Source organism: Lissotriton vulgaris, chromosome 2_1, assembly GCF_964263255.1.
Source record: "Lissotriton vulgaris chromosome 2_1, aLisVul1.2, whole genome shotgun sequence".
NCBI lineage: Eukaryota > Metazoa > Chordata > Amphibia > Caudata > Salamandridae > Lissotriton > Lissotriton vulgaris.
In genome coordinates this window covers 958,293,074-958,437,252 of record NC_141687.1, presented here as the reverse complement: position 1 = coordinate 958,437,252, position 144,179 = coordinate 958,293,074, and the positions used below count along the sequence as shown (strand labels likewise).

Genomic DNA, 144,179 nt, shown 5'->3' with positions numbered 1-144,179 from the left:
TCAGATTACTTCTAGGAGACCCAGGGGACTCGGGTGCAGAGTGTGCACTCTCACGCGTGATGCGGGACAAAGTCTATGGTAGCTAGGAATTGCAAAGTTAGTGTTCTCGGGCGAACCCGACCTGGTAGGAGGAAAACGAAAGTAGATTCTGACCCTTGGATAGTGAGGCTATGCCGGGGCACCGAAATGCCGAAGTTACCTAGCCCAGGGGCTGCAGCTGCATAGGACTCAAAAGACGTCGGGAATCCTCGTTGACGGACCAGGAGCCTGGAAGAAAGAAGTTGCTGGCAGGCGACCAGTGAAGAAAGTTCGGTGGATCCAAGCCTGGATCGATGGAAGATGACACCTGAAAGCAGAGGGGACCAAGTTCGAGACTACTAGCCAGTAGTCAGTGGGCACCAGGAGGGCACCGGATGGTAGCCACCTCGACAAGGTGAGTGGGTGACGCTGTGCTCGAAGATCTCACGGACCAGGAGGCGTTGTCGGCGACCAGGATGGAGGATCGAGCTGTCCCACGAAGATAGAAGCTGTCGGCGTCGCTGGACCCAGGATTGGGCAACAAAGCCTTGGCAAATTCAAGCCCACGCGGTGGACCTAAAATGGCGTCTGGAGTGGACCAGGAGGGTCCGGGGTGCTTCTCTTGAAGAAGGAAGCAAGGGCCAGTCTGGAGCAACCAGACCAGCAGCAGTGATGTCGTTGGGCGTCGTTCAGAAGGCCACAAGCCAGCCGGCTAGTAGCCAAACAACGCGGTGCACAGCAAACAGCAGAAGGGCCCCACGCAGATCGTGGAGATGCAGGGAGGCTGACCTTGGGTGCTGGAGCTGCGCAGGGTTGGGGCTTCTCGGACCCCAAAGCACTCACCCGTGGAGGACACGGTGGGCTTGTTGTAAAGATGTCGTGCAGTCTTGGCGATCGTCGGTCCCTCGAGGTCTCGTCGCACTCAGGGTTCTCAGCTTTGCTGTAGAGGTGAGTAGAGGTCAGAGGTGCCAGGGAAGCCGGGTCACGTCGAGCTGGGTCGTCGGATTCGTGATGAAGGACTTGCAGCAGACCGCAGTGTTCTTTAGGATGGTGCCTGCGGATGCAGGGTGACTACTCCTTAGTAACCATGGGCGGAAAATCCGTTTCGCTCGCGGATTTTGCGGATTTTCGGTAAATTCGCAATCCGCGAGATTCGCGAATCTCCCGCAAAATCCGCAAATCCGCGAGCAGCGGATTTTGCTCGCACTGTTCGCACTGTTCGCGTGAGTTCGCGCCCCGCGAATAAGTGCAAAATTGCAGAAATACGATCTTAGCAAAACTGAAAGTAACTACTTACCAGGTTCATAAGTTCAGGCTCATCATTAGTAGCCATTTCCTGTAGTGCTTCCTGAGGGGCCCCTCCAGAGTTCAGTTGCCAGTTGAAACTATTATGTGACCCTGCTCTGAACCTCAGAATAGTTACACATATGCCACAAAGGTCCTGAATTACAGCTAAGGGAGACAAGCAGGAGCCAGGCAGGAAGTTCAAATCCATTAATCAGCCCCTAATGCATTATTGTCAGTTGGGGCAGGGCAGGTGTTGTAACTAATTTTGCAACAATGAAAGCACTTAGCAAGTGCAAAAGATCACTAATCAGGAAGCACTAAGGAAGCAGGTGCCAGCTAAAAAAATATTCTGTGACACATTAATCAGCCCCAAATTAATTCAGGTCACTTGAGGCAGGGAAGGTGTGCTTGCGTTGCCACAATAATGTACACTGACTGGACAACCAGAGGGTGCTGTGATGAAACAGAGGGTGGCATGGGTGGGCCAGAGGGTGGCATGAGTAGTCAGAGAGTGGCAGTGGTGACAGAGAGTGGCAGTGATGAAGAAGAGTGTCCCAAACAGGCTGGATACGTAGAAACAACAAGTTCGCGAAACTTGCGACCCGACAGGTAAGTTCGCAATTTGCGACATTGTAAAAAACCCTCGCGAACTGGCAGAAACCCGCGCAAACACAAAAAAAAAAATCCGCAAATTCGCGAGAATTCGCGGATTTTGCGGATTGCGAGTTCGCAAATCCGCAAAATTCGCGAATGCGAGATTCGCAAAATTCGCCCATGCTTACTCCTTAGCCACAAGGGAGAATCTTGATGAAGAAATCTTGAAGTCCTTTCGCAGAAAGTCGTGTCTTGATTCCAAAGATGATCTAATTTGAACAGGGGGCCCGCTCCTATCTTTATACTAAAAAAGGGGGCTGACCCGGTGACTAGGTCCTGCCTATGGGTGGGACCAGGAGGGGGGTGGTTACACCCCTCTCCCCTGCCGGACTTTCCCCAGGCCAGGGGCTGGTGTGCCCCTGGAACTGGTTTAGACTGGCCTATGCGTAGTGAGCACCCGGGTGCCACTCAGCAGTCACCTTCCTGAAAAGCCCTGCCTACCCAGGATACACAAAACCATGTCTGGGATGGTGCTAGCACCGCCCCGGACAGGAAACCCTTTGTCCAGGCCTCCCTCGCTGGAAGGACTCCCAGCAGCAGGAGGTCAGACTCGTGTCTGTGGTGGCAGCATCCATTTTGTGGAGCTGAGGCTTCAGTTAACTTTAACCGGGATTCACAGTTACATACATGTCGTGTCCCTCTAGAAGGGTGGAATGCTAACCCCGTCGCCAGAATTGGCGAGGGGTTAGTATTCCAATTCGTATGACACCTTACTCGACATGTTTTGACAAAGCAATACCAAAGTTAGCATTTAACCGCGAGGATTATAATGCACTTAAGAGTATATGGTATGCGATATCATGGAACAGCTATTAGGACTTGGTTCCGCAAGCTGCAGACAGGCTCAGCTCATGCCAGAGCACCATCTCACACGATTCCAAGCACTCTGCCTTCAGGATTGTCAAGGCCTGCCATAGGAGTGACTGATAGGAATCTGTGTGTCCATTTTAGGGTTAGATATAGGTATACTATATCTACAGCAAAGGGTGGTTACACGACTTTGCCCCAGCTGTCATGCAGCCAGTTGTGTCAAATTTAGGAGGCCAGCCAGGGGTGGCATAATACATGCTGCAGCCCCTGGCAGCCCTGGGTACACCCATGCCCTGAGTTACAGGGTCTGATAGGGTGGCCCAGTACCAATTGGAAATGCACCTAGGGTACATGGAATCCATTTTAAAGAGAGAGCAGTAGGCCTGGGGTCCTGATTGGCAGGGTCCCAGGTCGACTATGTCCAAAACCAGCTAAAACACAGGACAAAAAAGTTGGTTGCAACCATAGTCAGGATGTACCTTCCTACACAACGCCCCCCCCCCCCCCCCCCCAAACGAAAGGAGATAAGGCTATCCTTGTCCAGGTAAGCCTCTATTACCTAAGTGGCCATATAAGGAAGGACCAGCTCTGGCTTGGTTTCCCCCTGTGTCATGGTCCACTAGGCAACCCCTCACCCTAAGGGTATCTGAGGGTCTCCACCATAGGGAATCTCTGTCTCTGGTGTGTCTTGGGAAAGTAAAAGGCTGAGGCTGGGATGGAGTACTGAAGTGAGGCTCCTCTACCTTTGGGCTCAACTTCCTCCAATCACCATCCATCATGTGTGCCTTTCTTTCTTTAGCTGAGATGCACTGAGCTCTCAGGGTCAGCCTCTGGCTACCTAAAGCTGGAGGCTGAGTCCCTCTGTTTGGCTTACTGGAGGGACAGGTCAGGTCTGGGGTTTTTAGGCCCCATGTTTGGCTGTGCCCAACAGTGTCCAGCTGTGGGAGTTCCCTAACTACTTTTAAGGGGGATCCCTCAGGAGTCTGTTCTATTTTCACTTGGCTAGGTTTACCAGCTTCAGTGATCCTAATCTGCTGATTAAGGGGTTCTTTTGGACAGGGGGCCCTTTTGGGTCCACCACTGGCCTCCCTGATGTCTTCAGCCCTGGGATGACTGAGGCAGGGTTGAGAGGTGCAGGTTACCTTCTCCAGACTGGGTCCCACCTGGGAAGGGTCCACTGCCATCAGGGGCTCTGCCAGGCTAGGCCTGACTATCTCTGGGGCAGTTTCTTCAACAGGGGTAGAGTCAGTTCCCTGAGGAGGCTGGCTCTCACCTAGTGTCTGGGAGGGGGAAGACTCTTCTTCCTCCTCAATGCTCTCTGTTTGAGTGGAGTGATCCATTGTTTCAGGCTTCACAACCTCACTATCTGTCTGAGTAGAGGCTGAGACCATTTCAACCTTGCCAACCTTTTCAGGAGGGCACTCAGTCTGTGTTTGGGCTGTGACTGTCACAGCCCTCCTATCCTGCTCTGGAAAGTCTGTCTGAGCCTGGGCAGTGGCTACCACTGCCCTTCCAACCTTTTCAGGGAGGAATGGTGCTTGGACTGGGGCTGTAGCTATTACTGCCCCACTAACCTGTCTGGATAGGCCTATCATTCTGGAATGAGTTTCTTGTTCCACCTCAGCCCATGCTGAGAGTTCCAGGTCATTCCCCAGTAAGCAATCTACAGGTAGGTTATCTGTCACTGCCACTCTCATGGGCCCTGTGACATTACCCCAGCTGAGCTTGACTACTGCCATGGGATGCCTTCTCTTCATTCCATGAATGTCTGTCACCTGATAAGTAAAACCAGGGGTCAGTTGAGCGGAGGGGACCAGATGGTCACTCACCATGGTGAGGCTGGCCCCTGTGTCTCTGAATGCCTCAACCTTCTGACCATTCACTAAAACTTCTTGTCTATACTTTCCCAAAATGTGGGGTCCAGTAGTGAAGTTGGCAAACCCCATGCCAGTCTCACAGACAAGAGTGTGGTCAGGGAACCTGGCTAGGCCATAGTCCTCCTGATTGCCCAAAGTAATGCCCACCACATTCTTGGGGGCACTCCCACCACCTGGGGGATTACCACTAGTGGTAACAGGAGGTTTAGGAGTATTACCTGGGGGCATATTTCCCTTATTACCATTTTTAGGGCAACTGGCATCACTTTTGTAAAGACCCACCTGTTTACAGGTATGGCAATAAGGTTTCTTCTGTTCTGAAGGAGTGTTCTGGGACCCACCAACCTTGTTGGAGTTTTGGGGCCCTTGGGAAGTCTTCTCTGTGGATTTATCCCCACCCTTCTCTTGAGGCTTGGTTGATTCCTTTTTCTGGTCACCACCCTGGTTTTTAGGCCTAACCCTGGTTCTGACCCATTTGTCTGCCCTCTTACCCAATTCCTGTGGAGAGGTCAAATCAGAGTCTACCAGGTGCTGATGTAATAGCTGGTTCTGACAATTATTTAAGATTTGCTCCCTCATAATTAGATTATACAATCCTTTAAAATCAGTAACCTTACTACCCAGTAGCCAGCCTTCAAAAGCCTTAGTGGCACAATCAACAAAGTCAGTCCAATCTTGAGACTGAGTTTTCTGGGTGTCTCTGAACAGCATCCTGTATTGTTCAGTGGTTAAACCAAACCCATTAACCAGTGTATTCTTCAAGATTTGGTAATTGTTAGCATCCTCCACCCTTGTGGTGAGGAGCTTATCTCTACCTTTACCATCAAAGGAGAGCCACAAGATAGCTGCCCACTTACTTTGGGGAACACCCTGCACAGTGCAGGCTCTCTCCAAAGCAGTAATCCATTTGTGGATGTCATCCCCTTCTTTAAAGGGGGGCACTATTTTATTCAGGTGCTTTGTATCAAAACTCCTTTCCCTATTGCTAGGTTTGTTGCTGCCACCAGTGGGCTGTAGCCCACATAATTCTTGCTCTCTAGCAAGGGCAAGTCTCTCTTTGGCCAGGGCAAGTTCTTCCCTTTCAATCCTCAGTTTGACTGCCCTTTCTTCAGCTTCATACACTCTCCTCTTAGGGGAAGACATTCCTCTGTGAGAAGAGTTGAGAGAGCCATTGGTTCGAAAGGATCTGTTAGAGCCTCTTGATAGAGACCTAACTCGTCCATTCCCAATGTTAAGCTGACCTGAGAGTGGGCCCAGGAGTCCCCTAGTACCAAGCTCATGTCTGCTTAAGTTGGACCTGGTTAGTCTATTGACTTCTACCTGTCCCTTATCTGCCTCATCCCCTGACAACTGATCATCATCCTCATCCTCAGCATCATCTGCTTCCTGGAGAGGATGGTCAGTGCTATCAAAGGGTCCCTGTAAGGAGGGCAAACTTCCTTCTGGATTAGAAGGGTCTGGGTTACCAGCCCTACTGGCATCATAAGCCTCTAAGAGACCAATCAGAAAGGAAGTGGTGGGGTTAGACCCCTGTTTTAGTTTCCTGAGAGTACACACTTGTCTCATCTCATGGAAGCTAAGAGCAGCATATTTTGAAGTAAGGACCTGTGGAGAGTCCACTGACACAAGGGGATACTCAGAGTTTCCTCCTTTGTCTGACATGCTGATTCTAGTGTGGTGTAAGTGATGCACCTACCTACACTATGTGTTTACCTACTGATCCCTTGCTAAGAGTTGCAGCCAAGGTGTGCTAGGCCTTGAGGAGCTGCAACAGCTGGTTCAGTAGAACTCAGAGTATTCTAAGCTTAGTTATATGTACTAACAGTACTTATGTGATCTTTCAACAAGATATTCTTAGGATACGTGTGGTAAAACAACAGCAAGCTCAAATCCCAACAGCTGCCACCAATGTGAGAAGGTGGCCTGATATGCAGTGCTCACTATTCTAGTGAACACTATGTATCAGTCCAGCAACCCTTATTGATGATTGGTTGTAAGTCAACCTTATAGACCAGCTATCCTAGTAGCGTGGATACGAGCAGTCTAAGGCTAAAGACTCGAGAGGGCGTGTTAAGCCAGCTGTTATACCACACATATACCCCTTGAACACCAAGTGATAGGACACCACACACGTGTTATGAAAATAAACAGTGTATTTATTAAGAATCACAACAGCCCTGTACTCTTTATGAGGACAGGGTACTAAGCACAAAACAAAACCTTTACGAAAATACTTAAGTTAGCACAGTATATACAAATGCCCGAGGGGCACGGAAAACCATATACTCAGAAAGTGGAATGCGAAATGACTAGCAGGTAAGTACAGTACTAATAGGCTTTGGAATCGCTAGATCTTGACTATAGAATCTTCAGATTACTTCTAGGAGACCCAGGGGACTCGGGTGCAGAGTGTGCACTCTCACGCGTGATGCGGGACAAAGTCTATGGTAGCTAGGAATTGCAAAGTTAGTGTTCTCGGGCGAACCCGACCTGGTAGGAGGAAAACGAAAGTAGATTCTGACCCTTGGATAGTGAGGCTATGCCGGGGCACCGAAATGCCGAAGTTACCTAGCCCAGGGGCTGCAGCTGCATAGGACTCAAAAGACGTCGGGAATCCTCGTTGACGGACCAGGAGCCTGGAAGAAAGAAGTTGCTGGCAGGCGACCAGTGAAGAAAGTTCGGTGGATCCAAGCCTGGATCGATGGAAGATGACACCTGAAAGCAGAGGGGACCAAGTTCGAGACTACTAGCCAGTAGTCAGTGGGCACCAGGAGGGCACCGGATGGTAGCCACCTCGACAAGGTGAGTGGGTGGCGCTGTGCTCGAAGATCTCACGGACCAGGAGGCGTTGTCGGCGACCAGGATGGAGGATCGAGCTGTCCCACGAAGATAGAAGCTGTCGGCGTCGCTGGACCCAGGATTGGGCAACAAAGCCTTGGCAAATTCAAGCCCACGCGGTGGACCTAAAATGGCGTCTGGAGTGGACCAGGAGGGTCCGGGGTGCTTCTCTTGAAGAAGGAAGCAAGGGCCAGTCTGGAGCAACCAGACCAGCAGCAGTGATGTTGTTGGGCGTCGTTCAGAAGGCCACAAGCCAGCCGGCTCGTAGCCAAACAACGTGGTGCACAGCAAACAGCAGAAGGGCCCCACGCAGATCGTGGAGATGCAGGGAGGCTGACCTTGGGTGCTGGAGCTGCGCAGGGTTGGGGCTTCTCGGACCCCAAAGCACTCACCCGTGGAGGACACGGTGGGCTTGTTGTAAAGATGTCGTGCAGTCTTGGCGATCGTCGGTCCCTCGAGGTCTCGTCGCACTCACGGTTCTCAGCTTTGCTGTAGAGGTGAGTAGAGGTCAGAGGTGCCAGGGAAGCCGGGTCACGTCGAGCTGGGTCGTCGGATTCGTGATGAAGGACTTGCAGCAGACCGCAGTGTTCTTTAGGATGGTGCCTGCGGATGCAGGGTGACTACTCCTTAGCCACAAGGGAGAATCTTGATGAAGAAATCTTGAAGTCCTTTCGCAGAAAGTCGTGTCTTGATTCCAAAGATGATCTAATTTGAACAGGGGGCCCGCTCCTATCTTTATACTAAAAAAGGGGGCTGACCCGGTGACTAGGTCCTGCCTATGGGTGGGACCAGGAGGGGGGTGGTTACACCCCTCTCCCCTGCCGGACTTTCCCAAGGCCAGGGGCTGGTGTGCCCCTGGAACTGGTTCAGACTGGCCTATGCGTAGTGAGCACCCGGATGCCACTCAGCAGTCACCTTCCTGAAAAGCCCTGCCTACCCAGGATACACAAAACCATGTCTGGGATGGTGCTAGCACCGCCCCGGACAGGAAACCCTTTGTCCAGGCCTCCCTCGCTGGAAGGACTCCCAGCAGCAGGAGGTCAGACTCGTGTCTGTGGTGGCAGCATCCATTTTGTGGAGCTGAGGCTTCAGTTAACTTTAACCGGGGTTCACAGTTACATACATGTCGTGTCCCTCTAGAAGGGTGGAATGCTAACCCCGTTGCCAGAATTGGCGAGGGGTTAGTATTCCAATTCGTATGACACCTTACTCGACATGTTTTGACAAAGCAATACCAAAGTTAGCATTTAACCGCGAGGATTATAATGCACTTAAGAGTATATGGTATGCGATATCATGGAACAGCTATTAGGACTTGGTTCCGCAAGCTGCAGACAGGCTCAGCTCATGCCAGAGCACCATCTCACACGATTCCAAGCACTCTGCCTTCAGGATTGTCAAGGCCTGCCATAGGAGTGACTGATAGGAATCTGTGTGTCCATTTTAGGGTTAGATATAGGTATACTATATCTACAGCAAAGGGTGGTTACACGACTTTGCCCCAGCTGTCATGCAGCCAGTTGTGTCAAATTTAGGAGGCCAGCCAGGGGTGGCATAATACATGCTGCAGCCCCTGGCAGCCCTGGGTACACCCATGCCCTGAGTTACAGGGTCTGATAGGGTGGCCCAGTACCAATTGGAAATGCACCTAGGGTACATGGAATCCATTTTAAAGAGAGAGCAGTAGGCCTGGGGTCCTGATTGGCAGGGTCCCAGGTCGACTATGTCCAAAACCAGCTAAAACACAGGGCAAAAAAGTTGGGGGCAACCATAGTCAGGATGTACCTTCCTACAACTGGCGTCTCTGTACCGTGGTCCAGTCCGGGCCAGCCGGCGTTCTCTTTCGGTTGGGAGGTCGGGTTGGACTCGCTGGGCGAGATGTCGACATATGGAGAAGTTGTGCCGCTTCGGTGTAGGATCTCAGAACTCTGCGTTTGCCCTCCCATTGGAAAATGAGTGCAAATGGATGCCCCCATTGGTTGGCGATGTTCATGCCCCTCAATTTTTCCGTCACAGGGCGGAATGCTCGCTGTCTCTTCAATGTGTTAGGCGCCAAGTCCTGGAAGATTTGAATCCTTTGGCCCTTATATCGCAGGTCTGACTGGTCGCACGCACGTTTCCATATCGCCTCCTTCTCCACAAAGAAGTGTACTCTGGTTAGAATGTCTGGCAATAGGCCTGGTCTCCTCACCGCCACTCGGTGCGCCCGGTCTAGTGTGGGGGGTGACGCGTCTTCATCCCCCCGGACCTCCTGAAGGAGCTGCGCCACATAGTCCATGATGTCCTCCCCTTCCTCTCCGAGCGGAACCCCCCGGATACGGAGGTTGTTGCGCCGGCTCCTGTTCTCCAAGTCCTCCTGTTTGATCTGGAGTTCGATATTTTGCTCCTCAAGGGCCAGCAGGCACTGCAATAGGTGCTCCTGGTCCTCCGTACGCGTGTTCATAGTTTTCTCTAGGCCATCGACTCGGTCTCCAAGCTCCGTCACCTCCTTTCTGAGTTCAGTGACACGGGAGTGCACCTCAGACCTCAGGGACCCTATCTCCACTTTTAGCGCAGTCATAAATGCGGCCATGAATGCCTGTGTGACCGGCGGGGATTCCAAAGCAGCCCGAGACGGGCCCTCCCCAGCCGCAGGCACCCCCGTCTTGCCCCACATGGCCACCACAGTGTTGTCCTTGGGGGCCGCCGCCGGTTCAGCCTTGGCACCTTTATTAGAGCGCGTCATCTCTCCTTATAGCCAGGCAGGCCGGGGGGAAAGCACGCCCCTGCTTAGAGGGCTAGTCGGGCCTCCAGCAAGCCAGGGTCCGTCGCACCACTGCTACCACACAACCGCAGATGTCAGGGAATGTCAGGGGGGGATAGGCCCACCAGGGGTATCACACCGGTTAAACTGCAGCACAGGGAGCAGGAACACTCAATCCGCCCGAGGGACCCCGATCTGGGCCACAGACCCCCGGCCGCTGATGGACAACGATGGGCCTCTTCTCCCCCCCCCCCGCCGAATCCGTGCAGCTCACCTCTATTATGCAGCCAAGTCCCTCTTCGCAGAGTCTCCTGGGGGCAGCCTCCGGCCACCTCGGCTCATCCAGTCGGCACCGGCCCACCAGTAGGCCCGCCCCACCTCCCCACGGCCAGCCGCGGGCACTCCTCTGTGGCCCGACGCCGCCCGCCCAGGGCCCGGTCTCGACAGGACCCAAGATCAGGACGGCGCCGGGTGGGGGGGGAGGGCCGGCACCAATACACAGTTCAACCAGGGCCGGCGCTGTCCAGGGCCCCAGTCCTCGCCGGCTGTCGAGAGCCTCTGCCGCCGCTCACAGAGGCGTCACCATGCTCAAGTCCCTCAGCGCTCCGAGGGCCCCAGAGACCCATAACGCGCACAGGCCTCTTCTAGAGTGCTGAAGATGGCGGGCACGGTGTTCGGCGGAGCAGCTGCTGTCACTCCGCTGCTCCCGCTGCACAGACGAGCCGCCGGCAGGACTCCCGTGGTCTGCACCCCAGGACTGCTATTACCGGAGCACCCACAGCGCCCAGGGCCTGGCACTCGGGCCGCAACCTCGGACCGTCAGGCACCACAAAATGGCGGATCCTCCCCGTCCGATCCGCAGCGGGGACCCAGCACCTCCGCTCCTCCACTGCTCGCCAGGACCGGGAGAAGGTCAGCCGCAGCTGGTCAGCAGAGTGTCCCTCCGATGGGAGTGCATCAGCAGCGCTCACAGACTCGCGCTCACCTCCCGGTCGACCAGGCTGAAGTCAGTGGCGGGCCTGAGCACCAAGATGGCGGGCAACACTCCGATCCTCCGGTCGGCGCCGTGAAGGAGCTCGCTTTTTACCGCTCTCCCGTCAGTTCTCTCGACCGGACCCCGCTCCGAGGCCAGCAGCCCCCCAAACAGGCTCCGGGGGTGTGTTGAAAGCCCTCCGACTCCGCTTTAATCGCCTATAGATGCTGGGAACGGCGGGAGCTCCGACAGTGCGCGTCTGCTCACATCGCCATGCAAGCCACGCCCCCGGCAGATTGCCTTAACTGAATGGGACAAAGAGAGGTCTGCATTCTCAATGCCAGAGGGGAACTTCCAGTTTCGAGTCATGCCCTTTGAGTTGAAGAATGCCCCTGCCACATTCCAGAGACTGGTTAACCAGGCACTGACCGGGCTAGAGGAATTCAGCGCCGCATACCTGGATGACATTGCTGTGTTCAGCTCCACATGGGAGGAACACTTGCAACACCTCTGTGAAGCGTTGAAGAATCTGCAAAGGGCAGGCCTCACTATCAAGGCCAGCAAGTGCCAGATAGGGCAGGGATCTGTGGTGTATTTGGGACACCAGGTGGGGGGCGGCCAGGTGGCGCCCCTACAGGCGAAGATTGATACCATTCTGGCTTGGGAGCCCCCCAAGACCCAGACAGAGGTGAGAGCCTTTTTAGGTCTCACCGGGTATTACAGACAGTTAGTAAATGGATATGACACCATTGTTGCCCCTTGACAGAACTGACTTCCAAGAAGCAGCCCAGGAAAGTGAATTGGAACGAAGCCTGCCAAACTGCTTTTGATACCCTGAAGACTGCCATGTGCACAGCACCGGTTCTCAAGGCACCTGACTTCTCCAGTGAGTTCATAGTGCATACTGACGCTTCAGGGCATGGTGTGGGAGCAGTACTCTCACGGATCACCGACAAGGGCTGGGACCAACCTGTAGCTTTCATTCGTAGGAGGCTACTCCCCAGGGAACAGAGGTGGAGTGCAATTGAAAGGGAAGTTTTTGCTGTGGTCTGGGCTCTGAAGAAGCTGAGGCCCTACCTGTTTGGGACTCACTTCCGTGTTCAGACAGACCACATGCCCCTCAGTTGGTTAATGCAAATGAGGGGTGAGAACCCAAAACTGTTGAGGTGGTCCATCTTCCTACAGGGAATGGACCTTACGGTGGAACACCGCCCTGGCACAGAAAACGCCAATGCTGATGGTCTGTCCAGGTTTTTCCGCCTTAGTGAAGAGAACTCCCAAAAGGGCGGGTAGTTCTCCCCACTTTCAGCTAGAGGGGACACGTGTTAGACCTAGCATCTTTTTCGTGGTTTCCCCCTATCTTTTTGCCTCTACCTCCTGTATTTTTGATGCTGTGCTGGATTTCGTTTTTGCTGGTTTAGATGCTTTGGGCACTTTGCCACTGCTGTTCAGTGTCAAAGTGCAAGTGCTCCCTGTGTAAATTGTTATTGTGATTGGTTATCCATGATTGGCATATTTGTGTCACCAAGAAGTCCCTAGTAAAGTGCACTAAGTGTGCCAGAGCTGGTGATAACAAATGCTACCGTGGGCAAACAGCACTGATTGTGCCACCCACATGAGTAGCCCTAAAATGGTGTCACAGGCCTGCCACCGCAGAGCCTGTGTGCAGTCTGTGAACTGCCATGTTGATGTAATCAAAAAGGAGCTGGTATTTCAAGGTAGATTATTCAAGTTACTTTATTTAAGTTAAGATGTTGATAAGATAAAGTGATAACCCCATCAGGAGCAGCTGTCCTGCTGCTCAGCCCTCACCCAACTGACATTTACAAACCTCTAACATTCCATTCATCCAACATTCCACATCACATGCATTCTAGCTGAGCAGCAGGAAGATATAAGATACAACCTATCTTCCTTCGTTGGGGAACAATTGCATTATGAAATACAATAGATGAAACAATTAAGATAATGACAATAAGGATAGTGCATATAGTCAATAAATTGAAAACAATACACACAATACATTTTAAATACAGCACAAATAATAAATATGCAATAAATAAAAATGCAACACAATTCCACACACCTCGCATCCCAACCAGTCACAAACTGACATAAAAGATACGTCCTGTCACACACCATACCACAACTCATCAAACTGACAAAGAAGATACATCCTGAGACCATATATAACAGATGATACATCCTGAGACCATATATAACATCTCCTCTTGCACACAACTATGCTAGGGATTACACACCACACTATAAACTGAGCAGAGCATCACATAACTTCCTGAAATAAACCACTATCCTACATCTCACACCACAAACCATATGCCACAAATCAGACCAGTTGGCCAGACCGGTACAACGAGCAACACACACAGGAACACACTTTAACATCATATATATCAGGAAACAATGTGTACACCTCAGACAAATGAACAGATATTCACAAAACTCAATCATGCACCAATCAACACAACACAATACCTAATAATGATCGACCACATACAACATAGCCATCGCGGCAAAGCACATTCCCAACACAACCCTGACGTGTGAGGGACACTCCCAACGCAACCATGACGTGCGAGGGACACTGCCAATGCAACCTTGACGTGCGAGGCACAACACCTTCCCAACACAACCCTGACGTGTGAGGGACACTGCCAACGCAACTATGACGTGCGAGGCAAAACACCTTCCCAACACAACCCTGACATGTGAGGGACACTGCCAACACAACCATGACATGCGAGGCAAAACACATTCCCAACACAACCCTGACGTGTGAGGGGCAATGCCAACTTTAGCTCCTGGTGACTTATTCACCAACTACACACATAACCCTTAATGAGAGACTTAACCATAACACCGTCGTCTCATACACACACGAGCAAGTGAGTGGCCTAACAACTAGACACCATCTCACACACAACACCTGTCGTGGATAAAGTTACTGGACATTTGTCTCCAACTTTAGCTCCTGGTGACTTATTCAGCAACTACCAAACATCAAAAATAATAGGGGTATAAGTACAGGACCCTTGACTACAGAAAATTAGATCATCCTGGAATCAAGAAGAAACCTCTGCCAAGGAGAAAGCTGAAACTGAAAAAGGAAGGCAGTCCTGCTGTTGCTCTGCTGGACTGACCTGCGGTTGCTTTGCTGCCAAGGAGAGGGGAAGGACTTTGCTTTGTGCTGTGTCCCCTTGCTTGAAGGAATCTCCAAGGGCCTGAGAAGAGCTGGCTCCCTGTCAAGAAGTCCCAGGAACAAAAGGACTTCACCCCCAGCTTCCCTGAACTCTGCTGAGAGAGTTCTGTCCTTCCTGGAGTGCTTGGCCCATGTGGGGTGCCTCTGAAAGTTGTACCTGTGTTGGGAAGCTGGAAACCAAGCTTTTAAAGACTTTCTGCACGTTTTATCGCATCGCTCGCTTGCGGACCGCATCCCCGTCAGTGCAAAGACATTCCCGCCACTACGAAGGCCCAGATCGTTGCAGCGCCTATTGCCGCTGCCAGAGTCATTGCATCCTTCGTTTGCGGGATGCCCCAGTCCGGTGCGGGAAGAATACCATTGCTGCGAGCATCGTCGCAGAGCCAGGCGTCACTGGGTGAGTTCGTTGCACCGCTTGCTTGCTGACCGCATCACGTTCCTGCGAACATCGTAGCAGAGCCATTGAGGAGCTGCAAGAGGAAGATCGCCGCTGGACCGCGCATCGTCGCCCTGGAGATCGTCGCTGCCCCAAAGATCATCGCATCGTGCCTCTGCGAGCTTTTTCACTACGGAACCTCCGCACCGGAATCCATACAAGGTATCCCCTCCCTCCCCAGACAGGCCTGAGTCACTGCAACACGCCCGCTACATCCAGCAGGCTTGTTGCATCGCCTCCCCAGGGTCTCAGGAGTGACGCATCGCTTGTTTTCCACCGCACCCGCTTCTGTTTTGGAACTTTGTCGCATCTAAAGGTACTGTTGGCTAAACGTGACACAAGTGTGAACTTCTCATGCAACTGTGGATTATTTTATCGCAAATTTAAGAAATCTTTTGAAACCATATTCTTCAACTGTGTATGTTGGATTTTTTTCGTTTTGGTCTTGTTTAGTTTAGATTAAATACCTTTATTTTTCTTAACTGTTGTGGAGTCAGTTTGTGGTGTTTTCACTGTGTTACTGTGAGTTTTGGTACAAATACTTTACACATTGCCTTTGATAAGCCTTGACTGCTCGTGCCAAGCTACCAAGGGGGTGAGAAGGGGTTATCTCAGAGGGTTTCCTCCTTACCCTGACTAGAAGCAAGGGTCCCTATTTGGACAGCGGTATCTACCTCTGCCAGAACCCCAGTTCTAACACTGTGCAATACTGCATAACAAGATGTGTCACTTCTGAGACCTTCTATGTTTGTGAGGTAGGTGTGTACTGGACCAGAACCTCTGGCTTTGCTATGACACAATGAACTGGAATTAACAAGAGGAGGCAGTCACCATCCCTACACTAACAAGTCTTTACATACAATGAACATGCATTAACTTTAGTGACACAAACTTACAAGTTACATCAGCAGATCGGCATGAGAGCAGAAATTCCAAAATTACAATAGGAGTGTGCCACTTCTAGGGATAAACGTGAAATGCAGACTGAGGTTATTGGCACTCCCAGGAATAAACTCAAAACATAGGTTAGAGTTATGTGCACGCCCCAAGATACACTGGGAGCAAAGGTGGTAGTTACTTCCACTCCTAAAGATATACTCGGAGCAAAGGCTTAAGTGACTTGCACTCCTAGGGATTTTTATTTATTTATTTATGTTTGTGTTTTATAGAGCGCGAATTTGACCCATTAGGGTATCGGAGCACTTTCCAGAATAATAGAGTTGTACAAAAGGCATGGAATCGTAAGAGTATACAATCGATTGGGAGGGGGCGGGTGCTGGATACATAAGGGATGGAGGGACACATATGTATAGTTTACATTACAGTTACTCAAGACAAGACCCCAGGTTTTGTTGGTGAGGTGACTAGGTCATCAGAGGGAGGTCATAACAGGAAATTGATCAAGGTCTTTGTGGCGGTTGAAGGTAAAAGTTTAAACGAGGAATTTACCCATAAGGAAGGTTTTGGCCTCCTTTTTAGGTCTTCCCTGGCGAAAGCAGCGCATGCGTTGCTCTCGCTAGAGAGGACCTTTTGTAATCGATTCTCCCCGTGGGCTCATGCACGCTCCTGCATGGACAAAGATGGCTGCTCTCGCCATCTTTTCAAAGCAGACAGCATGCGCGTGTCCGTAGGACAGTGGACAGTCCGCCGCCATCTTGTTTACGCCGGCTTCCTTGAACTCTGGCTCCGGCGTGCACTCGAAACACAGGGTGGGGTTCAAGTTGATGCATATATCCAAGGCTCAGAAGTACTTTCTCTTGGCACTACTGTTTATCAGAGAAGCATAGAACTAAAGTCTTTAATCCATGAGCAGTGACAGTACTAGCATCAAGGTTGTAGGGAGGGTCCAACTTATAGACATACAAGAAGCACTGGAGTAATTCACAGAGAGTACATGAAGGCAGAGTCTATAGTCTTTGAAGACGGGGATACTCTGTCCATGTTTTTACAGTAGGAGGTTTAGCGTGCACTTACCTGATATCAAGTACTTAGCCTAGTTCTTGTCATGGCCATGGCTGGAGGCCCTTGGGATCAAAATGCCCATCTGCACACTTTGGAGGCTGGTCTGGATGCTTTTACAGTAAGCATCGTAAGGAGGATCCCTTGTGGGAAGATTCATAACATAACATGTGTATTTGTAAAGCACACATTCACCCAAAGGTTTCTTGGCTCTGAATAACAGATGTTTATTGTTACCCAACTCAATGGTTCTTATTTTATTAACCTCAGAAGGATTAAATACTGTGTGGACCCGCCAGGATTTGAACCTGTGACCATGGGGCTGAAGACAGGCCTCTACAGTGGAAGTAGACCCGGCATTCATGGAGACTATGCCTGGAGTAAGACTTGGTTCCATTGTTATTCCCTCTCCTGTTGCCCTGTCCAGTTCTTTGGAAGTATTTGATGCTGTGACTGTTTATTTGTATAGCAGCTGTTGTATATAACATGTTATAATTAACGTTGCTTTTCTTTTTAAAGTGCTAGTGAGCGCTGGACCGCCCACTGGGACTTCATGTCCCATCAAGCTCGAGATGCGGCCATGTTGGGAGGGGCTCTTGCCTATAATTAAAGCCCCCTCCATAAACCGCATGCTTGGTATTCTGCCACTGTCTTTGGAGTGGCTGTGGAGGACTCTCCATGTGCCACGCTTTGCCAGGTGAGATTCAAGCAGCAGTTTGAGCGCTCTGAGGGGAGAACAAAGCAGCAGAACTCACAGCTCAGCTTCCCAGTCTACAATTGAGCATGCCGCATTCCAAGTAAGGGGGCTGCACAGGCCTTTTCGAGTAAGAGCGCAGTGAACCTTCAATTGCTATGATAACAGGCATTGGCATAGCCAATAGGTCTCGCCTTTGGGACCTTATAAATATACTGTGAGACCGAGAGGATGGACAGAGGACAGTAAAGACACAGGTTTGGGAGAGGAGACCGGATAGGAAAGTTCAGAGTTAAAGCAGAAATGGTTCAGTGTTAAAACACAAGAGAAAAGGGAAACAGAGCAGGAACAGGGAAGAAAGGGATAAGAATGTTAAGACACGGGGTCAGGGGGCGTGGAGCCCAGACTCAGCACATAGGACCATTGGAGCAGCCCCCACCTGAGCCCCCGCCAGAGTGCACCGGGAGCGGCCTGCAGCAACCCCAGGTAGGCAGCCTGGCCCCCTGCTGGCATCATGGAGCTGGGAGAATCAGGCTCAGGTGGGGAGGGGCACATGAGGTACACAGACAGAGGCTTGCGAGACATGGGCACACGGGACAGGAAATTGGAACAGAGGAACACAGGAAGGAGGCACATGCGATGGGGGTGCACGGTGTAATGTTGTAGGTTCACTCCACAAAGATGACAGAGAGAGAGATCTGGTGCTTGAACTGGTTTCTTTATTCTAAGCATGAAATCGCTATTACAAAGAGCGCCGAGCGTCTATGTTGGACCAGCTCCGGTCGCTTCTCCGCTATAACACTTCGCGCGCTTTACTCTGCCCTCTTGCACATGCGCGAGTGTTCCGCTCCGGCTCCGGCGCACCGCGTCATCACGCTGGCGCGTCGGAGACTAGAGCGCAACACTACATATCTCCTCTTTTTCCAACAAACTAAAACGACATCTCAAGTCCCGAGTTCAACAGTCATTCACTTCATAGTCTTTGAATCGAGAGGGCAGGATCACAGCCCTCCCTGCGCGGGTGCGTCTTACCGGGGTGAACTCTTCCCTGGTTCTTTCACGTGCAGGACTCTTTGTCATCCTCTGTGTTTCAGCTTCCTTCTCTGTAGCGGAGGTTTTGTTTCCAGCCACCCTTCCTTCTGCACTGACTTCCTCGTGCCCTTCATCATCTATTTGGACTTGTCCTTCCTCCTGACTCTCTCTTCCTATGGTCATCTCTTCTGCCCCGCTGTCTTGTCTCTGATCCTCGGCGTCTTCTCCCTTGCTGGCGGGCCACTGCATGATCCGGTTGATTTTCGCCATGCGGTCTTGGGACCACGCTCTACCATCACTAAGCAATGCCGCTCTTCCATGCACTTCCTTCACCTGCAGGGGTTTGCTGTACTTGTTTTCACCTTTCCTTTTGAGCGTTGCAAGCTTGACTCTAACCCATTCCCCTTTTTCCAGATCAGTGTCCTTTGTGTTGTGCCTCCTGTTGTAATGATCAGTGTACAACCTTTGAGCCCTTTCCAGGTTGTGCTGTACCACAGCAGGTGACCACTTGCTCGTTAACGTTTTCTCTCTCCAGACCACGTTGTCCCTAGTAAAGGGGAGTCTGCCTCTCAAAATCTGGAAGGGGCTACAGCCTAGCCCAGTCAGTGTGATCCTGTAGGCCCATAGCATGCTCTGAATCTCTGTTTCCCAATCTTTTCCTTGCATTATTGCGGCTTGTATGGACCCCATCAGGACACGGTTGAACCGTTCAACGTGTCCGTTGCATGCGGGATAGTATACAGCTGTGTGCTTAGACTTTATACCATTTCTCTCCATGTACTTAGTCCATTTCTCCGAAGTAAACTGTGGCCCGTTATCACTTAGGATCGTTCTAGGTATTCCTTCACGTAGAAACACTGAGGTGAGAAATTTCAACACCGTCTCAGAGTCCATGACTTCCTGCACATCTACCTCCGGCCATTTTGAATATTTGTCAACGACAACGCACAGGTATTTGGCCGTTCCTCTGGAGTCGAGCACAGGACCCAATATGTCCACTGCTATGTCTTCCCACGGGTTGTGGGGCTGCTCAAACATACCCAAGGCAGGCCTCAATGGTCTCAAGACCTTGTCTGCTCCCTGGCACTGGGCACATTCTCTCACTTGTCGCTCTATCTGATTGTCCATTCCCGGCCACCAGTACATTTGTTTCACACGCATCTTCGTCTTTACGATGCCGAGGTGCCCTTCATGAAGTTGCTTCAACAGTAGTGGGATCAATGTCGCTGGTGGAACTACCTTATCTCCTCGGTACATGAAGATCCCTGAATCACTCATTGATAACACCTCGCGCACTTCGTAGTATTTCCTCAGGGCCTCTTTGAGGTGTCTTTTTTCTGGCCACCCGGAAATCAAAAACTGTTTGACTTCTTTCATTTTGCCGTCTCCTTCATAGGCTTGGGCCCATTCTTGCCTGCTGATATTCTTCTCCGAGTCAGCCATTTCAGCTACCATTTCATCTGTGACCGGCAGGACTACTGGTGCTTCTTCCATGGCTGAGGCCCGGCTCAAATAGTCTGCCACTTTATTGCGCGTCCCTGGCAAGTACTCAACATCATAGGTGTAGTCTAGCAGCTTGAGTGTCATTTTTGCAATGCGAGGCGTCGCTGTATCATGCCCGCTGGAGGTTAACACCTTGACCAGTGGTTTGTGGTCCGTTTGCAGTTTGAAGCGGGTGCCCCATAGGAACTGTCTGAATTTTCGAATGGCCCACGTGACCGCCAGCATCTCCTTCTCAATGGCACTATATTTCTGTTCGGTGGGGGACAGCGCCCGGGAAGCAAAGCGAAGTGTTTCCACCGTTTTATCCACTCTCTCCTGTGCTAGCACTGCTCCTAAACCTCTTTCACTGGCGTCAGTTGTCAAGATTGTGTGACCCAAAGGATCATATCCGTGCAGGGGCACTGCCTGGCTTATGTTGCTTTTCAGTTCTTCAAATTCACTCTGGGCTTCCCCGTCCCATTGGAACGTCGACTTGTCTCTGATCAGTTGTCGGAGCCTATGAGTCTTGGTGGCAAAATGTCTAACGAATTTGCTATAATACTCCGCCATTCCCAGAAATGACCTCACCTCTTCTTTGTTGGCCGGGGCTCTGGCGTCACAAATGGCTTTCACATTCTGTCTCTTGGGAGTGATCCCTTGACTCCCTATCTCATGTCCCAGATAGGTGACTGTTGACATGCCCAGCTTACACTTGCTCCACTCGGCGGTGAGGCCCCTCTCTTGGAGCACTGTCAAGACTTTGTTCAGTTTCTTGTCATGATCCTCTCGGCTTGTGCCCATTATCAGGATGTCGTCCTCAAAGTACTGGACGCCTTGTATGTCTTTGAACAGGCGGTGCATTAGCTTTTGGAAGACTGCAGCCACAGATGCCAATCCGAATGGCATTCGGCGAAACTGATAACACCCAAAGGGCGTAATGAAGGAGGTGAGCTTTCTGCTCGCAGGGTGCAAGTCTATTTGATGGTACGCTGAGGTGAGGTCGATGGTGGAAAACCATGTCACCCCTCTCGTTTTCGCCAACATTTCCTCAATTCTAGGTAATGGAAACTTTTCAACTATCAGGCTTTTGTTGAGTTCGCGTAGGTCCACGCATAGGCGTACCTTGCCATTGGGTTTCCTGGCTACGACTAAGGGGGCCAACCATTCCGAGCTGTCGATTGGTTCAATTATTCCTTGCTCCTCCAGTCTTCGTAGTTCCTGTTGGACAGCATCCTTAACGGCAATGGGAATGTCCCTGACTTTGTGGGATACAGGGCGAGCATCCTCCTTGAGAAGAATCTTGTGCACAAATTTGTCCAGTTTCCCGACCGTGCCTCCAAACACCTTGGGGAAGGCTTGCTTCAGTTTCTCCAGTTCTGGCCAGCAGCTGTCTTCCGTCAGAAGTATTTGTTCTTTGCCTCCTGGGTCTAATTTTATTCCAAAGTCGCCTTGGTCTCTCCAGCCCAGTACCGAGGGCCCTCGTTCTGCTACATATAGCTTGCATAGGGCTGACCTTCCTCTGAATTCAAATTTCAGGGTGCGGAACCCTACCATGGGGACTGCGTTGCTGGTGTATGATATCGGGCGTATGTCAGGTGGGTTTAACTGCGGGCCGAGGGTGGGCACAAAGTCCTCCTCCCATACAGATCTTTGCACAATGGAGTACGGTGACCCCGAGTCTATCGCTATGTGGATTTTCACCCCTCCGATCAGCATGTCTGTACGTGGTTTGTCTGAACGTTTGCCTGTTACCTCCAGCACTTGTTCCTCGACACATAAGACCATGTCATCGTCTTCCAGGTCTTCTTCCGTTTGGTCTTCCGACTGGGGCTGCTCAATGCATTTCACTATGGATTTCTTCCCCTTCTTGCGGCACACTTTCTCATAATGGCCAACCAACCCGCAGAACGAGCATCTGGCGCGAAATGCTGGGCACCGCTTGTCTTGCGCTGTGTGTGCTGTGCTCCCGCACCGGTAGCATGAGAACCTGTTGTCCGTGGACTGTGTTCCTGTTAGTCCCGATTTCCCTGCCCACCTGGATTCGTGTCTCCCGTCTCCTGTGGGTCTCCTTTGCCTGTTCGAGGATTGAGCTTTGTCTATTTTGTTGACCATCTGTCTCTGGGGGTTCTCCTTTTTCGCCGCTTCTGCACAGCGTTTTGAAAATTCAGCCTTCTTGACCACTGCGATCACGTCCTTTAGGGACACTTCACCTTGAGCCCACAACTTGTCCTGACAGACTTGTTTGTGGTGTGCATGACTATCTGGTCCTTGATGTATTCATCCTGGAGCTGTCCATATTTACACGTGATAGCTAGCCGTCTTAGTGCAGCCACATAATCATCTATGGATTCACCTTCTTCCTGCTTCCTTTGTTGGAAGTTGTACCTGTCAATAGATACACACACCTCTGGGCGATAGTGATTGTCTAAGTCCTCCAGAGCATGTTTGAAGACATCGTCGTCCGCAGCTTGTCTCGTCGCTGGTACAATATTTGCAAATACTCTTACGTCTTCCGGACCCAGGTTATGCAGCAGTAATCTTTTCTTCCTAACACTAGGAAAGGGCTCCCCATTTTCATCTTCCAAGGCCTCCACATAGTTTTTGAAGTATTCCCTCCAGTCCTCCCACTTCATCAGGGGTTCTCCTGGTCTGGGTAGAAAGGCAACGGGCGCGGTGAGGGTTGTCATTTGGTTACTCATCCTGGGCACAATTTCTGGTTCTTCGATTCCTGGGGCTGCCTGGTGTGCTGAGGCTTCCCTCTCGGTCTGAGTCATCCCCCTGGCTTTTAGGGCTGCCGGGTGTACCGGTGTTCCCACCTCGTGAGCTGCTGGGGCGGCGTTCCTTATCGTCCCCGGTGTCACTGTCTCTGTTATCTACCAGGGTCTCAGCTGCGTGCACCCCCGCTCTCCGATTGCCCAGGGGACGTGGGCGTTTGGCCTCGGGCCACGTGGTTCCTAGGCATGTGAGGTGTTGCGCTGCTGCCATGCTCTCTTGTAAATAGCGTGTTTGCACCTAGGCGTTCTCTCTTATTTGGTGCCCCCCCCAGAACGATTTCTGACCTTCACACGTCGCTGGTTGTTGCAGTGCTGCCGATCTGATCGTAGTTTTACTTGGGGTGGTGTTTGTGGGAGGGTCCCACTCCTCGTCGCCACTGTAATGTTGTAGGTTCACTCCACAAAGATGACAGAGAGAGAGATCTGGTGCTTGAACTGGTTTCTTTATACTAAGCATGAAATCGCTATTACAAGGAGCGCCAAGCGTCTATGTTGGACCAGCTCCGGTCGCTTCTCCGCTATAACGCTTCGCGCGCTTTACTCTGCCCTCTTGCGCATGCGCGACTGTTCCGCTCCGGCTCCGGGGCACCGCGTCATCACGCTGGCGCATCGGAGACTAGAGCGCAACACTACACACGGGAGAGTCACACGGGACATGGGCATACGGGACAGACAAGTGGGGAAACAGGAGCCCCAGGGGCTGAAACGCCGGGTTGGCGTCACGAGGACCGAACAACAGTCAACGGATGCAAAGGGAACAGAGAGACACGTAGCACTGAGACAGGGGGCATCTGCGCAGGGGCAAGAGGGACTGACACCCTCGCTTCGAGTCTGGTAGGAGACTGAAGCATCCTGTGATTCTGGGCAAATAGCTTAATCTCCGTGCCTAAAAATAAATAATTTGCCCATCTGTAATGCAATTGGTGCTCATGCAAAGCGCTCTGACCCTTTCTGGTGTAGTTCCCGCTATATAAAACTGCAAAATAAAAAGCACTCTAATTTACTGCTGAAAAAAGTTAAATAGCACCTTACAGTTGATAAAGTCAAATAATGCCTACAATCTTTACACAGTACGACCAATACACTTAACAAGCTTAAAAAAAAACGTGTACCCCAGAGATGCATATACAATCTGCGATCATGAAACTGGAAAATACTTCACAGATAGCTGCTGCTTGTATCATCCAGGTACTGTTCCAGATTGCATAATCAGGGCTGACAAGTGGCCTCGTCACACCGGTTTGAAAGTGGATTACCGGGCTGGATGAGGCAACGAGAAAAAAATACAATGAAAACACCAGAGAGTAACAGGCAAGAATAAACCTGGCACAGCATTGTGTCGCCGCAGAAACACGTTATTAACCATGCTAACAGAGTCCCACAGCTCACGGTATTAAACATGCTAACCGAGTCCCACGGCTTACTGAAAAACTGGAGCAGAAATTCCGCTCCAATTGATGGTGTGTCAGCTTCCAAGAAACCAGCCAAGCTTAAAAAAAACAGCATACCCCTGTAAGAAATGGGGGTTACCCAAATCTCCAAGGGGGTAGCATGGCATCAAGCGGGCAGGCCAAACTTCGAGGACATGTGAAGCATTCACGCAGTACCCACAGACGACACACCAATCACACCACAAAAGAGTCACAACACCACCTTTGGTTGGAAAAAGATTAAGTTTAGTTATGTCTCCAACCTGCAAAGTAAAAAGGAACAGAATAGTGGTAGTCACAACAAGGCGCCAACTGGCACCAGAGCCAAGTACTTCAGTAGGGGATTATTTACATGGGACAAAAAGGGTTGAGTCCAAAGTCCATGCTGAAAGGAAAAATGATGGTTAATTAAACACTAGACCTGGGGCCAATCTGGCGGGGCCAACTCAGGCTCTCATCCTCGGGGGTAGGCTGTAATTGCAAAATCTAACATCATGCATAAATACACCTCATGCGTTATAACGCCAATCCCCACCCCTGTAAGGAAAAACAACATAGCATTACAGCACATACTAGACAGGAGCACCTGTCAGAAATCAGTACGGCAGGCTCATTATCAAGGGGCATAAACAGGGCCTAGAATAACTCGTCAGGCCAGCTTAGGCACACCTGCCCTAAAAGGGCACGAAAGCACACCAACACCCATCATGTGTAAACACCAGTATACCTGGACCTCAATCACTTTAGTGTAGGCATAACATTAGCATATTCACATTAGCCACCAGACATCCCCAATCCTGGGCAGGGGACGCAGTACGCTCGGCACCCTGCTTTAGCATAAGGCTTTGCCCTAACTTGGGAGGTCAGGCAGGTAGCAGTCACATAAACACTAGGCCCGAATCACATTGAACCCGGGGGGCACTTATGCCTTTAACATGGACCTGACTCTAGGCCTATGAACCTCAACCTAGGGCAAACCCTCCTCGGGGCATAAACATATAGTTGGGATGTCAGGCCTAAACATTTCAGGGAACATCAGGCAACAGGTGAAAATGTGCACTTCTATCGGCATATCACCTGGCCATGTGTATCAAACATTTCCCTGCGGTCCCCTACAACATTCTACATTTCCCCCGTGGCCTCTATGATTAACCGGGGTCTCTGTAGGCAGTTCAGCGGGGCCTAACCGGCATCCTGGGATTCAGTGGCAGCAGTCGCTAGCAGCTTTTACCCGCTTTCTGGGCACTTGGGCCCCACTCAGTCAACAGAGGGGGGGGGGGGCGGACACCGACCCTGAGTCCCGTTGCCCTCTCCACCCTCCACACTGTATACTGTCACCCACACTCACCGGGCTGTCCAGGGCCTCCTTGGCGGTAGGGGCAGGCACCGACAATGTGCCTCGAGGCCCCTGCTGCACAGCGCTCACTCGCGGGGCTTCCCTGACCAACTGGGGGCCCCGCGGGACCTGCAGCACCCTCCCGTCGTGGCAGGAGGAAGGAGGGGTTAGCGCTTCCTCGGGCACCCCTCCCGGCGGTATCTTCCTGCTTCTCCCATGCCCCTCCGCTTCCCGGGGACCCGGACCTCCAGGCAGCCGCCACCTCTCCCGCGGGGCTCTCCTTCTCCTCAGAGCTCCGCTGACACCGGCGCTCTTCGCGGCCTCCTCACTCTGGCCCCCCCCTCCGACCGAGCGGGACTCCCTCTTCACTTCGGGAGCCCCGTAGCGCCACTCCAAGCTTCCTGGCCCACCGGACCGGCGGAGTAGGCTCCCGCTCCGGTCTCAGGCCTCTTCCTCTGGTCTCCCGGCCGGCAGCCAATCGCTGCGCGGCCTTCAGGGGGGCGCGGCCGCTGGGCCAATCCGTGCGCGGGGTGGCTGGGGGCGTGGCGGAAGACGTCACCGATGCCCCAGCCACGTGATGCGGGCCAGGTCAGCTTCAGGGCCTAGCGCGGCCCTCTCTTTACATCGGCGGCCCTCCTCTGGCCCCGGGGGCCGCCACAACGATACACCCCGTGGGGGCTCTCCCAGGCAGCTACCAGGCAGCGTGAGGCAGCGCGAGGCAGCGCCAACACTCCCCGGGCCGCGACGGTGAGATCGGCAGCAATGAGGGGTAGACTCCCTTTTATTTAATTATTGGTATTCCGGCAAGCGCGCCAAAACAGGGGGTAGGCTCCCCGGCGCTTTTCACTAAACACAGTTCCTTGATGCCACACGGTGCTCTAGCGCTTCCAGGCACAGCGCTTCCGGGGGCAGGTTGGCACCTCGTCAATTATGGTTTTCAGGGTGCCTCACACACCTCAGCCAGCAACAGTTCCTAGGGGCATAATCTTCCCCAGATGTCGCTTCAAAGGTGCCACAGCTTCTTAAGGGGGGAGGGTTAGACAGTCCCTCTCCTCACCTCCTGGGCGCTTCTTCCTCACAGTGCTGGCGTAATTCACGGTCCCCACAGTGTCAGGTCCCTGGGTAGGGGCCCTTCCTTGTCAGGGGCCCATGGGGACAGCAGCGGGGGGGTTTATAGGGGTGCAGGGCCCAGCTCACAGGCCCATGTGGCGGTAGCACCTCACAGCAGGTCCCCTCCCTTCCTTGTACCAGCGCTGACTGACTCTCTGGTGACACTTCTCCCTATTTATACCCTCCTCCCAGGCAGTGCCAGGACCTTCTAGAATGTTGGCACATCTAGCCTAAACTGGTTCTAGGGGAGGGGGTGAGCACCCTGGGTGCCAGGCTTTCCCTCCAAAAGCTAGGGGTAGCTGGGTAATATTATCTAGACCGCTGACCTAACGCAGTCAGGTGGCACTACCCAGGGCAATGGCATCCATTTTAAGACTCAGTACATTTTAGTCAGGTACATTTTTAAAATGGGGATTGTTTTCTGCACACCATTTAATAATATTTAATTTTACACCAGGGCAACTCCTACCACACATGGTCCATACATATTTAATACCATGGGGGAGACATCCAAATTAGGGGGGCAAAAAGCGAAAAATATGGGGGAAAAAGGCCAAGTCCAACACAACTCCCCCCCAGCCAAAAGCCAGGGTAGACTGATCAATGCCTTGATGGGCTTCCCTGCTTGGGGCGGAAAAAGGTGGACGCAGGCCTGCAACTACAGGAGCACCTGCAGTCTCTCCTCCACTCTGGAACCCAATGGTTCTCTTTCGCAACCCTCCCTTCAGCAACAAAACCACCCCACTGGTGTTCCCTAGTGGGATGTTTCTCCTTCCTAGAGTGGGAGGCTCTAGCCTCAGGCTTGGAATTCTCTTGAACCACTCTCCTCTCTCCAAATTTCCACTGGTCCACCCACCTGGGGTCTACACCCTCAGACTTACCAGCCCTTAGGGGCGAGGCTCTCCTCCCCCTACTTCTCCTCCTAGGGTTCCTCCATCTCCTACAACTGGGGACACCCTCACACAACCACTCTCTCCCCAACCTGGAGTCGAAACCCACAGGCTGAACCGGTGACAGGGGCGAGTCCTCCCTCTCCCTGCACCCCCTCCCAGAGTTCCGCACCCTCCTACCCGGAGAAGTACCCCTGGGAGTCACTTCCGGGGGGACTCTGGTTACAGATGTCCCTCCCACCAGGGCAGGCAACTCCTGTCCCTGGCCACCCAACCCAGGATCTGCGCCCTGTGGCTGAGCCGGTGACAGAGAGGAGACCTTCCTCCCTCTGCACCCCCTCCCAGAGTTCCACACCCTCCCACTGGAAGTGGTACCCCTGGGAGTCAATTTGGTAGGGACCTGCATTACAGGAACCCCACCCTCCAGGCCAGGCAACTCCTGAACCTGAACCCCCAGTCCAGGATCTAAACCCTGTGACTGGTCAGACCCCTGAACCACTGGAGCTCTGTTTATTGATGCTCCGGGTCCTCCTGACATAAGGGGATCCCTCCCTCTGGATGACACATCGGGGCAGCCTAGCCTCCCAAGCTGGGGTTCTCTTAAAGAACACTCCAGGCCCGGTGGCTGTAGCTGGGGCACCTTGGGACACCTCCCCGTCTCACTCCCTTCAGGATCACTCCCCTCAGCCTTCCTAGACGCTCTGGCACTTACCCAGAGGTCTGCCTCCTGTGCAAGTTCCCTGGGGTCTGAGAACCCGCACTGCAACAGATGGTGACGCAGTCTTGGGAAACAACTCCTCAGCATGTGCTCCCGGATAACGGCATGGCACAGCCCCTCCCAATCCTCCACTGCTCTCCTCACCACCCAATCCTCCAGTACAGTCCAACACTCCTCCTCAAACTCTCCCCAGGACTGATGGGACAGCTTTCCCCTGCCCCTGAACACTAACCCGTCCTCCTCTTCTGGGGAATCAGGCACAGTCTCCTGGGCTTCGGGAGTGGGACTCCTTGCACTGGACCTACACTCACTGCCAACACTGGATCCCACCCTCCTCGGTGAATCCAGACTCCTAAAACCACTCTCAGGGGACAACCTACCCACCTGAGCTGATCTCTCTCTTGCAAAAGCCCTCTCCGCCTCCGCCATCCTCTCCAGCGCTAGGACTTTTTCAGTCTCTAGTCGCTGCTCTTCTACCCTCAGCTGCGCTAAGCCCTCGGCATGCCTGAGCTTTGCCAGCGCCAGCTGATACTCCCTCTCTTCTCTCCTATCTACCAACTCTTCTGGGGACAGGGAAAGGGATGGGGCAGTGCCCCCGGGACTGGACCCAGTGCGAGGCACCCTATCTTCGGTGTCCTCCACAGCTACTGGCGTCTCTGCCCTGTTGAACTCTTCCTCCTCCTCATCGGAGTAATTACCTCCCAGGGTTCTGGATGGGGAGCCCTCTCTCTGGTCTCTAACCCACTGACCCTTTAAAACCTCGGGGGGTAGTCAGACAAGTCCCCATCAATCTCTAAGGGCTCTCCCCTCTTGAGGGCCTCATAGAGAAACAAATTCCTCCTAATGTTCCCTACTGGGGGTATCCCTCTCTCCAGGAGGAAGTCTATCACCTCCTGTTCGGTGTACTCCATCAGTTCCACTTCCTGGTAAATCAACCCCATCGTGGCGAGGTACACCCGGGACACACCCTCCCAGTGGAACAAGGGGACAGTTCAGAACACTCTTCAGGAGGAAGCAATCAAAAACAATATTCAGCCAAACAATAATCCCCACCACAAGGCTCTACTTGTGGTGTAACCTGTGGCCGCTGTGGTACTGCGCAACACAAGTCCTATCCCACCGCTGCCACCAATGTAAGAAATGGGGGTTACCCAAATCTCCAAGGGGGTAGCATGGCATCAAGCGGGCTGGCCAAACTTCGAGGACATGTGAAGCATTCACGCAGTACCCACAGACGACACACCAATCACACCACAAAAGAGTCACGACACCACCTTTGGTTGGAAAAAGATTACGTTTAGTTATGTCTCCAACCTGCAAAGTAAAAAGGAACAGAATAGTGGTAGTCACAACAAGGCGCCAACTGGCACCAGAGCCAAGTACTTCAGATGGGGATTATTTACATGGGACAAAAAGGGTTGAGTCCAAAGTCCATGCTGAAAGGAAAAAGGATGGTTAATTAAACACTAGACCTGGGGCCAATCTGGCGGGGCCAACTCAGGCTCTCATCCTCGGGGGTAGGCTGTAATTGCAAAATCTAACATCATGCATAAATACACCTCATGCGTTATAACGCCAATCCCCACCCCTGTAAGGAAAAACAACATAGCATTACAGCACATACTAGACAGGAGCACCTGTCAGAAATCAGTACGGCAGGCTCATTATCAAGGGGCATAAACAGGGCCTAGAATAACTCGTCAGGCCAGCTTAGGCACACCTGCCCTAAAAGGGCACGAAAGCACACCAACACCCATCATGTGTAAAACACCAGTATACCTGGACCTCAATCACTTTAGTGTAGGCATAACATTAGCATATTGACATTAGCCACCAGACATCCCCAATCATGGGCAGGGGACGCAGTACGCTCGGCACCCTGCCTTAGCATAAGGCTTGGCCCTAACTTGAGAGGTCAGGCAGGTAGCAGTCACATAAACACTAGGCCCGAATCACATTGAACCCGGGGGGCACTTGTGCCTTTAACATGGACCTGACTCTAGGCCTATGAACCTCAACCTAGGGCAAACCCTCCTCGGGGCATAAACATATAGTTGGGATGTCAGGCCTAAACATTTCAGGGAACATCAGGCAACAGGTGAAAATGTGCACTTCTATCGGCATATCACCTGGCCATGTGTATCAAACATTTCCCTGCGGGCCCCTACAACATTCTACATTTCCCCCGTGGCCTCTATGATTAACCGGGGTCTCTGTAGGCAGTTCAGCGGGGCCTAACCGGCATCCTGGGATTCAGTGGCAGCAGTCGCTAGCAGCTTTTACCCGCTTTCTGGGCACTTGGGACCCACTCAGTCAACAGAGGAGGGGGGGGGGCGGACACCGACCCTGTGTCCCGTTGCCCTCTCCACCCTGCACACTGTATACTGTCGCCCACACTCACCGGGCTGTCCAGGGCCTCCTTGGTGGTAGGGGCAGGCACCGACAATGTGCCTCGAGGCCCCTGCTGCACAGCGCTCACTCGCAGGGCTTCCCTGACCAACTGGGGGCCCCGCGGGACCTGCAGCACCCTCCCGTCGTGGCAGGAGGAAGGAGGGGTTAGCGCTTCCTCGGGCACCCCTCCCGGCGGTATCTTCCTGCTTCTCCCATGCCCCTCCGCTTCCCGGGGACCCGGGACCTCCAGGCAGCCGTCACCTCTCCCGCGGGGCTCTCCTTCTCCTCAGAGCCCCGCTGACACCGGCGCTCTTTGCGGCCTCCTCACTCTGGCCCCCCCCCTCCGACCGAGCGGGACTCCCTCTTCACTTCGGGAGCCCCGTAGCGCCACTCCAAGCTTCCTGGCCCACCGGACCGGCGGAGTAGGCTCCCGCTCCGGTCTCAGGCCTCTTCCTCTGGTCTCCCGGCCGGCAGCCAATCGCTGCGCGGCCTTCAGGGGGCGCGGCCGCTGGGCCAATCCGTGCGCGGGGTGGCTGGGGGCGTGGCGGAAGACGTCACCGATGCCCCAGCCACGTGATGCGGGCCAGGTCAGCTTCAGGGCCTAGCGGGGCCCTCTCTTTACATCGGCGGCCCTCCTCTGGCCCTGGGGGCCGCCGCAACGATACACCCCGTGGGGGCTCTCCCAGGCAGCTACCAGGCAGCGTGAGGCAGCGCCAACACTCCCCGGGCCGCGACGGTGAGATCAGCAGCAATGAGGGGTAGGCTCCCTTTTATTTAATTATTGGTATTCCAGCAAGCGTGCCAAAACAGGGGGTAGGCTCCCCGGCGCTTTTCACTAAACACAGTTCCTTGATGCCACACGGTGCTCTAGCGCTTCCAGGCACAGCGCTTCCGGGGGCAGGTTGGCACCTCGTCAATTATGGTGTTCAGGGTGCCTCACACACCTCAGCCAGCAACAGTTCCTAGGGGCATAATCTTCCCCAGATGTCGCTTCAAAGGTGCCACAGCTTCTTAAGGGGGGGGGGTGTTAGACAGTCCCTCTCCTCACCTCCTGGGCGCTTCTTCCTCGCAGTGCTGGCGTAATTCACGGTCCCCACAGTGTCAGGGCCCTGGGTAGGGGCCCTTCCTTGTCAGGGGCCCATGGGGACAGCAGCGGGGGGGTTTATAGGGGTGCAGGGCCCAGCTCACAGGCCCATGTGGCGGTAGCACCTCACAGCAGGTCCCCTCCCTTCCTTGTCCCAGCGCTGACTGACTCTCTGGTGACACTTCTCCCTATTTATACCCTCCTCCCAGGCAGTGCCAGGACCTTCTAGAATGTTGGCACATCTAGCCTAAACTGGTTCTAGGGGAGGGGGTGAGCACCCTGGGTGCCAGGCTTTCCCTCCAAAAGCTAGGGGTAGCTGGGTAATATTATCTAGACCGCTGACCTAACGCAGTCAGGTGGCACTACCCAGGGCCATGGCATCCATTTTAAGACTCAGTACATTTTAGTCAGGTACATTTTTAAAATGGGGATTGTTTTCTGCACACCATTTAATAATATTTAATTTTACACCAGGGCAACTCCTACCACACATGGTCCATACATATTTAATACCATGGGGGAGACATCCAAATTAGGGGGGCAAAAAGCGAAAAATTTGGGGGAAAAAGGCCAAGTCCAACAACCCCAGACATGCATATACAATCTGCAATCATGAAACTTGAAAATAGTTCACATATAGCGGCAGCGTGTATCATCCAGGTACTGCCAACATGGCTAGGACCCAGATAACATAATCAGGGCTGACGAGTGGCCTCGTCACACCGGTTTGAAAGTGGATTACCGGGCTGGATGAGGCAACGAGAAAAAAATACAATGAAAACACCAGCGAGTAACAGGCAAGATTAGAATTAACCTGGCATCACATTGTGTCGCCGCAGAAACACGTTATTAAACATGATAACTGGGTCCTATGGCTCACTGAATAAGCGCTGTTTACAGAAAACAGTGCCCGGCTGCGCGGCCGCGGCTACAAAGTGAACGCGACGCAAAGCCTTTGAAATCAATTAACAAACAGATGGCACACAACGCGCCCCTGCTTGCAACCGCACGCCTAGGCCGTGGGCGGATACATGCAGACACCTTTGACAAATTGCGTGAAGTCTTTTTTAGAAAGACACGCGCAAAGAACAATGAAAAAAAAACACAGGCACGAGCGTGTGAAAAGCCCAGAGCGATTCCAAGAAGATGTTTTCCTAGTGCAGCACATGCGCTTTGCACTAGGCTCGACCTAATAAAGCACCTGGAGTGTGCTCATTTTTGGAAACAATACTTTCTAGTAATGTCGTCAAGCGCAATAGCGCAGACAAAACTTTCCTGACTTTGTCGCAGCAGCGTGCCATTATGTGCAGTTCCAAATAGTGAAACTGAGTGTTTAAATGCAAAGCTGGTTCCGCAAAATTTACAGTTGGAACCTTCTAAAGAACTACTGGAAAAAGGGGTCTATTAGCCTATCAATAACTATACGTCCTACTCACCTCTATTGCAGACCTACCATGGATCATAAAGCTCACTGCACAACAGCGCTGTAGTATGGTAGATATAATTAAACAGTGCATCTGATGCATTTCAGTGCTTATGTATGGTTTTCACAATTTCCATCAGTCTACTTATAGCGTATCCTTCCTTTCCGAGTGCACAGAAAATACCCATAGCCTTAGAAACTATGCCAGTTAAGCAACAGGTGATTATACTTCTACCACTGTAGCTATATGATGGGGGGTTCAGAAGTAGCAAACCAATCACAAGTCTTTGTCATTTGTCATTTGTTCTTACAGCTCTCCCTCTGCTGGGTTCCTTGCCCACACACCCTTTCCCTCACCTGGCCACTCCAATAGTCTGCGCCATTACGGCATTCCAACTTGGTGGTACCTGAAGGTGGGCCCTTATTTTTGTTTAACAAGCTCCGACGAATTTCACAGCTTTCTTTGACACAGTAGCGAGCCCACGAAAACAATTCCTCATGGCTTGCTCGGTAATATAATGGACACCTTGGATGACATCAAGAAGGCCCAAGTACAAGTCGGTAGGAATTGATGGAATCTAAACTGACTAAGTCAGCGTTGGCTGGCAAAGGTATCCAGTTACAACACAGAGTAGATAGAAATCCTTTTAACAATCCGTTAGGTAGATACCTGAGTGTTTTGCACACACACACATTAGAGGCCCGAGACGAGCGTCTGGTATGACCCCGCCAACTAACATATCTGTCACTGTTCTACTGCAAATTCCCCTAGCTGCCCCAGAAAGGTTCTCTGGAGGTCCAGTGAAAGTACAGGTGTCTCTTACCCAAATAGAACTATACTTTACCTACAGGCTTGCTTCATTCCCTGATGCCCAATCTCGAATAACCTTTCTAATTTCCTACTGGCTGGAGATGCTGCCTCTTGGGCTATTCCTTTGGTGGGGAGTGATAATCCTATGTTATATGACTAGAAAAAATGTATTAAGGAATTTGATAAGGTATTTGACAGACAAGCTCCCACCTGTCTGCAGACATAGAATTGTTGGGACTGAAGAACATGATTACATACTTGACACAATTTAATCACTTAGTAGCTGAAACAGCTTGGCCAGAAGAAAAGCGGTCAGCTCTATACTTCAAGGGCTAAAAGATAATTTAAAGGACATTTTTGCACAACTAGATCACAACCACAGACATGTGCTGAGCTTACCTCACTTTAAGAATTGATCATAGGTTGGCAGAGTGGAAAGGTAAGCAAAGGTGTGGTAAATGCCCTGCCAGATTTGAACGTCCACGGACCACAACCACTAACAATGACAATCCAGATAAACAGATGGAAATAGGCTCAATTCACCCCACCTTGACAAAGGAAGAAAAAGTGCTGCGACGAAGAAGCGGACAATGTCTGTACAGTGGCACAAAGGGACACTTTATTAGGGAATGTCCCACCAAACCCAAAAACAAGCTTTCTGGTCCATCTCCTGCAAAGATGATGGTAAATATCATTTTAGAAGCCCTAACGGAAAACTAGAAAGTTCAAAACACAATGAAGGTAATCTTTCGGGCATGTGGAGGATAACTTCACTAAGGGCCTGGGGTTGTGGTCATCTGTCACATTTCACATTAAAAATGAAGTTAAGACCAGGACCTGAGCAGTGTCATGACATCATAGTTCTAACAGACTCTAGCGCTACATGCAATTTCTTTGTCCCAACTGTGGTAAAAAACATTGCAGTTACTTTGTGTAGTCAAAAGATAACTAGAAGTCGTACAAACAGCAGATGGGCGGGTATTGACTCCAGGCCCAATTACCATGCAGACTGCCGAATGACCTTAAGATTCCAGTTTGACGATCAGCACCATTCTGAAAAAAAAGAATCTAACCATATCAATGCCCCAAAATATGGACTATCGTTGTTAACCATGCACAACCCCAGTGTAGATTGGGCACCCGCTCCATTACAGCTTTGTCACCCCATTGCAAGGAACATTGTCTCCATTCAGATCCACTGAAACTCTGTCAGTCCATCCTCACAGCGGCAGAAAAAGTTGTTCCACTGCCAAAGCAGTATTCCCACTTCCATCATGTATTTAATGAGCAACGAGCGGAAGAGGTACCGCCACACCCACATATGACTGTCAAATCGATCTGGTGCCAGGAGAGGTGATCCCAAGTTTTCAAATTTTTGTGTTGTCAGAAACAGAAAAAAAACATTTACGTGCATATTTAGATAAATACCTGGCAAATGGGTTTATTAGACCGTCCAAATCACCTGTGGCATCCCCGTTATTCTTCATGCCCAAGGATAATGGAGAGCTCCGTGCTTGTATTTGACTATCTCGTGCTGAATAAGGTGACAATCAAAAACAAATATCCACTTTGTGCTTTTGGATCAGGTCAAGTCAGCTGTGATCTATACCACACTAGACTTCAAAGAGGCTTACCATTTAGTACAAACGCAGGAAGGGGGCAAATGGAAGAATGCTTTCAAGACCCAATACGGTCTTTTAAAATGTACTGTGATACCGTTTGGCCCTTTTAACATGCCAACAGTCTTTCAATTCTTCTTGACTGATGTACTCAGATAATTCCTAGATCGATTTATCATAGTGTATATTGCCGACATTTTGATTTATTCAAACATAGAACAAGAGTACGGTCAGCATGTCTGGCCATCGTACAAAAACATAAACTCTACTGTAAGCTTAGCAATTGTGATTTTCATGTCACTAAAGTGGAGTGTTTGGGGGAGACTGTATCTCCCGGAGGCTTATAAATGGCAAAAAGAAAGGTCCACGCTATCCTCCATTGGCATACCCCAAAGATTGTCCACGATGTCCAAAGATTTCTTGGCTTCACCAATTTTTACAGGAGATTTATAGACCACTTCTCTCAAGTGGTGGCCCCTATCACTCGACTATTGAGGAAAAACACAGTATTTGAATGGACCTCTGAGGCTCAAGAAACATTCCTACAATTGAAACAAGCCTTTATCTGGGCGCCTATCCTGGAACTCCCCTGATCCACTATTGCCACTCATTGTAGAGGCAGCAGAAGTGGCGGTAGGTGCAATTCAATCACAGAGACATACCACCACTGGTCAATTGAACCCAGTGGCATATCTGTACACAAAACGAATCCCAGCTGGGAAAAACTATACAATAGCCGAGAAGGAAGTCTTGGCTATCTGTGAAGCATTCAAGGAATGGAGATATTATTTGCTCGGTGCTAGACATACTATGACAGTATTCACAGATCACAGAAATCTTCTGTTTATGAAAACAGCAAAAATACTCACCCCTGCCGGCTGAGATGGATGGTTTTTTGTGTGGAATTTGACTGTGGTTATCTTTAGGCCAGGTATGGAAAATTGCAAGGCTGATGCGCTGACTCGTCAGGATAGGGCCATGTTACATACCACTGAAATTCTTCAGTCCATACTAGATCCAGTTAAAGTATTAAATGTGCTGTCCACTGAGGACTTCCCAGAAGAAGATAAAAAAAACTTTAAAATACTGGATTGGCAATCCTGGGTTCAACAAGCACCAAAGAGGCGGATTATACAAGACTTATCGATCCATGACTCCAAATTGTACATATCTAGTCAGATGTTACGAAAGATAGTATTCCAATGGACTCATTAACATCCAATTTGTAGGCACCCCAGCATGCAAATAGCCAGCCAGAGGAACTTTTAGTTCACACATTGAATCAGGATATCACCACATGGACAAAAGAATGTTAAAGATGTGCATGGGACAAAAGTGATCATAGAAAACCTCGCAGACTCTTACTCCCATTGCCCATGCCCACTACTCCCTGGGAACATCTGTCTCTAGAATTTATCACTGATTTGCCCTATGACCACGGGTACACTGCCATCTTAGTTGTGGTGGATTGTCTTACAAAATTGGGCCATTTAATTGCATGTAAAAAATCCCCTAATGCAGTCCAACTAGCACAACTTCTGTTGCACAAGGTTGTGCGCTTGCATGGAATTCCAAGAAGGATAATCTCTGACAGAGACACACAGTTTACAGCCAAGTTTTGGAAAATCTGGTGCAAGGCCTAACAAATCGCTCCAGCAATGTCCACAAATTATCACCCTCGATCAGACAGACAAACCGAACATGTAAATCAAATGCTGAAGCAATGCCTTAGATGTTATGTTACCTCAGCTGGTGACTCATGGATTGACATGCTTTGGTTGACGGAGATAGCCTCCAACTCTGCCCACCATTCATCCAATCAAAGTACTCCATTTTATTACAAGTATGGATTTCATCCCACATATCTCCCAATCCACTTTCCAAAAGACTCTAGCCCGTGCCAGCAGTGGCAGAATAAGTCTGGCAAATCCCAAAAATCCATAAACACGTAACAAAGCACTTGGAAGATGCCAAAAAGCTCTTCAAACAAAGTGCTGATAAAAGGCACCGTCCTCGACCTCCAAACGCCCTAGGTGACAACGTCTGGTTGTCCACCAAGAACATTGTTTTTCAACATAAAAAGGCTTTCCATCCCAAGTTTATTGGTCCTTACCCCATAGTCTGACAAATCAATCCCGTTGCCTTCCAATTGAAATTACCAGCACAACTAAAAGATTCATCCTGTGTTTCACAGGTCTTTATTGAAGCCAGCGACGCAAAACTGTAAAACCAGGCCTCCCCCGCTTCTGGGCCTTGGCCAGGAGGAATATGAGGGTCATCAAATCCTGGTCACTCAGAAGCGTGAGGCCAACCTGTGGTACCTCATCTCTTGGAAAGGATACGGCCCTGAGAATGACTTTTGGGGACCAGTGGAAGACATGCATGCTCCATGTCTGGTGGTGTAATTCCATGCTCTGCAACCCCATAAACCAGCCCTAAAGAGCCACTTGGGAGAGGGGAGTACTGTCATGGCCATGGCTGGCAGCCCTTGGGAACAAAATTCCAGTCTGGATGCTATGGATGCTGGTCTGGACGCTTTTGGAGTAAGCGCTGTAAGGAGGATCCCTTGTGGGAAGATTCACGGGACTATGCTAGGAGTAAGCCTTGGCTCCATTGTTATTCCCCTGCCTGTTGACCTGTCCAGTTCCTGTGGAAGCCTTTGCTGCTGTGACTGGCTGCGTACAGTTGTTTGTATAATTAACTTTGTTTTGCTTTTTATAGTGCAAGTACTGGAGCGCCCGCAGGGACTTACCTGTCCCATCAGGCTCAAGCGGCGTCCATGTTATGAGGGTCTCTTGCCTGTAAATAGAGCACCACCCTAAACTGCACGGTCAGTATTCTGCCAGTGTCATCGGAGCAGCTGCGGAGGACTCTCCGCGTGCCGTGATGTGCCAGGTGAGATTCCAGCAGATATTTGAGCACTATGAGGGGAGAACGAAGCAGAAGAACTCACGGCTCAGCTTCCCAGTCTACAATTGAGAATGCTGCATTCCAAGTAAGGGGACCGGATGAGCCTCTTCCAGTAAAAGCGCATTGGTACTTCAATTGCTATTATAATAGAGCACTAGCTGTGGGCTAATTTTTGGCAACAATACTTTCTAGTAATGTCGTCAAGTGCAATAGGGCTGACAGAACTTTCTTGACTTTGGCACAGCAGTGTGTTATTATGAACAGTGTTAAAAAACAGTAAAACTCATTGTTTAAAGAACTCCTGGAAAAAGGTGTCTATTAGATTATCAATAACTATATGTATTGCTCACCTCTATTGCAGACTTACCAAGGTGATTAAAGATCATTGCACAACAGTGCTGTAGCATGGTAAGTATAACTAAACAGTACAGCTGATGTATTTCAGTGCTTGTGTGTGGTTTCCACTATTGTCATCAGTCTACTTATATTGTGTGCATCGTTTTCCAGTGCCCAGAACATATTCGCAGTCTTAAAAACTATGCCAGTTAAACGACAGGTGATTATACTTCTACCACAGTAGCTTTATGATGGGGTTCAGAAGTAGCGAACTAATCACCAGTCTTTGTTATTTGTTCTTACAGGTCCCCTCACTGAAGTTCCTTCCCCACATACCTTTTCCCTTGCCTAGTCACTCCAATTGTCTGCGCCATTATGGCATTCAGACATGGTGGTGCCTGGGGGTGGGCCTTTATTGCCGCCAAGCAAGCTCTGAAGAATGACACAGCCACCTTTGACAGTTCTTCCACTTGATTGAAGCTCGAAGAAAATCTTGAATCTTTGACTCAGGGAGTCACGGTGATCTGGAGTAGCTGTGTAGGAGGGAGGGTGGACAAAGATTTCAAGGTAGAGGGTGCCATGGGACCCAATGATTCGGATGGACTTTAAGGAGAATTGAGCGCTTCTTAGTTCCAGCAGGATTCTTCAGGTGAGTGGGCAGAATGAAGCTTGTTCTACAGAGAGCAAAGCCAAGCCACAATTCAGGTTTGGGCTGGGATTATATATCCTCGAAAGCTCAATGGATGTAGCTAGATCACTTGCAGCATGTGAGGCACATGGCCAGCTGGAAGGTCCTCGAAACCTGTGGAAAACACGTGTTAGTGTATTCTCTTTGACCTTACAGAATGGGCAGGTACAACTTATTGATCAGAACCAAATAGCAGGGCAAAAATATCGTTTTTGCCTCAACATGCTTAAAGTAAAACACCACCAGGGCCCCAGTAACAGTGAGAGCGAGGCTTGCAATTTGCAAGGGCCCCAGTAACAGTGAGAGCAAGGCTTGCAATTTTCTCATGGGATTCTGGGGGAAGCTTGCAGGGATTTAATGGAAAAACACACCAAGGCCTTAGGAACCGCAAGAGTAGTTAATCCATTGGTTCAAGGGATGTTGGGAATGCTTCCAGGGTTTCAAGCGTGATGGAAATTACGGGTGCTGGGAAAGCATTGGTTATGAGAGATGCTGGGGTTCATCAGTCAAAAGGGAGCTGGGGGGATCATCAGTCATGAGGGAGCTGGCGGAAAAATCAGTCATGAGGGAGCTGGGGGTACATCAGTCATGAGGGATGCTGCAGAAACATCAGTCATGAGGATGTTAGGGATGACATCAGTCATGAGGGAGCTGGGGGAGCATCAGTCTTAAGGGTGTTAGTGGGGACATCAGTCATGATACCATAGAATGCTATAAGGTGCCATAGGGATAAAACAACATGAGCCCTGCGCGCTAGACCACTACATAAAGGAGCATGAGCCTTGCAGGCAGAGGACAAAAGAGGGGTTTGTAACAGAGAGGGAGCAGGAAGGGGCCCAACTAGCCCCCATTCTTACCCGCCTCTATAATTACATTGGAGACATGGGAACCCTCACTGATTCTGTGACAGAGGCAGTCATCACTGTGATACCCAAGCCCAGGAAAGACCCTGTGAAATGCTCCTCATACAGCCTGATTTCTCTCCTCAATGTATTTGCTAAATTATTCATGGGCACCCTTGCATCACCCCTCGGCCCAAACATGCAAGGCCTTATAGAATCGGACCAAGCAGATTTATACTGGAGCGGCTATGTAGTGACAAAACCAAACATCTCCTGCACCTCCTAGATAAGGCATTGCATTCTGGCATACCCACTGCCTTCTATTTGTCAATTTACAAAAGACGTTTGATAGAGTCCTCGGGCCCTTTCTTTGGCATGTATTGACCGCAGGGGGTCTTGGGAAACACTGTCATAAATGGATGTGATGTAACTTCTCCGGGCCAGTCGCTCGGGTGTGAGTCAATGGACTAACCTCACATGCGTTTCCGATCTCTAGGAGCACCCAACAGGGTTGCCCCCTCTCCTATTCACCCTATATCTGGAGTCCTTTGCAGAACCAATATGGAGAAATGGACACAACATGGGCATACTTATTAGCCACCAGGAACATAAAATAGCTCTCTATGCTGATGATGTCATGCTGGTGCTCACTCATCCATCTGCCTCTCTGCCATCCCTCATTGACGAGCTGGAACAGTTTGGCCATATGTCAGGCTTTAAGGTTAATATCCTGAAATCTACGGTACCCGACCAAGACAGGCTCCAGTTAGAGCGACCGTTCCCCTTGCCTTTTGCGAAACACAGGGTGCCCTATCATGGCCTAAAGATTTGTCCCACTTCGGAAAAGACAGCCCCATCCAACTACGCCATCCTACTAGCAAGGGACCGTCGTGACTTAAGGTGCTCTTTCATGGCTGGGCAGGATAGCTGCAGTGAAAATGTCCCTGCTGTCTAAAATTCTCTATGTTATGCAAACACTCCCCCTGCAACCTACTCCGCTCCTCCTTAGCAAGCTGCAACACATGATAGAGGCTTACATTTTGGAGGCAAGAAACCCCACATGGTCTGAAAATGGTCAACTTACCAGTGGCAGAGGGGGGCTGGGCATCCCTCATCTTACCCACTATACAGAACAGCCTAATTACGATATCTAGTGAAGTGGTCCTGTTGACCATTCACAGAGAAACACTGGTGCTTTAGGGACCAAAATATTGCTATAATCCACATAGCGAAAGTGCCCTGGTTGCCTAAGCAACACCACCCAAGCAGAGTGCATTTCTCCCCCATACTGTGAGCCAAAGTGGGGGCCTGAGGCAGGGTTATGATTTGTAGAGGCCTGCAACACCCATCTCTCCGCTTAATCCCTTATTAGGTAATCCTTATTCCGTCTTGGCTAAGTCAGGCCCAACCTACCAGGCTTGGCAGGTGGCACAGTATAAAAGGATAAGGGACCTATTCAACTACACTGGCCTCATGGACTTCCAGCAACTACAAGGTTCCTGTGGGCTTCCTGCTGAGGAGATCTGGCTGTCAAACACTGGATCACTCAACCCTCCATCCGTGCCACAGCCAGCAGGCCCCACACCAAATTTGAAAAGTGGCTCATCACAAAAAAGGGGGACAAAGCCCTTCTCTCAGATATGTAGAACTTCATAAACTAACCGGTGGACCCCATCAAATCTCCCACACAGAAAAGGTGGGAGGAGGATTTGGAATTCTCCTTACTTTCCAAAGAATAGTCTGGGATTCTGCATAGGGCGCTGCTCAATGTCATTCATTATTGGTACTGCACCCCAGCGAGGGTGGCAAAATGGAGGCCCTATAGCAGAGACACATGCTGGTGTGACTGCAGTCACACGGGCACTCTAACACACCTCCTATGGTGCTATCCTAAACTTAAGCGATACAGGGAAGAGGTCCTGAGAGATGTGAGTGAGATTTTTGGCACCGATATGCTGGCCTTTACCAGCTTTATCCTCCATGGTCTCCCAAGTGTGCTAACATACCTGCTCGATTCTTCCAAGGGAAAAGCTGTCACACTGGCACTCTGTGCAGCTAAGCAAGCCATCACTTCCAAGTGGGGCGCTATCTCTCCACCTACTCACACAGACTCTGAGGCGGCTCCTCCGTTGGAGTGGAGGAGCGTCACCCCACTTAAATGCCCTTGAGATGAAAAATAAAACGATAATTCATTACCATTTTATTTTTCATCCTCCGTCCCAAACAGAGCATCAGGACGGGGGTTGGGGTTGCTGCTGAGTTACAGCAGAAGGGAGGAGGGCTGTGTGTGCAGTGTGTAAAGTTCACACGTCTTTTTGACCAGCCGTCTTGCGACGGTAAGCCACACATTCGCACTTCAAACATCTCTAATGCACCTGCCTTAAGACAGTTGGGTTAGAGCAAGTGCATGCTTCCAGAGAGCTGTGGAGCACCAAATGAGGCCACTCCCTCCAATCATGGTGCTGCTCTCATGCTGGTGAGAGCAGCACCCTAATTGGTCACAGGAGTTTCCAGTGGCTGGGCTGCAGTAGCAACAAGGACGTCCAGAGCGAGGAGGTCCTGTTGAGTAAGGTAAGTGTTTTTTTTATATATGTTTGAGTGTCCACCCCCCATAGATGCCAGCCGCCACTGCACAGACTGGAACAAACTGCCACAGTTTGATAAAATGTGGGGCCTATGCCTCTGCTTGTTCTCACAAGACTTCCAAGAACTATCCTGTCCTGCCCGACCAACCCGTGGGTCCTCAGGTTTACACAGCAGAAGCCCGACGCCACTCAAGGAGACAGAAAGGGGCCGGTCCTAGTCTGACACTGTAAACTGCCCTCGTCACTGGCCCCTATGCTGGACAATGCACCCTGAGACGTTTTAAGGCATGGACACAGTAGGCTCTGGGCCAGGGTCACAACTTTTCACAGGCCCCCTGATAGAGCTGTCTTTGTTATGCGGGGAATATTTCCCTGATGATCTTGAATAATTCTTCAACAGATTCTTTCAAATACTGTTTTCCTTTAATTTATTAGAGACATTTTGCAGAGAAATGTTCTGTTTATATTTCATTCAACTTACATAAAAAAGTTTATTTTAGATCAAAGCAGGACCTCTCATATAAGAAATGGGAGGGTGTCACAGTGACTACTTGTAGTAAAGTCCGTGGGCAGCTGCTGTGTTACATTCTTTAAAAAAACACATGCTAATGCCCCTGAATATTAAACTTAAACATATTTTGAATTAGGATGAGTGAGTCTCTTCATTGTCAGTGACCTGGCCAAAGAGGGCATGAAAGAGCTGAAATTGGATCATAAATTCAAAGCTGTTCTGAATAGAGGCCCCCAAAATAAGGGGCTCATTAGGATGGCTGGCGGACCTGCCTCCGTCTGCCATCCCAGAGTAGGAGGGAACGTCCGCAGAGGCAGCGGCGGTCCCTCCGTGCATTTTAGGATGTGACCGCCACCCTGGCGGTCACATCCTGTATATTTAACATTGCGGTGGGTGCTGCTTGAAGCAGCTCACGCCGCAATGTTAAATAAACCATGTTTTCCTTTGCATGCACGAAGCTGCAGGCACTGCGTGGTGCCTGCCGCTTCGGGCACGCAAAGGGAGGGGGGTACCGTAGGTACCCCCCATGTGCACCCCCCACAACCCCTTCACCCCTGGGGGCCCACAACGGACCCCCAAAGAAAAGTCTGTATGCCTTTCCATGGCAGAAATGCCGCAGTGGAAAGGCATAGGACCGCCGCCATCCTAATGTGGCTGGCGGTGTCTGATAGACACCACCAGCCATGTTAGAGCTTTGCCGCCGCGGTCGGAAGGCGACCGCGGCGGAAAAGCAGCGGACGGTAAAAAGATACCCCAGCCATCCTAATCTGGCGGGGGTCTTTTTTCTGTCCGCAGCGGTTAATCTGCATCCTCCGAGCCGGCGGTGGCTTCCGCCGGCCCAGAGGATGCGGATTAACCGCAATCCTAATGAGCCCCCAAGTTTGGTCCGGGACTCACAAAAACCTTAAGACCTCCTTGGGTGCACCACCTGCTCAGAGGAGACACTCTCTTTCCCCAAGTTGTTAACCCATTCCGCCCCTCTCCCTCCCCCTCCTTAATTAGGGAGTACAATTCTACTTCCCCCTCCTCCCTGTCCACCCCCACCCACCCTGTTATGCACCTCACCGACCTCCGGATGTAGGTGAGTGTAAGTTATACCTGATTTTATAACTAATAAAAAGATTCAAACCATAAATACCCCTTCAGTGTTAGACTCATGCCTCGGACTACAAGTAAAAAAGATACAAGCAACCCCATATCTCATTAAAACGGATAGCAGCTCTTTAGATCCATGTATTGTGGAAGATATTTACTGGGTGTTATTAAGAGGCACCCCTTGTATCCCAGGATGTATTCGACTGGCAAACCTATTCAGCCAGGCGCTGAGTTATTTACCTACAGTGTCTTCTGAGTTGGGTCATTTTCGAACTCCTGGCTAGTGGCAGTAATTTAATGTTACTTCCAAATGACTTAAAGGTGATGAACAAACCGGGATTTAACCTTGTTTGGGGCCAAACCTACCACTCAGCCTTTCCCCATAAGGTACTTTTGAAGGTGGGAGCCGAGGAATTACTACACTAACCATCATAGCCCTAGTTATTAGGTACACAAACCATCCCACTATAGTTACAAAGGGTCCTAAGAGGTTGCCAGGTTTCCCTCTACAGGATGCCGAGGGTCAGGCCCTGGAACTCGCCTGTACAGGGCAAGCATAACTAAAGCGCTCAAGGCGTGAGCCTCCATTGCATAGTTGGCAGCTCCAATCAAGGATCTTTGCAATTGTCCTAAAGAATCATTGTGCTGGTGATGGGCATGTGTATGGAACGCGTGGAGGACGCAACATGCAGAACTCTGCCTATATTACACCTTGATTTCTGGGCCACTGTAAGAAGACTGGTTTTATGGGCCTTAGGAATTGAGGACAGGTGACACAGTAGTGTTAGAAACTGGCATTGGATATCAATTGCACGCACATCACCCTTGCCTACCACACCTAAACACATATTCATAGTTGTTTGTGTATGTTTTTCTGTCTCAATGTCAGAATCTTCTAGTGCCAGATTTTATCTGTTCCAAAGGCAAACCCTCCTTTACCCACTGTTAGAATATTCATTGTTCCAGACTCTGTGTGTTCATGAGTTCATGTGCCAGAGTTGCTCAAAACCTCCAAATCCATTATTTTCACGTTCCAATATACTTCCTTGCCTCAGTGGAAGTGACTTCCGCTTCCAGAGACTCAAGTCAAGAGGTATTCGTAAAAGGCGCCAGAACCTGAAGATAAGCAGACTCCCACTTCCCTACTTCCATTCCTAAGTAGTAGTTCAGACCCCTGGCGGTGTGGTGCCACAATATTGAATTTAAAATATGACCCTGCAGTAATATCATCTACAAGTTATCAACTTGGACTGTATCATCAAGATAAGTAGATGTGGAGTTAGGATAGTACATCTGTGCATCCCTAGGCTTGCATACCTTGACAAGGTGGTGCAATTCAAACTTTTGCAGTGAACATTTGTAGAGGGTGATGATTCTGTGGTCGATATTTTGACATACAACTCGCCTAGCTTGCCCTCTGGTACCATGACTTGCTACTACTTTTCCCTTCCTTCACTCAGCAGCAAATGAGAGGGAGTTGAAAAACTGCGGGAAGGTTTGTCATGCCAGATTTGTCATGCCTATGATGCAATCACTTCCAAAGGGTTTAGATGTCACTTCAGCTACCTGTGGCATTTTGGCCAATCAACACCCATGCGTCAGTGTTTTTTATGCTTGTCTCAGAATAATGATGGTGTGGCAAGTGATTAGGCCACGGGATCTATAATTCGAAATATTGCAGCACATTCAGGTCTGACAAAAAGGAAGACCTATAGTCAGTCGCAACTGGCATGGATCACGGCTGGGTGGGCGGGGGGTTGAGCGGGAAGGGGAGAGTTTTAATTTAATGCAAAAGATTTTTATTTAACGTACCTTTCGCCAGCCGGTCCCAGGTCTTCTCGGCTCCTGCTTCTGCTCTCCTGCATCCGGCAGGAACAGGAAGCATGCAGCCTCCCTCCCCTCCCCTAAGTCAATATTAACGCTGCAATGGCAGCAATGTGATTGGTGGGGACACGGCCCAGCCAGGGGCTTACGGGAGGCCATTTTCTCCATTGCAGCCTGCATGGAGAAATGTGCACTCAGGAGTGGGCATACCACTCCTCCCCTGCCCAGTCCTGCTCGTCGCAGAGCAGCCCCATGCAACCAAACCCTTCTGCTTTCTTGCAGTGCGACAAGTAGAAACATAAAATGGTAGTTATTACCAAGTTATCTCTCTGCTTCTCGCACTGCGAGAAAGCAGTGGGGCAACACTCATTCATCCTAAGGAGGAACCGCCCGCTGATGAAGCAAGGTTTCGTACGTAAAGAGACTTGCTCGGATTCAATGCTCTCCAATTAACACTAAATAAATTAATAAACATGTTTCGATGTACTAATTATGCACCACACAACATATTAAGTGAGCTGGGGAAGCTTGCCTATGTGCTTCTTTACTAATCGTAACTTGAGTGACCTAATATGGCCGCCGCAATGTGAGAACTTTCCTGCGCATGCGTATGTCACACTCATGTGACATGACGTACTCTTTGCTTTGGTTGGAAAATCTTGCTTCTGTGCACTAGAACTAAGATGGTTGCTTTATGTTTTAACGTGCTAACCGCTTGCTTTGCTGCTTTCACTAAATTGTTCGTTCTGACTAATTCATAACGCTGTCGTTAAAATTAAGTAATGGGAATCGAGTAGAAATAAGTGGTATACAGTGCATTCATTTATTCTTTGTTCTAAAAACTGTTCTTCTTTGACTTTGTTATTAGCTCGTGTTTGGACCAATCAAGTACAATGTTGCTCCATCTTGGGTCCCGAGAATGGGCATGTACTGAATTCACAGAGTCTACAAGCCACGGCATTGAATCCATGCCAGCATCAGACATGACTGTGAAAACCCTGGGAACCTGACCCTTCAACTCTACAAGAAGAAGCTGAAGTGTACAAAATTAAATACAATGTTATTGATAATGATACATTCACTGCCGGGTGGAATAAAGATGCATGGGAAAAATGAATTGATGGGAGGGAACGTTAATTTGAATACTGAATGGAAGTTACCTCATATTAATAAGGTGTGATGGCATCTCCTCATCTTTTTTTCCAATCAAAATTGTGAGTTCACACATTTGCAACAGTGGGGGGTGGTACACTGCTTTGGAAAATGGTATAACTAAGGTAGGCTTAGCTAGTTAGATTGTCCGACTTGTCTGAATAGCTGACCTGTCACTGATCCAACGCACACAATTGGCGATCGAGAACAGAGGTGGTGGCGGAGCACTCTGTCAGAAGATTCGATAACCCAATCGGGGTTCTGGGAAGGAGTTCGATAACCCAATCGGGGTTCTGGGAAGGAGTTCGATAACCCAATCGAGGTTCTGGCTGTTAGCTGCAGAGAGGGTTGCGACGCTGGCCTGATCCAATTTGGTCCATACCTGTCCTGATTCGGGTCTGCACCTGTTCTATTCTGCTGGCACCTGCATTATCGGGGTTCTGTCCTTTATCCCAGTCCGTGGCCAGGGTTGGTCTTCACACCATTCTAGGTAACTATAAATCTATGTGTGTTCGTCACTGTACTGTTTTCTTCTTCTTACCCTTCCTATGTTTCAATACTTAAAAAAAAAATTGCAAAATTTTTATATCATGTTGCTTTGATAATATTCTTCCTAATAGAACATGAGCTTTTATTGATTTAGTATGGACTCTGATGATTAAGAATTTACATAGAAAAAGTGTTTAAACCTTTTCAGAGTCTGTGGTTATTTATAAATATGTTATTTCCTGCCTATTATTCTAACACCCTTGATCCCTTAGAACTCTAGGTATCGGTGACTAGGATTGGTAAATCAAAGGTATAGGTCCTAAAAAAGTTAAATTATAAATCTGAATAAAGCGTAGGTCCACCTGTTCAAAGTGTGTATGTGTTTTTATGGGCCCAGGTGAGTATAGTAAAACGAGCAGGTGAGCCCGCGCTCTATCAGTATTTCTTTTGGTAGCAGTAGTATGGTTAGGGTTTAATTAAGATAGGTAGTTAGTTGAATTTTGATTATTGACTGTATTATTTTATATTGATTTGTATTGATTTTTATGTATTAACCAAAACCCGTTTGTATTGTTCTATGTTTGTTTGGAATCACCGGGGGCAGAATAGCGGGTGGAATGTGTGAATAAATGATAGCAAAGGAGTTCGCTGGTGAAACTTTGGTCTTATATCACCTAGAAAGGGTAAGCCCGAGGGAGTAGCAGGTTCTCTAATGCTTGTATGAATAGTAGGTGGAAGGGATCTACTCGTAGTGTATAAAGAGTAAGCGGAAGGGATTTACTCGTAGTGAGTGCAAACCTATCTTTCCTTTGAATTAGTCACTTAGGCACAGTGGCGAATGTTTTACGTTGTTAATTCATGAAAATTGCATTTAAAACTGAAAAGGATAAGTTTCCATATTACCTTGCAAAGGGGAGAGTCAGTTTCGGAGCTGCACTGACGTCACCAAGAGCCACGCCGGTATTAGTTGAGACAGCGGGTGTGTTTTTTTTTTTTTTGTCCTCATATATGCCACCAGATGGTATGACTCTAGATGGGATCTCTCAAATCCACCAGCACAAATCATTACTGTGCGCCCTGGGATTTTATGCTTGACGGTTAAAAGATCTCCCAGAGGTAGGCTATCTATTAGTCCGACTCCCATATTCGATGTCAGTAAACCTTGCCTCAGGGAGGACCAGACCACAAATCCCTGGCATAATCATTGGACTTTTCATCGTCTATCTGTCTGCCCATTTTATCAACGGAGCCCAGATCTTCACCGCACCCTCACCACTACACAACAGATCTAATTACTTATGGCCATGATATTTCTTAGGCAGTCTGCAATCCTTGGGGGGGTTGGAGATTTCCATTCTCTGCACACCTCCCTCCTAGCGATGACAATCACATAAAATATAAACTGAATGATACTGTCTCTAATATCGTAATCATATGGTAGACCAAAACAAATCAGTCTCAGACTGCAAGTAACTGGTCTTGACAGTACCTCCTCTAAGAAGCTGCAAACCTGTTGCCAATAGTTTTTAATTTCTGGGCAGTCTGCAAAAATGTGTAGATCATCTGCAGCTAAAAGCTTACATCTAGGACAGAAATATGATTCTCCAGATATTTTGTCAATTTTTAAGGGGTCCAATAGACCCTGTGTGCTGTGTAGAGATGGTTCCTTCTAAGATTTGCTGGTTTTATTGTTTTTTGGGATATTATAAATGAATCTGTCCAAACCTCCAGCTTCTTTTCCGTGCTATCTACCAATAAGTCACCCCAGAGTTTAGAGATTTCTTCCTCCTGCCCATCTTTTGCCCCTATTAGTAAAATGTACCAAAAAAAGACCTCCCCCTTCCATCCTTCCTGTCTGCTGGCTAATTCTAGAAATTCACTTCCCTCTTCTTCTAGCGCCCAGTTTTGACTTCCCCACCAAAATGATAATTGATAGTATTTAAACTTCGTAAGGGATCTTCCTGTTATATTAGATAAGGATGTCCAGTCTAGGAGATCTAAATTGTAAAGCAGGTCTCCCCATCTTGCAAAGCCTGCCTCCCTCAAAGGAGAAGAAAGGCAATCTGATAAACATTCCGGTGTTCCGGGGGAGTCCCAAATTGGTGTTAGGGAGTTGTAGTAAGAAATTTTCCAGATTTTACAGACTGCTTGCCACAACTTAAGAGCTGTAAGTAGGATTTTTAGGCGGACTTTCTTGTAAAATTTCTGGGCACCGAATTTAAACAAGAAACATTCAAGGCCCTGGGGGAGGTCGGATAGCATTGCTTGGAACAAACGGCCATGTGAAGATGAGTCCAACTTGTTAGCTAGGAGTCTGAAATTTTTTAACTGGAACGCATAACAGTAGAAAGTAAGTCGGAGAGGGCCAGGCCACCTATTTTCAACCCCCTTCTCAACTTCCTCCAAGCAATTCTTGGTGACATAGTAGCTAAGCATGGGCGAATTTTGCGAATCTGGCGTTCGCGAATTTGCGTTCATCACTGTAGATTATGGGGGGAAAAGCAACCACGCCTGCCCTGCTTCAACTGACATGAATTAATTTGGGGTTGATTTATTAATGTGTCACTGTTTTAAAATTCCAGTCTGGCACCTGCTTCCTTATCTGTAATTTGCTTTCTGTTGCAGTGCAATTTTTTTTTCCAGGACCTTTGTGGCCTACTTGTAGCTATTCTATGAGCCTGCTGTGAGGGTCAGAGCAGGGTCATAGAATTGTTGCAACTAGCAACTGAACTCTGGTGGCGCCCCAGTCAGGAAGCACTACAGGGAATGGTTACTAATGATGAGTTTGAACTTTTGCACCTGCTGAGTGCTTTTAGTTTTGCAAAACTCGTTTTTCTGCAGAACAGCAACTGTAATGCCCCAAACAAACATAGGCAACTGAACTCTAGAGGGGCCCCTCAGGAAGTACTACAGGGAATGGTTACTAATGATGAGTGAACTTTTGCACCTGCTGAGTGCTTTCAGTTTTGCAAAACTCGGTTTTTTGCAGAACAGCAACTGTAATGCCCCAAACAAACTTACTTGTGAAAGTTGATTTCTAATCCAAAAGTGATCCAAAGAAAGTCAAAAGGCCTCAAATCCCAAAAAGTGCAGGCAAATGTCAACCTGAGGAGTTATTCTGATAAAAATCATAATTTTCAGAGGGTCTATGCTGCTTGCTAGTGGATTTCTTGTGCAGAATTGCAAATTTTGTAATTTCGCGAGTGCGAGATTGTTGCTGCCTACATGTTTGCAATTGCGAACTCTCGCGATGCGTCGCCAAACTCCTGTGGGATCCCGCAGCAAGATCCAAAATGGCGCAGCACTCGCAAAATATCGAGAAAAACAACTTAGCAAACGCTGAATGACGGTAAGTGAACGCCGCACGCCGCAATATTGTATCACCAAGAAAAGAAATCCGCGGCGTGCGAATTTGCGGATTTTCGGTAAATCCGCGAGAGTTCGGGAATTGCGAATTTACCGAAAATCCGCAAAATCCGCGAGCGGAACGGATTTTCCGCCCATGCTTATTAGTAGCCCAAATAAATGAGCCTATCTTGCCCTGAAGGCTGGAGATGTCTTTATTATGGAAGGTCAGTGGAATACTGTTAAATAGGAAAGTCACTTTAGGCAATACTACCATTTTGATTAAGTTGACTCTACCATATATACTTAGAGGTAGACCGGCCCATCTAAGTAAAAGTTTAGTTATATCTTTAACCACTGTTTGCCAGCTTATTTTGGAGACATCCATCAACTTTTGCGTAATGTAAATACCCAGATACCTGATCTTGGCTTTCACGCCTGGTATGGGGACAGGACTATTCCAACTCATTATATCTGTTTTGCTCTTATTAATGCTGTATCCCGAGACTGCTCCATATTCTTCTGCTAGTTGAAATAACTGAAATAACTTAGGAATAGCCTCTAATGGGTTGGTGGAAAACAGCAATAAGTCGTCAGCATATAATGCAGTCTTTAGCTCCAGCCCACCCATTTTAAAAGGAATGATTGTTGAATCTGATCTCAACAATGAAACAAAGGGCTCGATGTACAGATCGAAAAGGAGAGGAGACAGGGGACAACCCTGTCTCGCCCCTCTCGATATCACAAACCAGTCCGTCAGGCAACCATTAATCAACACTTTCGCCCGTGGATTCCCATACAATATTTTGACAGCCTGAATAAAGGATGATGGAAAGCCAAACCTGGTCAAAGTGTCCCAAAGGAACATCCAATTGACCTGATCAAAGGCCTTCGCGGCATCAATTGCCACAATGGCCAATGGCAGTCCCTTTTCTTCTGCAAAATCTATTGCTCCGATGACCTGAAAGGTCAACTCATTTAATTGTCTACCTGGCACAAAGCCCCTCTGATCGGGATGGATAATGGTTTTAATAACTTTAGATAGTCTCTCAGCCAGAATTCCAGAGAATATTTTAAGGTCAGAATTCAGAAGAGAGATAGGTCTGTAAGACTCTATTTTCATGGGATCTTTATTAGGTTTAGCTATTAAAGTAATAGTAGCCTCTAACCATGAAGGTGGAATACCCCCTCCTTGCTGATATATATTGTTAAAAAGAGACAGCAAGTAGGGAAGAATCTCTTCCACATTATCCTTATAGATCTCCGTTGGTAAGCCGTCTGGGCCTGGACCCTTGCTCCTACCCATCTTTTTTAACTGTACCCTGATTTCCCCTTCAGTGATCTCACCCGATAGCGTCTTTTTATCTGCCTCACTCAATTGAGGTAGTACCCTTTGGCTCCACAACTCTTCCATGTAACCCCTGGCTTCAGCCCTGATCTCTTCGTCCTGGGTCAACTGTTTTCCCGAATTACGTTGGGACAGGGTATTGATGTTGTTCCTAGTCCTGTCTGATCTAGCTTTCCACGCTAGGAGTGCCCCATACTTCTCCCCATATTCGAAGTTTTTAAGTTTGCTGGTCTCCCATTTATCATGAATCAGCTTATCTGCTTTGGCTTTAAAACTCAATTGTAGCTCTAGAAGTTCCTTTTCTAGTTCTGGGATCTTCTCTCTTTCCCCTAGAGCTGCCTGCTGTAATTCCTGTTCTTTCTTCTTAATAGAGTCCAGATCTTTAGCTTCTCTTTCTTTTATCTCTTTTCTTTTTTGTCTCATCTGGTATCCCAAAAAACCTCTAAAAAAAGCCTTGAATGACTCCCAAACAGTTTGTTCTGTAGTCAAACCCACATTGAATGAAAAGAACTCCATTATACTGCTCTCAATTTTAACTCCAATACTATTATCCAATAGAATAGTTCTATCTATGCTCCATCTACGTTCATAGACAATATTCTTGAAATTGATATTTAGTTCTACAACCGAATGGTCTGAAAGGCCTACTGGGATATGGGCAACTGAGGTGAAAACAGACTCGAAGATATGGTCTACCAGGAACGAGTCAATTCTTGAGAATTGTTTGTACTTTTTACTATAGAAAGAGTATTCTCTTAAGTCACCATTCTTGGCTCTCCAAGCGTCCAACAAGTTGAAATCTTTTATTATGTTCTTAAGAACTGAGAGAGACCTCTTAGGCGAGACATATTTTGCTCTAGAGGTACGATCTAGCTGACAATCTAAAACAAGATTGAAATCCCCCCCCCCCCCCCCGAGAATAAGAGGTGTTTTGTTCAAGATTAGAATCCTCCCAAGGTTATGAAGAAAAGTTTCATTATCTTCATTTGGGCCGTAAAACACTGCAAATGTGTAAGGTGAACCAGCAATCAGAAGGACCGCCACCAACCACCTCCCTGACTGGTCAGTGTCCGAGCTCTGTACACTAATTCCCTTGTTTGCCCTGATTATTATTGACACTCCCCTAGAGATTCCCTTCTGCCTAGAGCACAAAACATCCTGTACCCAGCGTTTTTTCTCAAAAACCTTCTTACACACTTTTGCCTCAAGATGAGTCTCCTGCAACAAATATATACTAGCCTATAAGTTCTTTAAAAAATCTCAAGCCCTCTGCTGTTTCTTGAAACTTCCTATTCCATTAAGATTCCAGGAAATGATTTTACTACTCATATGTAAGTTTACAGCCATAACCAAATGTTACCCAGCCAACAACCCTCCGGGATATATGCAACATCTGAGTACCTGTGTATTGTATTTCTGAGGTTAAATGAGGGCTTTTTATTCTTTTTTCCCCTTCCCTAACCCACTCCACCCATTCCCTCCCATGAGGAACCCCCCCTTAATCTTGGGTGTTCTCTCGCCCCTATGAAACTCCCCGTCTTTCAGCACCCTATCTATCCTATCCCTTACAATCTATTATATGTGTGATTTAATGTGTTTACAATTTTTTTTTTAAGTGTAATGTGTTTTCCCTTTTTTTTTCTTCCCCCCCCCCCGAAAGAGAACTGATCATTTCCATGTTATACCATGTTCATTATTCATTATTCATATAACAACAGGTGCTAGCAAGTGCTAGGTTTAAGTATATGGGCAGTAGTGAAGGCTAGACATACCCAAACTAAACTACTCCCTCATATTCAGTAACAGCTCATCTACTTCTTCTGGCTGGTTACAAGTGTACATTTTGTTATTCCACATGACTTTGAGCATAGCTGGAAACTTCATCTGTACTCAGGCCCCCAATGATCTTAGTTCAGGCATTCTCGAACCTGATTTGGTATGGATTGGCCCGATAGTGGAGAGAGGCGCTCGCTAAAGACCTGCTAAGTATCAGCTCCTTAACATTGTAGGTCTGGAAATATACCAGAATTTTCCTGGGTGCCTTACGGTCTGGGTGTAGTCTGAAAGGGTCTCTATGGACTCTCTGTATTTCTGCTTCTAGATCTATATCTAAACGATCTTTCAAAACACCCTCCCTAAGGAGTCTACAGACAAAGGCTTTAATATCCCCCAACTCTTCCCCCTCGGGTATCTTCAATATGCGAAGATTGTTCTGCCGTGAGTGAGTCTCCAACCGTTCCATGTCCATCATTAGAGCCCTATTTTGCTTTTTTAAAGCACAGAGATCCACTGAGTTCTCTGCCGTATTGACTGAGAGGGTAGAGACCTTCTTTTCCAGTGTGGTCGTCCGAGTCTCTATTCCTTCCAATTTGGCTTCCAAAAGGTCAAACCTATCATGTAGTCTCTTCTGGTTTGCCTCAGAGATTTCAAACTTTTCAAGCAAATCACCCCTCAATGAATGAAATAAAAGCCCTATTTTATCGAGCTCCTGGGGCGGGGGGGGGGTAGGAGACTGAGCTGTATCCTTTTCAGATCTAGCATGAGTTTGAGAGGTTAAAGTAATTGTGGTATCAGGGTGGCTACACACTGCACCTTCTGATATCAGTGTAATCGTAGAATCTTGATGGGTTAGAGTGGTTAAAGTGTTTCCAGTCGCACTATTACTACCACTCATCGGAATGTCTTTGTCCAGACTAACCGGACTCTCTGGATCCACTAACACCTCCTCAGCTTGTATTTCCGCAATAGGGGAGTACCTGTTCTCCAAGACCAAAGCAGATAAAGAAGGGGTCTGAGTTAACTGGGCTGACTGTGTATCCACTTCTACACTTACCCCCTCCTTTATGGAATTCATTTTCTCCATCACTTTAAAATAACTTTTAAGAGAGGGAGTGTTTTTTTGTGTTGAAACCTGCTGGGGGGGTTTACTACTGACACTCTTCTTAGCAAACCACTTCCTCTTACTCTTATGTGGTGTAAGTGGTGATGGTCTCACTTTTTCGCCCAGTTCTGCTGAGTCCCAAACCCCTTGCTGTTTTAATTCTTGCTTCGACCTCAGTTGGTATCTATTCCTTACCACCTCCCCTCTATTTTTAGATTGCTTAATACCAGTCAGTTCTTTCTCTCCGGTCTCTGAGATCACTGTTACCGAATTTGTCTCTACTGGTGCACAGGTATCAGAGCTTGCTTGACGCTGGCTAAACAAAACTGGTGCTCCTACAAACAGAGCTGCCTCCATACAAATACTTCCTTTGACTGGGGTTTAATATTTAGTAGCAAAAAAGTGCCCCCAGCACACAGGGCCTCTAAAATGATGCAAAAACTCTCCTTTTGTGCCTTGCCACGCTTCCCACTTCCAATTGGCACAGCCCAAACCCCAAACCACAGTCCCAGATCCCAAACTTATCTTCTCTGTCTGATTTGGGGAGACCGTCACCAACACCTCGGCTGCTGTTCCCGGAGCCGCTTCCAAACCAGCGTTTTTCCTGACATGAATCGGCCCCGCCTCGTCCTCCAGGTGCGAGTTCAGAGTTACCATTTCCCCCGGGTCCTAACGCCGTCTCCGTTTCCGCCGCCGCTCTGCTTTTTTTGTCGAAAAAGAGAGAAAACTTGTTTTTTTACCGCGTTACTACATTGTGGTGTACCTTATCACCCATTCTCAGCGCAATCTTCCGTACGGGAACATCTAAAGTTGATTTCCCTGTGCGTTCGGACGGGGAGCTCCGCGACAGCTGTTAGCTTGCCGCCACCATGACCCTCCTCCTCCTCTGTCTCAAGACAGCGGGTGTGTTGTTGAGGTAATAATTGTAAAGGAGGGGTGAGTGCCGGAGCGTGAGAACTTGTCTCACAGGAAAAGCCACGCAACTATTGGCTAGATTTATTTGTATTCAAAACACTGACTGGTCATTGAAATTAAGAAACACGTGGAATTGGTGAAGCATTTAGTAAACAATTGAGTGTAGCTGCATATTAATTTTATTGGTGCAAAACATATGTGGCATATCGATCCAGCAATTATAGGAAATAGACCCAATAGGAGGTACTTAGGATTTGCGCAAGAGCAATTCATAAGGGGAAGACCTCGTATCATGTATGGAGGAAAGAAAAAAATGTCATTTATTAAAAGAGTAAAGAATTTCTTCAAAAGAGATAAAATGATCAAAACCAGAGAAAGAATTATTATTCCACCACCTAATGCGCCCGCATCATACATGATGATAGAAAGGGGTTATCATACCTCTGTGTGGATGGAAAATTAGATGGAGTAGACTAAAGATGATGGTGTTTTGGCATTTCCTGAAAATTGTACTTTTAATGGTAGAATTTTATACAATTTGAGAACACGCATGAATGAATTAGATCCCAGACCTAGATTAACTCAGTATGAAGCTCTAGAGGAGTGGGAAAACGAGACAGGCCCAGAAATGACAGCCATTGGTGTAAGTTCTATACCAGAATTCCTAAAGAATCAAGAGATAAGCAAATGAAGAAATGGAGACAATCTATGTCAGTAGAAGGATTATATACTGTTTTTGCGTTAGAAGAACCATTAGGAAGTAAATGTACAGAGAAGACAAAAAATGTAATGGCTAGTGGTGATTCAGAAGAAGATTATTTGGAGGATTTGGTAATGTAAAATCTGCCACCTTATCATGAGGAAGAAAATAGAGTTAACCCTAGTGCCCCGTTTTTAAACCAGCTTTGGTTCTACAAGTCATACATGAAAACTCATTAGAAAAAGTCTTACAGGAAAAGGAGTGAGAAGCAATAAATAAACAGAGAAGTGAGTTAATTCAGAAAATCTCCCAGTTAAATACTAGTCCTGAAGCCTTAACTATTCCGGTAACCATAGGCCCCGTTGTTCCCTTGTATAGAGATAAACAGACTAGTCCTAGAACTCTTGTCTTGACTACACCTGTAGTGCAACCTAGAAAAGAACCTTTGATAGTTGATGACCAAGCAAGTGAATGTGAGTCAGTGATTTCCCTGATGGATTTACCTATAAGAGAACTGGTCGGTGATTCGGTCAGGAAAAACACTCCCGCAAGCTCTAGAGAGGTAAGGATGGAAACATCCTCAGGTACAAGAAATGCTACTGTAGTAACTCCGGAAGAAATAGAAAGATGGTCCCGCGAAATAGAAAAGCCAAAATCACAGCCGAAAGTATTGGATATTTGTAAATTAAGAGTTGAATTGGAAGAAATGATTGCTGGTAATGTGGGATTAGAAAGATTGAATACCCTCAGTGAAGATGAATTGTTGTTTATATGTCGAAGTATTACTCAGAACACAAAGGTATTTCATGAAAAATTAATGAATATGGCTGCTGACATGGGAATTGATATTGGAAAATCTAAAATGTTACAGAAACCTTATCGAGCTGAATTTTCCGAAAAAGATTTAGAAAATATGAATGTGTCAGGACGAAAGGTTCAAATTAAAGAGCTACTGTCTATATTGAAAAAATGGGGTGTTTTAGACAGGTGGAAAGCTAGATGGACAAAGAAAAAGGAAGAAGATCAAGTGAAAAGCACTGCATCTGAATATGTATTAAAAGAATCAGACAAGGTAGAAAGATTGTTCCCAATGAGAGAAGTACCAGGAGGAGGTTATGTGCATGTCCCATGGTCCCGACAAGATATTTTGTCATTTACAAATGATTTTCCAAAACTCAGAGAGAAAACTGTAGAATGGTACAGACAGGTTAAAAGATTTGTGAAAGTTTCAAAAGTATTGTTAAAAGATTTAGATGGGTTGTTTGACATTATTGTCCCTGTAGATTTATGGACAGAATGTAAAATTGCCGTTGATTGGCCTAATGATGAGTACCCTAGAGACACAAAGGCAGGAGCCCCATCAGATGAGGTTATGAAGAAATACAACCAAGTAATTTTGTACTTGAAAGGAAAGGTACCCCCAAAAGAAACTGATTAAACTAGAATAGACAGAACTACTCAAAATAAAGATGAATCTGTGCATGCATATTATGAAAATCTTTTACAGGTATTCAAGCAGTACAGTGGTTTGGAAAACATTGATACGAAAGACATGACACATTTTATTTATCGTTTTGTGTCAGTATTAAAGCCAGAAATTTCACAAATGATTAAAGATCATATAATTTGCTGGCAGGCCAAGCCTGTAGATGAAATACTAAAATATGCAAAATTTTGTGGGGATGAAATTGACAACAGATGAAAGAATCTAGAAGAAAAAGTAATGTGGGAACAGGTAAAATTGGCAGAGCAACAGGAACTCCAATTGAGTAAAATGAAAAATAATCAAACCCAAGGAGATGGAAATGAGGGTAAACCAAGGGGAAAATTGAATAGAGATGAGGCAAAGAAGAAATTTCCCTGTCACGGGTGCGGAAAATTGGGGCATTGGAAGAACGAGTGTAAGGCTGTACTGAGTAATAATGTCCAAACTGATAATTTAAATCCACAGGTGCAGAATGGGGTGTCAAGGAAACAGCAGCAACAGGTAGTACAGAACCAGTTACCACTTGCACCTATGCCAGATTCTGGGAGCCAAGTAAAATACAATGTGGATACCTCCATTTGGGAGGGAAGTGGTAGAAGAGATGCAGTGATATCACAATTTCTTTTGAGTGATGCATTTTTTGAGGAAGACAGCTTCTGACGGTGCCTGAGAGTGGAGGACGAGGAGTGCGTACTTGGCGCATCCTTGCCGGTAGATCTGTCAGGTCCACACATTGAGGGAAAAGTTGAGGGAAATGATGTTACTTTTTGTTGGATACTGGCGCTACCTGTTCTACTGTGAGAACAGCAGACGTTCCAAACCTACCCCTCTCGGGAGGAGCGATCCAAGTAGTGGGCGTTTCTAATAAACAAATTAGTACCCCAGTTACAGAACCAATGGAAATCAGAATAGGGAATTTTAAAGATATGCACAAATTTGTAGTATGCGACTCTAGTGCACAAACTTTTTCACCCCAGGTGGTGTAGAAATTCAAACCCCAGATGAAGATGGAGTTTATAAATTAATGTTAGCAAAACAAGAAACTGAAAATAAAAAGATGACTGTAGAAGATTTACCAAAAGAATTACAGCATACAGTAAATCCTGTGTGGGATTTTACTGGAAAAGATGTAGGACTAATGGCAAATGTTGATCCAATAAAAGTGACCGTGAAGGAAGGTGCATTTTACCCAAATATTCGGCAGTACAGAATGTGCCCCGACATAAAAGCAGGCGTTGCAGCAGAAATAAAACGTTTAGTTGAGCAAGGTATTTTAACAGAAATAATGAGCAGTCCATGTAATTCACTTTTAATTCGCATAAAGAAATCAAACGGAAAGTACAGGGTCAAACAAGACCTCCGCAAAATTAATAAGATTGTCGTCCCATGTTGTCTAGTTGTGCCAAATCCTGCAGTAATTTTGTATCAGATACCGTGGGAAGCCGGATGGTTCACGGTAATCGATTTATGCCATGCATTTTTCTCCATACCTTTACATCCAGATAGCAAATATCTTTTCTCGTTCAAATTTGAAGACCATATCTACGTCTGGAATCGTGTCCCTCAGGGGTACACAGAGAGTTCATCAATTTTTTATCAGATTTTGAAAAAGTGTCTTGAGTCCTTGGTGCTGCCCGGACAATCTGTCCAGGTGCAGTATATAGATGACCTATTGGTGGTGTCTAAGACCCGAAATGACTGTGTTGTTGTTGCATTACTGAATCATTTGGCTAAAGGAGGACATAAAGAGTCGCCTGAAAAGTTGCAATATTGCACCACATCAGTGATATATCTGGGGCACCAGATAGAGAGAGGTGTCAGACGAGTTACTTCAGAAAGAATCAGAATAATCAGAAACATGAATCTACCTCAAACACGGAAAGAAATCAGAATGTTTCTTGGGGTTGTAGGTTATTGCAGGCAGTGGATTGTGGGATTTGCAGTCTTGGCTAAACCCCTGATTCAGATGACCACAAAGAGAGCAAAGGACCCAGTAGATTGGAATGACGAAAGCATGACTGCGTTTTTAAAGCTACAAGACAGTTTGTGCTCAGCTCCAGCTTTAGGGATGCCTGATTATTCAAAGGAGTTTACATTATTCTGTGATGCATGTGACAATTGTGCATTGTCTGTTCTGACCCAAACACATGGTCTAATGAGACGTCCTGTGGCATATTTTTCTGCTACACTGGATCCAGTGGCATCCGCATTGCCGGGATGTCTAAAAGCAGTGGCTGCAACTTGCATGAGTCTTGAGCAAAGTGAATCTATCATTATGGGACATCCTGTAACTGTGTATGTTCCACAGGCAGTTGTGATTTTGTTAACAAGAACACAAACTCAATATTTGACTCCTAGTTGGCTGACTAAATATGAACGAATCATTCTAGGTGCAGAAAATTTGACCATTGCCCGATGCACTGTCCTAAATCCAGCTACATTGTTACGTGATTCACATTTTGAAGAGTAAAGAGGAAGTCGAGCATGATTGCATCGACCTCACAGAATACAGTGCTAAACCACGTCCAGACATAGAGAAGAGCCTTTGTTACAATCAGAATATGAACTATTTGTAGATGGCTCATGCATGAGACATGAAGAAGGAGGATTGAGTGCTGCTTATGCTGTATGTACTTTGTGGGGTCCAGTTGAAACATCCTAATTTCCTGGAGTCAAGTCTGCACAAGTAGCCGAATTAATTACATTGGCAGGAGCTTGTAAATTTGGGAAAAATTTGAGAGTAACCATATACACTGATAGTCAGTATGCTTACAGAGTTGTGCATGACTTTGGCCAACTTTGGATGCAAAGGGAGTTTCTGACTTCTTCGGGTACTCCAATTAAAAATGGACATTATGTAAAATATTTGCTAGAAGCAATTCAGTTGCCAAAAACAGTGGCTGTGGTCAAGTGTGCTGCTCACCAATGTGGAAATGACAAAGTGACAGCAGGTAACCAATATGCTGACCAATTAGCCCAGCATTGTGCAAAACATAAGATGGAAATAAAAGAAAATCGATGCATGTAGAAACAGCTGCCAACTTATGTTGCTTGGAAGAGTGAAAACATGGGAGGAAGTGAGAGATTTACAAAATGAAGCTGAACCAAAAGAAAAGGAGGAATGGAAGAAAATAGGATGTCGGAGAAGGGTTGAGGATGGTGTCATTATTTACCTTGATGGGAGAACTGTGTTACCAGATTGTATGCTTGCTCCTATGGCTAGGATGTACCATGGAGATTCCCATATAGGTAGGAATGCGGTGATCAGGTTATTCAGACAGAGTTGGTTCAATGCAAGATTCAGAAATGTAGCAGAGAGCCTTTGCCAGAGGTGCATAATCTGCCAACGAATGAATTCTGGTAAGAGAACTGTAGTGTTGCCAGGAAAGATTGGAAAAGCAGAAGGTCCCATAATACAACTCCAGATTGATTTCATCCAGTTACCCCCTTGTTGAGGACTAAAGTACGTCATTGTCATTGTCTGCCTGTTTCCAAAATGGGTAGAAGCTTACCCTACACATAGGAATGAGAGCATCACTGTAGCCAAACTACTACTGAGGGAACTCATACCAAGGTTCGGTTTTCCAGTAATGATTGAATCAGACCGAGGGTCTCATTTTAATAATGAAATAATTTGTCTGATCTGTGAAGCATTCCAAATTGAGCAAAAGCTGCACTGTGCATACCGCTCAGAGGCTTCTGGAGTGGTAGAACAACTGAATGGCACAATCAAGTCACGATTGGGAAAGATGTATGAATCTACCTGATTGGAGTGGCCTGATGCTTTACCTCTTGTTCTGATGGGACTCAGAAACATCCCAGACAGAAACACTGGCTTGAGTCCCCATGAGATTATCATGGTGAGAGCAATGAGGCAAGCATGGGTATCAGGACACAAGCTGATAAATATAACTGATGATTTAGTACTTGAATACTGCAAAGAACTGGCTGACCAAGTGCATTCTATCTCTCACCAGGTTGGGGAAGACGCTGTCGCCAGACAATCGACTCCAGCACATGATCTGAATCCAGGTGACTGGGTAGTGATAAAAGAACATACTCGAGAATCTTGCCTAACACCAAGGTGGGGAGAGCCACATCAAGTGATATTGGTTACCACCACAGCTGAAAAGTACACAGGAATACCAAATTGGATCCATGCAAGTAACACCAAGCACCAATCAGGATGAATGGATTCCAGGAGTTGACATACCTGCTGAGTTTGTGAGAACCAGAAGTAAAACCTATCTAGATAGACAGAGTGATAGCGAGGATGAGACAGGAATAGAAGAACGTACTCAGATTACAGAAACAAAAGCCAATAGTAATGCTGAGGAGGACCAGATAAGAAGAGATCAATATACTCAGACATTTGAAACTCCAGCCAGAACTCCTGCGTCTGAGGAGGGACAAACAGGTATTAGGGCGAAAGCTCAGGCAGAAGACAATCAAGAAATCCAAAGACCTGAGCAGGATCAGATAGATGTAGAAAAACGTGTTCAGGAGGAAAAAGGTGAACAAAGTCAAAATCAAACTCAGTTAATTCCTGAACAAGGCCAGATAAGTATCCAGGCAGAAGAAACAGAAATGAGACCTGGAAGTCAGATAGAGAGGGATATAGAGAACAGCAAAGAACAAATTGTGCCACAACTGAATGAAAATAAAAGTGCATCTTAAGAAAGTTAAAGCACAGTGCCAGCTAAAAGACTCAGAAAAGGGGATAAGTGGCATGGTTTTGTCAAAGACTGAAATTTCGCCTGAAAACAATAAATGAAGAACCAGAACAAGTAAATGAAATATCAAGTCAAGCTGGACCATCTACAGAACTGAGAAGGAGAAGTCCACATTTAAAAACACTGAATAACAAGTTCTGAGGCCCTGAGTGGACCTACGTCATCCTTGAAGACTTTGAAAACTTAGAAATAAGTGACGAAAGTGATGACGAATTAATTGCTGATCAGGCTGACGAAGAAGTGAGACCAACTTGAGAAATTTCACAGGTTAAAGTCTGTTGAACGTTACGAAGAGGGGATAAGTCTCCTTAGCCAGAAATGGCTGATTATAATGTTAAAGGAAAACCGAAAAGAAATTGTCTAAAGACATGCTGTAGAGTATGCATATGTAGTGTAGTAATAGTAGTTATAGTGTGGTTTGGATTGACAGTAGCTATACCTTACTTGATGAGCAAAGATAGGCAGAATAACATTAACATAACTGAACAAGTAGATGCACCTAAAGATCAACCGCGGCCCGTGGAGGGAGTTCGGTGGGGCAGGAAGGCGGTGCCGGGGAGGGGCAGGGTGGGTGGTGGCAAACAATGGAATATGGATAATTGGAGGTAAGTAAACAATGTAATAAATAAAAAAAATTCTTAGCGCACCCTGCATTGCAAAATGCGATGCAGCGTGCGCTACGAAATTTGTTTTATTTATTAAATTGTTTACTCACCTCCAATTATCCATATTCCGTTGTTTACTCCCCCGCACTGCCTCCCTGCCCCACCAAACTCCCTCCACGGGCCGCGGCTGCTAAAGATATAGATACACATACACATAGGAAAGCAGTTAGTCTTAAGCAACCTGAAGTAGGATTAGAAGCACCAGATGAGGTAGATTTACACTATAAAAGAACTAGAAATAGAACAGATTTAAATAGCTTTGGTAATTTGTTAGTGTATTATGCGGAAGCTATGGAGATCAGTGATTGTTATGTGTGTATGAAGTTGCCCACATCAGTAACTGAAGGGGTTACCTATCATCATTTACCCCTGACATATGGTATTTCATCTAGTATTTTAACCAGCCCTTTTTATAGAACTGGAAGCTTACAATATTATTATCCTAACATAGATGTTACTTTTCCTGAAATTCCTATACGTAGAAGTATGAACCCTATCCTTAGTGCTATACATGCACAATTTTTGGGTGAATTCTTTTTTTAGCAATGAAGAGAATAGATATAGCTGAAGCACACAAAGACAATTTAAGATGTAGATTACTCGAGAATGAAAAGACTTTTCTAGATTAAGTAGAGAAAAGGAGACAGGATTTCCATAAGAAAGCCACTGAACAGAAACAAAAGATTCCTAAATGGGCTGAAAACAAAGAGTTCACTCAAATGGCAAGACTCAAGCTGCTATGTTGCTGGATTTCGAAAAGAAAGGGAAACTATGTCTCCATAGAGAGAAAACCGATTATTATAACAATATATTCATTGGTTCCAGTGAGTGTGAACATAATTTCAAAATAAATGGGGGTTGGGGTTTCAAAGATGGAACTGAACCTGTGTTTCCTGGAATTTATTATATTTGCGGGAACAAGGCCTATTTTAGGCTGCCTGATCATTGGTATGGGAGTTGCTATTTTGGAATAGTATTCCCAAAGATATACCATGTAATTAAAATCACTGGAAACAATGAAGAAATTAATGGACTAACACACAGTAAAAGAGCGACATTTGCTGAAATAGTAGGTGATACATTCAGTGCAATAATACCTTCAGTGGGAGTGGTTCTGAACACTCAAAGAATTTGCAAATTGTCAACAGTGGTAGATCGCTTATCGACTGACACTGCTGTGGATTTTTGATGCTCAATAGCGAATTAGTTGCGGTAAGATCAATGGTTTTACAAAATCGACTTGCTCTTGATATACTATTGGCAAAAGAGGGCGGAGTCTGTAGAATGTTGAAGACGCAACATTATTGCACTTACATTCCAGACGAAAGTGTTGAAATTAACAAATATGCAAGATACATTACACATTTGAGAGAAGAATTGAAACCACTGGAGGTTGGCAGTGCATGGAAGAGACTAATTAATGGTGTCTCTTCAATAGGTAGTTGGGTTTCTTACATAGGGAAAAGTCTTGTAAGTAAAAAACTGATGCCAATGGTGGGAATAGCCCTGCTTATTTTAGGGATAATTATTTGTTGCAAATGCCGTAAGCATAAAAAGGCATATAGAGTAAATAAGAAAGGAAAGAAAAGAAACTTCGATTAAATTGAGTTAGAAGAATTAAATGGGGAAAATGAAAAATTTTCACACGAATAATGGGGAAAAACCTAGAAGAGTGTTTTAAGAAATAGAACTGAGTAAATGTTGAAAGTTGGCATCTGTTTCTGTAATTTGTGATGATATAAATATCATCAAAGAGGGGATTGATAAAGCAAGGTTTCGTACATAAAGAGACTTGCTCGGATTCAATCCTCTCGAATTAACACTAAATAAATTAATAAACATGTTTAGTATTACTAATTATGCACCACACAACATATTAAGTAAGCTGGGGCAGATTGCCTATGTGTTTCTTTACTAATCATAACTCGAGTGACCTAATATGGCCGCCGCAATGTGGGAACTTTCCTGCGCATGCGTGTGTCACACTCATGTGACATGACGTACTCTTTGCTTTGGTGGGAAACTCTTGCTTCTGCGCACTAGAACTAAGATGTCTGCTTTATGTTTTAACGTGCTAACCGCTTGCTTTGCTGCTTTCACTAAATTGTTCGTTCGGCCTAATTCATAACGCTGTATAAAGTAATGGGAATAGAGTAGAGATAAGTGGTATACAGTGCATTCATTTATTCTTTGTTCTAAAAACTGTTCTTCTTTGACTTTGCTATTAGCTCGTGTTTGGACCGATCAAGTACAATGTTGCTCCATCTTGGGTCCCGTGAATGCGCATGTACTGAATTCACCGGAGTCTACAAGCCATGGCGTGGAATCCATGCCAGAATCAGACTTGACTGTGTAAATCCTGGGAACCTGACCCTTCAACTCTACAAGAAGAAGCTGAAGTGTACAAAATTAAATACAATGTTATTGATAATGATACATTCACTGCTGGGTGGAATAAAGATGCATGGGAAAAATAAATTGATGGGAGGGAACGTTAATTTGAATACTGAATGGAAGTTACCTCATATTAATATGGTGTGATGACCCCTCCTCATCTTTTTGTCCAATCAAAATTGGGAATTCACACATTTGCAACATTGGGGGGGTGGTACACTGCCTTGGAAAATGGTATAACTAAGGTAGGCTTCGCTAGTTAGATTGTCCGACTTGTCCGAATAGCTGACCTGTCACTGCCTCAACGCACTCAATAGGCGATCGAGAACAGAGGTGCTGGCGGAGCACTCTGTTCGAAGATTTGATAACCCAATCGGGGTTCTGGGAAGGAATTTTATAACCCAATCGGGGTTCTGGGAAGGAGTTTGATAACCCAAACGGCGTTCTGGTTGTTAGCTGTAAAGAGGGTGGCGACGCTGGCGTTGCACTTTAGCTGTGGGTGCCGGTCTTATCCTCTGGTGGTCCTGACCTGATCCAATTTGGTCCATACCTGTCCCAATTCTGGTCTGCACCTGTTCTATCCTGCTGGCATCTGCATTATCAGGTATCTCTCCTTTATCCCAGCCCGTGGCCAGGGTTGGTCTTCATACCATTCTAGGTAACTATAAATATATGTGGGTTCATCACTGTACTGTTTTCCTTCTTCTTACCCTTCCTATATTTCAATGCTTAAAGAAAGTCTTGAACATTTTTTATATCATATTGCTTTGATTATATTCTTTCTAATAGAACGAGCTTTTATTGATTTAGTATGGACTCTGATGATTAAGAATTTACATAGATAAAGTGTTTAAACCTTTCCCGGGTCTGTGGTTATTTATAAATACAAATGTTATTTACTGCCTATTATTCTAACACCCTTGATCCCTTCGGACTCCAGGTATCGGTGACTAGGATTGGTAAATCAAAGGCATAGGTCCTAAAAAAGTTAAATTATAAATCTGATTAAAGCGTAGGTCCACCTGTTCAAAGTGTGTATGTGTATTTATGGGCCCAGGTGAGTATGGTAAAACGAGCAGGTGAGCCCGCGCTCTATCACCGCCAATAGTCTTCTCATCATGCTCAGGGTCAGAGGGGTGGCCAGTCCTGGTTGATTAGTAAAATTAGGGGTACAGCACAAAAGAGGAGCTTGGGGACAATCTCTGGTATTGCTTAAGAAAGTAATGTCAGGGGCATGGCCAAGATGGCGACGGTGCTGGAGGCACAGTGAATGAGCTCCTAGCTGGCGTGTCTTAATCCTTGAAAATCTTTGCCATAGACGCAGTGGCAGAGCTGGATTCATGACCTCGGACTGTTGGAAGGCACAGGTGGCGTTAGTGAGCTGCAAGGGCCGGAGTTACAAACAGCAGCAGGGAAGAAATCCAAGGTCCACAACTGGTGCCGGGCTGCGGGTCTTAGTGCGCGGAAGATGTGCTGCCCTATGTGGACCGCGGCTGAGCGGGTCAGAGGAGAGCAGCTTTCTGTGGAGCAGAGAGAGGCCAGTCTAGTAATGGAGGAGTAAGAGGCCCAGAAATAACCGACAAGAGATGGGGTGGGGGCTAGAGGCCACTGGAAGTGAAGAGAGGTGCCCGAGGTCTAAGGCGGGAGGCTGCCACTTGCGACTCATTGCACCAGCGCTGGAGTTGACGGACCAGAGTGAGCCTGGTGCTGTACTAAGTGATTGCAGAGGACACAGAAGTCGCACTCTGACCTTCCTGCTCTGCTGCGTCTAAAGGGGCTTGGAGGCCAAATGCTGCCTGGGGCCTATCTGGGTCTCGGGTGAAGAGGAGAGTCGAGTGCCAAGTGCTAAGGGGGCCCAGTGTTAGCCCTTGGAGAGAGAGCGGAGGTGCGGCCTGACCACCCTGGAGAGCTTGGTGGCGGTGCTGGTCTGACCCCAGAGTGGCTGTGGGTGTGTGCTTTGGCTTTCTCCCCTTGTGGGCTCCCCTTTCCCTCCAACCTCTGGTTAGAGATCTGTGGGAGGCTGAAGACAACCGGGACTACCTAGATCCCGCACACCAAGAGGGGGGCTGTTTTCACCAGAGGGATCACACCGGAGAGGGGGGGTTGGCTTGTGGTGTGGGGAGGTCCTCTCCCACCCTCTTCTTGAGACTGAGAGGTGGACTGCCTCCCTGAGGGGCTCCTGGGGATCCTCATGCCAGCGATGCTCTGTGGGACCTGGGGAGACACCTCCTACATGTAGAGCACAAACTAAACATTCTGCCTGAGGGGTGCTGCTGTGGCCCGAGAAACAGGGTGGGGGCCCAAACCTTCTCTCTCCCCGTGCCTCTCCATTGACTTCCCACGCGTGGGCTGCGCCTTGCCATGCCTGAGGTGCTGCCTTCTGAACAGGAGAGGTGGGGGGGAAATCTCAATGTGAGGTCGGTGGCTCGACCTTCCCCCTGCCTCCCTTCTCTCCTTGGACTGTGGGCACTGGTCAGTGGTGGTGACCACTCATTCCCCTTATGAGAGACCTGTTCTGCATAGATATTCCTGTGTGGAGTGCCTCGACTATGCCAATTGTTAAAGACTAGGAGCCTAAACCCATGTGAAAGGGGAGGCTGTACTGGTGACCCCCCTCCTCTGGAGAGTGTTCCACAGTCCATGCCGGAAAATGCTGCCCTTCTGGCAATACAGCCTTCCCAGGAGGAGTTGGTGGGGAGAGTGGGTGAAGTACGGTTGGAACGTGTCCTTGCTGCACCAGTATCTCTGAAAAGCAGCAGAGAGTCTCCTCCACGAAATCCAGTATCTCAGAACTTGAAGATACAGTCTTGGATCTCTGCAGGGAGGTAACGGAGGCTCGAACCACCACCAAAGACGTTGTGAAGGCTGAAATAATCTATACTTTGTGGGATTTCCTGAAGGAGTTGAGGGCACTGACATGTTGCGATTCTTAGACACATGGTTGCGAAGCACCCTCCCTCAAGACAAGTTCTCTTCTTGTTTCATTATAGAAAGGGCACACTGTGCTTTGTGTGGCTGATCCCTGCCTGGGGCACCTTCTAGAACTGTGACAGCACGTTTCTTGAACTTTCAAGACCGAGACATGATCCTCACGAAAGTGCACAGTTTGGGAGAGGTGTAGCATGAGAACTTCAAAATTCTTTTTTTCCCTGAATAGATCAGGGAAGCCCAGAGGCCGAGGTGTACCTTTGATTCAGTGAAGGCCGGTTAAGGGGCCTCCAGCTGCAACATATGTTACTATTCTCCCCCAAACTGATAGTCCTGTTTCAGGGAAAGTCCTTCTTTTTCCAATCATGGGAGAAGGCCTAGATGTGGCTGCAGGAGCTTCCTAGGCTATCAGGGTGCGAGGAGTGGGGTACCTGGTTTTCGTCCCTATGCGAGGGCAGGCACACCGCCAAAGGACAGGTGACGACATCGACAGAGAGGTCCATTGCAGACACAAGGGAGAACCGATAAACCGTGGCGCAGAACAGGATCTGCAGGGTACCTGGAGGTCTCCTCGGACTCAGATGGAGGCCGGTCAGAGGACACTGAAAAGAGTAGGATGTCCTTCTACCAGCTACAACAAGGTCCTATTATTCACTGTCTGGGCCCAATATGCATTCCTGATATGGAAACAATTAACAGGCCCAGGCAGCTGGGCACTTCTAGAAGGCATTAGAAGAGTTTGGGCAGGGAATGCAAACTTTCTAAAAGTGGCATTTTCAGAATTGTAATCTATAATCTGACTTTACCAATAAGGAGGAGTTTACATTACCATTAATTTGAGTCCAAACATGACATTTCTACCTGCTCCCAATCAAAACGTATTAAATGTAATGAGGTAACCCAATGTTATCCTATGGGAGAGGTAGGCATTACAGTTGTGAAAAGCATATTTAGGAGTTTTTCACTACCAAGACATAAAAACATCAATATACATGTCCTACTTTTTAGATACAATGTGCCCTGTCCAAAGGGCTGCTTATGGCCTACTTTAGGGTGTCTTATATGTATCAAAAAGGAAGGTTTAGGCCTGGCAAAATAGGTCGAACTGTCAGTTTAAATCTGCACTACAGGCTGCAATGGCAGGGCTGAGATGTTTTAAAGGGCAACATTTTGTGGGGGAACAATGAGTCCAGCTACCCATTAATAGCATTTAGTTTACAGGCCCTGGGTACCCAAGGTACCATATAAGAGGGACTTGCAAGTAAATTAAATGTATCAATCAGGTGTAAGCCAATTATACCATGTTTTAGTAGGAGAGCACAAGGACTTTAGCACTGGTTAGCAGTGGGAAAGTGCAGAGAGTCATAAAAGCCAACAAACACAAGTTCAGAAACCAGGAGTGTGAAGGCAAACAGTTTGGGGTGACAATGCAGAAAGGGCAAAATCCAACAAACCTTTTTATTTATTTATTTACAGGCACTTTGATGAGATCTAATTTGCAGTGTGTGCCCTGTGAATCTACAAATACATGTTCGTGAAATTAACAGGAGCATATGTATCAGGTCTGGCTCTCAAGAGCTCGAATGTCCTCCAAACACAATTCTTTAAGGAACGACTGTCAACTTCAACTAATTGTCACCGTTATTCTCAATTTATTTGTTTGGTAAAAGCAAAGCACAATAAAAAGGCATCAGTATTTTGTACAGAAAAACAGATGAAAAAGGATAATAAAATATAAAATGCCTTATCGAAATATCATAAAGGAAAAGCTGTATGGAAGGTTGTGGTTGCTTAGAAGTATTTGACCAATGTGAGACTCATTGTGAGACACTCGAGATAAGGAATGGAGATGGGCTGTGCAGCTCCAGGGCCAGGGTGTTGACTCACTGCCCCACTCTTTGACTAATTTGCTTGCCATATTACAGCTTTCACATGAAAACAAACAATATCATGACTGTTTGCTTACTTCCAGCCCATCTGGCGCACTATTTACCTCCAGAACAACACTGTCCCTGCTTCTGAATCTGGCACACCATTTAGCCACGAGGCTAACACCATCTTAATCGCTGCAGCGTCCCATGGGCCATTATAGTCAGATGGACCCAGATACAGAAGATCAAATATTTTGGGTGCGAATGTCCCCAAATGGAGGTTATGAGTTAACAGCTAATGACTCATCAGGTTATGAGTTCACAGCAAATGACTCATCTCAGTGTATGAGACACAGCCTTCTGCACTAGTTTTATTCTTTCTGAGTAAGGCCTAGCTCTTCTCACTGACCATTCTGATACTCAAGTGGGGTCACAAAAAAGATGTGAACGAGATTTTTTGGGCCAGAGCCAAAAGAGACGAAGCAAACCTCTATGATTGTTCAGATTTAAACAATCACCCTTACAGTGACCTCCACTGAGATAGATCATATGATGTATGTGCAGGATGCGGAGGATGCAGGATGAAGAGAAAAAGAACACTGAAGGGCCATTATACGGAAAAGTGGCACAACACAGCAAGTCACCTTGCTGCGCTGCAGTGCACTGCGTCACTGGGAAAGGGCAGGAATGCACTGAATTTAGGGCATACAGCAGATTCCTGACTTTCCCCCTCTGCTGGCACACAATGGGCTGCCTAGTGTCAAAGCAGGCACCTTTGCACCATGGTGGAAGTGTGCCTGTGTTGCATTCCAAATCCATGGATGTTGCATAGGAAGACTCACGCAAGTCCCAAGGAAATGCTTCACCGTGGCAGAGTAAAGAAACACAGTGATTTGCGCAGCGTTACATTACTCAAGATTTATGAAGGAAGCCGGGCCACGCAAGGTAGTCTTGCATGGCTTAATAAATCTCATTTTTTAATTTGTGTCGCTTTTGCGCCACATTGAGTGGTGCAAGAGTGACGTAAAGCGGGCTCATAAATATGCCCCTGAGGTTCTGCAACTTTTCTTTGACTTACATCCAAAATACTGCACAAAGCTTCTATATTTCGATGCCATCTTCATGGGGGCCAATTCAACGTGGATGAGTGAAAATCAGTTATAGGCAGAAGAACTATCTTGGGACAATTATACAAAACGTTATTACACAAACCTAATGCCCCTCCCGAAACCCCTCCATTATCAAGTACTGCAGGTCCCAGGAAAGGCATTCATCTGGAAACTGTGCCATTATAACTGCAATAGTGTAATGTTCTATGACATGATACCTATAACACCGCCATGTCTTAGAAGATATGTCTTCTTGTCACCATCTCTGTGCCACTTTACTCAATAAAGTCCAACCGGAGGCTCTCTTCTTGCTCATTTTCTATGCAAGTGAAACCTAGCAATAGGCTGCTCTTAATTGTGGTTCTGGTCCTGCTTCTCTCTCAACTATTGACTTCAATGACAACTCTGCATCTGTGTCCTCAATACATCTAAAATATCATTACCAATGACTTAAGGGTGCACCACATAAATATTCAAGACAATTACCGAGGAGCAGTCCCTTCTCAATGTTTCATTTCTGCTTAACAACAAAACAATTGCCTTCAAAAGTGACTGAATTTGGACCAAGACAAAGCAATTGTTCAAGCCCCATGAGGCTCCACTAGCTGGAAGTGAAGGATGATGATTTGATGTGCGACTCTTGAACCTCGTGAACGGCTTCATGCAGTGGGACCCAGCGAAGGATCTTACGCCATATTTTCAGCAGGTCCGTCCGGAAGCGTTTGACAGAGAAGCAGTAGATCACAGGGTCGATGCAGCTGTTGAGGCTCAGCAAAGCAGAGTTAATCCTGTGCATGACGTCCAAAGTGGAAAGTGGCTTGCAGCCTACTGAGGATGTTCGATTGGCCACCCAGGCTACAACCGTGAGGTGGTACGGGGCAATGCATATCACAAATACGAGCAGCATCCCCAGTACCATGGCCTTGGCCAATCTAAGATGCACACATCGGGAACGACTCAGTGGTGAAGACAGGGACTTCATGATTGAGATGTAGGAGGCCAATACAACCAAAAAAGAGATAAAGACATAGATTATCATAGCATACGAATAGCCCTGACTACCAGAGAAATGCTCAAAACACTTAGTCACAGAGAGGTTGGTTCTGTAGGTTTGATGCTCCACCAGTGAAGGCACGGCACAACAAATCCATACGGCCCAAGTGATGAGACAGGTGACCAGTGCTCCCTGCCGTGTGTTCAAAGGCATCCTAGATTTGGACATCTGGATGGTGTAATGCCTGTTGACACTGATCAGCATCATAAAAGTGATTGCACTGTAGGTGGCCAGGTAATATGTGGCTCCAGCAACCCTGCACAAGATGTCTGACAATACTGATCCATTTAACAGGTTCCAGTTACCGCCACTGAAGTAATAATCAATCCACAGGGGTAATGTGAGGTTGAAGAGTATGTCTGCAATGGTCAGGTTGATGAGGTAGATCCTTATAGCTTTCTTAATTTTATCATTACGGAGAAACACCACCATGGCAATGGCGTTGCTGGGAAGTCCAATGCAAAGAACCACAGTATAGGCCATCGGCAGAAAGACATACTGCGTTGGATCATAGACATTGCATTTAGATGAAGCATGCCCTGTGTCATTCCATCCAGTAGAGATGCTCATCTTTCTAAAGGTAGGAGTGAAAAGAAGTAAGAAAAAAGGTCAGTGGGAAATATGAGCATTTGTTATCATGAATTTATAAACACTCCACAAAGTTATGAATAATTTGCAAATATTTCATTATTTGGGGAGAAATAGTAATGCATTTCATGGGTTAATGACTGTAAACAAGCATACCAGGGTTAGGTAACAATATAATGAAGATCTTAATAATGCATGCAAGCAGTGTGGTCTAATTGGAGGAGGTGTGGTCTAATTAAAGGAGATCCAATTATTTAAGAGTAGACGTGATTTTGTTGAAGGAAGCTGAGGCATAACTAAAGCAAGTGTGATCCAATTGAAGGAAACATGGCATTTTCAGTATAGGAATGATTTAATTGGCTGGAAAAGGAGTGGTTCATTTGGTAAATGTGTGGGCTATATGGAGGAGATATTGTCTAATGCAAGGATGAGAGGTTTAACTAGATGACGTGTGGTCTTATTGGCTACTAGGATGATGGGTGTTCCGCCAATAGGAATCTGAAGGATGTATGATGACCACTTCATGTGATTACAGGCCTGGAATCAGTTTTGAGACAGGGATTGGGAGCTTATATTCTGATGCTCCTCTTGGCACCTTTCTGTGGTCTTGGAAAAAGATATTTATGGACTCATCTGTTTACTGAAAATATTTCAATCTTATATAGAATTAAGAAGACTGTCTAACTGAAATGTCTCTTTAAGTACACTGTTATTTTCAAACAGTTTTTGCATTGCAAGACTACATTCTGTAACATAAGCCTTTTCTGCAGATAAAAGTTCAATGACAAACAAATCAATCATTGATATGCCTGTTGCACTGCTCCCCCGTGCTCCAATTACGATCTCTCGTCATCACCACCAAATTCACCAAAAGCGACAGCACTCTCTTGGTCCCAAACTCCCATTTTCCAACCCGAGTTCCTTAAAATACTGCGCACTTGCTCTGCTACCACCAAGCAGGATATTTCTGCCCTTTTCTACTGCGGGGTGGAATCCCATGCTGCACCTGGCGTTGTGAACTGCTCCCGAAGCTGCAGATCCCCTGTTTACAAGAATCTGGTGTGACTTAGTACCGTGTTAGCTAAAGTCCTTGGAAGAGAGGTTCTTCACGAAATCAAATATTCAAGCCTTCTCCATATGACCGAGCCAGACCCTGATTTTTGAATGTGAAAGTAAACAACTTAAATTTCTTTGGAAAGACCTGGCCTAGCTCTCATGGGAACAATGTGCAACAACCTGTCCTTATGATCTTTAGTAATCCTGTGTGGTGGACAAAGGATAAAGCTGCTGTTACGTTCTGACTCAGTTTCTAATAAATCCCAGGGTTTTCAGATAACAGAAAAGGTGTAATGGTGGTTTTGTAATTTGATATACAATTTATGTGTTTTTAACAGCCGTTTGATCCACAGCCCAAGCAGCTCTGTTTTATTCTCCAGGTAAAGTTCTTTGCAAAAAAAAACATTACTTCATATTGAGATCGCATAAAAATATGCTACAATGGAATCAGTCTCAAAATTCTACTATCTAGACATGGAGACTTGTCTTATAACTTGATCCATTTGGGAAGCTAAGATTTTAATTGACAGCTACTTGATCTACGTTGACAAGAGAACCAGTAAACCTTAGCTCCAATCTTATCCCAAAAACAATTCTACTTTCAGTGGGCACTGTTGAGATCCATCAACTATTTCAAAAATTTGAACAACCATTAAAGGTAATATATGATTTGGTTTTCCACCTCAGCTCAACAGAGTTAGGTGCAGTATTTTGCAAGCCTGCTAATTGGTGGCCCGCTTATTGGGAAATCTGCACATGCGCAAACTTAAAGTGAACCAAGGCCCTCTTAGTTTTGGCCTCGTCATGAAGTCATTGTTTATCTAAAGCACAAACAAACGAAATTGAGGCCCAGAATTATTACATGTTTGAGCTGGTGCACTCAACACACTACGCAATGCAAATGGCAGCATCGATTAACTTTCTAGTGCAAAATATGTTTTGCATAGAAAAGTTGATTAGCGCATAGCCCTAGGTGGCTTTGCGTCATGGAAAGTCACCTACACTACAATCTATATAAAGGGGGCACAAAGGGGCAGGAGCAAAGCAAACACCCAGAGCTGTTCAAGCAAAAGCAGTGGAACTAAAATAGTGGGACCTGGCTTTGTGTGAAATCTTAATTCCAGGCGCAAGCACGGAGACACAGAATATTGGGCTATATCCTTACCATAACGTATGTAATTGATGTAAAATTACACCCTGGGCTTTAGTCCTCGTGTTGAAATTCGTAGTGGAGGGTGTATCATGAATATTTGTCTCTTGGAAGACAGTGCTGGCTCATCAATCATTCAATCAGGATTTATCAAGTGTGGCTAACCACCAAATAGGGTATCCAGGCGCTTGCTGGCCCTGGAGGCTTATTCGGACAGTCAGGTCTTAAGTGCCATTTGGAATTCCGAAAGTGAGGTGATCGTCTCAAGGTGCCTGAGGAGGCTGTTTTAGGTCTTTTGAAATGACATCATGTTACCCCCCTTATAAACATCTCCCAGGTACGAGAGACCCGAAGGCGTTCCCAAGGCAGGAAACCTTCCAGAGCTGAGAGCTGACCCAGCCACGTTCCGTGCCATAGAGGGGTCATTCCAGTTAGGCGGCAGTTCCAACCAGTGAGACTCCAACAAATGGGGGACACCCACGTAGAGAAAGACAGGGTATTCGATATATACGCTCCATGTAGATGAACCACTAAGCCATCTATCCCCAGAGAATGTATTTCCACTTGACACGCCGAATTGTCCCACCCAACCTTGAACCAGTCATTAACCGGCACCATGTGTGCTGCAAGATAGTATAAGTAGATGTCCAATAAACCCAGGCCTCCATCAAAGGGAGACGTGTGTTGACTGAAACGCCACTCTGTGTCGGCCCACACAAAGTTGGTAACCCTTGCATCAAGTAGTGGAACCAAATGTGGTGGGTGGGATAGGGATAGTTACTCAGCACGTACAAATAGTGCGGCAGGCACACAATTTTAAAAAGAGCCATGCGCCTCATGGAGTTCAATGGTAGTGCCGCCCAGAGGACAAGGTCGCAATCAAGCTGCCGGTCCAGACCCTGGAAATTAAGGGCCCAGGCCAAATCTGGGAGGGGAGACGTGTACCGCTAGATACTTAAAAGAGTTATGCCGAGTAGGAATGTTGGGGCACCAAACCCGACCTAGAGCGTCACCCTTTACCTCCACTAAGCATGACTTACCTTCATGAACCCAAAGCCTGGATGCTTCACCCTACAGCCAGAGGAGTTTTAGGCAGCGGGGCCCGGAGTGCTGTGGATCTTTCAAGATCAGAAGCATATCATCTGCGTATATCTCAGCGTGGTCTGCAAGGCCAATTTGCGATCGACAGTCCCAAACCTGGGTGTCCCACCATATAAGCCATGTGAGAGCCAGAGCCGGTCGCTCCACCCGCCGCGTGGCTCCTCCTGAGTGCGCCGGTTCCCCCTGCTGCTAACGCCTGTTCGCCGCCGCCCCAGGGCTCAGGTGCCCCTTGGTTGTGTTTTTCTCTGCTTTTGTGCCCAATTTTGTGTTCATTGTCTGATCGTCGTGCCCCTGTTTTTATCCGGTTTTGTGCCTCTCTGCCGCCTGTTGTGTTTTTCTCTGCTTTTGTGCCCAATTTTGTGTTCATTGTCTGATCGCCGCGCCCCTGTTTTTATCCGGTTTTTGTGCCTCTCTGCCGCCTGTTTCCCGCTGTTTCCCCCGCTCCCTGCCGCTGCTCCCCCGCGGCCCGCCCCCCTTCTTTTTTCTGTACCCTCACCCCCTCCTAGCCGCCACCCCGCTCCCGCCTCCCAGCTGCTCCTCCCTCCCACTCTCCATTTATGGCAGAGTCCGCGCGTACGTGCAGCGAGTGCACCGATTGTGCGCCAAAGGCGCGCCAAAGGCAAGCGCGTCTACGCCCGTCCGCGCCTGGACCACGCCCAGTGCCAGGAACCCTGAATCTCGACGAGGCCAACATACCCAACTAACCTACGACGCCGCCACCCTCCGCGCTCTCAACACCGGCCAGAACCCCGCCTGCTACCTGGCCACCCCAAAACGCACCCACGGACCTTTCACCTGCCAAGAGTGCAAATTCACCTGCATCCGACCCGGACCAGCACCCACCAAGCCCACGACCAGCAAGAGTCCCCTCAAGTGCATCCTGCTCAACACCCGCTCCATCAACAGGCACGCAGTCGAACTCTGGAACCTCCTAGACACAACGGCACCTGACGTCGCCTTCCTCACAGAAACCTGGAGGAACGCCTCCTCAGCCCCCGACATCGCCATAGCCATCCCGGACGGCTACAAGATCACCCGGAAGGACCGCACCAACCAAACCGGAGGAGGCATCGCCATTGTGCACAGAAACACCATCCGCATCACGACCAACTCGGAAGACACCCTCACAGCCGCCGAACACCTGCACTTCCAGATACACACCGACCCCAGGACTACCCTCAGAGGCACCCTCATCTACAGACCCCCGGGACCACACACTCAATTCAGCGACACCATCGCAGACTTCGTAAGCCCGCACGCCCTCACCTCCCCAGACTACATCCTCCTAGGAGACCCCAACTTCCACCTGGAGAACAACAATGACAGCATCACTACCACCCTGCTGGACAACCTCGTCAACCTCGGACTCAAGCAACTGGTGAACACCCCCACCCACTACGCCAGCCACACGCTTGACCCCATCTTCTCCTCCAGCAAGCACATCTCCTTCAGCCACTCCACCGGACTACACTGGACAGACCACAGCTGCATCCATTTCACCTTCAAGAAGACTAACTCCCTCCACCACCCGCAACTGGCCCCCCGCAGAAGCTGGAGCAAGATCACCGCCGACCAGCTCACCACCTCCCTCAGCCAGAACCCTCCCACCATCACGACGGACCCCAATGAAGCAGCCCGCAACCTCGCACAATGGATCACCAACTGCGCCGACGAACTTGCACCACTGAAGAAACCACCCAGCAGACCCACAGCAAGAAAGCTTTGTAGTTCACGGACGACCTCATAAACTCAAAGAAAACCTGCCGCTCCCTGGAGAAAACCTGGCGCCAGAACCAGACAACAGAGAACATGACAGCCCTCAAAAACGCCACCCGGAATCACCACCAACTGATCCAAACCACCAAGAGAGCTACTTACAAACAACGACTGGACAACAACACCCACAACAGCAAGGAACTCTTCAGCATCGTCAAAGAGCTCTACAACCCCAGCGCCTGCAACAACGACATCACACCCTCACAAGACCTCTGCGACTCCCTCGCCTCATTCTTTCACCGCAAGATCGCCGACATACGCAACAGCTTCGGCACTCAGACCAACCACCCAACCACCGAAACAGCGCACCCAACCACCACCCTCTGCACCTGTAACCAGGTCAGCACCGAAGACACCGCTCGCACCATGGGCACCATCCACTCCGGCTCCCCCACCGACCCATGCCCACACCACATCTTTAACAAAACCGACTCCATCATCGCACCCCAACTCCGCAACGTCATCAACAGCTTCTTCGCATCAGCCACCTTCCCAGAGAGCTGGAAGTATGCCGAACTCAGCGCCCTCCTGAAAAAACATCTGCGGACCCCACGGACCTCAAGAACTTTCGACCCATCTCGCTCCTCCCGTTTCCTGCCAAAGTCATCGAGAAGACGGTCAACAAACAACTCTCCGCCTTCCTCGAGACAAACGGATCCCTCGATCCATCGCAGTCCGGCTTCCGAGCTAACCACAGCACCGAGACCGCCCTCATCGCAGCTATGGACGACATCAGGTCTATGCTCGAAAACGGGGAAACCACTGCACTCATCCTCCTGGATCTCTCAGCAGCCTTCGACACGGTATGCCACCGCACCCTGATACAACACCTCAGCAACACCGGTATCCAATGAGCGGCCCTAGAATGGATCATCTCGTTCCTCGCCGGTAGAACCCAAAGAGTCCGCCTCCCCCCCCCCCCCGTTCCGGTCCTCGGCCACCGAAGTCATCTGCGGCGTCCCACAAGGATCCTCGCTCAGCCCCACCCTCTTCAACGCCTACATGAGCCCCCTTGTGGCCATCGCACGCAAATACAACCTCAACATCATCTCCCACGCCAATGACACACAGCTGATCCTCTCCCTCACCAACGACACACAGCTGATCCTCTCCCTCACCAACGACCCGGACACCGCCAGAGCCAGCTTCCAGGAAGTAATGAAGGACGTCGCGGAATGGATGAAGCTCAGCCGGCTGAACCTGAACTCAGACAAGACGGAAGTCCTCATCCTGGGACCCTCCCCCTCGGCCTGGAACGACTCCTGGTGGCCACCTGCCCTGGGCACCGCCCCCAAACCCACAGACCATGCACGCAACCTGGGCTTCATCCTGGACTCCTCCCTCACGATGATCAAGCAAGTCAAAGCTGTCCTGTTTCAACACCCTACGCATGCTCCAAAAAATCTTCCGATGGATCCCTACCGCAACCAGGAAAATGGTCACTCATCACCAGCCGCCTAGACTACGGAAACACCCTCTACGCCGGAACCACAGCCAAGCTCCAGAAAAGACTGCAACGCATTCAGAACGCCTCGGCCAGACTCATCCTGAACATCCACAGCCACATCTCCGCCCATCTGAAGAATCTGCACTGGCTCCCCGTCAGCAAGAGATTCACATTCCGACTCCTCACCCACGCACACAAGGCTCTCCACGACAAGGGCCCCATGTACCTCAACAACCGCCTCGCATTCTACACGCCAACCTGCCAGCTCCGCTCCGCCAGCCTCGCCCTTGCCGCCGTCCCACGCATTCGCAAAGCCATCGCTGGAGGAAGATCCTTCTCCTACCTGGCAGCCAAGACATGGAACTCCCTCCCCACCCACCTCCGGCTGACACAGGACCATCTCGCCTTCAGGAAGCAACTCAAGACCTGGCTGTTCAAGCAGTAGAGACCTCACCCCCAGCGCCTTGAGACCCTAACGGGTGAGTAGCACGCTCTACAAATTCCTTGATTGATTGATTGAAGAGGCTCCATCACCCAAGCAAATAACAAAGGGGACAGTGGGCAACCCTGGCATGTGCCATGATCAATGGAAAATGCAGGAGATAAGACCCCAGACCTGAGCAGTCGGAGAGTGATAGAGAAGCCGAACCATACTCCGGAACCCCTCTTCCAGGCCCGCCAAGGAACCCCATGCTTAAAGGCCCACTACACTGTATCAAACGCTTTAGTGAAATTGACTAGCAAGAGAACCAGTGTGCCATCAAGGTCTGGCCGTTCCAGGTCTTTGCTGTGATGTGGGAGAAGGAGTATTCTCCACTATGCGGGGAGTATGGGCAAGTGAAAAGGAGGTGGAGAGTAGTCTTCTCAATTGTTGGTGGAAGTTCAGGTGGTGGTTAATGTAGGTGGGTCCTTGGTTGTGTAGAGCCTTTTGTGTGTGGGTCAGCAGCTTAAATTGGCATTTCTTCTGTATAGGGAGTTTCATGAGGTGGGGTGTGATGTGGATTCTTTGGGGAAGGCCAAGGATGAGTCTTGCTCGGGCGTCGTGTATGGTCTGAAGTCTCTGTAGAAGGTGTGCTGAGAATCCTATGTAGAGGGCAGTGCCGTAGTCTAGTTGGCTGGTGATGAGGGCATGTGTCATGGTGCGTCTCGAGTGTAGAGGTAGCCACTTCAAGATCTTATGTAGCATGCAGAGAGATAGGAAGCAGGCAGAGGAGACAGCGTTGATATGTGATTTCATGGTGAACTTTTTGTCATTGATGATTTTAAGGTTTCTGGTATGGTTGGAGGGAGTGGATGCAGACCATAGGTCTGATGGCCACCAGAAGTCTTTACATGTGTAGTTTCTGTTGCCAAAGATCAGTACTTCCATCTTGTTTGTGTTCAGCTGCAGGCAGTTGTTCTTCATCTAGTAGGCAACGTTTGTCATGCATTTGTGGAAGTTAGTTCTGGTGGTGGTGGGGTTGTCAGTGGGTGAGAGGATGACTTGGGTGTCCTCTGCGTAGGAAATTCTGTTGAGACCGTAGGATCAAGTAGCTCGGTATGCTCTAGGTGTGTCATGAGTTGATTGTTGATGATATTTTCCAGTACCTTGAAATCTCCAACTGGATGACCAACAACTGTTTACAGTTGAATCCTGGTAAGACGGAAGTCTTGCTTCTTGGGAAGGCTGCTGCTGCCTGGTCCTCGGACTGGTGGCCTACACAGCTGGGCTCCCCTCCTATGCCAAAACAGTGTGTCAATAATCTCGGCGTGAAAATAAATCATTCTCTGTCAATGTCGGACCATGTAGCCACCGTCTCAGGGGCTTGCTACCATAGGCTAAGACTTTTGCGTAAAATCTTCCCTTTTATTCCCATCGAGCACCGCAGAACACTGACTCAAGCTATGGTAGTGAGCCGTATGGATTACGGGAATGCCCTATTAGCAGAAGCTGGAGTAACATCTCTAAACAAACTGCAGGTGATCCAGAATACGGCGGCCAGGTTGGTCCTGAACATGCCGGCGGGCTCCTTCTCGCTGCCTTTATTGAGAAAATTACACTGGTTACCCATAAAACAAAGATCTTTTTTTAAAGTCTGCTGTCTGACATTTAACGCGCTCCAGGGCCAGGGTCCAATGTATCTGCAAATTAAACTGAAAAAACATATTCCAAGACGCCCATTGAGGTCGAGCTCGCAGCTGTTACTGCATGTACCCCGTATCAGGCTCCATAGGACAGGGGCATGGCCTTTTCCTATCTGGCCCCCAAATACTGGAATAGCCTCCCAAAATCGGCGCGAGAGATTTCATCTTATCGAATATTCAGGAAACAACTCAAGGCATTTCTGTATTAACGCTCCCTCTTCTCAGCTATCTTTTTCCTTAGGTGTTATTCTGAGTAAGCGCCGAGATGCCCCAAGGTGATTCGAGCGCTATATAAGAACACCTAACATAACATAACATAACATACTTTCAATGGGAATGGGAGCAGGGAGATTGGCCAGTAGTTTTTGAGTTTGCTGGGGTCAGCAGAGGGTTTTTTGAGTCGTGGTCGGACTTCAATATGTTTCCAGACATTGGGTTATGTTGTGGTGTTGATACAGGTGTTGAGTAGGCTGGTGAGTTCCTGGCTGATCCTTTGTTTTCCGGGGTTGAAGATGTGGTGCAGGCATGGGTCTGTGGGAGCGCTGAATTGGATGGATTTCATGATGGAAGTGGTGTCCTGGGTGGAGAGGATGTTCCAGGCGGTCAATGTGTGGTTTGTGTTGGTTACAGTGGTAGCGTATCTGTTGAGGAAGTCTGTAGGTGTGGTTTGGGGTTTTAAGTTTTTGTATATTGTTGAGATATTTTCATGGAAGAAACGGGCAAGGTTGTTGCACAGCTCCCGTGAGGGTGTGATGTTGTTTTCGCTGGCAGCCGGGTTGGAGGATTCCTTAATGCTGTTGAAAGATTCCTTGGTGTTGTTGGAGCTGGTTTTGGTTGCTGCTGCAATGTCTGTCTTCTTTGTTGCTCTCAGCAGGCGGTGGGAGAGGTTAAGGAAGGTCTTGAAAGCTGTCCTGTTTGAGGTATCCTTGTTGGTGTGACATCTCCTCTCCAACTGTTTTCTGTATCGTTTCACTGTTCTGAGTTCTTGGGTGTACCAGCTGTCATTTTAGAGGATTTTCTCTGGATGTTGCTCTTGATGGGGATGATGCTGTCTGTGCAATTGTTGATGGAGGCATTGACGTTTTTGCACTTCCTTTTCAAGGTTGATGACGGTAGCAGGGTTGGAGGTGGTGAGGGCGTTTGCCGAGCTGTTCTCTGAGATGTTGTTCTACCTCCGTAGAGGGGGTGGGGTGTTGATCATCTTGGGAGTGGTGGTGCTGGGGCTTGCGATGCTGATGTGGACAATGGAGTGATCGGTCCATGTGAGTTCTGGGACATGGCTGAATTTGATGCAGTTGCTGGAGGTGGAAATTGGGTGCAGCATGTGTCCTTCGGTGTGTGTAGCATTGTGGACGAACTGGATCAATGCAAGGCTGCTCATACTGTTGAGGAGGTGTGCAGTGTTTTGTCATTGAGGGGTGGCAATGTGGAAATTTAGGTCACTGAGGAAGATGTATTCCTTGGAATTTATGGCTAGGGGCTCAATGAAGTCTTCAATAGTGTTGCAGAATCTGGAGTGTGGGTCTGGAGGGGGGTATGCAAGGGTGCCTCTGATGGTTGTCTTATCATCTGTGAAGTTGAGATGTTCCTTGTTGGTGATGGAGTTGCTGGTGGTGGTGCTACACTGTATGGTCTCTTTGTGGATTATAGCTATTTTCCTCACGGTTTGTTTGGAGGTTCTGGTAAGTGATTTTATATCCACCAGGGATCATTGTGGTAATGTCTGGGGCAGATGTGGGGTTGAGTCAGGTCTCAGTGAGGAAGACTATGTCTGGTGCGAGGGGGCCAATAAGGCCCCATAATTTAGTGGAATGCTTGCATAGTGAGCATGTATTGAGAAGGGCGCATGCGAGTTGGAGTTTTTGTTCAAGTGATTTCTGTGGTGTGTTTGGGGTGGGTCTGGACGGTGGGCCGGTGTGTGTGCAGTGGCAAGTGAAGTGGCAGTGGGTGCAGGTGAAAGGTCCTACTGAGGAGCTTGGGTCAGCATGCTGGCAGTGTATGTTGCGGTGTTGAGGCTGTAGAGCTCAGCAATGGTGTATCTTTGGGGGGCAGGAGGGCCAGGGCTTGTGGCACTGGGCACAGTCCAGGCATAGACAGGCTTGTCTTTGGTGCGCCTTTGGGGCACAAGTGGCACGGCCACTGCGCAGTCGTGCTGCCGTCTGCATTAAGAAGTTCCTGGGGTGGGCGGGGCTTCTGTTGGTGGGAAGAATGGTGAATGGGAAAACCTGGTTGGGAAAACCCCAGCGGTAAAACCCGGGCTGCTCCGGTGTCACTGGATCAGTCTGAAACACGCAGGAACTGGAGACCACAGGCAAGTGGCAAGCTAGGTGTCCAGGTGTCTACTCAGCACAACGCAACACTTAAAGTCAAGCTAAAATGGCTTTCAATGTGTGAACGCAGCCAATTACATCATCAGTGCGCAACTCTTGCTATGTATTGGGATGAGCAATTTTTTGAGCTCAAGCAATGAAGCACAGCTGAATTGCACACAGCAGTGTACTACGTGAATGTAGTACCTCTGGGCTGGAATGTTGCCAGGTTACTGCATACTCAGCAATAAATACCTTCTAATTTGGTAATAACTCCATTCATTTTCAGTGCGGCTAAGCAACAATGTTGTGGCAACAAGAGCTAAACAAAAGAAAGGCCCTTTATCTTTTCAAGCATTTTTATTTCTGTTTCCAAAATATCAGACATGGGAGATTGGGGTGCCACTATGGGAGTTTATGGAAGCTGCCTCCTCCCCACCCTCCTATGCTGTGTGTAACTAGTCCTGAATTTAGGGCGTAGCTTAGAACCTGTGTGCACAGCCAGGCTGAGGTTGAGGGGCTGACTGCCAGCTGCTGTCTGTGATGAAGGAGGATAATCTGAGAGTACCACACTGGATAGCCTGGGGACATGCGGGTTAAAGTACATTGTCCAGAGCTAGGTTGTGTCTATATCATTGATGCAACATCTGGGGCCGATAATGTGCATTAACAGTACACTTTCATATAGACGCCACTGATGTTCGTGCAATTGTTGGAACAACTTTACATGAACATTTGCAACACCCGACAAGGGGGGAAACGACATTTGTGCTAAAAGTAATTACAAAATGACATTTTGGAACAGTGAATCAGTCCTGTTGTCGATGCAATAATGACGCGAGTGCCAGTGCAATCTATGTAATCTGGAAATGGAAGCGATCTATGTAGTTTGTCTCAATGAGAGGACAGCAAAGCGCAGCCAATGTTCTTTTGAACATGAAGCAACCCCACTGTGTAGTGCCCCTTTGCACATAAAAACACGCATGTGACGTCTGCTTAAGGACATCGGGCACAGAACAGAAAAAGCGCTTTAGGCTGAGTCTATGTTAGGTCGCACCTCTATCCGTTGTTTGTGTCCAGCGTGCACCTACATATTTTTTTATTTCTTTTATTAATTAATTTTATATAGCATGAACAAACCAATATTGGTATCAGAGCGCTGTATCACAGGGTGGCGTCCAAACGCTATACAGTGAGGAAAAAACATATAGCGTTCATTAATGGTACAAAGAGTCACAGGATAATAACACAATAGGGTAGAAATATGATAATAAGGTAAAAGGAAGGAAGTACAGGGAAACAATGGAAACAAAGTGGTACGCATCATTCGGAAATACCATATTCCTCTCATCCGATTAATGTGAGCTTTTAAGAAGAAATTATATAGTTCTGGACTGAAGGGTAAGTTGATGAGTAGTTGGCTGGATAGTTCAATCAATCAATCAGTCATGGTTTTTAGAGCATGGCTACTAACCCGTAAGGGTCTCAAGGCACCGTGGAGAGGGGGGAGGTCTGCAGTTCAGTCGAAGAGCCAGGTCTTGAGGTCCTTCCTGAATTGAGGCAGAGATGGTGATTGCCTAAGATGCAGAGGACGGGAGTTGCATGTCCTGCAGCAAGGTAGGAGAAGGGTCTTCCTCCAGTGGTGGTACTGTGAATCCCTGGGATGGTGACAAGGGCCTGATGGCTGGAGCGGAGATGTCTGGTGGGGTTGTGGAAGGAGAGGCGGTGGTTGAGGGATGTGTGTCTGGCGTTATGGCGGGCTTTGTAGGCATGCGTGAGGAGCTTGTGGGTGATCCTTTTGTTGACCGGTAACCAGTGAGGTCTGTCATGTGGTTGTGGATGTGGCTGCAGCAAGTGAAGTTCAGGATGAGTCTGGTGGAGGTGTTTTGGATGTTTTGCAGTTTCTTTTAGACTTTTTTTCATGGTGCCGGCGTAGAGTGTTGTCGTAGTCGAGTTTGCTGCTGACGAGTGCATGGGTGACTGTTTTCCTTGTCCGGGTGGGGGTCTACTTGAAGATCTTTCGGAGCAGGTGGAGTGTGTGGAAACAGGAGGACAAGACGGCGTTGATCTGGCAGTTCATCTGGCGGTGATCTGGACCAGGATGATGCTAAGGGTTTGTGTGTGGTCCGTGGGTGTGGGGGAAGTTCCAAGCGCTGCAAGCCACCAGGAGTCATCCTAGGCAGAAGGGTAGAGGCCCACGATGAGGACTTCTGAAGTTGTTTTTTGCAGCTGTGGGTTCATCAGAGAGGAAGAGGATCAGCTGGGTGTCATGGCAGAGGAGACGATGTTGAGTCTGTGGTTTCTGACAATGGTTGCAAGTGGGGCCCTGTAGATGTTAAAATGGTGGGGCTCAGGGAGGAGCCCTGTAGCACTCCGCAGCTGATTTCTGTGGGTTCTGAGAGAAAAGTCAGATCTCTGACTCTCTGTGTTCGGCCGGTGAGGAAGGAGCGGATCCAGTCGAGGGCTTTGTCGTGGATGCTGCCATCATGAAGTCTAGCACATAGGGTGTCATGTAAGATGGTGTTGAAAGTTGCCAAGATGTCCAGGTTGTTGAGGGCAGCGGATTCGCCTCTGTCAAGGAGAATGCAGATGTCGTCTGTAGCAGCAAGGATAGCGGTCTCGGTATTGTTGTTCCTTCTGAATCCAGATTGGGAGAGGTCTATGATGTTGTTTAATTCGATCAACTCAGAGAGTTGGGTGTTGTTGGCCTTCTCGATGACTTTAAATATGTGGTGGGGGTAGGGACCCGAGGGGGCTCTGGAGTGGATGCTCTTCGTGAGCTTGAGGGTATCGTTGGTGGTGAAAGAGGTCCAGTTGAGTAGGGTCTGCTGGGGTCTGGGTCCGTCTGGTGAAGTGATTTCGCTTGGGGTCGATGGGTTTTGGTTAGTGAATCTGCCGTAGATCGCCATGATCTTGTAGTGGAAGAAGGTGGCAAGTTTGTCGCAAACGTCTTGGGAGGGGGGAGGGGTGTGCCTGTTGTCTCCCTGCTGGGTTGGGTGAACTCTTTGAACGTGGTGAAGAGTAATTTGCTGTTGTGTGCATTGGTGTTTATACATTCTTGTATGATCATTTTCTTAATTGATTTGATGAGGTGGTGGTGTTTGATAACTGTGGCTGTGTGGTCTGCTGAGGCCTTGCTGCTTCTCCGTCTTTTTTCAAGCCATCAGCAGGTACGCCTGGACTGTTGGAGAGTGGAAGAAAACCAGCTGGCTTTCTTGGAGGGTTGCTTGGCTGAGGGTTTCCTGGGAAGGGGCAGTGTGTTGGTGCAGTTGGAGATCCAGGAGTGGATGTTGCATGCAGGTGCGTTGGTGTCCGTGGATGTCGGTGGTGGGATTTTGGCGAGGGTGGTGGAAGGTTGATCTTCGGTGACCTTGTTTCAGCTTCTGCACAGGTGGCAGTGGGCGTGCTGGTGTACGGTGGGCTTGGTGAAGGAGAAATGGATGCACCGGTGGTCGGTCCACTGTAGTTTGGAGGTGTAGCTAAAGGAGAGGTTGCTACTTGCAGATAAGATGGGGTCGAATGTGTGGATTGGAGAGTTGACCAGTTGCTTGAGTCCAATGGTGGTGAGGTTCTCCAGTAGGGATGATGTGTTGTGGTCATCATGGTTGTCCAGATGGAAATTGAGTTCTCCGAGGAGGATGTAGTCCGTGGAGGCATGAGGGTGGTGTGCGATGAAGTCGACAAGGAATTTGCTGACTGGGGGTGGGGTCCAAGAGGTCTGTAGATGAGGGTGCCGTGGAGGGTGGCGTTCCAGTTGGTTTGGATCTGGAAGTGGAGGTGCTCCATGGTGGTCGACTTGTCATCCAAACTGGTTGTGATGCTGAGGGTGTTTTTGTGTATGATGGTGATGCCTCCACCAGGTTGGGCGGAACGGTCCTAGTGGTTGAATTTGTAGCCATCGATGGCGTTGTCTGGGGCTGACGTGGCGTTCATCCGGGTTTCCGTGAGGAAAGCGATTTCGGGGATGGACCGAGGACCAGGGTCCATGGCGCTGGGCCCAATCCAGGCAAGGATGGGCGCAGACGGGCTTGCCACGCAGGGACTGTCATTAAGTAGTGTAAGGGGAGGTGGGACAGCTACAAGGTGGGAAAGTTGGAAGCAGGAAAGCGGCGCTGAAGGGTGTCAGTCCCGCGGGGGATGAGCAGCGGCAGGGACACGAAAGGAAAAAGGAACAAAAGTGAAATAAAGTGACAAAAAGCAGAAATGATGAAATGACTGTAAAAAAGAGACCAGAGGAGAAAAAGGCAGAAAGCAGAGAGACAGAAGGCAGAGCAGCAGCAGCAGAGCAGAGATGCTCCCCACTGGACAACCAGAGATGACGTGCAGGCGGGTACCTGCGGGTGGAGGGGGCCTCAAACAATAGTTCTATTGGTTAGTGAAATGATGGATGTTTGGGTGAATGCTTGGATGAGAGATAAGATGGATACTTGAACATGTGGATGGATGGATGAGTTAATGGATAGTTGGTCCTCGCAGGAATGGGTCACATATATGAACCTAAAGTATTTATATGTGTCTGTTTCTGTGTATGCAAGTTAATCTGTATTTGTCTGGCTGCCAAATTATGTATGTTTTTCTGTAAATATGTATGTCTCTCTGTATGTACTTTGGTCCCTTACTCACTTTGCCACTGGATTCAAGCTAGCCTGGCTGATGAAGGGTGTTACCCAGAAACCGATCCCAGGATGATTGTTTCTGGTTCAGGGAAGACCTGGCTTAGCAGTTCAAGCTGGGCTGATTTGCATATAGCTGGGTCTGAACTGAGGTGGTGAAGTGAGCTAAAGAATGATGATGGATTCAACCCAGATCTGTGACTGGGGGTGAGTGTCTGAAAAGTTTCAGCGCTCCGTCCATCATCTCCTTGTGTTTGTGTTGTCTCTGTATGTACTTAACATGCCCCCCTTATGTTGAACGTACCTGTTTATTGTTTGCACATATGTCTGTATCAATGTATTTATCTTACTAATTGTGTGTACATCTGTCAATCTGTGTATGTATGTGCCTGTATGTCTTTCTTTCTATATATTTTTCTCTTTGTATGAGCATATATTTCTGTCTATCACTGCTCGCCTACCTATGGAGCGTATTTTTATGCATAGTTTTGTGTATTTGTGCGTCTGTCTCTCTCCATTTTTTCTACCTGTTATAAAAGTGCTTTGTTTCACCCTCAGCATCTTTTGAATCAACACTAATATATGTATTGACTACCACACCCAGTAAACCGTATCTATTGCTGAATAACAAATGATTCTACCTGCTACGTATGCACATCCATCACCCTCCTGCCGTATTTATATAAGAAATGAAGGAGCCCGTGTCATCTGCTGCAGTTGTATTGCACCCTCACCTTCCCCTATTCGTCTGGTTGGGAGGACGGGGGAACATTCTTTCTCCCTGTCTCAACCCCGAATAACCTCTGAGGTTTGATGATTACCACGGCCTGTGGATCTTTTGAAAATGTTTACAACTTTGGGTGACTGAACAAGACGGGGTCCTTCGCAATTGTGTGTCATCTACTGTGAGTGCTTCCTGACTTGCGACATGACCTAGGTATAGCTCATAGAGGAGCAGGCACAACAGTGGCTACATGCAAAATACGTCTTTGCCACCATCTCTAAGTATACGCCACAAATGACATATATGAAGAAACCTTTTACAGAGGCCCTTTAAACACGTGCTATATAGTGCGTTCGTTTGACAGCTCAGCTGTCTGGAAGACCCATTGTTACCAATTCTTTCAAATATACAAAAAAAAGGTGCGCTTTGACTCCGCCCAGAAGAGAATATGTTCACTCTCACCTTGTGCGCGTGGCTGTTTGGTGTATCATTTCATCTTTTATGGAATGCTTACATTGGAAAAAATGAGGGAGTCTTACGTGTCAAAAATACACTGAATCATCACAGATTACATGGTTTATCTCGTAAATGTATAATATGTAGAAAACAATCGTGTTTGTATTGTTATTTTCACTGCAGTGGGTTTCTTTAAAAAAAATGTAATAGTACTCAAATAGAAGCCAGGCCTATTGGCTTTGCCAATTTTAATTTTCCTTTGGTTCGCCCATGAGCCATTTTCACTGCTCTGGCCCCACCTCCTTGGCTGATTTTCTACATTTATCATGTGTTTCTATTTATTGCAATATTTGTTGTCACCCTCGCTGGCACCACTTCCACCCCTTATAGTTGTGCTGCTTGTTGGCCGAAGTGACAGCTCTTCTTTCACTGCGAGGCTTCCATGCCACCTCAAGCCACTCCCACTCTGTTTTATTTAGACTAAGGTCTAAATAAAACAGAGTTTTTCTCTCTCTCTCTCTCTCACTCCCTCACAGTTCACACACACACGCAGCTTCCGCTCTGGAAACCCCCTTGCATTATACACTGCTTCCCGCCAGCTTTTGGTAAAGCACGTGTTCCCAGGCAGCATGTTTCAGGTAATCAAAGAACTTTTCTGTCACTCTGAAAGGCAGGCAGCACACAAGCGTGGGCGAAGCGTGAGGCCCAGAGACTGGGCCATGCTTTCGGTTTACGAAATTACTGATATATGTGGTTTTATGCACAGCGTGGGATTCTGTGGCGTAGAAAGGGCTCTGACGGCCCTAGCGTGAGTGAGCGAAACGCCCCCCGCCCCTCCCCCGAAGTCAGGCAGTGAAATACAGCCATAACGGGGGTATGGATTGTTGCTCACACAGCTGGGTCCCGCACCACCACACCTGCTGCACCAATGGCGGGTACTCCCGTGGTAGGATTGTTGTATAGTCTGCAATAAATCCTAGGCACAACCAAGCACCAACCAACAACCAAAATATCACACAACCAACATCTCTGTGATAAACACATAACCAAACCAGAGAAAAGAGTCTACTCACATAATGGATCAAGAGGTACCGCCTCTGCCACAACAGACACACTCAAACTCTTACTACGCAGTGGAAAGGACTTAGCCAGCCACCGCCCCACCTGGCCCGATCCCTACTTCTGATCCCAGCCAGGTTGTGGGAGCCTTCCTTGGCCCGATGGACCCCATCACAGGCACCCAGACACTCGCTAGGCCGCAGGACGGGGGCTCCCGCACCACAGGGTCATACGTAATATGGCGGCAGAACTGGCTTCACCAGTCTAGGGACTAAGCACCCTCCCAAGCTAAGTAGGCCATGGGTGCAGGAGGTGCAGCGGCACCAGAGCCCAAAGGTTTGATGTTATGACTGCAATGCATGACAGTAAACAGAGTCTTTTGCAACCCAGGCTGATTTACCCTGCTTTCATTAGGGTCAATGGATCCCTCAAGACTATCGCTCAATCAATCCATCAATCAGGATTCATAAAGAGCGGCTAATCACTCAATAGAGTATCCAGGCGCCTCGATTGAGTATCCCGAGGCTCATTCGAGCAGCCAGGTCTTGAGGGCCCTTCGGAATTCTAGAAGTGAGGTGATGGTTCGGAGTTGCGTGGGGAGGCTCCTTTCAGGTCTTAAACTTTAATCACCACAAAACTCAGCAACAGCAATGCCCTTGATAAAAGAATAGACAAAACTTCGACTGAGAGAACTGCAAACACTTCAGAATGCAGGAACTTCCTCTGTTTCCCCGGTGAACGAGCACTACCTATGCAAAGCGTTACATATCTTCCACAAAAATGTACTCAGCAAGTCCTGCAACCAGCCTCCACTTACTACATAGTTACCGGTCCCCTTAGTTCCAAGAACTAGAATAAACCTACCTTTGCTGTTTTATGGAAGCCATCCCTGAAAGGCGGTTCCTTCCGCGTCAGAGCTCGAGTCCCGTAGGACGCCAGCCCCCATGAAATGACAAGGACCTCCAGCCACCCACAATTCAGCAGGGTGTTTTTCCAGCACAGAAGACGGACAAAGCACTAGGGATGTCCAGCTTAGTCCAGAAGGATCAGTCCAGGCCAGAATTTCCAGATAACCACAAGGTAAATGAGGTTCATTTTGAAGGGAGTCGTTTATCTTTTGCCCATATCCTGAAATTCTGCCCCTAGATTCTGCCCTCTTGGTCCAAACTGCATCTGACTGATTAACAACTCCTTTGAACAATTCCTTCCTCTGTTGCCGGCCTCTGTGCTTGCATCTTGCTTCTAATGTACAGCGTGCTGATACCCAACTGGGTGGAATGCACTGGTCATAAATGCAAAATTAATTCTATTAATTACTGTGATTACTTTCATTACGTAGCAGGGGCTTTCACCTCTGTAATTCACATCTAACTCCTAACCTTAATCAACTGGTTCTGCTATCCTACCACTTTAGCCGGGCACCCTCTGGTGAAAAACTCATTAAGTCCCAGGCCCACAGTCCCATTGCCAAGCATGTGTACCTAATTTATAATAGCCTTCAGCTGTGTTATTGATAACTGAACACTGCTCATAGGACCAACGTGCCACATGCTGTCTATTTCTCTGCTAGCTATGCATTTATGCTTGGGGATGCGGAACTTGTATTTGATGGAAAATCAATTAGCTCCTGCTGCAAAAGTACATATCCTTCATTACCGATTTATAGATTGATTGTATTGTACTCCCCTTTAGCGCCTGACCAATGTTATTGTATGCACAATCTACTTTAGAATGCCTGACTTTTAGACCTCTCCTTTGTACAGCAATCTGAGAGCCAGATAGGTGGATTTTGCGCCTTAAATGACAACAAATGAATGACTAAAGATATGTTGGGCACCCAAGCATCCTCTTGGCATGTTTTCGGCCGCCAAGGACTAGGGTGACCTGAATTTTAAAGCGAAAAAAAACAGGATATTTCACAAGAATGGATGAACGACTACAATTTTGCTTCATGCGAGCTCACAGAAAGCAGCGCTCCTCAGCAGAGAATTACAGAAAGGCAGTAAGGACAGGGCTTTAAGTGAGCTGGGTCTCACCGGATCTAAGCATCAGCAGTTTCTTTAAGGGGGCCGCGAAACGGGTCTCTATCGGGCTCTGTTTTGTGCCCTGTCACAGGTGGTCCGTGTTTTTTACCCTGACTGCAGTGACAGCAGGCACATCGATGTGCGGGTGGTGAGCGTTTAAAGAGAGTCCTTTTCTCCCTGGATTTCCCTTCTCTTTTTGAAACCCAGGAGCAGCAACATTGTTATGGTGTCATCAGGGCTTTAAGTGGAAGCTTATTCAATATTATATACAAGCCATAGTTGCTGCTTATTTATCTTATGCAACTAGCAACCATTGATAAAGCCAATAGTCCTGACTTGTAGGTATGATGTTGATAAAGCCAATAGTCCTGACTTGTAGGTATGATGTTGATAAAGCCAATAGTCCTGACTTGTAGGTATGATGTGACTTGTATCATATAGATGGACGCAATGACCGGAACAGCAAAATACATGTCGGGCGGCACATAGGGTGACCAACTGACATAGGTGCACTCATCCATCCATCCTTTCATTTATTATCTATCCATTCACCCTCTCATTCATCCATTCATCCTTTCAGTAATCCATCCAGCCATTCACACATTCCATCACTTATTTACTCACCCCCCTTTTCACATTATGAGCTGAGCCTTTGTCTGCAGAGTTGCAGCCAGAAGAGGCCCATCAAGAACTTCACCTCGCTGTAGTTCCTAAAGCAAGTGGTGGGGGAAAGTTCACTATGCCCCTGCACATAGGCAGTCTGAAAACGCAGAAGTCATGAGTCATGCATGATGCACAGTGCCAGGATGTGAGGTGACTGTGACATGGTGTTGTTTACAGGGCTTTAAGTGGGGTGAGAAAACTGGGGGGTCTCTTCAAAGGGGGTGTTCGATGTAATTAAGGACATGGCTTAAAACACCTAGGGCCTTATTTATGAAGGACTTGCGCCGCCGGTGCGTCACTTTTTCCCATGTTAAAAGTGACGCACCGGCGGCGCAACTCCTTCATAAATAAGGCCCCTAGTCTAAAAATCTGTGCTTAGCATAGTGTTCTGCCCGACTGATATTATGTTGTTTATGTCATTGTATCCAGATATATAATACAGCAAGTATCATTACACCAACAACAAGCCTGGACTATTGGCTTTGTCAATGGTTGTTAGTTGCTTAAACAAAAAAAGCCGCAACCATGCTTTGTTGATTATAATATTGAAAATACTTCAGTTCAAAAATGATGAGGCAGTGCAAGAACGATAATCCGTTCTTTTTAACTTATTTTACAGTCTTCTTTATTTGAAATGTTTTCCAACGTTGATAAAGTTGCAGCATTAGCGTTTTGCATTTTATCTATCAGATTGCCCTGCTGTACACTGAGGCAGGAGGAGGCCACCACATGCTCTCACACCCCAGACTGCCCCATTGACATTCTGGATGTGGCAATTAGCCGGCATACAAAATGACAATGGGCAGGTGTGGGCTGCGCTTGTGCTCCAGGAGGAGTGTGAGGTGCCAACATCAAGGGTCTGAGGCCTCTCACAGGGGAGCAGTGCTGCTCCCTGTGATGGCCAAAATTACGGACAAAAGGCGTCCGTAAAAGGGATCCTCAAGGACAATGGACGAGAGGTCTAAATTACGGACTGTCCGTGAAATTTACGGACGGTTGGTCACCCTAGGCCGGCACACTGTGCTAAGCACAAATTTTTTGCTTACGTGTTTTAAGCCACGCCCTAAATTACATTGGCCACGCCCCTATGAGAGACCCTCCCCCCAGTCTTTTCATCCCACTTAAAGCCCTGAGTAAGGATATAAATAAAATGTAATTTTTACAGCCACTAGCATGCCTGTTAATTAAATTGCTTTCTTATAACAGTTGATAACGATCCCTGCTTTGGAAAAGATAAAAAGGCACTTCCCATCATTCACAGTCGACCCTCTCTGAAAACCGGGACAAGAGCTGCATTTTCCGAAATCTGCCGGGACAGCTGGTGAAAACTCGGGGCGGTCCCGGAAAATTCGGAACGCCAGGTCTCCCTATTATCACCCTTCATTGTTTTCAGGTACGTTAGTTCAATTGGTCCAAATGAAACGATCAAAGACTACAATTCCCAGGGCGCCTTGAAGAAAAAGTCACGAACTAAAATAAGTGATACCTAGTAAAAGTTAAACTAACTACATCAAGATCCCTTAAAGAAAGACGCGAGCGATACTATTGGACCGACCAGCTACCACCCTCTCTTCAAATCCACCGATGAGTTACACACAGACCTTTTCCGCATCCAAGACCTCTCTACGACGCTTTCAACGAAATCCTTACAGACAATTCATCTCAAGCGGGCATTCCTCAAAGCCCAGCCCGTGGCCCTCACCTGCTTTGAACCCACCTGGATAAGTCAGCTTGTTTATGTGGCTTCTGAAGAATTGTTCAGCGTGCGACTCAGCCTTTCATCCTTGCGAAGGTGATGAAAGGAGTGACATCAAGGTGGATATCAGCAATAACCTGGAAAGCAGTCCCAGTGGGAGGGGTGGTGGCTGTGCTTGTAACAGCCGCACAGCCAAGTGACCTAGTCAGACAGAGGGCCTCGAATGCATATTGTTTTTCCACCGGAAGTGGACTGGAAATCACCACTTTAATAAACATCGGTCGGTGCATAATACCATGCGCGAATATTAGCTCCCCCCATCAGTAGCAGCTGCTTTGAACAGGAAACACCGACACCGCAAAGGCCAACGGTAACACATTGCTCCGACTATTAATTCTATGAAATGGCTCAGAGGGCCTCAGAAAACAAAATATTCGTTGCCACGGGTCACATTACCGTAGCCAGTAGGTAGCTCGGTCGGATCAGCGCCTGCTGCGGAGATCTTTGTTTGACCTACACCTTGGAGTTTTGAATACCAACAAGACCAACACAGCATTTATTTATTCTATGGTCAAGGCCAAGCCGTGGATAAGAGTAATCCCAGTGCTGGACTGCCCACGATGGGCACATGGAAAAGGCCGGAGGCGATGGGGCTTCTTCCTGGCCTGGATAAGCTGAGAGACACCCAGACTATGCTTCCCTCCCAGAGGCCTGTGGGGGCGACGCATTGCAAGCCACAGCTGAGATGTGGTGCTTTGAAGAAATATTGCTTCTGGGTACTGACATATTAGCATATTTCCATAAAGTCTCTTCCGAATTGTCAGTACAACACTTTTCTCTCAAGACAATATATTTAAAAAGAAAAAGTTATGTTAAATGAACTTTATGTCCCTTTTTTCCAAAAATATCTTTTGGTGGAGTACCCCCAAGTCACTACCAGAGGTGCAGGATCACAGGGTACAGTATGACGGTGGTATAAATAACTTTTCTCTACCTGGTCCAGTCCTGAGCAACGCCGATTATTTACAGGCAAGCCTCTCAGTGGACTGGGCTATGTGTAATGGTACCATTGCCTATTTCTCTGCAAGCTCCATCTTCCACTCACGCGCCTATGTGCCCCACAGCATGTCTCTGCTGGCCCAGTAGAAGATAGCAGAGTGACTGACAGCTGCTGTTGGCAGTAACTGAAAACCTCGCTATACAATCCGCCAGGGCGATCTGAATACACCTCCCCTTTATACAACTAGTGCCCAAATCATGGCTTTATCCAGACCTTCCTCTTCGTCTTCAAACTCTTAAAGGGTTCTTTATAGCCATCTCACTGCCTTGCTTACAACTGTCTCTACTCCCATGTCCAAGTAGAATTTCATACGCACCACTCTTGCAGGACTGCTGTCTATCAAATATCCAACAATTTTTCCCACTCACCATCACCCCCCTCTCTTATCCTGCTCTGGTTGGCTGCTGTTTTGAGTCCATAGATCAGCCTGTCCCTCTCAACACATCACTCTAAGAGTCATCAAGCCCTCACTCTTCCTGTTCCATTCGTACCTTAAGGAATGAACCCAGTGCTTGACAAGCTGGACCCTAAATTCCTCTCCAGCGGAGTTCCCCAAGGCTCTGCCATTGGTTCCTTCCTCTTTGTCCTCTACACAGCCCCATTGAAAGAATCCTATTTCCTTCGCTTTTCACCACTTCCGCTTCCCTGGTAATGCCCAAACCTTTGTTTAGTCCCTTCCTGCTCCAGATCACTTCAGATCAGGATCGAACTGGCCAGGGTCGAATAGGCTCCCCCTATGACCCGTGTCCGGCAACGGTAGCCAAGATGGCATCTGTACCTATTGCCGCAGCATTAACAACGATCTTCAATAATATGTTTGCGACTGGACACTTTCCTTCATGTTGGGAACAAGCGTCCGTCCTTCCACTGCTAATTTGGATATAACAGACCCTAATAATTATCGCCCTATTTTGAGGCTTCCATTACCAGCCAAACTGATTGAAAAAATGATGAATCTTCAACTCAGTGCATTTCTAGGGGCCGCTTGGGCCTTAGACCCCTCCCAACAAGGGTTCAGAGCCGGCCATAGTACCGAGTCCGCTCTGATTAAGGCAACGGAGGAAATCACAGAAGTGCTGGACCTCAGAGGTAGTGCGGCGTTGGTCCTATTGTATTTATCCGCTGCCTTCGATAGGTACATCATGGTATTCTGATGGACTGGCTGAAGAAATATGGGGTACAAGGGAAAGCATGGGACATCTTGAAAGCTTTCTTAACCAACAGAGTTCAGTGTGTGGCAATGGGCGACCATGTATCAAAACCTTTTGTGTTGCCCTGCGGCGTTCCGCAGGGCTCTTCCCTAAGTCCCACACTGTTTAACTTATACGTTACCTCGCTGGCCCCTATTGTCAGGTCATTTGGTTTTGATTTAACACCTTATGCAGATGACACACAAATTGTGGTGTCACTGTTACCTGGCAAGGAGGAAGGAGTAGCCATGCAATTTCAGGAATGTATGTTGGCAGTGGGGAGATGGATGGCTGATAATTGCCTCAAATTAAATACAACAAAAATGTAAGTCATCATATTTGGCGCAAAGAACTTCTGGAGTCCAGGCTGGTGGCCTGAAGAGATGGGTACCCAGCCCCTACCTGTTGCTAAGGTGAAGAACCAGGGCATCTTAATTGATGATCAATTGACCTTCAGGCCCCAGGTCAACGCCGTAGCAACGTCGGTATATTTTATAATTAAAATGATTTCGAAGATCCTCCCTTTCCTCCCGGAGAGCTGTAAAAAAATGGTTAAAACTGCTTTAGTGCTGTCCCGTCTAGATTATTGCAATAGCCTCCTTCTGAATGCCCAACAGGGGCTGCTAAACAAAATGCAGGTGTTGCAAAATGCGGCAGCCAGACTTCTTACGGGCATACCGAAGAATGCCTCCATCTCGTCCGAAATCACAAATCTACACTGGTTGCCAGTGCAGAAGCGGATCGCTGTTAAGGCCTTGTGTCTGGTCTTTAAGGCCTTACAAGGCCTGGGGCCTGCCTGCCTGAAGGAGTACTTTTAATGGTACATTCCTGCCAGATATTTAGGGTCCACTGGGCTGCGGTTGGTTAAAGTCCCTCCTATAAAGAAAGCTCGGTGGGGAGGTAGGAGCTTTGTGTTGGGGGCAACAAAGGCCTGGAATGCCCTGCCCCACACTTTGAGGAACATGACAGATTTGATGGCGTTCAGGAGAGGCATTAAAACCTTGCTGTTTTTACAATAATTCCCATTCTGGCTGAACCTTTCGGAGTATTCATCTAGTGCCAGGACATCTCCGGGTAACAATGCGCTGTATAAATGCCAAAAATAAATAAATAAATAAATAATGCAACCTGGTAGTGCCAGAAGGCTTAGTTTAACAAGACAGTGTGTGGGCTGTGTTTTTTGGCTGTTTGTGGGCTGGTGTCAAGGTCTGGCAGGCTGCTTTTTACTGTTGATGTCCCTACATTACCACACACATTGCCTGCAGCAGGCACAAGTGTGTGCAGTCTTCCATACCTTGCAAAACACCTTCACAGCACCTCTTTACAAGTTATGAGCTGCCACGATTTGCAAGTCTGGCCACTTTTTTAGCTTTCTAATTCACTAATGGTGCCACTTTTGGGGCCTCATTTACTATCGCGCCACTTTTTTACGATCCGGTGGCGCAATGTGCCACTGGCATATTCATAAGGCCATGTAAAGCCACATTATGTAGCTTTTCATGACCTTATCAATAAGTGTCCACAATGTGCCACTGGCATATTCATAAGGCCACGTAAAGCTACATTATGTAGCTTTTCATGACCTTATCAATAAGTGTCCATTTCACTCAGAAAACTGCATAAAAGGGGCGTTCCATGGGTGTTGCTGGAGGGAGTTCCCAGCAACATCCATGGCTTTTTGACACTGCCCCAGATTTACGAGAAATCGTAAGTCTGAGGCAGCAGCAAAAACAATTGCCTCCCCAGGGGAGGAGTAAAGGAGGCACAACGAGGAGGAATATCTTTATTTCTCCTCATGTTTGCTCTTTCTATGTGTGCTACATTCTTCAGCACACATAGAAAGAGGAAAACGCCTCTTCTGATTGTTTCTGTGCAGGAAGGTTTCCCTTCCTGCACAAAAATAATCTTCCCCGCAATGCAGGCACCCTTGCACCAGGATGTAAAGGTGTTGGCGCACAGCAGCCCATCGAGAACTGGCGCAGGGGAAAAGGACAGGAATGCGCCGTGTCTAATAGATAGGGTGCATTCCTACTCTTTTCTTTTGCCATAGGGCAGCACAGCAGCAAGTCCTGCTGTACTGCCCTACGGCAAGAAAAACATAAATGAGGCCCCAAATTTGGTGCCCAAGCCTGTTTTTTGTTCCAGTCCGACACTGCTTCAAACTCTTGCAATCAGCTGCCTGTCATCCATACCCTACTTGCAGCCACTCGCTGTACCTAGTCACATGCAACAAAGAACAAGACTAACTATTGGTAACACACAAGGTCAATCAATCAATCAATCAATCAATCAATCAATCAATCAATCAGGATTCTTGTAGAGTGTGACTAATCACCCAAAGGGTCTCAATTTGCTGGGATGGGTTTCTGCAGTTCTGTCGAAGAGCCAGGTCTTGAGGTCCTTCCTGAATTGAGGCAGTGACAGTGATTTCCTGAGCTGCAGAGGTAGGGAGTTCCAGGCCTTTGCAGCGAGATAGGAGAATATCTTCCTCCAGCCGAGGTCTTGCAGATCCGTGGGATAGTGGCGAGGGCCAGATGGGCAGAGCGGAGATGTCTGGTTAGGACCAGCCTTTGCCCCTAATGCCACCTCTTCATGTCAAAACCTAGGGGGTCACAACAGCAGGGGATGCTACATGCGACCACCTGAGAATCGGCGAAGGATTTAGGAGCAGATCTGGATGTGTATTTATCATTCAAAAACAAATTAAGATGGTCGCCTCCACGTGTTTCCTTTCTGTACATCCCTTTGAACTCTGATATAATTTTTTCCAAGCTGTTATTATGTCACACATTGGTTACGGCAATGCCTTTTGTTTGGAGCTTCCTCAGACATCATCGCAACTGCTTCAATTCAGAATTTGTCTGCAAGACTATTACTCAAGTTTCCAATGCATAACTTAGGATTTTGCGCTGTCCTAGCTAAGAGAGTTGCATTGACTACCTGTAGCACTCTGCCTGTGTTTTAAATCTATATATATTGGTCACCGGGCCTTTTACAATCTGAGTCCCGTCTTTACCCAATCCAAGATTACACAATATGTCCCTTGTAGAGTTCTCTGCTCTGAATATGTCCTTCTGCTTTGGTACAGTCTTTCTCTGAGGGCAGAGCATTCTCTTACTTGGCGCCTGTGTTGTGGAACTCCGTCCATCTCTTTCTGTTCAGAACCTAGACATCTAAAATTCCATAAGCGTTTAAGACTTGGCTGTCCAAATGATACTGCTTCATCTTTTCAGCCCTTAGTTCAAGGATCCCCACCCATCTATCAGTTCATCCTTTTCTTTTCACCATAACATGCACTCATTCAATGCCAGCCAGTAAAAACCCTCAAGATCTGGTGGTCTTATCTCACAAAGTCAATAATATCAACCACAATATATATTGACTGGCCTGTAAGGCAACCTGGCAGTGCCAGAAGAGCTGGTTTGATAGATCAGTGTGTGGGCTGCTTTTTGGTACCTAAGCAGTATCAATTTACTATTCTTACCTCCACGCCTTCTTACCTTGATGAAATGTTGGTAGTGGATGATGTGGAGTTGATGCAAGTGCAAGTTAACATTAAAAGTTTAATATAGTTGTAGAACATAGATTCAATTACACCTTCCATGCAGCAACTATCTTCGTAGACCAACAGGAACTTATCAACTCTTCCACGGCCACAAAACACCTCAATACTCCACTCCTTCATCCTCATGACTCCCACACATTGAATATTCAATCACACAGGGTTCAGTCCTATGATCACTGTGGAACACTCTGAGAAGAACCTGAAACTGCTCCCCCTCTACAGGCGGATCCATCAAGTAAAGCCCCCTCAAGTCTCCGATACTCCTTACTGGATTTTGGACACTTAAAGCCCCCGGGTTTTGGCCTACTAACTCTGCCCCTGGAGTTACTGATACTGGGGGCATTTGTAACTCTGAAGGATTCAGCTTTTAAAAGTGGAACGCTGATTGTCCCCTTAGAAATAAGGCTTACAGCGGAACATGCCTGATTCCCCTCATTCTTACTTATTTCTCCCCAATATTTCAATGTCTTAAAGCAATTGACGTCTTAGGGTCAAATGCATTGGATCAAGAGTGCTCCTCGGGATCTTGTAATTTCAATAGGGATGGTAATTCCTCTGACTAATGGGGTTAATCTGAATCAACCAATCTGACGTAAGATGTTACTCATAATGAGGGTCTATGCTGACTTCTCGTTCCACCATGCCCATTCCACCATTCACCCTGTCACCCGAATGATCCAAGGACCAACCAACGCCTTGATCTCACATAGAGTTCAATGCTACTTCAGCAAGATGATGCCATGTACAGTGGCTCTTCTTCAGATGCTTCAATAAACAAATACATCTGCGGAGTAGAGCATGTTTTGGATCTTCCTCCAGAAGTGGGGTGATTTTCCATTCCCAACCAACTCTACATCAGGTCAATCGCCTTCTTGTGCAGAACAGAAAAACAGGAGGAAGTAGAGGTATGAAGCAAAGTCAGCTCTGTGATGCTCTGGATAGCACCAATGCATATTAGCAGTTTGGTACCAGAGTGCATCAGAGACCTTTACAGGAGTGCCACCAGCTTTTATCTGGCCCTCATATCCGAGATCATCTGCGGCGTACCCCAAGGATCCTCCCTCAGCCCGACACTGTTCAATTATTACATGGCCCGCTCGCACATGACTAAGAGCTAAATGACAAGAGTCCTCCCAAATATAATTTGAGGTCCAGAGGAGGGAGAGAGAAAAACACAAAATGCTAAAGTACCTCTAGTTAGACCTATATATTTTTTCGGATGATTACTTCACAACATATTTCACAGAGGATGCAGTGTGTAAGAAAAACATTAGGTTTATTCAAACATGTTATTTATATTTTTATTTTTCATTTGTTCAGTTTTTATCAACACTTTCTATGAATCAATTTTGGTGATTTTTACTAAGACAGAAAACGTTTCAAAGTGCAGAACCCCAAGAAAAGGACTCATTCTAGATTCAAACCATTCATTCTATCATGCATACTGCTACAGTCACTACCCAATCTAAAAAGGACTAAACTAACATGTGAGACAAAAAGCAATAAACATGCAACAAATGTAAGACATAACAAAAAACGTTTTTGAGAAACCCCTATGAACTTTTCTGCAACAAATATTAATACATTACTTTCATTTTTTTGTTTATACATTTTCCATTTTCTACAGATCTTGTCCATCTTTCTCTTTTTTTGTATGTATCTTGATTTTCTGTGAGGGGGTCTCAAGTGCATACGGCCTACGTACGTTTCGGAGATAAATACAATTTGATTCACCTTCTTTAGGGCCAAAGGAAAACAAACTACAAACACATATATATATATATATTCTCTCTGCTAAAACCAGGGGGTTCTTCAGTTTCTATTAGTTTGCTACAGCGGAAGGTAGTCAACTGACTGATTTGCGTGTTGGTAGGCTTTTGTATTCCATTGATCGGTTAGATACTCTGATTATATGTTCACGTTTCACAAGAAGGGTGGAATGAAGCCGGTATCGGATGCTGTATTTCGTCTTATTAGGTATGCCAGGATCGTTGTCTCATACAGAGATCTGGCCTGGCTTATGGTCACACATCTCGGGGGGGTCCTCCGGTTGGTATACTGCCGCCCATTCCACCATTCACCCTGTCAAACGAATGATCCAAGGACCAACCAACGCCTTGATCTCACATAGAGTTCAATGCTACTTCAGCAAGATGATGCCATGTACAGCGGCTCTTCTTCAGATGCTTAAATAATCATCTGCGGCGTACCCCAGGGATCCTCCCTCAGCCCGACACTGTTCAATTATTACATGGCCCCGCTCGCACATGACGCCTGACAGCACAACCTCAACATAATCTCCAACGCCGACAACACTCAACTCATCATCTCCCTCACCAAGGACCCCATCACAGCCAAAGCCAACCTCCACAAAGGAATGAAGGATGTCGCCGACTGGATGAAGATCAGCCGTCTGAAGCTGAACTCGGACAAGACGGAGGTCCTCATCCTTGGCTTCAACCCTTCAGCCTGGGACGACTCCTGGTGGCCGAAGGCACTTGTGGCAGCTCGACACCCACCGACCATGCACGCAACCTGGGAATCATCCTCGACTCAACGCTCTCAATGACCAAGCAAGTCAACGCCGTCTTCTCCTCCTGCTTCAACACGCTATGCATGCTCCGCAAGATCTACATATGCATCCTAACAGATACAAGAAAGACAGTCACCCAGGCCCTCGTCAGCAGCAGACTCGACTATGGAAACGCCCTCTACGCGGGAGCCCCGACCAAGCTCATCAAACGACTATGACGCATCCAAAACGCCTCGGCACAACTGATCCTCGACGTACCATGACACGGCCACATCACCCCCCACTTGAGAAACCTGCACTATCTCCCCATCAACAAGAGGATATCCTTCAAGCTCCTCATCCACGCACACAAAGCACTCCACAAGACCGGCCCAGCCTACCTCAACAGACGGCTCTCCTTCTACATCCCCAAACGCCAGCTACACTCCGCCGACCTCTCACTCGCCAACTTTCCGCACAGCCAAAGAACAACTACCGGCGGGAGATCCTTCTTCCACCTCGCCGCCAAGACATGGAACAACCTCCCACTGAGCCTACGAGAGACCCAAGATCTGATGACCTTCAGGAGGATACCCAAGACCTAGCTGTTCGATCAGTAGTGCCCCCACCCCTCCACAGCGCCTGAGACCCTCGCGGGTAGGTAGTGCACTTTACAAATGATTGATTGATTGATATACCAGTGCATTATTCCAGCATGATTTGTTCAGTAGTCCATGGGCCTTGATGTGCAGGCCTCAGATCATTTCCCAGAGGTCAGCGTCCACATCAAAGAAGATCCCCTATAATAGCTATCCTCGTTGGAGATCTCTCCTGAACAGTCAAGCATTCATCTAGTTAGTTTTTTAACTTGGTCCTAGCACTCTTCTTAACCAATGATGACACAGCCTCAATGGGGTACATGTAGAAGGATGGTCATAAGAGCTTTGCACACCTTCAATGGAGGCATGAATTGAGTCGGTTCTAAGAGTGTATACACACAAACTCACTCCGTTGTAGCAAGCGAGGAAACAGGGAACCAAGATTGGTTAGGAGAGCTTCATTTAGTAATAACTTCTAGCTGGCATTCTAGAGAGGCGAGTGTCAATATGCTGAGTAACCTTTTGCATACAAGAACATCAGGTGCAAGGATTTTCAGAGGCTCACACACAATGACCTATTACTTTTGGGGTACTCCCCCTCTCCTAGCAAGAAGCCTATTATTGGGGTCATTTGTTTCAACCTGCCAGCCTTCTGTGTCCCCTTGTGGTGACACCCTAAGTCAACCGCCTACAGTCACCTTAAAACATCACTGTCTCTGAGGACTCGCAGTAAGTGGAACCTCTTTCTTAACTTAGGGTGCACCAAGACTATTTTCCGCGTTGTATTAGCAGCACACCAAATCCGTTTAAACTTCCTGTGGCCTGTGCACAGTTATCTGCCCCCCAGCTGATGTGTCTTGTACTTTCTCCCGGATATGACTCTGAGGCCATCAATAGGTGTTACTACAGCAGCAGGGGGGCTGATCACCAAAGGTTCAGCAAAGGCGCATCCACCGCGTACCAGACCCTTGGGCCCAGGGAGTGTGGGGAAGCCTTATATTATGCAAGTCCAGAACTGGGCTCTGGGTTCAGCTGATATTTGGTAAAGAAAAACAAAAAAGTGATGTCTGGAATGCTCAAGGTAATCTCAGCCTCTAGTAACTGCTCGGGCCACATTCAAGTCCACCATTTTTTACTCACTATGCCACTCTAGACAGCGACCCGCAAATATACAAATACGCTCATGTCTTTCTCCAGTAGGAACAGTCCAGTCTCTCGTGAAGGAGGCTAAACAATACTGGTGCTGCCTCTGTCCCAGCGAGGGGACCGGACCTGGCAATACAGGCTGAACTGCCAGTCAAACAGAGGGATAATACTACTTCCTGTCCACCGTCTCAGAAAACTCCTGCTCCAAACTCATCGCCACTGATCAGGCGTGCGGTAACAGAAGCAATTGCCACTGAACAGGCAGGCAGTATCAGAAGCAATCACCAATGAACAGGCATGCAGTAACAGAAGCAATCTCTGCTGAGCAGGCATGCAGTATCAAAAGCAATCACCAACGAACAGGCATGCAGTCACAAAAGCAGTCTCCACTGAACAGGCATGCAGTAACAGAAGCAATCGCCACTGAACAGGCATGCAGTAACAGAAGCAATTGGCCACTAAACAGGTGTACAGTAACAGAAGCAATCGCCAATGATCAGACGTGTACTAACAGAAGCAATCGCGTATCAGAAGCAATCTGCCACTGAACAGGCATGGAGTAACAGAAGCAATCTGCCAATGAACAGGCATGCAGTAACTAAAGCAATCTGCCAAAGAACAGGCATGCATTAGCAGAAGCAATCTACCACTGTACAGGCATGCAGTAACAGAAGCCATCATCCACTGAACAGGCATGCAGTAACAAAAGCAATCGCCACTGAACAGGCATGCAGTAACAGAAGCAATCGGCCACTGAACAGCCATGCAGTAACAGAAGCAATTGTCCACGGGTCAGGTATGCAGTAACTGAAGCAATCACCACTGAACAAGCATGCAGTAACAGAAGCCATCTGCCACTGAACAGGCATGCAGTAACATAAACAATTTGCCACGGAATGGGCATACAGTAACAGAAGCAATCACCGCTGCACAGGCATTCAGTAACAGAACCAATCTGCCACTGAACAAGCGTGCAGTAACAGAAGCAATCTGCCACTCAACAGGCATGGAGTAATTGAAGCAATCTGACACTGAACAGGCATACAGTAATTTAAGCAATAGGCCCCTATACAGGCATGCAGTAACAGAAGCCATCTTCCACTGAACAGGCATGTGGTAACAGAAGCAATGTGCCACTGAGCAGGCATTCGGTAGCAGAAGCAATCTGCCACTCAACAGGCAAGCGGTAATAGAAGCAATCGACCACTGAACAAGCATGTGGTAACAGAAGCAATCTGCCTCATGCTGCTGGCCGGTGGGGGTCTTTAATCTAGTCCACCAGTGCAGGTCCCAAAAAGGTACATGCTGTAACCTCTTATTCACATCTCACAATGACAATCAGGCATGGAAGGATATTAATAAAGTCCAGCCTTGCAGAGCTCTCGCCCCTCTTCGCCCTCCTTCTTTTGCATGCTCACGATAATACACTGTAAAGCAAATGTGGCGTGGCGTTCGAGGCTGGGCGGGATACTCGCTATCTCCCTATCCTGCCAGGCTGATAACAAGCTGATTAATAGCTTTTTAAAGCGGAGTCGCGCATTTCGCGCTGTGTATTTTAACAACTTGACTAATTGCTTTTTAAAGCGGAGTCGCGCATTTCGCGCTGTGTATTTTAAATTACTGCATTAAAATGTATAATTTTATCTAGCTATTCGCTTAGGAACTGTGAGAGTGCTCACCTGTTTTTTCTTAGCTCTAGACCCCGGTCCGCCCCGGCTGAGTGCCGTTTGTGCGGAGGGTCGCATTGGAGAGCGCCATTCCCTGCATTGTTTGATCCACTTCCGCCCTGCCTCTTACAGCGCAGGTTAGCGGTCTAGTGGTTTAATGCCTCACCCATATAAGACGATGACATGGCGGAAGCGCAGCGGACGAGCGCAGCGGGAGCGCAGCGGGAGCGCCGACTTCGCGCCGAAGTCAAGCCAAAGTCCTGCCCGTCTGCGCCCGTCTGCGCCCGTCCGCGGCCGGCTGCGTCCTGCGGCCCCTCACCCTGCCCAAACTTTCAGGTACTCGCCCGAGGTCTTGTATTCCCTTCAACTCCCAGTCCCCCTGCCATCCGAGGCCATTAGGCGGGCTCACGAGTGCGGCATTTCCACCACTCCCTGTATGGTTCTCCCAACCCTGCCTGGACCTGTTCCCTCCCATGTCTCCGCTAACACCCCATCACCTATACCTGCCAGCTGTACTCTTACTATCCTCTACCTGAATACGCGCTCCTTGGTGAAACACCAACTAGAAATCTACTGCTTATTAGAAGATACTAATGTAGATATTCTCTTCATATCTGAGTCTTGGCTGACGGAGGACTCTGCACCCGATATTTTGGCCGCCCTCCCCATCGGCTACTACATTCTTCATATTAACCGCCCGGGGGGCAAGCTGGCGGAGGAGTAGCAGCCATCATCCGCAAGGAACACGTATTTTCTACCTTAAACTGCACTCCCATTCCCAATTCTCAAACCCTCGTTATCCAGCTTCGCTCAACCACTACCTCCCTTATCTGTGTCCTTATGTATAGACCTCCTACCTACATGCCGGCTTTCGCTGAAGCTGTTGGGGAACTTCTCTCCCAGCTCCTTATAAATCACTCCAGAATTCTTATCTTGGGAGATTTTAATTACTGGCCCACTGACCCCCTAGAATGCCGACTTTCTAAGCTGTTCTCAGACACCCTCACTAGCCTGAATTGTCAGCAATTGATCTCTACCCCCACCCACTGTAAGGGTCATATACTCGACCAGGTTTGGACTGCCAACCTCGATCATTCCCCTCCATCGGTCACCCCCTGCACTTGGTCTGACCATTATTTTGTTTCTTTTTCCATTGATCTTCCCAGTTTTTCTCGCCCCCCGCGCCCCGCTAGCATCATAGCTCGCAACTGGAAGAATGCCGATATGTCAATACTTCATTCTCTTCTGGTGGCCTCAGTCCCTTCAGCCTCAGAATCAGTCTCGGACCAAGTCGCCGCTCTCGAGCACTGGGTGAAGACAGCTGCTGATACTGTAGCTCCTTTAAAGGCTATTAAAGTTTCACGTCCCCACGACGCCCAGCGCTGGTTCACTGACCAGCTGAAACTAGACAAATTGGCTCTTCGGCAGGCCGAACGGCGCTGGCGCCACAAATACGACCCAGCACTCAAGACTGAATTTACAAGCTTACTTAGCAAATACAAATCCTCCATTCTTGAGGCTAAGACTTCCTACTTCTCTGGTAAAATCCTGGCGTCGGCTTCAAAAGCCAAAGACATCTTTTCAATAGTCAACGAGCTCTCCCTTCCCGATCGTGTCACTCTCCCACCTGTTCCCACTCAGGCTTTGTGTGATGAGCTCAATGCTTTCTTTCAAGATAAGATCTCCACCATCAAAAACAATATCTCTCCACCTTCTCCTTCCAAATCACTTCCCCTCCCCCCGGAAAACTCTCAGAAATTTCTATCTTTCCCTCCCATTTCCATCACCGAATTCAACAGTCTCCTTCACAAAGTTAGCTCCGGGTCCCCGAAGGATGGCTGCCCCCCACATATTTTCAAAGAAATCTTTATGCACTGCCCTGATCCCGCTCTAGACCTTCTCAACTCCTCTCTAACATCAGGCATCGTCCCAGAAGCTTTCAAGCAGGCGGTAGTGTTACCTATCCTGAAAAAGCCCAGTGCAGACCCCCTAGTGCTAAGCAACTATAGACCTATTTCCCTTCTTCCTTTCTTGGGAAAGATCTTAGAGACCTACGTCACTAAATGTTTGAGCACTTTTATTGAGTCTTCCTTCTTCCTTGATCCCCAGCAGGCGGGCTTTCGCCCCCTGCATTCTACGGAGATGGTGATTGCAGCTGTGATGGACACACTTCGAACTGGGGCCGACAACAATATCCCCCAAGCCCTTGTACTGTTAGACCTGTCGGCGGCTTTTGACACGGTCGATCACACTATCTTGGTCGACCGTGTCAGAAACGCCGGCATTCGGGGCACTGCCCTTGACTGGGTTCGCTCCTTCTTGCAGGACCGCTCCCAGGCAGTCCACCTTTCCACCTTTTCTGCTTCTTCTCTCCCCCTCACTTGTGGTGTTCCCCAGGGATCTGCTCTTTCTCCCCTCCTTTTCAATCTTTATATGCAACCACTCATGGCCTCTCTTCGCCATTCCTCTGCTACAATATACAATTATGCCGATGATTTACAACTGATTTTTCCTCTGGACGCTACACCTTCTTCTTGCCTCAACTTCCAAACAACCATGTTACTCATCTCGGACTGGATGGCTCACAGCCAGCTCAAGCTGAATCCGTCTAAAACGGAACTTGTCCTGATGGGTGGTCCGTCCAACCCTTGGGATGACACCTATTGGCCCCCCTCTTTGGGTCTCCCCCCCTGCCCGGTCAGCTCTGTGAAAAGCCTAGGAGTGATCATCTCGGAGGATCTCTCCATGAAACCTCAGATCTCAGCGGTAACATCATCCTGCTTTTTCCAGCTACGCAGGATTCGCAAGATCTGCAGATTTCTAACCAGAGAGGCACTCATTCTAGTAACACTGGCTCTGGTCATCTCCAGAGTTGACTTTGCCAACATCCTGTATGTGGGGATTCCTGCTTATCAGCTTCATAAACTTCAGCTGATCCAGAACCAGGCAGCTCGCCTGGTGTACCACCAACCCAAACACCAGCATGTCTCCCCCCTCCTGAGGAGCCTCCATTGGCTCCCTGTGGCTAAACGATGTTCCTTTAAGCTAGGCTGCACCCTATTCAAATATTTGCATAACCAGGCCCCTGAGTTCATTTCCTCCAAACTTAAGCGTTATTCTCCAACCTGTAACTTACGGTCCTCTGCCAATAATCTTCTTTGCATTCCATCTTTCCGCCGTAAAAAACATGGAGGATTATGCTTCTCTTTCCTAGGCCCCTCCTACTGGAACTCCCTCCCTTCTTCCTTTCGCCATTTTACCTCATATGAGTTGTTCCGCAAAACCCTAAAAACACACCTTTTCAAGGTGGCCTTTGAGTAACTCTCCTGCCCTGGCTAGCTATGTTTGTTATGAGCGCCAAGAAACTGTCTCGGTGTACGTGCGCGGTATAAATTTTTTAACATAACATAACAAATGTCTAAGTATGGTCAAACCTGTGCAGTAACTAGTTATGTGGACTATGAACATAAGAAATATCATAAAGAGACAGGCAGAGCTGTTCAAAGCTGCCCACCTAATGAAATTCATAAACTGTCTCTCTCTCATATTTCTTCACCCATCACACTGCTATACATTGCGTCCTGTAACACGATAATCGCATCTCAGTGGCCATCATGCATGACATGGAAAAACTTCCTCCATAGGATCTTCCAACCATAAACCCCACATAGTGGAGCGTCTTACCCATGTAGGCAGGCGCTTCAGCACCCCCACATAAGTTAGTAAATACTATATAAAAGTAGCAATACGATTGACACTCATAAACATTAATCAATATATATTGCTTGTAAAATATATATAATCGCATGGGTTTCTCTTTGCTGTAGGAGGCGTGGTCCTATATGATCTGTGTAACCTGGGAACAGCCATATTGGCTGACACGTGAAAACTCTGTAACCGGAAGCCAAACTGTGCTGACACGTTAAAGCTATCTGCACCCTTATCATACTAGGCTCAGGGCCACTGGAATTATGCAATTGTGAAGCTGTGGCGATGTTCGCATAATTGTATATTTGCTGCACTTGCCTCATAATTCATCACCTTCCGCATAATCTGCAGCTTTTTAACAAAAAGTTGTTTCTAGTTCAAATGGTATAAAAGTTAGCAACAGTGCAATGATATGTGTTGCTGCGCAGTGGAAGGACCTTTGCAAAGGTTGACTGGTCACTTTTCTGTAGCTTCTTGCTATATTTGGGTGGTAAACTGGTACTAATGAGGTACAACTAATGCTCATAAAGTGTTAAGTTTAAAAATGCCTAAACAATGAAGTAATACTATCAAAAAATGTGCTACATAATGCCGCATAGTTCACCTTTTCTTGCCAATAATTTACTCAACCCTGCCGCATAATTTGACCCTCCCCTGCAGCATAATTTCAGTGGCCCTGACTATGATAGATAACACTTGTAACACTTGCGACCTGAACAGAGCTGTTAAACCTGTAAAATCTGTATGACACTTGTGGCAGGCTATGATGGTCAGTTTGTAAGATCTGTGTAAAGTGAGCACAGCTATCTTGTCCCTCACCTGTAAAGTAAGATAAAATGAGGATTAGCAATGTAAGAAGGGGATAATAGGGCTTTTTAAGGAGGTCCAGCATACATGCCCTGATCAAAGTACAAAAAAGAGGTATGCCGTTCCTACAGGGGGAGATGGGGGAGATTTGGTATTTGGTATTTGGTATTGCGGGATCACAAGAGGGAATCAAAAGGTGTATTATGAAAGGAGGTGGGGAATCCTTCCTTTCGGAATGAGGGTCCTCACACACCCAGCCCGCTGGGTGTTATGCTTCATCATCTGGCATGCTCCTCGCGGGTCAGTGCTGCAATACCCGACGGGCACCCTGTGCAGGGGCTCTTTGGCGGAGATCTTTTATTCCTTGCTGTTTGGAGCAGTGGGTGTAAGGGGCCTGTGGAGTGTAGCAGTGTGTGTGTTGGTCAGCTCGACCTAGTGAGGTAAAAAAGGGAACGGGAAGAGTCAGGCAAAACAATTTTAATGACCCTGCCTTCCGGCCTGATTACCAAGCATTTACAATGCAACGGTCTCACCTTTGCAAAAGTTAGAGCTAATGGCATTGTAAATTACAATTTTTTATTTATGTGTTGGTTTTGAAAACAGATAAATAAATGGCATTTTCATTTACAATGCCAATAGCTTAATCTCTCACAAATGCCACACACAAACATACAGACCCACACACACACACACACACACACACACAGAGGCCCACACACAAACAGAGCCGCACACACACACAGAGTGCCACACACACAGAGCCACACACAAACACACAGACCCACACCCACACATACACAGAGCCCCACACACAGAGCCACACACACACATCCCCACACACACACTGAGCCCCACACACACATAGCCCCACACACACACATAGCCCCACACACACACATAGCCCCACACACACACACAGCCCCACACACACAGACACACACACACACAGAGCCACACACACACAAAGAGCCACACACACACAGAGCCACACACCCAGAGCTACACACATACAGAGCCCCCCACACACACAGACCCACACACACTGAGCTACACACACACAGAGCCCCACACACACACACAGACCCACACAGACACATACCCACACACACACAGAGCCCCCCACACACACAGAGCCCCCACACACACAGAGCCCCACACACACAGAGCCCCACACACATAGAGCCCCCCACACACACACAGACACAGAGACCCACACACACACAGACCCACACACACACACAGAGCCCCCCACACTGACAGAGGCCCACACACACAGAGCCGCCCCCCCACACACACACACAGACTCACACACACACAGCCCCACACACACACACAGAGCCACACACACACACAGAGCCACACACACACAGAGCTACACACAAACACAGATCCCCCCCACACACACAGACCCACACACATCGAGCTACACACAAAAAGCCCCACACACAGACCCACACACACCGAGCTACACACACACAAAGCCCCCCACACACACAGAGCCCCTCCAGACACACACACACAGGCGTGTGGGCTGTCATAGTTCTCAAGGGCCTGCCGTGCCCTGAACGCCCACAACGGCTTGGCCTCCGTGCCCAGCTCCTCCTGCAGGCCGCGGCTGGCCAGGGTGGCCGTGTCACAGGTCACACTGTGCCCGGGATACTGAGCCTTCCTCCAGCTTCTTTGTTTGCTGGGAAGGCCTGCTCCTGGAGGCAGCTGAGCGGGTCACAACTCAGCTGCGCCTCCAGCCAACGAATCAATATGATTGCAGATATACAATTGAACATCCCTCATGGTCGCAGTTAGAAGTTCAGGTGTGAGTTCCTGCACAGTTGCTCAGTTCATGCAGGAATCCAAAGCGGCTGTTCGCTGTCTGTCGTATGCTTTGCTTTTAGACTACAATAAACAACGCCTCTGTCGTTCAGCTTGAGACTACTTTGTTTGCTGTTTAAATAAATAGACCTCGACCCCAAGGTATAGGAGCGCGTTGCATAAGCACCAGTTACGTTACACAACGACACATTAATTTTTGGTAGGCACGGGGTGATTATGTGATCTCCGCAGAATCATTCAAAACTTTATTGCGGCTAGATACAGCCATAAAAGCACATCTCATAAAACGATTATTATTATAGATCCAAGGTCAAAATTAAACGATCCAAAATGTACAGAAGCATGGGGAAAAAAAGAAGGTACCATAAAGGGCAATCATCATCGTGGGAATTCATGGTTCTAAAAGACATTTAAAAATATAATTTACGGAAAAAAATTCATAAATTCTAAAAGCTCTAAAATTCTATAAGAAACGTTTCATAACACTCATATCCCTATGTCCTTCCCACCAAATCACCCTCCTCAGCCGATCTATTTATAGGACTCGACATGCATCCTATTAATTAATTTATAAGAAACTTAAGACACTAATCAGTGGGTATAGACTGTACCGATTTTAGCAAGTTACTGCGGGTTAGCCACATAGAGAACAAGAATTCAGATAATGCGACCGCGTAAACCGGGTCGGTATCGGTCCTTAGAATCCTGAAGAAATCTAGGTAATTCCTGACACCTAAGTTCCTGCAGAGTTGGATAATCCATTTGCGCTTTGGATATTTATAGGCTTCACAAAAAAGTGTCACATGGATTAGAGATTCTTCCTCATTCTAGCACCCTGGGCATAGGAAGGAAGAATCTTCCACCCATTTATTAGTAATCGCAAATAATGGCAGGGTTCCAAATCTGAACTTCAGGAACAGTTTCTTCGCTAGGGTGGGTTGGATAATATCCAAAGCCCTCTCAAATTCATAATGGCACTTAAAATCTAGGTATCTATATGTTAGGCTCGAGGGGTTAGCAGACTGGAAAATTTGAGTTAGTTTGTACTCTTTTAATGCATTCTCCAGGAATTTCTTAGAGATAACTGGGTAGAATGCTTCCGGATCTGTCCACAAATTTTCCATACCTATTGTCCTGAGGGAATGCTTTACATAAGACAACCAGGGTATTTTTCCTGCCCCAAGTATGGCAGCACCACTTTTAACTCCACCTGATAGCTAACCAGCTCAGGGGTGCTCCACAGCCACCGCCAGTATAGCAGTGGACGTGAGGAAATAATATCCGCAACAGGCACAATATTTAAGTCCATCCTTAATGGAACAAGAGGAGTACTTTTCGGTAAGGTCAAAATTTGTCTAAGAAAATAATTTTCAGTGACTGTGAGGGCATTGTGTGGCTTATGCCCCACAGTTCCGCCCCATTGAGAGAGGCTGACCTGGCTTGTACCCTGTATATTTCCAGCGGTGAGCTTATGTTTTTTAAAACGCAACTCCTATGGACTTTTAAAATCCCCCCAACTGTGCAGAATCGCAAAGGATGTTGAGCCAACGCCGAGGCTCGAATCTGGTTCCCCAGCTCCTGAATCGGCTGCTCTGGCCGTTAAATTACAACGGTTTATTTAATTGCTCATCTTCTGTGGACCAGGTCATTTGCATTTTGAATGAGGAGTCTGCAATATTTCGGGGTCAGCACTGCAGTGCTTGCTTGTGTAGCAAGACCACCTCACTGCACATGCTGTTGTGTTGTCACCAGAAATCAAGGTGAATGGAGGTAAGCACATGCCTCTTACCCGTGCGAATGTGCACTCTGGGGACCGCAAGCAGGTGCTGACAGTGTTCACGTGCCCATGCAATAGAAACGGGCTGAGCTGACACGCACACGTGCATCTGAAACGATTAGACGCAAAGGGGAATCCCACCCGCGGCTCTCCTTTGTTGATCTAAATTCTGATCACAAGAGAAATGGAAACCACGTGGCCCCTCTGCACGCGGCAACGGCGCTGGCTCTTCACTGCCATTATTGTGATGTGATAGTAGAGCTTAGGGCGCTGTGCAGCAGTGAGGATACGCCACTGTACTGTGACACCAGGGCTGGAGTCGGGGTACCACGCAGGTGGACGGCGCCACCCCACTTATTTTACCGGGTGGACGCCGTCCCCCCTGCCAAACAGCTGGACTTCACTCTTTAGCCTCTCTAAGGCAATATTGGAGCTCACAGCACGCTGCTCATGCACAAGACGAGATTGGATCTCAAGGCACGCTGCTCATGCGCTGACTTCTCAGATGCAATCACATCTAAGGGGTGAACGAGGGGAGGCAATGAGCCCGATGGTGCAAGCCACCTTTTGTGACATCACTTCCTGTTGTGACGTCACTTCCGGTGACAGCATCCCCCCACTTCTTTTTTTAGGACTTGTGCCCTGTGTGACACGTTTTCAGTGTTCACAAGAACTGTTGAGTTGCTATACTCAGAGTGAGCACATACTGCTAGGGTCAGTTGGATGACTTGATTTGCCCAAGGTTATACTAACTCTCATTTGAATTAGAGTTTAGGAATTTCTAGGTTCATAGCTAGATAGCCCACAAGACTTCTTTGGCAGTGGAAAGTCATCTTTGTGTTTCTTGTTCGGTGTGGCTATTGTATGTGTAGTATGCATCTTGGTACATTGTAGTACTGTTTTGCCTGCTATATCCCAGTTTATGGTTGTGTGTTGATAAATGCGCTGTGAAGTTTTATTCTGAAACTTGTGCTGAGCGTTGCTGTTGTCATGGTAGGCGCTGTGCGAGTTTACGTTTCCACAATGAGCACATTGCAGCACAGGTGGGCAGTTGTCATAAAATATGCCCCGTTCGTTCCAATAATCCGTGATCATGGGGGTTGCCAAACACCCAGCAGCAGACCGAGTTAATGTTGTGGTGTGGGGATCTGCGCGCACTTCGGAGCACGCCAATCCCGCTGAGCACACATCACGACACATGTATTCCAAGGGACTGCCAGACGCAAGAGGCGTGCTTATTGGAGAATCTCACAAACAGCTTGGCTCGTTTTCTATTTGCTGTATGGAAGAAAACTGTTTGGATCCATGGTTGTCAACGAGTTGAAACCACAAGAGGGTGCTATTAATAAAGACGTTAACTGATGGAGTTCTTTAAATACTATGCAATCGCTTGTGTGTAATAGATCATTTTCTGAAGATTTATCCACTTGAAGTCAATCTGTTTGCAGCAGAGATGCATAATCCGCTGTAAAATCATCAGCCTTTTACCCATACTTTCAGTCTGGGTTCCCTGACTTCCTGCTGTGGAAAAAGGTTCCTTATCTTCTTTATGGGGCCATCTGGATCCATAAAAAAGATAAGGAACCTTTTACCACAAACGTAAGTCAAGGAGCTCAGTCTGAACAGGACGGGGCTAAGCGAGAAAGGAGAACTTCATGGCTGGCCACTTTTTAGGAGGCCAGTCAATGGAGAAGAGGGGCATAGCTTAGCCCTTGCTAGTGAAGTACACTCCAAAACATAAAATCTTGCGAGCTCAACTGCGCATGTGCGCAGTACACAACTCGAGACCTAAAAAGGAGTGGCGACCCTCTGCAATGATGCTGCAGGGTGTTGAGCTCAGTCTCATGCGGTCAACATGTTTCTTGCCTAGTAGTCAGGTTGATCTTGCGGCAATTCCTCATGACCTCTTGAAAAATGGTGAATCTACATTAATGGCTAAGGTATGGTGGTGTCTTAACCTAATGTTACCTTATTTAGGTGTAGTACCTGTTGATATGGAAGCCAATCTATAAAATAAAGGAACACTTAATATAGCGTGACATAGAAAAACAGCTTGATTAGGAATAGCCCCTGTAGTTCCGTGAGTTCGTGGGTCTGGTTCGGGTGTTCCGAACCCGTTCGAATAAGGTCGTCGGAAATAGACGATTTTGGTGTCAGCAGACCGCAAATGACAGGTGTAGCGTGTATGAGCGTTTTCGCATGAATAGATCGATGAGAACACTCTGTATTCAAGGATTTAGTTTGAACCTTCGGGTTCCATTTTGTGTACGGCAGCCATTTTGAGTGGTTGCCCTCACATAGGCCGAAGACTAGGCCGAACGAGTCCTTGAGACACGTATGTCTTAGCTGACTTCTGAATGACCTGGCCGAACTGACTCCGTGCTCGAGGCTGACCTCGCTGAGCCAGTTCCTTGTTAAGCAGCTGGTCAGATAAAGATCAAAGAGTAGGGCAGGCCCGAGTTTATGGTACACTGCACCCACCTTTCTATCTCACTTCCAATCTGTTTCTGTTCCTTCCTTTACAACATAATCACTGATTTGGGTTGAGGGTTTATGATGGGTTTGTCCGGCCTGACTGAACAGGATAAAGGAATGTGCTTGGTCATTTCTGGTGGGCTGGACAACGGAGAATGGTATTGTCGTCATACTCTACTTTCAAAATGTCACTCTGCGATTGGTCAATTTGTATGAACCCAATGCTAATTTGGAATGTTGCCTGAGGCTTGATTTTTGGCATAAAAGACCATGCTCCGCTCATTGAATTTGTGCAGTCTCTAGCGAACCACCCGTGTGTGCTTCGTAGATCTCTGTTCCTGGTTGCAGCCAATAAACTTTGGTCTTTGATGTCATCAAGAAGTATCCCGTGTCTCTGTTTGCCAAGACAAGGGAACTCGAAGGCATCGGGCGTTTTCCCTGACGCTGCTGGGTTCTAAAACCCGGTCCTTCAGTTGGCGCCCACGTGGGGCGACTTCAGCGGTACCGGTCCAAGCCCGAAGATTGTGGAGAGTTCGTGTGGAAATTCTGGAGGAAGGCCTACCACTTCATCGACCCCTGTATGTCGACGTGGTCTGAAAGTCTTTGCTGCGAGGTTCCCCGCCTTCCGACGGCTACGAAGGACTGCTGCCCTGACTGTCGCCTTGTCTTGGAGCCTTAGATGATTTGTAGAGCGAGACGATTGACGGGTCTTCTGGTGACGCCATCGACATTTCAGTTAAGTATGAGTGGAGCGTCTCCTAGTCGTTAGTTTGTTTTTGGTATCCCTTTAATGGATCGCTTTGATTTGGTACCTGCAGGCCCCAAAGCCAAGGGACTCGTGTATTCGCAAGATTATCGTTTTGAGATTTCCCTTGTAGTTTGAAGCTAGACTAGTGAGCAAGATGCCTGGTCTTAGCATACTTGGAAAGTTGTTTGGTTGTGGTTGTTCTAAGGATTCCCGGTTGGAGGATTCGTGTCGGGTTCCTCCAATTGGAACTCCTACATATGAATTATACGTGAAACGTGGTGTGGGCCCCATTAGTTATAATGAGATCTGGGTAAAATGTACGAAGAAAGACGGTGTCCTACAGTGGCCCCGTTACGGTAGTTTTGAAACTGAGATTTTAGACAATCTCGAAGTGAAGTTGTTCAAGAAGAAAGCCCGGCCGGCAATGTTTGACTCTTTCCGCATATGGAGCAAAGAAGCCAAACAGAAAGAAATTAAATTAGCGAAAAAGAACAAACGAGAATGAGGTATGTCAATGGTATAAGCTGCTGTTGCATATAGGGATAATGAGGAAGAGCAAGAGAGCGAGCAGATGCTTAGAGTGAAGAAGTTAGCGGTAGATAGATGCTACCCTGTTTTGCCGCCTAAAGAGCAGGAAGACAAGAAAGATCTTGTGAAAGATCCTCTAATGTCGCATCTATTGAGTTTGCCACCCCCTTATGCACAGAGTGCTACGGCACCACCGCCACCAGTTGTGGCTGTGCAACATCCAGTTGTTGTGCAACCTGCGATTCCTCCACAGCCAGTTCCTCTTCCGTTGGTTGCTGTTCCTTTGGCGCAGCCTCCTCAGGGGCCGCCAACTTTGTCTCCCCCTTTGTCTGCTACTCCTACGCTTCTCCTTAATACTCCTTCTGTTCCGACTTTGGATTCTTCTACTATTGTTCCGTCTTCCCTTATTCTTCCATCTTTTCCTTCTACTAGACAGCGCATGACTGCTGCTTTTTCTGGTTTTCTGACTCCTTTGTTGGGACAATTGGGTATGTCTCCTGTGAATGAGCAAAGACAATCACGTAGTCAGTTGCCTGATACAGATGAACGTGTAGTTTTGGATCATATGGCACGTAGATGGGTTACGTACACTTCCCAGTATGATCTTGAGGGTATTATGGATGTTTTCCGGCAATGGAAACCACCAAAGCAACGGTACGTCTTTGAAATGATGTGTGTGTTCCTTCATGAACAATGGATTGACGAAGTGGGTAAAGCTCCTGAAGAATTGTATCGATTGCGTTCCGAGTTTGCGAAAGGGACGATTGTGAGTCTTCTTGACATTGAGAGAGCAATTGCGACGTTGTTGTCGTTTCGTAATGATGCTCCTTCTGAGCGGTTGTTTGAGCCTGAAACGTCGGTTAGGAGAAAAGCGCGTCAATATCCGATGCGTGAGGTTCCTCCGGTATGGAAGGAAGCAGTACAGGCTGATGCTGGATTGGGTATTGTAGCTGCGCCTGCGCAATTTCAGCGAGTATGGGTACATGTTCCTTGGAAGCGTGTTGAAGTTCTAGCGATCAAGCAGACTTTACCTGATCCGCGCAAAAATCCGGCGGGATATTATAAAGAGCTCACTCAAACTGTGGGTTCGTGCGTCATGACTTTAGCGTTTATAGACATGTTGTTTGGCAATGTTGTTCCACAGCCTATCTGGAATGTGATTCGACATACGGATCATGATAATGAATTGGGTGATACATGGGTTAATATTGTTGCTTCGAATGACAGACAAGTTGGAGGTGCTAAGCCTGAAGAACTAATTGCTCAACTTCCTGGTAGGATTATTAATTTCATGAAAACTTTGATGCCCGAAGTGCGTGTTAATTGGGACAAGTTGTCTGCATGTAAGCAGAAAAAAGACGAGACTGTGTCTGATTTCTTCACGCGGTTTGAAGAGACCTTTGTAGATCATAGTGGTCAGGATATGGCTACCGAGGGTGGCCAGAGGTTGTTCGTCGACAAATTTGTGCATAATTTGCTTCCCGAGTTGTGTACTAAGTTGAAGGATTCCGAGAGTGCTTGGGCAGTCTCTACGTCAGCGCAGATTTTAGCTACGGCTCAGTACTATGAGAATAGGCGCAAAGATGAGTTAGAGAAAGCGGATAAGAAGACTAAGGAATTGAAGACTAAAGTTCTTCTACAACAAGCTTATCCACCCCGTAATAATAGTCAGCACGATTATCAGCAACCTCAACAATATTCGAGAAACTCGCAAAGGAACGAGTCTTCTCAACAGCGTTTTCCGTATGGGCCTAATCAGTGTGCGTATTGCAAAGAAGAGGGCCATTTCAAGAATAGTTGTCTGGTTTTGTTACAGCGCAAGAATGGTGTTTCTGGTGTTAGAGGTCGAGGTGCAAATTGACCCCAGAGAGAATTCAAGCTATTGCGAAAATGAGTGTGCCTACGACACAGAGAGAAGTACGTGCGTTTGTGGGTATTACGTAGTACTGTAGACAGTGGATCCCTAATTTTTCTTTGCTAGCGAAGCCTTTGATAGCTCTTACTGTTAAGGATACTCCAAATCCTATTCCTTGGACTGATGAATGTCAGAAGAGCTTTTCGGAATTACGCAATGCGTTGTGTTCGGCTCCTGTGTTGGGTACTCCCGACTACAGTAAGCCTTTCACACTGTATGTCCACGAGAGAGGGATGTGCATTGTCAGTGTTGACTCAGCAGTTTGGCGATAAGCACCGTCTGTGTGCTTATTTTTCATCGACTTTAGATCCTGTAGCTAGAGCGTTGCCGAGTTGCTTGAGAGCTACGGCGGCAGCGGCTGTTTCAATTCGACAATCTGCTGGTTTAGTTATGGACAACACGTTAATGGTCATGGTTCCACATACAGTGGATACCTTGTTGAACCGTACGAAGACACAGCATTTAACTAGTGCTCGGTTGTCGGGTTACGAGTTGACGTTGTTAGCGAGTCATGTGCACATTAAACGGTGCAACACGTTGAATCCAGCCACGTTGTTGCCAATTGTAGTTGAGACAGATGATAGTGAAGAACAGCATGACTGTTTTTTAAGAACTGAAGAAAAAATGAAAGGGAGAGTAGACCTTAGAGACACTCCTCTTCCTGAGTGTGATAGTACTTTGTGGGTTGATGGTTCGTGTTTTAAGTTGCCGAATGGTGATACGACTGCGGCATATGCTGTTACGACTTTGCATACGATTGTTGAAGCTGCACGTATTCCACATAATTCAGCACAAGCAGCAGAGTTGATTGCATTAACGAGAGCATGTGTGTTGGCGAAAGGAAAGCAAGTGAATGTGTACACTGATAGCCAATAGGCCTTTGGCGTGGCTCATAGCTTGGGACGTTTGTGGCGTGAACGTGGGTTTTTGACTTCGCATGGAACAAAGATCCAGCATGGACAGTTGGTGAATGAACTCCTTGAATCTCTTACTTTGCCGTTACAAGTAGCGATCGTGAAATGTAGTGCCCATAAGAAAGTTACGGATGATGTTGGCCGCGGAAAGGCGTTTGTGGATGAAGTCGCGAAAGAAACTGCGAGAAATGTGATGAGTCAAATGTATGTTGCAGGTCCGGCGAGATGGGTTCCAGAGAAGAGTATGTGTGAAGATACGATTGAAAGTGTGAAATCCATTCAAGCTGAAGCTACAGAGAAAGAGCTGAATGAATGGAGAGAAAGCAAGGGTAGATTGGATTCGAATGGTTGTTGGACTGATTTGTCCGAGCATCAGAGATGGTTGTTGCCTGACGCGTATGTCAATCAATCAATCAAAGACATTTATAGAGCGCACTACTTACCCGTAGGGTCTCAAGGCGCTTGGGGGGGGGGTGCCGTTACTGCTCGAACAGCCAGGTCTTGAGCTTCTTCCTGAAGGAGAGGTGGTCTTGGGTCAGGCGCAGGTCGGTCGGGAGGGAGTTCCAGGTCTTGGCGGCCTGGTAGGAGAAGGACCTTCCTCTTGTTGTCGCTCTTCGGATGCGGGGGACGGCGGCGAGGGCGTGGTTGGCTGATCGGAGGTGGCGTTTGGGAGCGTAGAAGTTGATTCGGTTGTTGAGGTAGCTCGGGCCTTGATCGTGTAGGGCTTTGTGTGCGTGGGTGAGGAGACGGAAGATGATTCTTTTGTTGACGGGGAGCCAGTGCAGGTCTCTCAGATGTCCGGAGATGCGGCAGGTTCGTGGGATGTCGAGGATGAGTCTGGCTGAGGCGTTCTGGATCCGCTGGAGTCTTTTCTGGAGCTTGGCGGTGGTACCGGCGCAGAGGGCGTTGCCGTAGTCCAGTCGGCTGGTGACGAGGGCCTGGGTGACGGTCTTCCTGGTCTCGGTGGGGATCCACCAGAAGATCTTCCGTAGCATGCGTAGGATGTTGAAGCACGATGTGCTTCCAGTTGTTACAATGGCTCATGGAATGGCGCATATTAGCGTGAAAGGGATTTGTAAGTTGTTGGCTCCGGTTTGGCAGAATGCGGGAATTCCAAAATGTGCAGAGAATTTGGTCAAGAACTGTATGGTGTGCTTGATGTACAATCCTGGTAAGGGAACTCCAACACCAGCTGGTCATTTTGCTCCTCCTACGTATCCGTTCGAGGCTTTGCAGCTAGATTTTATCCATATGGAGAGATGCAACAACCTGAAATATGTTTTAGTGGTTGTTTGCTCCTTTTCTAGATGGGTAGAAGCTTATCCCCTTAAGGTCAATACTGCCTTGTCCACAGCGAAAGTTCTGATAAAAGAGTTTTTCCCTAGATTTGGAATGCCGAGAATTATCTGGAGTGACAATGGGAGTGAATTTGTGGGTCAAGTCATGAAGAGAGTGTGTGAGGGACTAGGAATCCGGCAGAAATTCAATGCTGAAAATCACCCCCAATCAGCTGGTTTAGTTGAGTGCTATAATGGCACCTTGAAGTTAAAATTGGCCAAAATCCAAGCGAGCACTGGTCTACAGTGGCCAGATGCCTTGCCTTTAGCGCTTTTGTCAACAAGAATGACTGTGCATTCAAGAATGGGCGTGAGGCTGTATGAAGTGGTCTTTGGCCTCCCAGCGAATATTTGCGGTGTGCCGAGACCAACCAGGTTTAGTGAGATCGAGTACCCTGTGTTGCTTGATTACTTGCGCGAACTGACGACTAAGGGCCCGATGTAGGTAGCCCTTTACCGATCGGAATCGGCCGAAAATACTGATTTTCGGCCGTTTCCGATCGGTAAAGGGCTATCGAGATGTAGGGGCACATTTTCGGTAATTTTACCGAATCGTTATCATTACCGAATCGGTAAATTTACCGAATCGGTAATATTTACCGATTCGGTAATGATAACGATTCGGTAAAATTACCGAAAATGCAATGTAGGTAGCCAATGTTCCATCAGCACATGGCTTACAGAATCGGTATTTTACCATGGAATACAAATCCATGGTAAAATACCGATTCCTGTGTACATGCACATCTGTGGATGTACACATGTGCCATGTGACAGACAGACGTGCCCTTAGGGCATGTCTGTGTGCCACATTGCACACATGCCCGTTTTGGGGGTGCTAGAGGGTGTCAAAGTGACACCCCCTGCACCCTTGCCAAATTCGATATTTACCGATTTGGTAAATACCGATTCGGTATTTGACTTTAATCCTATGGGCTTCAAAGGCCCATAGGATTCAATAGCAAATACCGATTCGGTATTTACCGAATCGGTAAATACCGAATTTGTAAGGAATCGGTAACGATTCAAGATGTTGGGACCTACATCCCATTTACCGATTTTGAAATACCGAATCGGTAAAATTCGGTATTTCAAATTCGGTAAATGGGATTTACCTACATCGGGCCCTAAATTGCGTGTCTTACACCAACAGGTACACGATAGCCTCCCACAAGCTTCTGAGGATCCAGACCACGCTATTGAACCTGGTTCGTGGGTCTTCATCAAAAATTTTCAGCGGAGCAAGAACGATCAGCCCCGCTGGACAGGACCCTTCCAAGTGCTCCTGTCTACACGCTCTGCAGTTCGAGTACAAGGCAAGAAACACTGGATCCACGGCGTACACTGCAAGCGGGCTTCGTTGCCCTTACCGTACGACCAGTGGGTCCAGGAGGGACTTTCAGACTCTGAAACTGACAATGTTCCATTCAGCGATGCTAGTCTGATTGGTACGAACTCTGAGAAACAAAGTGACGATCTTTTACAAGAAGCTGTGCCTCTTTCGAATTGATTGTACACTATTAAGCCTGACCTCCTGTTTAAAGATCAAGAATTGCCTGGAAGAAGCCGCTATAATTTGCGACCGAGAGACATGGACAAATAAAGCACAAATAAAGTTTTTATGATTTTTCTGTTTGCAGGTTAACTCTCCACCGAGGATCTACTCATTTTTGTTTTTCGAACCGCAATCCGGGTTCAGCTGTACGGTCGCGGTGCCTAAGTCTTTGGAGTGCAAGCCGGAGACACTAGGTCGAGGGTTCTGGTTGGCCTAAGGGAGTTGCCCTGGGTTGACAGAGGCATTCCTTAGCATAGAACACCCTACCATCGCGAGCACCATATTTAGTTTAGGATGGATTTCTTTGAGTTGGAGACACCTGCACGGACAATGATTTTTAGAAAGAAGTTATGCAAATTGATCACAACGAAACATTTTATAATACCGTGTTTGTTTTTGTTATTGAGTTTAATGGTATTCATAATTGGTTATGTGACATTCTCTTTTAAAGTGACGTTTAATCCCACTGTGCAACCTACACCTCCACCTACTATTTCTTCTCATTCTTTTCATCCTTTGCCTGAACACGAGGTAGTTAGACGGTTGGAATTTGCCAATAATTCCTTTATTCAACTTTTGCACCAACACCAGTCTTCCCCAGCATTTTTAGCTGTTAAGGGTACCTACTTTGTTTGCTACGACCAAGCATATACATGGTTGCCCCCTGACTTTTCGGGCACATGTTTTGTTTCTTTCCTGTTGCCTCCCACTTTTACAGCTGTGGCAGATTACCATAAGACGAGAGTTGCTAGAGGTGTCTTTAGCCAAGAAGACACTGCAGGGCAAGAGTTGGGAGATTTCTTTAAGGGTTTTCTGCCGTTCTGGGGACCGATGGCTAACAGCAGGAATATTCGCCAGTTGACGAGAGTGGTTGAGTCCACCATAGTCGAAACTGCCGGTGCCCTTAGTAACTTGACTGCTGAGCTCCAGTCGGATAGGCTTATGACACTTCAAAATAGAATTGCCCTGGACGTCATACTAGCAGACCGAGGTGGAGTATGTAAACTGATTCAATCGAGCTGCTGCGTTTTCATTCCAGACAACGCTCCGTCAGATTTCCAGGCCATTTCCAAGCTACATAAGATCTCCAATTCTGTCCATTTGGAAAAAGGAGATTGGTCATTGATGGAATGGTTATGGGGATTGATATCCATTTGGGGTTAGAAGATTTTGATGGTCATTGGAATGGTCTTAGCTATCCTTTTTTATGTTCTGTCTCTGTGTACAGTGTGCCCCTGCTATTTGTGGCCTCTGTGCTACTTTGTGTGCAAGGAGACCTGTCCAGAGAGAGGTACTAAGTAATAGGATGATGCTACAGCAACATATTGATGATCTGATAAATATAGATCCAGATTCAGATTAACATGGGTTTGGGATCTCTTGCCTATGTAAGGGCAAAAGGAGGGTCTGTAGTTCCGTGAGTTCGTGGGTCTGGTTCGGGTGTTCCGAACCCGTTCGAATAAGGTCGTCGGAAATAGACGATTTGGGTGTCAGCAGACCGCAAATGACGAGTGTAGCGTGTATGAGCGTTTTCGCATGAATCGATCGATGAGAACACTCTGTATTCAAGGATTTAGTTTGAACCTTCGGGTTCCATTTTGTGTACAGCAGCCATTTTGAGTGGTTGCCCTCACATAGGCCAAAGACTAGGCCGAACGAGTCCTTGAGACACGTATGTCTTAGCTGACTTCTGAATGACCTGGCCGAACTGACTCCGTGCTCGAGGCTGACCTCGCTGAGCCAGTTCCTTGTTAAGCAGCTGGTCAGATAAAGATCAAAGAGTAGGGCTGGCCTGAGTTTATGGTACACTGCACCCACCTTTCTATCTCACTTCCAATGTGTTTCTGTTCCTTCCTTTACAACATATTCACTGATTTGGGTTTAGGGTTTATGATGGGTTTGTCCGGCCTGACTGAACAGGATAAAGGAATGTGCTTGGTCCTTTCTGGTGGGCTGGACAACGGAGAATGGGATTGTCGTTATACGCTACTTTCAAAATGTCACTCTGCGATTGGTCAATTTGTATGAACCCAATGCTAATTTGGAATGTTGCCTGAGGCTTGATTTTTGTCATAAAAGACCATGCTCCGCTCATTGAATTTGTGCAGTCTCTAGCGAACCACCCGTGTGTGCTTCGTAGATCTCTGTTCCTGGTTGCAGCCAATAAACTTTGGTCTTTGACGTCATCAAGAAGTATCCCGTGTCTCTGTTTGCCAAGACAAGGGAACTCAAAGGCATCGGGCGTTTTCCCTGACGCTGCTGGGTTCTAAAACCTGGTCCTTCACCCCGCAGTCTAAGTCCTGCGCTTCAAGGATCTTTATATGGTGAGGTGTCAATCTGCTGCCTTACACCTGTAGCCTCTGTGTAACATGAGGCACAGCAATGCTTTCTGACACCTGCAAGATCTGTTTACTTTAAAGGATAGCTCTGCTGTCAAAGATTTAACCTGTATAACCCATAGGCCCTGTCTGGTGTCCCTGCAGGCTGATGCTTGTGAGGTCTGTGTAACCTGAGGGATTGCTTTGTAGTGTAAAGCCCCGCTGAGACTCTATAAAATCTGTATAAAGCATGACACATGTATGCGGACTGGCTCAATGACACCTGTACGATCTGGGTACCTTGAAGGATAAAAAAACAGACCAAGGCCAGTGCTTGATAGATTTCACGCCAGAGACTTAGCTGAGCTCACTGACACCTGGAAGTTTTGTATAGCCTGCAGGCTAGCGCTATAGTCCAATGCCCAAGTGTACAGAACGGAAGAAGCAGCTGTGCAGGTGCACACCTGTAAGATCTCTGTAACCTGAGATGCAGCTATGCTCGCCGGCACCTGTGAGATCTATTTAAAGTGAGGCACTGTTGTGTTGCCTCACACCTGCCTGACGTGGGTAACCATAAGGAACGTTCCGATGTCAAAGGTTGCAAATTTATATAAGCCACGGAGCAGCTCTGCTGACTGACAACAACCGTGAAGCCTGTGTAACCTGCAGGGCAGCTGCACAGTCCTGTAAAATCTATGTAAGCTGCCTGACACCTGTAGATCTGTGTGAGCTGATGCTGGCTCCTGTAAGATTTGTGTAACCTCAGGCTTAGCTGTCCTGGCAGGTCTGTGATCCTTGTACCCTGAGAATACCTTCACGAGCGTGCAGCATCTCTGTGTAACTCGAGGGATGGCTCTGCTACTTAAGAGTCTGTCAGACCTGCACAACATAAAGGTTATCTCTATATGTAAGGTCTGGTCCTGTTACGTCCTTATGCCGCGAGAGATAGCTCTGCTTTCTGCGTATTCGGGCGCAGATGACACGTGGGTCACTGCAGCAGGCGGTTACCCTGCTGAGCAACACTATTGGCACACTAAAGTGGTCCAATGAGTTTACTGGAGAAGAGGCTATTTGTGATGTCTATGCTCCCTCCCGTCTCAGAGACCACCCCGAGCGTGTTCGAAGCAGGCCCTGCAAGCTGAGACCAGGGGGAAGGAATGGAGGAAAACGGGAGAAGACTCAGGCTGCTATGGGCTGTCCGAGCAGACCTATGTCCAATGGAGAAAAGTTGGAGACAGGTGAATAAATGGAAGTGATAAAGGATCAGATTAGTGAGTGAGTCACGTGCTGATTATTGCATTCGGCCATTCTCCTTTGTGTGTACCAAGTGGAGTCCAAAAATGGCTCGGGAAGGACTGGGGCGGAAGTGATAAACGTTAGAACAAACATCAACAAAAAGTCGCTTTCATCCCCGAATCGCATCAGATTAGCCCATAACTTGGAAATGATGGGCCTTATTTATGAAGGCCTTGCGTCAGTTTTGCGCCGCCGGTGTGTCACTTTTTGTGACGCACCAGCGGTGTAAAAAATGCGCCTTGTTGCGCCATATTTAAAAAGTGACGCATCTAGGTAGATGCGTCACTTTTTAAACCCCTGTGCCACATTATACCTGTGTCAGGTATAATGTATGCAGAGGGGGCGTTCCCCCGCAAAAAGCCTCGTAATAGTGACGTAGTGAAATCTATGAGATTTCACTGCGTCACTTTTAGGACGCTGTTGCGTCAAAATCTTGCGCCTGCCTCACAGCAGGCGTAAGACTGACGCAAGCCCTTTCACATGGGGCTTTCCCCATGTGAAAGGACGCATTGCTGGAGTTGCGTCACTTTTGTGACACACTCCAGCAATGCGTCACTTTTGCGCTTACAGATACGTCAGAAATACTGACGTATCTGTAACTCCTTGCGACATGGTGCGTCATACATTAAATATGACGCATCAGGAATGTCGTAAGGAGTGCGCAGTGAAAAGTGACGCATCGCTGTTTTCACGCAGCGATGCGTCACTTTTCATAAAGGAGGCCCGATGTATTTTGCTTTAGGCATCGAAGTTGTAGTCCAAGCAAGCCCAACGACTCAAAAAGACGGAGACTTCACAAAACAATGACAGTGGTGGGAATGACTGAATTGAGTGAGTCGTTAGGTGTTTGAATGGTTACGCCACTTCGGTCATGAGGGAATGAGATAGTAAATGAAAGGCCGAGGGAATTACTGAACTGGTACACACCTGACAGAGTAAATCAATGCAGACACTTGCCAAGTGTTATTACGTCACTGCGGGTTTGTGTACCGCAGAGTTCGCCATCTATACTGAGCCTCTTAACATTGGCAGGGACGGCCTTAGGCATGTGCAAGCTGTGCACCTGCACAGGGCCGCCAAACCCCAGGGGCCACCACGCCAATATATATCCTTAATATAATAATCCTACATATTTGCATAGCGGCCCCTGGCAGGGATTTGGCGGCTTCCGACTCTGTTCCACTTTCAAACACCCTGACCCCGCCACGCCCGGACCCCCTCTTCCGGGGCCCCCTACCTATGCTCCCTGCCCAGGGCCGCCATGAGCCTAGAGCCGCCCCTGACATTGTTGAAGATATCTATGCAGACAACCGCTTTAACAGATTATCAATGTTTTTGCCGCTGTAGTGCAGAGGCACACACTGAACCACTTCTAGACGCGTCTTGGCATGGGCAGATTTAGCTCTGGTGGCACCTGGTTCAACGTTTGTAGGTGGTGGGGGTGGGATTCCCTCATCACCACCTTTTAGCAGTGCCTCTCAAGTCTCCATAACCACTTTCTCGCAGATGCATTTAATTAGTTACATAGCACCACTCATAGCAGGGTAGGGCGTGAACGCACTTTCCATCGCTCACACACATTGCACAGAGACAATCAATCATACATATGTAAATCAGAATATAGGAAATGTTATGTAAGCTAGAGGTGTAGGAGTGACGTGTCATCCATACTGGAAGGCAGTATAGTTAAAGAGTGCGTGGTCTGGAGAAGCACGAATTCAGAATTGAAAACAGAGCACCATACTTAGGCGTTCTCTTCAATAATAGGAATCAATTTCTACCCAAATTAACCTTTTTTACAACATTAATCTACTATCTAATCTACACTTTACAGTGTGCATGCCAGCGACGGCTCGTGGAGGGAGTTACGGTGGGGCATGAGGGTGGGGAGGGGGAGGGGCAGGGTGGAGGTTGCTAAAAACCGGCATATGGATAATTGCAGGTAAGTAAACAATTTAATTAATAAAACGAATTTCGTAGTGCGCCTTGCATCGCAAAATGCAATGCAGTGCGAGCTACGAAATTCGTTTTATTAATTAAATTGTTTACTTACCTGCAATTATCCATATGCCGGTTTTTAGCAACCTCCACCCTGCCCCTCCCCCTCCCCACCCTCCTGCCCCACCGTAACTCCCTCCACGAGCCGTCGCTGGTGCATGCAGTTATTTAAACACAGTTAATAATTCCCCGTTCTACATTAGGATTTTAACTTATAAACTGCAAGTAACAAAAGGATGTCTCTTAGAAAAGCAGTAACCTCCTGACCTATTTACATTATATGCACTTTATGATCTGTGTGGTGCATGTTCATTGCAGCAGCCATATTAACCCTCTGCACTACCTTACGATGAGTCAAAACCACAACTAGGCAAAACTCTGATCTCTCTCCAGGAAGAACATTAGTCACCGGAGTTATCATGACATTTTTATTGTTGCCTGGAAATTGCTGGAGGCAAGGTAAATGACAGCAGGTGCTTTTAAAACCAAATTAAACTTGCCCATACTGCGCACCCGAAGTTAGCACCGGGTGCGGTGACACCGGTCGCACCCCCTAGAGCGGGCCCTGCTTCTTGGTTGCCGGAGTGTTCGCGCCCGGTGCATTTGATCATTAGCATGATGCTTTTGGGGGGGGAGGGGAGAGCACCTGACCTCAAACTGACTTTGACACAGAAGTAACAGCGCATCCTTTACCAGTGCCCCAGCTTGGACCTACCTGATGCTCCTAGCGCTGGCTCGTGAACACTCGCAGTCCTTAGCGCCAAGTGTTAGTCCCTCGCACAGGCGCTTCCCATGCCCCCTGCAGCAGCGCTGCGGCTCAGCTCGGGTGAGTTTCGTTCAGCGCCTCGACTCGTGGGAGAAGCGCTCGCATGTGGCTCTCACCAGCTCAGTCCCTTCTGCAGAGACGAAGCTGTGGGTACCGCAGACGATCAGTTCCTGTGCGTGCGAGCGGGAAGAGTCACAGAGTGTAGGCGGCGAGGACACCGGGACAATGCAACTGACAAAGACCACAGAGGAAAGAGACAGATGCTGGCGCGCGGCCCTGCCTCCCCTCAGACTCCAGAGTCCATGAGACTCACCGAGGTTTCACACTGTGGGTGAACTCACAAGTGCGCACCATGTCCATAAAACTGGACGGCATTTCCACCACTCACAGTGCGGTGCTTCTGTAATACAGAATAAATGCGCATGCATAGAAAAGGTCCCTGTTTTAAAGGCTGTCAGTGCATACTGCGATGATTTACAACTATCTGTATTTGATTTTCTATAGCTCCTCATGCCGTTGACGAGGCACCAAAGCGCTTTTGCTGGACACGTCACATGTTACTCGTACATTTGGACCATGAGTGGGACCTCAGAGGGATGATAAAGGCTTTTAATTTCTGCCCCAGTTAGATAGGATTCCTATCTCGCCATCGCCTTCTTCACAACCGTTCCTATGCCACTCAAAGCATCCATCAAAACTTTCTGTGCTGTTACCTCTCTAAGAATGCCAACCTGCCCGGGGTGCTTCTGAAGTATACCGATATGCCAGGCATTAATAGCAGATACCATTATAAATATTTGGGCATCTTTGTAAATCTGCTCCAAACCATGATATTGATGGAAGTACCATCAATAAACAATCTGAAGGGGTATACATTCTTCCCCATAATTCATTCAATTTGGGCTCTTTCTTGCTTTGGTAATTAAAATAACAAAGACCTTCTGTAAATCAAATATGCTCTGAGAGTCAAATCTCCAGAGAAAATAATTTACTCCAAGCTGTGACGTTTGCACTTGATATCACTAGTAAGAACATATGCAGGGGCTTGAGAGGTAGCTGAACCACTGTGAAGTAGGAGTGGGCAGTCTCTGGAGGGTCATAGAGGCGTCAGCTTTCAGTAAGCATTGTCAGACGGCCCTGTGGCAATACATATGGAGTGGACACAGAATGTTCTGTGCATGTTCATGTTCTTAGGTGAACACGGAAGCCCATTATAGTATGAAAGTCGTCGTCCAACAAGGGCTCATGCAAAGGTGGGCAAAGATTCCACAGGTGACTGAAGTTACTTCAAAAAGAGCATTTCCAGAGGGCTAGTAGGCCAAAACTCTTCTGTCACCTTGGCAGCCAGGGAGGAGCATGCAGCAAAATCTGGATACTACTAAAAGAGTGGGGTCTCCAAAAGGCTGGTATGGCAACGGACTCAGGCACACCCCTTCCAGTCTTTCAGCGGCATCGCCCTGCTAGACAAGCCAAAGAATTTTCAGTAGGCCACACCCTCTCTATCCTAAGAGCCAGCGCAGCACAAAATATGAGCGAAAATTAAAATATAGGATAAGACTCTCGACGTGTGTCAACCTCATTGGATTCCTTCAGAATCTTAATTTGGAGGAGCTATTCTATAAGCCACCAAACAGACAGGCGAGGGCAATGGCTGGGAATGTCCAAAGTTGCAGTGTACCCGAAACACATAAGGCAAAATGATTGCACTACAATACCAACTATCCTAATGTATGTCTGACTCTGCCCCCAACCCTGCACCTCTTTCAGATGCATAGGCCGGTCGGGGAAAACACCTCTTTCCACTTCAGGCAGAGACAATAAGGTGTATTTTTAGAGGGTTTTGTTTGATACCTTAGTCATATTTCTAAAAGTATTTGAGATTATTGGCCATTGGTTATGTATCACTCTTGCTCTCTAAAGGCAGGCAAAGCTGTTGTGGGAGGTGAAGGGGATAGATGTCGGATGCAAATCACCAATTTCTAAAGGTGAGGGATCTGATGGCAAAGGATTAGCACCAAACATTAAGCAGTAACTCAGGTAACCCCAGAAAACTTCTAGCAGTTTCTTCAATAAAGTAATAGAATTAGCCAGTTCGTGCCCCATGCAGAAGAACTATCAAACAAATTCAACAGGATAACATGCTGATCATCAGAGCCCCAGTAAAGCTGGTCCTCTAGAATCACAGAATGCACAGGCGTGGTCTACAAAAAGCTCAGTTTATTCAAGCTGTACTGGTGTGAGCTTTAGTAATTATAGACAGTAGCCTCATACAGCAGAGCTATCCCACAAGAACGTAAACACTTTGGCTACAGGGGAGCTATCTGTCAGGGCAAACAGATCTTATGTGCATTTTGTTTAGACGGCTCAGGGTAGCCTGGAGAACCATCTCACCTGCTCAGGCCTGGAATATAACTCTTTGGTTACACAAACAGATCTGAAGGCTTAGACCACAGTGGACAGCCTTAGGCAGCAGAGCTAACCCTCAGTTTACACCGCTCCTACGGCATGACTGATTACATTTAACAGATTTACTGGGTGAGAGGAGCGCTCTTTACTTGTGGGCAAAACACTGGGTTGCCTCTCCGCTCTATCGGTAACCCAGCAGGAATTTTCGATTTTTAAGGCCAGACAAATTATTCCTTTAGCATTAGTTTGATCTACAGCGAAAATAATGTTGTCTTCCACAGATTTGTTACTCTTAAAACTGTACGGATACAAATCTCGCAGACCGTTTGCCCCTCTCCTCTCTCGCGCGCTGCTTCTGTCCCAGTCCCTCTTCTATCTCTCACTTCCGTGCACGGCCTTTCATTTGTCGTCACTCGAGCTCTAACGTTCTTTTGTGTGAGGGGGGTTCTTCAAAACCAGACTTCCCCGCGCCTCCCTCAAAAGAAATGCGCCACTAGGACCAGTTGGCTGGAAGGATCGTCCTTGGTGGAACATCCCACCTCCCGTTCAGCTCTGTACAGACAGTAGAGTCTTTGGGGTCACCGAAGGGGCAGGGTGTCCTTGTAAGGGGGTGGAGGGAGAAAGGGCCAGGAAGGCTCTGCACATACATGCCAAAGACATTGTATTGAAAGTAGTACAATAGTTTTGGGCACCATCTGTCTCGACTTTTCTCTGTGCGAAGATAAAAACAGACGGCTTATTACTTGGCTTCTATGAGGCATTCAGTGGATCCAATAAGCATCTGTAGGCCTAATCCTGCGTCACAAACAGGGGCGGCTGCGTTGGTTGCTGTCTGTCGGTCTTTAGAAACTATGAAGGCCTCAGTCACTCTGTCGCCCTTTAAGGAAAGGGCAGCAACCCCTTTCGTTCAGTACTGTTTATTGTATGAATTATGAAGGTAAAGCTTTACAGGCAAGGGAGCCACCCAGTCACATTTTGGAGATTACAGGTAACAATTCAAAATATTTAACATAGGTCAAAACATTAGCATCGGGGCGTGTCTGAATAGGTGTTCTTTGTGTTTGCTTAACGGACACCATTTCCCATCAACATCACCGTTCGATTCTCCTCAGGTTGAAAGGTTTTTTTTCTCTATATTATATGCTTTGCATTTTATCAACATAAACATGATATTAACTCAGTATTTTCAGTGGAGGCTTCTATTTAACTTCAGTGGTGTGCTGGGCAAGAAGGAATGGGAAAAAATTGACTTACCTGTGTGTCGCCAATGCTCGTCTGTCCTCTTCGCCTGCTTGCAGGACTCCTGGGCAAAAAGCAGAAACAGGAAGCTTCCAGGCTACCCTAAACCAATCACAGCGCTGCAATGCAGCGTGGTGATTGGTCTTAGTGCCATGGTTTGGCGCTCAGACTGGGACAGGGAGCCTGGGCATCTTCTCCACCCAGGCTGTAATCCATTCTGGGTATGGGTGGAGAACATGCAAAGTGCGCATGACGGTTTGGCCGGCCCAAGACGGCCAGCCAAACCATCCTGCGCACTTAAGAGAGTGCGAACCACTCCTCCGTGATGGCCCAGTCGCTACTCAGCTGAGCAACAAGGAAAACATTAAATGATAATAACAATTTATCTTTTTTTTTCCTTTTTAGGTCTGAGCCTGCGTAGGCTGCGCTTGCGCAGTCTCGCTGGGGAGATCTCATGTTTTTCAGAGTGGGGCTTAAACCCGCCCTTCTTCTCCATTGGCTGGCTTCCTAAACGGAGGCCAGCCAGTGGAGGAGAGGGGGTGTCTTTCCATTTAAGCCCCGTCTTTTTGGCATTCGGAGGTGTGTTTTTTAGTTTCTTTCTCTCCTCTTCCCATTGGCTGGAACGTATCTCCTCTTCCCATTGGCTGGAATTTTACGTTCCAGCCAATGGGAAGAGGAGAGAAAGAAAAACACGCCCCTGAATCCGAAAATGACGGTGCGTTTCTCCGAGGCATTTCTGCTTGATCTCTGAGAAACATGGTGGTGTGGAGCGCTCCTCCCTTGCCTTCAGGGCCCTCCCCAGAGCTCTCTCTAACCCCACAGAGCCCTACAACTATCGTATTATAGATGGTTAACAATAAAATACAGGGATGTTTGGAGCAACATCAAACAGGACTCGTCAGCGAAGCTCGACTTGTTAACGCTGGCAATGGGTTTCAGGGAAATGCCGTAGGTAGTCTATGCCAGAAATGTCCAAACCGAAAGGTTAGTAGGGCGCTTCACGCTTGCACTGACCCCATCGAGCCGCTAGAAGTGTTGCTTTAATGACTGGCTGCCGGAGATGCAGTCTTAATGAGCCCCATCGGCCTTCTATCGTGGAACGTCAGGTTCAATATGCACCACCCTATGCGGACTCCAAGGCCAGTAAATAAAGGTGGGGCCCGTGAGCTCAATCCCGCCCACACACCCTTCCCGGCTGGGCCGTTACCTGGGGGGGGTACAGATGCTCCTTTTTGGTCACCAGCAACAGCTGAATCCGAGGACGGAGGAAACGCCATGCGCTTCTCTGCTCTCAGCGCTGCTTCCCCGATGTCACGGGGAAGCCCGCGCGGCTCTTCTCAAGGCTCCCGGGTCGGCGGCGGTTATCTCTGCCCCGGGCTACTCACTGCCACAGCGCTTCCCTTCCGCATTACGGCCACGGCGCCTCTTGACGGCAGCGCTTCCAGCGCCTTCAGGTCCCGGGTGGTGGAGGTGATTCCTGGGCACACAGTGCTTTCTCCACCACAGCGCTCTACAGCGCACTCTGATCCCGAGTGGCAGCGGTGAGTTCAGGGGCGATGCGACTCGGTCCGCAGCGGTGATGTGAAGGCACTTTTAGTTGCGGTTGGACTCGCCCGCAGCAGTGATCTTTGGCCGAACAGCGCAATCAGGTCCTTTTCAACACTTCAGGTCACGAGCACACAGCGCCTGCAGGCGTCTGTGTCGGCAGAATTGTCAGACACTGTGTGATGTATGAACCTCTTGCCAGCAACGGTGATTACAGACAGGCAGCGCTCTTCTTCCACAGCGCTTCTCAGCACAGTTGGGGTCCTGGGCGGCGACAGTGAGTTCAGGGGCGATAGAATTAATCCAAATGACGGAGTCTTGTCTGATCACAGAATGCTCTCAGTCGCATGGGTAGCGGTTCTACGTGGTCGCTAGAACCACGTAGAACCGCTACCCATTCTGTGATCAGACAAGACTCTGTAATTTGGAAATTCGGAGAATAAGAAAGAACGGGGTTTGTTTACGACGCGGCCATCCGCCCAGACTAGGTCTTGATTTCCAAGTCCCAGTACATATCTAATGATTTAGATGAATTTTCAATCGACCTGCAAGATATTGATGAACTTTAAAGAATACCCCAAATGATCACTGTGTGGAAGTAATTGATTAACTCCACGTACCATGAAATTGTAGTGCACCCTTGGTTACACCCTGTCCTGAAGAAGACCCCGATGTAAGGCCACAAGCACGCCTACTGCTGTAGCGTGGGGTCGAAACGTCGACTGCTACTATTCTCCCTCTCAGTTGACGCCACCCCTATTTATTTGGATATAACACACCAGCGTCAAATAGATGTTTGTTGGATAAATTGTTTGAAAATTCATGTTTCTTTTCTTTGGCTCAGGGATCTGAAGCCAAACATATTGTGTCATAGAATTAAGGAATGTGATATATTCACTTGTCACTACTAATATTATTCCTTTTCTAATTCTTTTTCTCCTTCACAGCGTCACGCTACCTCACCCTCTCCTTTCCCTTGGGGCACTTTTGTTATTATTATATTGTTGATCTGCCCATTGTGATTAATTTACATTGTGGTTGTTTCGATTTCTTTTTTACTGTTGGTTTAAATAAATGTGAATAATGTTTTCGCAGCACACTGGGACCCTCATTTTATATACAGAGGCAGTTCAGGCAAGGAAGAAAGCATGTTGGTCCTGATGAATTCCCCCACCAGGTAGGGGAGCAGACAGCAGTTTGGGGTGGAGACACTCTCCCATCCCTTGGTTGGCTTGTGAATTGTTTATATATATATTTATTTTTTTACTTTTTTCCCAACAGTTTAGGGCGTGGATTGTGCGCTAGACTTCTAAACTACCACTTCTACTGCAGAGATCCATTGACACATAGTTTTAACTTTGTAGAACAACCACCAACACCACATCCACCACCACATCCACCGCATCATCCACCACCACATCCACCGCCACATCCACCACCACCACATCCACCACCACCACATCCACCACTACCAACAAATCCACCACCACACACATCCACCACCACCACCACATGCACATCCACCACCACATCCACCGCCACATCCACCACCACCACATCCACCACCACCACATCCACCACTACCACCAAATCCACCACCACACACATCCACCACCACCACCACATGCACATCCACCACCACCACTAATGCAGAGCACCATTGACACATAGTTTGTAGAACAACCACCACCGCCACATCCACCACCACATCCACTACCACATCCGCCCCCATATCCACCACTACCACATCCACCACCAACACATCCACCACCACACCCACATCCACATCCACCAGCACCATATCCACCACTATCACCACCACATCCGCCACCACCACGTCCACCACCACCACATCCACCACCACCACATCCACCTCCACCACCAAATCCACCTCCACCACCACATCCACCACCACCATGTGTGTGTGTGTGGCTCTGTGTGTGTGGGGGGGCTCTGTGTGTGGCTCTGTGTGTGTGTGGGGCTCTCTGTATGTGTGGGGGGGCTCTGTGTGTGTGGGGGGGCTCTGTGTGTGTGTGGGGGGCTCTGTGTGTGTGTGTGGCTCTGTGTGTGTGTGTGAGAGATTATGCTATTGACATTGTAAATGACATTGCCATTTACTTATCGGTTTTCAAAACCAACACATAAATACAAAATTTGTCATTTACAATGCCAATAGCTCTAACTTTTGCAAAGGCGAGACCGTTGCATTGTAAATGCTTGTTCACCTACTCAGTGGGGTGACGCTCCTCCGCCTGAATGGAGGAGCCGCCCCTGAGTATTTTTCATGTTTAGATTGACTATAGCTAATGTATGCCTGTTTTTAGTATGGCTAACGTTTGAGAGCCATCTTGTTTTTATATTACATGTGTATTTTATTTCTGGGAGAAGCTGAAAACAAATTAACAAACGCAAGGTGTCTTTGTTTTCCTTCCCATGGGAAATATTTTCCTTTACATTATAACTGTAGAATGTCTCAATTAGTTGCAACAGTACACCTGCTGAGTACAGGCTGGTGCAATGCATCTTGCTTTGTTGCTAATAACTGTGAGTTTGAAGGGCACTTAGAATTGCTGTATTTTGAAGGAACCCGAGAAACTATTTAGCTCTAGATTGTACCTTTATGGTTTACCCTGACTAGAGCTTTTTGTAGGAACTATGTGTAGGTGTGGCAATGTTAGAATTGTGTGATTTAAGGCAGTGGGTGACAGTTATACTTACAGAGCAGAACAGAGAAGCAGATTGAGGGTACTCTCTTTATGGGAGAACTGATTTACTTAGCCGTTCCTTTGATTCGACTTTATGATATTGTGTCTTCTTACTTATATGACATTGATTGATTTGAATTACATATTTGCGAATGTATTAATGTATCGATTATTGATTGACACTGATTTGATGCTATTGAATCTGTAAACCTGTTTAACCTTATAGTAAACCTTTTTGGTTCGAAAACGTCACCACTCTCTGTCTTTTTCTGGGAGCTAATGTGCTTTACGTTAAATACATGTAATGATTTGATGATTAGTCTCATTTGTGGACTTTGATTAATCAGATAATGCTTAATGATCCCACATTTGCTAAAAAAAAGTGCTAGCAGAATCATGAGGGTGTCTTTGGCTCACCCTCGTTTTAACCCCTTTGCTGCGGGGGGGTTCATATGGATTTGGGCGTGGAACTACGGTGCTCATGATGGAGCTCCTGGGCCCAGCCAAGCAAGGGGAGGCTCCCCGGGCACAACGTAACCCCGTCCCGGGCTTTGGCAGTGCGGCAGGTCGGGGGAGGGGGCACCCGACCCGAGGCCCGGCCGGCACCCTGGCCCCATCTGGGAGCCCGGAGGCGCAGGGGACGCCTCCCCGGGCCCTCCCGGACCCCATCGAGGGCTTCCTGCCACGCGGCAGGCCCAGGAACGGACCCGGGGCTGGGGCAACATCCTGGCCCATCCAGCTGCCGGCTGAGGACCGCTAGGCCGAGAGGGTCCCAGAGTACCTTGTCCCTAGTAATCCGGAGGAAGGCTACCCCTCTTTCTGGGAACAAGTGCGCACCGCGAGGCTCAGGGGACCCAAGGCGCGAAAGTACCTGACCTCCTGGAGCCCTGGCTGGGATCCGGGAGGCAAATGGCACCTCATCGGGACTTCCAGGGAAGTCCGGCCATCTGGTCGCCCCATAGGAAAGCATTGCGGGCGACCAGATGGCCGAGGGGATCCGGGCGACCAGATGGCAGAGGGGATCTGGGCGACCAGATGACCAGGCACAAAAGGGAAGCCGCCTGGACCCTCCGGACCCCGTCCCGGGCACCCTGCCGCGCGGCAGGACCCAGGACGGAGCCCCCGGTGGGGAGGCCACCCTCCCCGGGGCCCTCAGGGGCCCCGGACGGGGCTCCTGAAACCCAGCCGAGGAAGGGGAGGCTCCCCGGGCACAGGCCCCTGGGCCCGAGCACCCGACCCAGGGCCCGGCGGGGCCCTTGGACCCTGCCGGGGCTCCCAGGCCCGGAGGCGCAGGGGAAGCCTACCCCGGGCCCTCCGGACCCCATCCTAGGCACCCTGCCACGCGGCAGGACCCAGGACGGAGCCCCGGGTGGGGAGGCCACCCTCCCCGGGGCAACTGAGGGGCCCAGGATGGAGCTCCTGAACCCAGCCAAGCACGGGGAGGCTCACCGGGCACCTCAGAACCCAGTCCCGGGCCTTTGGCAGTGGGGCAGGCCAGGGGACGGGGCCCTGGGCCGGACCACCCCACCCAGCCGGGGGCCCCAGGCCCAGAGGCGCAGGGGTAGCTTTCCCCGGGCCCTCCGGACCCCGTCCCGGGCACCCTGCCACACGGCAGGACCCAGGACGGTGCCCTGGCCGGAGCTCCTGAACCCAGCCAGGCTCCCCGGGGACAACGGAACCCCCCCCCCGTCCCAGGCAGTGCGGCAGGCCGGGAAAGGGCCTGGGACCCCAGGCCCGGGCCCTCCCGGACCCCATCCAGGGCATCCTGCCACGCGACAGGCCCAGGGACGGACCCGGGGCTGGGGCGGCATCCTGGCATGTCTAGCTGCCGGCTGAGGACCGCTAGGCCGAGAGGGGTCCCAGAGTACCTTGTCCCTAGCAATCCGGAGGAAAATTACCGTCATTTCTTGTAATCCGTGCACACAAGGTGACAGAGGGGACCCAGGGCGCAAAAGTGCCTGACCTCCTGGAGCCCTCGCTGGGATCCGGGAGGCGAATGGCACCTCATCGGGACTTCCAGGGAAGTCCGGCCATCTGGTCGCCCCATTGGAAAGCATTGCGGGCGACCAGATGGCCGAGGGGATCCGGGCGACCAGATGGCCGGGCACGAAAGGGAAGCAGCCTGGACTCTCCGGACCCCGTCCCGTGCACCCTGCCGCGCGGCAGGACCCAGGAAGGAGCCCCCGGTGGGGAGGCCACCCTCCCCGGGGCCCCTGGGGCACCTGAACCTTGCCGACCAAGGCGAGGTTCCTCGGGCACCACGGAACTCTGTCTCAGGCCTTTGGCAGTGCAGCAGGCCGGGGGGACAGGGCCCTGGGCACGAGCACCCGACCCGGGGCCCCGACCGGGCCCCTGGACCCAGCCGGGCTCCCCGGGCACAACGGAACCCCCCCCCCCCCGCCATCCCGGGCAGTGCGGCCGGCCGGGGAGGACGGGGACCACAGGCCCGGGCCCTCCCAGACCCCATCCAGGGCATCCTGCCACGCGGCAAGCCCAGGGACGCACCTGGGGCTGGGGCGGCATCCTGGCCCGTCCAGCTGCCGGCTGAGGACCGCTAGGCCGAGAGGGGTTCCAGAGTACCTTGTCCCTAGTAATCCAGAGGAAGGCTACCCTTCTTTCTGGGAACAAGTGCGCACCGCAAGGCTCAGGGGACCCTGGGCGCGAACGTGCCCGACCTCCCGGAGCCCTGGATGGGATCCGGGAGGCGAGTTGCACCTCATCGGGACTTCCAGGGAAGTCCGGCCATCTAGTCCCCCCATAGGAAAGCATTGCGGGTGACCAGATGGCCGAGGCGAGAGGGGCGACCAGATGGCCGGGACCGAAATGACGCCATCTGCCTGCCCCGGGCCTGTAGGGCTCAGGAGCTGCAGGGCTCCGGGGCTCCGGGGCTCCGGGGCTGCAGGGCTCAGGGACTGCAGGGCTCCACAGCTTGGGGGGCTGCAGGGCTCCGGGGCTGCAGGGCTCCAGGGCTGCTGGGCTCCAGGGCTCGGGGGCTGCAGGGCTCCAGGGCAGCAGGGCATCGGGGCTCCGGGGTTGCACGGCCCGGGACCCATGGAGCCCGTCCTGGGTACTTTGCCACGCTGCGGGCCGGAGGAGGGAGCCCCGGATGCCTGGGAGGTGTTGCCCGGGCATCGCCCATCTGGTCCCCAGCAGGGAACCACCAGCCCCGGGAGGGTGTTTGGACATACCCTTGCACCTAGTAATCCAGAGGAAAATTACCCCCTTTCTTGTTATCCGTGAACTCAAGGTGACAGAGGGGACCCAGGGGGCAAACGTGCCCGACCTCCTGGAGCCCTGGCTGGGATCCGGGAGGCGAATGGCACCTCATAGGGACTTCCAGGGAAGTCCGGCCCTCTAGTCACCCCATAGGAAAGCATTGCGGGCGACCAGATGGCCGAGGCGAGAGGGGCGACCAGATGGCCGGGACCAAAATGACGCCAATCTGCCTGCCCCGGGCCTGCAGGGCTCAGGAGCTGCAGGGCTCTGGGGCTGCTGGGCTCCGGGGGCTGCAGAGCTACAGGGCTCCGGGGCTGCAGGGCTCCGGGGCTTCAGGCCTCCCCGGGCCCTGATGGACCCTCTGTCCCGGGCGCCCCGGGCCCCCCGGCCGGCTTGCAGGACGGAGGGGTATTCCCGCACCACCGGGCCCTGTCGGACGGGTCTCAAGCCCCGGGCCCGGTCCCGGCCCCATTCCGGGCTTTCTCAACCCTAGGCCAGGCTGGGGAGAGTCTCCCCTGGGCCCCGGTGGACCCTCTGTCCTGGGCGCCCCGGACCCCCGGCCGGCTTGCAGAACGGAGGGGTATTCCCGCACCACCGGGCCCTGCTGGACGGGGCTCAAGCCCCGGGCCCGGTCCCGGCACAAGTTCCAGCTTTCCGAACCCTAGGCCAGGCCGGGGAGAGCCTCCACTTGGCCCCGGTGGACCCTCCGTCCCGGGCGCCCCGGACCCCCGGCCGGCTTGCAGGATGGAGGGGTATTCCTGCACCGCCGGGCCCTGCCGGACGGGGCTCAAGCCCCAGGCCCGGTCCCGGCCCCAGTCCCGGCTTTCCGAATCGTAGGCCGAGCCGGGGAGAGCCTCCCCTGGGCCCCCGGTGGACCATCTGTCCCGGGCACCATGGTCCCCTCGCCGGCTTGCAGGACGGAGGGGTATTCCCGCACCACCGGGCCCTGCCGGACGGGGCTCAAGCCCCGGGCCCGGTCCCGGCCCCAGTCCCGGCTTTCCGAATCGTAGGCCGAGCCGGGGAGAGCCTCCCCGGGCCCCGGTGGGTTCCCGTCCCCAGTGCCCAGACCCTCTGATGGCTTGCAGGATGGGGGGCTCACGT

General features: G+C 48.3%; 1 protein-coding gene across 2 annotated transcripts; it reads right to left on the bottom strand.

Annotated features, from left to right (window-relative positions):
* Positions 1–70,838: 70,838 nt before the first annotated feature.
* On the bottom strand, positions 70,839–132,032 carry LOC147731481 (platelet-activating factor receptor-like). 2 transcript variants are annotated; one of them, XM_086958750.1, is made up of 2 exons: positions 96,278–96,454; positions 70,839–74,044 (listed from the first exon to the last, which is right to left on the bottom strand). In XM_086958750.1, the coding sequence occupies exon 2, from the start codon at positions 74,038–74,040 to the stop codon at positions 73,018–73,020; it is 1,023 nt and encodes a 340-aa protein (XP_086814876.1). In that variant the 5' UTR covers positions 74,041–74,044; positions 96,278–96,454; the 3' UTR covers positions 70,839–73,017. The 2 variants fall into 2 exon arrangements, with proteins under 2 accessions (XP_086814876.1, XP_086814875.1); XM_086958749.1 differs by lacking the exon at positions 96,278–96,454 and adding an exon at positions 131,917–132,032 and having other exon boundaries at positions 71,074–74,044.
* Between the last annotated feature and the right edge of the window lie 12,147 nt (positions 132,033–144,179).

Bases quoted from the DNA above. Each gene is read 5' to 3' on its own strand.
- LOC147731481 (XM_086958749.1), bottom strand. From the start codon at position 74,040: ATGAGCATCTCTACTGGATGGAATGACACAGGGCATGCTTCATCTAAA.